General features: G+C 42.0%; 3 protein-coding genes and 2 long non-coding RNA genes across 9 annotated transcripts in view; 4 read left to right on the forward strand and 1 right to left on the reverse strand.

The window, feature by feature from the left end:
* The window catches only part of LOC143270508 (uncharacterized), a 5,034-nt gene extending 4,075 nt beyond the window's left edge, over positions 1-959 (forward strand). Inside the window, exon 2 of the long non-coding RNA XR_013047689.1 lies at positions 1-959. This exon is cut by the window's left edge and continues 3,685 nt beyond it. This is a non-coding gene — a long non-coding RNA (uncharacterized LOC143270508).
* Positions 960-26,208: 25,249 nt separating this feature from the next.
* On the forward strand, positions 26,209-39,208 carry LOC143270512 (uncharacterized). Its single transcript, XR_013047695.1, has 2 exons — positions 26,209-26,338; positions 38,960-39,208. It is a non-coding gene; the product is annotated as an uncharacterized LOC143270512 (long non-coding RNA).
* Positions 34,976-50,625, reverse strand: LOC121825460 (uncharacterized). 4 transcript variants are annotated; one of them, XM_076560682.1, is made up of 7 exons: positions 50,431-50,625; positions 49,504-49,663; positions 46,504-46,687; positions 43,278-43,397; positions 42,243-43,036; positions 41,480-42,074; positions 34,976-35,682 (listed from the first exon to the last, which is right to left on the reverse strand). In XM_076560682.1, the coding sequence occupies exons 1-3, from the start codon at positions 50,561-50,563 to the stop codon at positions 46,510-46,512; spliced, it is 471 nt and encodes a 156-aa protein (XP_076416797.1). In that variant the 5' UTR covers positions 50,564-50,625; the 3' UTR covers positions 34,976-35,682; positions 41,480-42,074; positions 42,243-43,036; positions 43,278-43,397; positions 46,504-46,509. The 4 variants fall into 4 exon arrangements, with proteins under 4 accessions (XP_076416797.1, XP_076416798.1, XP_076416799.1 ...); XM_076560683.1 differs by having other exon boundaries at positions 42,243-42,337; positions 50,431-50,622; XM_076560684.1 differs by lacking the exon at positions 42,243-43,036 and having other exon boundaries at positions 50,431-50,622.
* A 9,945-nt stretch (positions 50,626-60,570) lies between these two features.
* Positions 60,571-88,676, forward strand: LOC143270502 (lithocholate 6-beta-hydroxylase-like). Of its 2 annotated transcripts, XR_013047680.1 has the most exons (14): positions 60,571-62,328; positions 64,338-64,524; positions 65,257-65,350; positions 67,864-67,916; positions 69,125-69,224; positions 72,579-72,692; positions 72,943-73,031; positions 73,261-73,412; positions 79,509-79,636; positions 79,754-79,820; positions 81,378-81,538; positions 84,180-84,406; positions 86,007-86,169; positions 88,126-88,676. XR_013047680.1 is itself a non-coding variant. In XM_076560674.1 (12 exons), exons 2-12 carry the CDS (start codon positions 64,454-64,456, stop codon positions 84,372-84,374), a joined length of 1,224 nt encoding a protein of 407 aa, XP_076416789.1. In that variant the 5' UTR covers positions 60,894-62,328; positions 64,338-64,453; the 3' UTR covers positions 84,375-84,789. The 2 variants fall into 2 exon arrangements, 1 of the variants encoding a protein (XP_076416789.1); XM_076560674.1 differs by lacking the exons at positions 86,007-86,169; positions 88,126-88,676 and having other exon boundaries at positions 60,894-62,328; positions 84,180-84,789.
* A 16,055-nt stretch (positions 88,677-104,731) lies between these two features.
* On the forward strand, positions 104,732-117,578 carry LOC143270501 (putative sperm motility kinase W). The gene is made up of 13 exons (XM_076560667.1): positions 104,732-104,894; positions 106,879-108,462; positions 108,869-109,296; positions 109,615-109,682; positions 110,576-110,710; positions 110,905-111,003; positions 111,785-111,899; positions 112,029-112,160; positions 113,716-113,839; positions 114,261-114,333; positions 115,808-115,879; positions 116,210-116,507; positions 116,597-117,578. Exons 2-3 carry the CDS (start codon positions 106,937-106,939, stop codon positions 108,891-108,893), a joined length of 1,551 nt encoding a protein of 516 aa, XP_076416782.1. The 5' UTR covers positions 104,732-104,894; positions 106,879-106,936; the 3' UTR covers positions 108,894-109,296; positions 109,615-109,682; positions 110,576-110,710; positions 110,905-111,003; positions 111,785-111,899; positions 112,029-112,160; positions 113,716-113,839; positions 114,261-114,333; positions 115,808-115,879; positions 116,210-116,507; positions 116,597-117,578.
* The last annotated feature ends 26,601 nt before the right edge of the window (positions 117,579-144,179 follow it).

The following is a 144,179-nucleotide window of genomic DNA, read 5'->3' on the forward strand; positions in this document are numbered from 1 at the left end:
CTCTATTGAACAGACCCACCTATGAATAGGGTATCATGTCCTCCTCAGTATCACCTCCCCTAAAGGAAACCTTCAACTATACATTCATGGTGATGTGTCACATCATGCTAGGTACCCTAATCTCTACAGCCAATGTTACAGGTACACAAAGAGATGGAGTTAGGTCATTCCAACTGCCACCTTACTTATAATCAAAGACTCTATCTCTGTCTCTGTGTCTGTCTCTCTGTCTATCTGTCTCTCTCTGTCTCTCTGTCACACACACACACACACACACACACACACACACACACACACACAACTTTGTATCTGTTGCTTCTAGACATTTCCTCCCAACAGGAAAGTCCCACATACACACAAAGGGCTAGGTTTCTACTCCTGCTAGGTACATTCTCCCTAGGAAGATCTCAGAAGAACCTCTAAGACGACATGGTATCTAGCTGTGTAAAAGGAATATACATACAGTCAAAGCTAGACACAAAAAGCCAGGTGTCAGGTACTTTTGGTATCCCCTCCCCTCTCTGTTCCTCCATGTTTTATACTCACTTCAGAAGTTTGGGAGCCAGAAATAGCTAATGGAGATGACCTCTGGCATTTGTCTTTCTGGATCTGGGTTCTCTCCCTCAATATCATCTTTTCCACATCCATCCATTTACACAGAAAGATGGCTTAAAAACAAAGGATTATTGTGCTGAGTGTCTGAAAGTAGTCCTGTGATTTTGCAGTTGCATGCAGTTTACAGGACCCATTTATTAGTGCCTAAAATGGGAGATCCAAGCCCACTGTGGGTGTCTCTACCCCTGTATGTTGGTCCTGAATTGTGTATGAAAGTAAAGTGAAGTAGCCGTGAAGAGCAAGTCAGGAAAGAACTGTCCTCTGAATCTGCTAGAGTTCCTAGAAAACTTCCCTAATGATGGGCATTGAACAGGACATGGGAGCCAAATAAACTCTTTCAACCATATTGTGTTATGTCAGGATCTGTCTATCAACAATACAAAGTATACTAGGACAGGATCACAGGCCTGGCCTCAATTAATCCTCCAAACTTCGCCTACTGACTGCTGGCTTTAAGAATGTAATGTAAACCTATTTGAACAAAGAGAAGTTTTAAGATTGACTAGATCTCAGGGAGAAAACAAATCAAGGACCAGTACAATATAAATCCATGGGGTGTGATTATTATAATGAAGTTAATCATCGAACACATCTTAAGCAGACAGATTGGAGAAATACTGATGAATGAGGGTAGACAAAACAATTATTGTCTGATGGTATATACAGACAGGGGAGGAATCTTAGTTTATTTTTTAATATGCAAAGTACCAAACAGAGTATAAATAGAAGAGTGAAATCCTATGACTTTAGATAGTTAATCATGGGGCGTGTAATTAGTAACAGTGGTTGCTGAAACCTCTGTTTAAGAGGCTGGCAGAACTGTGAACATCATGGCTTGTTCACACTCTGGATCCAATGTTGGTGAATATACACACTGCACTCTTTGGAACATGGCTCATGAGGTCAGAGGATGTGGGACATTCTGAAGCTTGCCCCAGCACACATCTCAACTCAATTTCTGCATTCTGGTTGGTAAGGCCAGAAGGGATAGCACTCCTAGATCATCATCAGCCAGCTATCCCATCTACAAACCAGCACCGTGTGTCTCCACACCTGAGCTCAAGTAGAATACAGATGAGCCAAGCACAACCAAACTTGAGACACCAAGTATCAATGCAAATACTCTCCAACAGAAAGCAAACAGAAACACTTAAGTAACACACTAAATCCAGGTGAACAAGGCCTATGACAAAATCAGAAGTAACATGAAAATCCAGGACAACATAACTCCTCCCAAAATGACCAATCCTAAAGTAGTGGCCAACAATAAGAGAGACTTAACCAAATTCCAGGCTGGGAAATAAGGAAAGCTCAATGGCAGATGCATAGATCTCCCTGGGAAGGGGAAATAAAGGAATATCTCCTGGGGGCAGGTGAGGATGGGAGCATGAGGGTTTGGGTTGGGAAATGCATGAAGGGGCACTCTACTGAGAGATGATTGGAAGCAGAGAGCATTTGGGGGTCAGGTAGAACATGATGCAAGGGAAACTTCCCAAAATCTACAAGGATGATCCCAACTAAGACTTCTACTACTAGTGGATACACAGCTTGAACAGGCCATCTCTAGTGGTCAGTTTGATGGCTACCTCAATTGTCATCAGGGAAGCTTCATTCAGTAACTGAGGGAAATACATGCAGAGATTCACAGCCAAACATTAGATTTCTTTTGGGTTCAGGGAATCCTGCTGAAGAGAGGGCAGAAGGACTGTAGGAGTAATAAGGTCCAAGAATATCACAAAAAGCAGAAACAAGTAACCTGGGTCATTGGAACTCACAGAGTCTGAACCAAGAACCAGGGAGCCTGCATAGGAATGACCTACACCCTCTACATATATGTGACATATGTGAAGTTTGGTCTACTTGTGTGACTCCTAACAATGATAGTGGGACTGTCCCTTGGGCTTTGGCTGGCTCTTGGGAATTTATTTGTGAGTCCCTGCTGTGCACCACTCTGCTTCCTAACACATACTGCTCAGTATAATCCCAATTGGGCAAGTCCTGACTTCCAGAATGGTAGAGAACACTGCAATGGGAGGAGGTCTATAGATGGACAAGAAAACATGGCTATTACTCTGGGAATATATTGGTGTCTTTGAGCAGATACTTTTGTGGGGTATGAGATGTGAGCACTTTTGAAGATCTGGCAGATCCAGTGCTGGGTGGTGTTTAGGATAACCCACATGGCAGGGACCATGTCAAGGAAGGAATGATGTTCCATTAGTGGAAGCAAATTGCCCATGAGTAATGCCCTGGATGGGTAAGACTTGTTATTATGCATGTCTTTCCTGATCTCACCCAGCAGCTTACTCCCAAGCTTGCCCATTAGTGGGGCCACAGGGAAGTTAAACCACTCTGAGAGCAGTGGGCTATGGAAACCACCTGTTAAACTTAAGGAGGACAGCTCCACAGTGATGCAAACCCCAGTAAAGCAAAGTGGAATGCCATGACCATTGACCTTCAGCTGTGTCATGGCCATAGCATACCTCCCTTCCCACCTTGGTTTCAAATCATAATGTGTAGCCATTCAGTGTCATCCATTAATGACCAAGATCTCACATAGAAAATAATTCCCAAATGATGTTGATCCTCATGGATTGTAAGAATGAAGTTAAAGACCAAGGCCAAAGGGCATGTGGCAAGACACTCATGACTATGGGGTCTGCTCATTGCTGGTTCATTGTCCACCAGAAAGAGACAGGTGGAGTCCATACCATGAGAGCTCTATGGGAATGAAAGCTCAGCAGAGTGGAGAGATTGGATGAAGGTAAAAAGTTCCATAGCAGCCCATGCCAGGAGCAGCTGAGTGGGTAAGAGGCCTTGGGACTTCTTTTCCTACACTAACACACCTTATCCCTTCTACCAGGCAAGTGTTCCCCAATCACAAAGGAGTGACTGGGGATCTGACTTCACCCTCAGGTACCCTGTCCTTTCTGCAGCCATCACTGAGCCAGTCCTGGATGCGTCTCTCATAACCTGACTCACATGTAGACACAACTGAAGATTCTGACTCCACCTTGTATTGATGACTTCCCAGGGATCACATGGTTCTGTGGGGATGACAAAGGGAGAACACTACCCATTTTCAGTTCTCGTGAGACTGTTGGTCCCTCCTTTCATCTAACCACTCCCCTTAAAATTAAGATTAGGACTGAATTTCAGAATCTCAGAGCTCAATGAACACTGGCTTGAAAATCATCTGTAGCCCGGGTTATCCCTGGTTCACACCTATCCAGTTCTTAAATTCTCAGAAGACTTTTGGTGATGGGGTGAACATGACCTTTGCATTTAGATTTTACAGTTCTGGCAGGTAAACCAGGGGCCTAGGGTTACATATTCTCACTGCCCTGGTCGTCATCCCTTATGCCAAGATCTGAAAACAAAGTAACCCTGCCTTGGGCCTGACTTGCCTGATACAGGCCCTCCATCTGCTAGGAAAGTCATTAAACATTCTCATAAGTGTTTGCACCCTGAAGGCAATCCAAATTAAATTGTATCAGACAGAATTGGAAAAGCCCAGGTTTAATGTGCAAAATGATCCCAGATGATTCCCCCACCCCTCAGAGAGGAAACAGGGATGGCAGCCTGGAAGAAGCACATGTTTGTTTACAGGGATGCAGCTCTAGGGGAGGAGCTGTGTTTGGTGGGCTTTGAAGGGGCAGGTTTTGGGAAAGAGATGGGGGAGGAGAGTTAAGATGGATCTTCCACCAGACTCCTTCCCAACATTCCAGACTCTTTGGGTATAGGGATGCTAGGGTGCCAGCAGCTGAGGTGGAGCTCCCACCCAAATATTCCAGATTCTTTGGGTATAGGGGCACCAGCTCAAGTCTTACTACTACCTTTGGGAATGGGGTGACATGGGAAAGAGGAATTGGGAGTTGCTGGGCTCACATACAGCAATATGTGTGAGGGGAGGAGCCTCCAGTCAATTGTCATCCTGGAGATCTCAGGCATCTGTATCTTGAGGCAATAATGAAGGCAAGTTTCTATGAAAAAATAGATCATTAACATGCTCCGGTTGTACTGTAAAGATGAATGTACAGAGCAGAAGAGCTGACAGACCCTTTATTGAGACATCTTGGAAAACTAGAGGGTTGCTGGGCATGTCTTTCTGTATGTGGTGAATGTGTGTTGCTCTGATTTGGTTGATAAATAAAATGCTGATTGGCCAATAGCCAGGCAGGAAGTATAGTGTAGGTGGGATAAGCAGAGAGGAGAGTTCTGGGAACAGGAAGGTTGAGTCAGGAGTCCCCAGCCAGACACAGAGGAAGCAAGATGTGAAGGCAGAACTGAGAAAAGGTACCAAGCTACGTGACTAAACATAAATAAGAATTATTGGTTAATTTAAGTGTAAGAGCTAGTCAATAGTTAGCCGGAGATAATGGCTTTGCAGTTTTAATTAATATAAGCCTCTCTGTGTTTACTTGGGTCCAAGTGGCTGCAGGGCTGCAGGAGCCAGGCAGGACCAGGAAAATTTCAGCTCCATATGGCACCCAATGGCTCGAGTTTGTACCTGAATCTTGAGAATATTTAATAAGCAATTCTAAATGGAGCCCAAAACAGGTTCCTGCTTCATGTGTCATGTGGGTGGCGAGATGCTGTAACATGTGGGTTTAAGCTACTTTATGGCAAGTTCATGGCATTCGGGCTTGACCTGGAGCAATGAGGCATCTCCAAATTGCACATCATGCTGCATGGTAGATTTAGCCTTTGCTAATAAGAAGAAAGATAGCGAGAGCAAGAGGGAGAGGGAGAGGGAGAAGGAGAGAGGGAGGGAGGGAGGGAGGGAGGGAGGGAGGGAGGGAGGGAGGGAGGGAAGAAGGTAGGAGGGAGGGAGGGAGGGAAGAGGGGGGAGGGAGGAAGGGAGGGAAGAGGGGGGAGGGAGGAAGGGAGGAGGGAGGGAGGGAGGAAGGGAGGGAAGAGGGGGGAGGGAGGAAGGGAGGAGGGAGGGAGGGAGGAAGGGAGGGAGGGAGGGAGGGAGGGAAGGAGGGAGGGAGGGAGGCAGGAAGAAAAGGTTTTTGGGCTACACACATTTGGATGGAACCATAGTTCCGCCATGTTGGGAAGCTGAGTTGTGTGGAGTCAGCAGCCAAGGCTTCTGCTTCAGTACTAGCCACTGCAGTATAAAGTAATAGTTACACAATAAGGCAGATTGAGATGAAACAAGACTTTGATTGGTTTACAATATGTGTAAAAATGTACATAGGCTTTGAAGAGAGAAGAAAATTAACATAGACAGTTTTATAAAGAAATAGTTTTAAAACATAGAGTCTTTAAAGAGACCATAAAAGTAATATAAAAAATAAGCCACATAAAGATGGATATTACACAGAAAATCTGGATTGTGTTGTCTTTGATATTTTTAACTGCAGAAAGACATTCAATTGTAAAGCCTGCTCAGTTAAACAAATATTTTAAAGGTACCTTGACTTCAAAATTTGGATTTAAGGACATGTTGCATTGGAACGGAGACTCTCCTTTTGTTTCCACAGAAAGCAAGAAGCTATGGATTTGTTCCAGATGAAGGTACATCAGGTTTGACTAGCCAAGACCCACTGAAAGGTCTCCAGTGACACCATGTCCCAGATGATCCAACATCCAGAACAGTTTCAAAGCAACTGGCTCAGAGAATATAGCTTCATGGACTACTCCATTATCTTAAAATTTTCTTTGTGTTCTCATAAGGATACAGCACCCTCATCCAGCAGGAAGTAGTATGAGAATCTATGCCCAAATTCCCAAATATATCAAGCTGGCTTGGGAGATGGAATTGGCTCACTCCTTCTATAAACCCAAACATATTGCTAAAATAAAAGGTTGAGAGATTCTTCTGTCCCATATCAGAAGAGCCCTCTGGAGTGGGACAGAGGAAAACCAATATTTTTATTTAAAGCAGGGTGATTATAAATGCAATCTCTTTCTAAAGAAGAAAAGGAGATAGTATAGATATGATAGGATGAAAGGGTTAATGAACCTACTTTTAAAGAGCAACAACTTGTTTAAAATATTTTACATTGCTATGGATTTTAGTTTATTTATACAAGTTTAAACTTAATTTTGTTATACTGTATATATATATATATATATGTATATATATATATATATATTTCTACTCTCATTTTAGGTATTATGTTTATGTAACTCTTTTAGATTGTAATGGATAATTAAAAATATAGATTAATTAGTCTTCTATGATATTCAAGCTTATAGTCATGTTAAGTTTTCTAGGTATACATAGATATAATTCCATTAGGTAAGTAATCTTCAAACACTTCAAAGACCTACAGAATATGGCATTTAAAATGTTTTAAAAATTTAGGCTTTCTGGACAGTGAGACATGTCTGCTCCTGGCAGAACCAATTTACTTTAGAGAGGAGGATGGGCATCGAAGACACTCTTTATGGAGTTTATGTTCTTCTTGGCAAAAATAGCCATTTGGGCAAGAAACTGTTCTTACCTGAACTGCTTGACAAAATGATGTATCGACTGGACATGCAGGACCCATAGGAAGGTGACCACTGAACTTTGCTCGGCAAAATGGTCCTTCAAGTTCCTGCTTCACAGAGGAAACTGCCAAACATTCTACAGGACATAGAGAGAAGTGACTGAGAGACTCTAGACTTGTGGGCTGAAGACAGATGCCCCAACTTTATAGAGGAACCTTGGATGACTGTCCAGGCAGCCAGCTGTCTCTGTCATTCTAGATTTTTGAAAGTTGCCTATATGCACTTCCTGTTTATTTCGGTAATATTATATCCTTTTGGGGCCTTTGATGTAGTTAAGAGTAGTTATAATTTCATTAGTTATGATAAAAGATAAGGTAGAAATGAAACGTTAGACTCACAAATATTGGATAGATAGGATATCTTCTTTAATTTTGAAATACAAATAAACTAGATATTATAACTATAATTCTTGATTGATAATTGTTTTGTTATTTGTAATTTTACTATATTAAAGTTAAAACCTTTCTTTTTGAAAAGAAGAAAAAGGGGAAGTGCTGGGGTTGTATTTCTGTATGTGCTGAATGTGTGTTGCTTTGATTTGGGTGATAAAACATTGATTGGCCAATAGCCAGGCAGGAAGTATAGTATAGGCAGGATAAGCAGGGAGGAGAATTCTGGGAACAGGAAGGCTGAGTCAGGAGTCACAAGCCAGACATAGAGGAAGCAAGATGTGAAGGAAGAACTGAGAAAAAGTACCAAGCCACGTGGCTAAACATAAATAAGAATTATGGGTTAATTTAAGTGTAAGAGCTAAGCAATAGTTAGCCTGAGCTAATGGCCAAGCAGTTTTAATTAATATAAACCTCTCTGTGTTTACTAAGCAGCTGCAGGGCCACAGTAGCCAGGCAGGATCAGGAAAACTTCAGCTACAGAGGGTGGAGGGTCCCAGCTGCTGGTCAGATCTTGTATTCTGAATAGGTGCCCATTTGAGCCTGGAGAGATGGTACTAGCATGGATCTCCCAGGAGCTTGGCAGTTGAGGGGGTAGTGAGGATCACAGTATGAATGGAGAAGTGATCTCAAGAGAGAGAGGTAGGGGAGGTACCCAGATAGTGGGGGAGTTTTGGCTGGGAGGTGGCAATTGAGGAGGAAGGACCTTCCATAAAGGATCTCAAAAGGGCTCAAACATGTGGGAGAGCATGGGGTGCCCTGGAGGTATGTAAGGGCAATGGGGAGATGGGAGAGCCAAGATAACCTGTGTTCAACGGAAAGCTTGGTGAGCTGTTGTTTGATGAGTCCATTGCCCTTCTCAACCTTTCCTGAGGATAAAGCTGTCAGCCATAGTTAGGGGATAACTGAGTTCTTTATGTGTGGGCATGTGAGTGAAGTCCACCTGCCAATTCTAGTCTGGTTGGTGTCCTCGAAGCTAGTGCAGAGGCTGACATATGTGGAGGACCCCTGTGAATGGGCCTGTGAAATATTCAGGAGACTGTGGGGGCCAAGGTGTGTATGACCCCAAAAAGGCTGAGAATATTGCAACCAAGCAGAGGTGCAGGGCAACCAGGTATGACCAGAAGAAGAGTGTGAGAAGAATTGCCCTGCAAGAATGCAGGGAAGTGTCACGGTCTCAAGTGGGAAGGAAGGGATCCTGTCCACCCCTGTGACAGAAATTGGTGAGGGAACTGTAGGACCTGAGTGAGATGTTAAAACAGAATATGTAGTTCCCATGTCCAAAAGAAAGTCAATGGACTTACCCGTTACCTGCAGCGTCACCCTAGGTTTGGAGAGGGCAATGGGAGTCAGCAGGTCTAGACTGTGTCAGTTCTCCACCAGTCTTAGGAATTCTCATTTGCCAGGATGAGCCTGCTTGGGGACATTTCCAGTGCCCAGCCTGTTGGCAGACAGGGCATGGCCTCCTGGGTGGCTGGGGGTCAGGGCAATACCATGACTAGTGGCCCTGCTTGCCGCATTTGAAGCAAGTTTTTGGTGGTTGATTTGGGCTGAGCTCCAGCAGGATGGGGCCTCATGGCTGACTTCCCTTGTACCCCTTGTGGGGGCCCTGGTGTCCTCAGAGAAGCTGCTAAGGCTTGGGCTTGGAGCCTATTCTGTTACAGCTCTGTCCGTGGGGTTGACTCAGCTGTCGTTCTCAAGCTTTAAAAACTTTAAAAGCCATTTTCAACAATTCCTGTGGGGGAGTTTGGGGATCCTCCCCAGCCTTTTAACATTTCTTTCTAATATCTGGCACTGACTGAGAAATGAAATGGGTGGGAAGGCAGGAGTCTGGTGAGACCAAGGATAAGAAGAAACCTGGGAAGATTTGGGGGTGTTAGGCCAGTGTGTAGTTTGAGGCATTGGGAGATAGGGGGAGCAGTGAGGGGAGGGAGGACAGGAAGGAAGATAAGGAGGAGGAATTTGGTTTTAGATTTGTGGCCCCTGAGGAGGGGGTTGGGTAGGTAAAATTTAGGGGAAGGGGGCGGTTAGTGTCTCCTGCAGTGAATGGACTGCGCTGTGAGACATTGGCTCCTGTAGGGAGGGCAGGAATGCAAAACCCAAAAACCATGGATGTAGAGCAGTTCTGTTCAATTATATCATATAGCCCCAACTTGAATAGATTTTGTAAAAGCCCCCACAGGGTTGTTTGGGGGTCAGGCTTTGAATGGCAAGTGGCATTTCTCAAGTCTATGTCAGGGACCTGAAGCCTGGCAGAGTGCATCCACTATGGTAAGTCTTAGATCAAAAAATGGACGTGTGTGGGAAATTCACTTCAACAGAATATCTTCTGGAGAAGGGGGTCTCATGGAACAAAGGCAGCCCTTCACCCTGGAACAGGTTGTGCAGAGCAAAGGTAGTCCTGTCTCTGGAATGGGTTGGGGGCCTGGTACAGCTGCATCTTTGGCAGGACACCCCCAAAAATGAAGAGGCCCTGGGCCTCCTAGGCAATAACTTGAAAAGGAAACTTACCTAACTGGGAGCCAATCTCAGTTTGGTGGAGAGCAGGTGTTGGGATAGGGGTGTTTTCCCTCCACGAGGCCCTGAGCCAGTCACAACAAACTTAATCAGACCGAACTGGAAAAGCCCAGGTTTAATGGGTAAAACATTTCCAGGGTGATTCCCAGCCCCTCAGAAAGGAGACAGGGCCAAGAGGCCAGATGAACCAAGTGTCCGTTTTCAGGGATGCCGCTTATGTACCCTGTCAGAGTGGTCTTGAGCCTCTCTGGGGGAGGAGCTGTGTTTGGTGGGAATTGAAGGGGCAAGTTTGGGGAAACAGACCGAAGGAAAGTTGAGGTGGATCTTCCACCAGACTCCTCCTTCCAAACATCCTGGACTCTTTGGGTGTAGGGATGTCAGGATGCCAGGGGTGGAGGTGGAGCTCCCACCAAACACTTTCCTTGAATCAGGCCTCCATCTTCCCTGACTATTCCTGCCATCCTGCTTGAATCTTATTCTCCTCCATACACAGCAGAAACCAGGCCCTAGTCTTTGCCATGCCTTCTCTCTCTCCATCGTTTTCCACAAGTGACCAGTGCTGAGTTCATGCATCCCAAAAGTGCACTGGAAAATTCTTGCAATCTACAAGCACAGTGAAAAGGAGTCTAAACACAGACATTCCTGAACATGATCAGGGGTGGTCATGGAGCCCATGCTTTCAGAGTTAACTGATGGGAGTAAGAGACAGAAAAGTAGAAGGGGCCTGGCTAAGGGACAGGACACTTAGAAGGTGTAAAGACTCTTGCTGACTACAGAAACTTGCTAAAGTTTTCACTAATGCTACTTAGAGAAGACATGAACATGTCAGAGACAGAGGAACTGACAAACTCCCAGTGAGGACTTAATTCTCATGACCATCAGAGTCAGGAGATGTTGATGTGCTGTGAGATGTAGAGCATCACAATGTCAGTAACTCTGCTCTACTGTAAACTCACCACAGTAAATGTCAACATAAAAGCCTTGACCCTGTAAGTAGGTATGGTGAGCTCAGTCTGTAAAAGGCAAGATTCCTAAGGAAATTAAGTGCTGAAATGAAATTAAATAAAACCCCCTCATTCATTCAGCTGGAAGCAGTTAATACAGCTATGTCCACTACCTTGCAAAGCTCAAAGTTTCTCCAGTCTATCATCATAAGTAAGTCATTCTGTTATATTTATCCATATTGAAGAAGCAAGGGTCCATGAAAGGGATGTGATGTGCAATGTCACCACTGTCACATAGGTTTGTATACTTGTCCCCACCAGACTATGCTCTTGAGGACACAGTGCAATCCATGCAGACAGGACCTGCCAGAAAATCTTCGGTGATTGGAGGAACAGGGGATGAAAATGTCATGTAAGCAAGTACATCACACTCCTGATGTACATCCTACAAATTTCTACAATATGTTTCCTTATGCCCTTGTAAATCTGAGGTTAAAGAAGCTCCCCTCTCATAAGTAAATCATTTAAAGCTACTTGATCACAGCCGTGAGAAGAATTAGTGTAGTTGTTCAGGATGGAACAGGAGAGGAGGAAACAACAACAAATACAAAATACTGTTGGTTTTCTTGAGCTGTGATTGGCCCATTGCATGTGACATCACAAGGACTCGCTGTGAGGCAAGTTAGATACCAGTCCATATAAGATACTACATGGGACTGGGTTTTGTCCTTGTGCTATAGGTAAGGAGTTGGTTGGTGGATGAGCAGCTGGTCTCAGCCATTTCTCATAGACTTGGACTTACCAACCAGATGGATCTTGGGAAAGTGAGTTTTCTTTGTTTTCTGTTTAGGTTTTGTGCTCGGCTTTTATTGATTGATCTTTTTCCAGTATTTCTTTTTGTTTTAAAATTTGCCTGTATTTCTACTTCTTCACTGAGATTTTCCATTTTTTCAAAGTCATTTCTTTCTCATTGTGAGCTGTGTTCTGGCTTATTTTATACTTGGGTGGTGTGGATGTACACAATGAGGAATTTGATCAGGACTACATAGTCCTCCTGTAGTAAACTCTGGTAACACTCACCAGCTCTATGCCACCTCCCTGCTCATGTCATGTGATTATTACTTCCAAAAATACAAAAACTTGTCCCCTTGTCTGAATGTGTCCAGAGCTAGACAAAAATTAAGATTTTTTGTGTTTGTTAAAGTGAATTGTTTGTGGTGAAACTTTCTCTAGTTCCATGTTTGCCCTTGGCAGGGACGTTTCATTCCTGTTCATGAGTGACTATGTCCACTAAATGTTGTGACTATGCTATGATATTTGTTAATTTTTGTATGTTCATTGATTCTTGTGTTCATAGCAAAGGCATCTTGATCATGAATGGTCTTTTTAATGTGTCTTTAAGTATGGATTAAAGCATCTAGTACTCTCATGGAGGATAGTCTCATGCTCTTAGTCAAGGACCCTGCCAGATACTTGTCTCTTTCAATGTGTCTTTACTTGGTTATAGAGTAAGGGCTTTTATGAAAAGTGTTATTTTATGAAAAGATTTAAAAGAATGCCTTCCTTCAGTTTTAGGGACTACTGGGAGATTTGTGGATCATTACAACTATTTCTTTAGATTACTGGATTCATCAGTGAATTCTTCTGGTTACAATACTAGACAATATTTACCCATCGGTTCTTTCAGATTATGTTGCCTAGTTGTATTACTTGGACTTTCAAGTTTACCTCTGATTCCTGTATCTCTCCTTATTGTATCAGTTTGTTTCTTTAGTGAGGAGTAAGGTATAGATGGAGGCTTTAGAAGAACTGTGGTGCTAGGAGAGATCCTCCTTCCCGTCAAAAGGACTCTAGTAATGATGACCACTGAGCAGGAATCTGAAGCATTTGTTTTTTTTAGATTTTTTTCTTTTATTCATTTAATTGTTGCTCCCAGTGTCTGTGCTCCTGGTGTTTTATTTAGGAAGTGGTCTCCTGTGCCAGTGCATTCAAGACTACCTACTTTCTCTTCTATCAAGTTCAGTGTAACTGAATTTATGTTGAGCTTTTGATCCACTTGGACTTGAGTTTTGTGCATGGTGACAGATCTGGATCTATTTTCAATCTTCTACATGTTGACATCCAGTTATGATAGTACATTTGTTGAAGATGATTTCTTTTTTCCATGGAACAGTTTGGGCTTCTTTGTCAAAAATCATATGTTCATAGGTGTGTGTGTTAATGTCAGGGTCTTCAATTTGATTCCATTGGTCCCCATGTCGGTTTTTATGCCAGTACCAAGTTGTTTTTTATTACTTTGGTCTATCATAGAGCTTGAAGTCAGGGATCATGATGCCTGTAGAGGTTGTTTTATTAGACAGGATTCTTTTAGCTATCCTGTTTTTTTTTCTTTTTTAAAATATTTACTTATTTATTTATTATGCATACAGTGTTCTGCCTGCATATATCCTTGCAGGCCAGAAGAGGGCACCAGATTTCATTACAGATGGTTATAAATCATCATGTGGTTGCTGGGAATTGAACTCAGGACCCCTGGAAGAACAGCCAGTACTCTTAACTTCTGAGCCATCTTTCCAGCCCAGTTTTTTTTTTTTTGTTTTTCCATATGAAATTAAGTATTGTTATTTCCAAATCTGTGAAGAATTGTGTTGGGATTTTGATGGGGATTGCATTGAATCTATAGATTGCTTTTGGTAAGATTACCGATTTTACCGTTAATTCTACCTATTCATGAGCATAGGAGATCTTTCCATTTTCTAATATCTGCTTTGATTTTTTTCTTCAGAGACCTAAAATTCTTATCATACATGACTTTCACTTGCTTAGTTAGAATTACCCCAAGGAATTTTATATTATTTGTGGCTATTGTAAAGGGTGATGTTTCTCTGATTTCTTTCTCAGTCCATTTATCATTTGTATATAGGAGGGCTACTGATTTTTTTTTAGTTAATCTTGTATTCTGCCACATTAATAAAAGGAGTTTATCAGCTGTAGGAGTTCCCTGGTAAAATTTTTGGTGTCACTTATGTATACTATCATGTTGTCTGCAAATAGGGAAAGTTTGACTTCTTCCTTTCCAGTTTGTATCCCCTTGATCTCCTTTTGTTGTCTTCTTGCTCTAACTAGAACTTCAAGTACTATATTGAATAATATGGGGAGAGTGGACAGCCTTGTCTTTTTCCTGATTTTAGTAGAAGCGCTTTGAATTTACCTCAATTTAATTTGATGTTGACTGTCCGATTGCTGTAAATTGCCTTTATTATATTTAGGTATGTTTCATGTATTCCAGATCTCTCTAGAACCTTTATCATGAATGAGTGTTGGATTTTTGTCAAAGGCTTTTTCAGCATCTAATGAGATGATCATATACTTTTTTTTCCTTTCAGTTTATGTGGTGTATTACATTGACAGATTTTTGTTTGTTGAACCACCCTTGCATCACTGGGATGAAGCCTAGCTGGTCATGGTGGATATTTTTTATTGGGTTTTTGGATTCAGTTTTCCAGTATTTTATTTGTTGAGTGGTCTTCAACATTGGTAGACATAGGAACCCTTCACTGAGTCTTCTTCTAGCTATTTGCAAAGTTACCAAGTTAGAAGAAAACTTTGCTGCTCTGAGCATTTCAAGGAAGTATATGGTTATGAGTGTTCCTCCTTTCACTGAATTATTCCAGGATTCCTATGTCTGGATGGTGACATTATGTGCCATAGTCACTCATATTAAGTCCATTTATGTATGGGGTGAAATTTAAGGATGAGAACATCATCCTGGACGTTCAGGTCCTGGTATTTTGTCAAACATCGTCAGCTCTAGAGGCAGTTTCAGGTAAATGAAGGTTCTAGATTGGGTTCACACATCAGTGGGAAGTTGTGGCCACCTTTCCAGCAGGGGCCCCATCCATCCACTCTTTCCTATACACAGCAGCATTTTCCATGAATGTTCACAGAGATGGATGTGGAGAGAAGCCATGCCAAGAATCTGCTCAAGAAACACATTTCACGTGGAGGTGCACACCCACAGTGTCATTTACTCAGGAGGCCCAGGAAAGTGAAACCCTTGAACTTGCGGCTTTGAGATCATCCTGGGCATCATAGTAAAGACCAGCCTCAAAATATACACATGATAAACTTAGTGTTGAAATACATTTTTTCCTCCTATTGTATGTTTCTTCCCAAGCCTAGGGATGTAGGTCAATGGGTTACTTGTTTTCCTAGCATGCACATGGTCCTGGACCCCATCCTCAGCACTCACACAATAGGGCATGGTGCTGCCTGCCCTAATTGAAGGACATGGGAGGCGAAGGCTGAAGGATCAAAAGTTCTAGGTCATCCTTGCTACACAGTGAGTAAAAGGCCAGCCAGGAGTACACAAGACCCTGCCTCATTAAGACAAACACTGTACTGTCGCTCACACAGGTATCCTGGCTTTGAATATTTTCTTTTGTGTGTTTTTGGAGTACATGTGGAAGCCAGGTAATTAGAGACAGGCCACTGGGGATGGACTCTTGAGGGCAGGTGGATACAGGTAAAAAATCAAGGTAGAGAGGGAAAATGGTCGGAGTGGAAAGGTTCAAACATGGATGGGGAAGTGACGCATTCAGAAAAGACTTAACTAGAATGAAGGGCATGTGAAAAAGCTATAAGAAAACCTACATCTTGTGATTGGTATGGTATGGTTGTGAGACCAAAATGAGCCATCTTAGAAATAAGACCAAAATGCTTTCACCCAAAAACTAAGGCCTAAGATTTCTCCCTTTAGGAATAGGCCATTAGTTACTGAAACCAGTCAGTTAAGATTCCAGAAACCAGGAAGTGTAAAAGTACAGAGTCACAAGATAGTCACAAGGTAATGCCTGCCAGACTATGGAGTGTCCTCTCCCAGGTTTCCAGGGTAACTAACCACAGAAATGTCCCCACCTGAGGGCAGCCAATGAGAAATGGTGGCGGGCAACCACTCCCTCAGAAGTAATTTCTAGAAGTCCCTAGAAGTGAGCCAATCAGAATTGTACCCATACTAGCACCCCTAAATGATGTAACCTTGTGATTTTTCCCTTTAAAAGCTGAGCTTGCAGATAGGTGGGCACTTCCTCCAGCCTCCACTGCGTTGGATGTATTGGACGAAGTCCCTGCCTAGGCTTGTATATGCAGAATTAAACCTTGCTTCTGCATTCCAGCATGCATGTCTTTGGTGGTCTCTCTGGGGGTCACAATCTGGGCACAACATTGGTAACCTAAAAGAGGGGCTCTGAAGGATGAAGAGGAGTTTGTTCATGAGACTGGCCAGTAGAAGGAGGGTGTGGTAGTCTTCACTGCCTGCTTTTATAAATAAAGTTTTTATATCCAGGCAGAAATATTGCATGTATGTGGCCACTTTTGCTACAATACCAAAAATGAATGGTCACAAGAGAGACCTAGGGCCAACAAGGCTGTGATATTTACCTCTTGGTCACTTCCGACATTTGTGGCCTCTGTCTTTGCGTAAGTGTGAGTCAGCACCACAAGCCTAAAAGTCCATCAGCCAAGGGATGACATCAGCTCTGGGATCCTGTGCTGTGAAGTAGCAGGAGGGACAAGGCTGAAAGAAGCTCCCCATGACAGGGGGACAGCAACAGTTCCCACAAGCACCATGGGCATGCTCAAGACAGACAAGACACAAGCTTCAGTTTTCTGGTCTTTCCCCATATTACAAGGAGCCATCTTTTGGTAGAATATGGATCATTTGAGGCCGAGGTGCAGCTCAGTGGTGGGGAACTTGCCTGGCATGTCTGAGGTCCTGGATTCTATCCCCAGGCCCCCCAAATAAAATAATTGGTTCAATACATACAGGCACACCTGACTAGCAGCACACAATGTCACCCTAGCTACTGGGGAAACTAAGGCAGGAGGATGTGAATTAAAGGCCATTCTGGTCTACATCATGAGTTACAGGACAGTCAGGGCTATACAGTGAAACCCTGTCTTTTATTTTTCAGGATTTAACTGCCTTTATTTTATGCTCAAAATATACATATAAAAGAGGGGTCGGGAGAGATTAGGAGAAAAATAAATAGACTGTGCCTAAACAAACACTTGAAGTTCTAGCCAGAGCTAAGACCCACAGTAAAGGACCAACTGATGTTGGAAGGAGGTAACTTCAAGAAGTCTGATTCAAGCCTGTCTGAGTGGCATCTCATTAGTTTCAACTATATGGTATCTTCAAGAACACTGGCATTCACAGTTGTAAGGTCCACTGCCACACGTGGGTGGGGGAGTGTGAGAAATGGCTCTCCATGCCTGGGGTGATGTAGAGAGCTCCTATTGGAGTCGGCGGGGGGGGGGGGGGGGGGGGGGGGGGGGGAGGGGGGGTGGAACTGAGGAGACAAGGTCACAGTCATCACCAGCAGCTCACTTGACTTCACCTCCACCGCTGAGACCAGGCAGATTGGATTCGACTTGTGTGCCAGCTCTTTCCGTAGCCTGGCTAGCTCCTCCTCCTGTGCCTTTTCCTGCTGCCTGACTTCCTCCAACTGCTGCATTTTCAAGGCTTTCATTTCCGCCATTCTCTTTTGTGTCTCCTTGGCTCTCTTCTCTGTGGCCAGTCGAAAGGGTTCTTGAACTAGTGAACCAGAGAGATTATCTGCAACTTATTTTCTCTCTTTCCTGGGAACAAAGGGCTCCTGGAAGATGATGGTGTTTGGACCAGCATTGAAGCAAGCTGCTTCCTTCTGCTGCTTTGGTTCTTCCTCTAGCTGTTGCTTCCACATCTCAGCCTTATAGGCACCTCTCTTGTCTGTCTCCAGGGAGAAAGGCTCAGCTTGAGTCACATTCTTTACCTTTTTCTCTGGCAAGTTAATGGTGTCAAAATGGGGCACAGGAAGGGCCTTGAACTTGGGAACCTCCCCTTTCTGCATTTCTTTTATTTTCTCCTTCTGGAGCAAGTGGCACTCTTTGTCCCGGGTATCAAAGGAGAAAGGGCACACCTCCATGTTTCTTCCCTCTGGGAGGTGGGGCTTATAAGGCACCCCATAATGTGGCACAGTTTGAGCTCTTTTCTATCCTATACCTCTAAGTGAATCTTTTAACCATGTATGATTTTTCTATTGCTATATTTTGTTCTTTTATAAAGTATTTGTAAACAAGTCTCATCACACAATATTAGAGAAATTGTTTGTATTAATGTTACCACCTTCCTCAGAAATGTAGTTAAGTACCAGGAAACTGCTAGAATTCCAGTGAGAGATGGTTTTCCAAAATTGTTAATAATTTATATTTAATATTTTATTTATTTTCTCATTTATTTTTGAGTCATGGTTTTATTATGTAGTCCTGGCTAGCCAGGAACATGTTATATAAGTCACACTATACTCAAACTCACAGAGATCTTCCTGTTTCTGTTTCCTGAGTGCTAGGATTAAAGTAAAGGCATGTACCCCCAACCCTGAATGGAATTCATTTACCAAAATATCAATTTTTAATAAAAATTTTAATTTAACAACTATCTATCCAGTTGTTGATTGTTTTCCTTAAATACCAACTTCTTCTCAGCACACAATCATCAGGAACCAGATCTAAGAGTTGGGAGCAGAGGCATGGGCTAATATGTCAGATTTTCTTTTAAATCCACCTACCTATGTGAAAATTTGATTCAGTGTGTTGTGCCCTGAGTAAGAGCACCACAGAGCCAATATCTGATGAAAGCACATGGGTTTGTTAATAACAAAACAAACCTGGGCTTTTTCCAAGGTGAACACGACACAGCTAGTGGAGGAGGATGGCCCTGAGCACTCACTCCAAGGAGTTTTCTATAAGAAAGATTTATGTGCAGAGAGTCACATATCTCTGGATTGGATGAAGGGGCTAGGGATGAGGTAGTTCTTTGACGTTACTGGCTGAACGATAAGGTAACTATGAGGTTACTGATGGCTAACAGGATGCAGGGTATCTACAGAGACATAAATTTTACTCCCTATGTCCTGTTTTTGCTGAGCCCAGGATATATACATTCAGATTTATTGCTTCAGTCCTATTTTCCCATAAGTTCAATCTCTGGTCGGCTCTAAAACTGCTGTTCAGCAATTTCCTTTAAAGGAGGAGGGGAGAGAGCATCTCTCAAGAGGGCTGCTGGTTTTTCCCTTTCAGTAGTAGTGTGTATTGCTATTCCAACAGCGAAAAAATACAAGGCCATAGCAAATAGATTGGGTAGTAAATTCTGTTGAGGAGCAATTCTTTTAGTGTCCGATAACTTAACTTTGATAATATATAGATTTACAGCATTCAATTGATAATAGTACCTCACTCAATATTACATTAAATTATAGATAGAAATAAGAAAACAACACTAATCTCTTTAATGTATGCATCTCATTTTTTTTAGATTTATTTATTTATTATGTATACAGCATGTATGACTGCAGGTCAGAAAAGGGCACCGATCTCATTACAGATGGTTGTGAGCCACCATGTGGTTGCTGGGAATTGAACTCAGGACCTCTGGAAGAGCAGTCAGTGCTCTTAACCTCTGAGCCATCTCTCCAGCCCTGTATGCATCTCATTTTATTAACAAATTAAAAAAATACCATTTATATTGATGTTAATAATTTTATATTTTTTAAAGCTGAAGGGCACTCATACCAAGACCAGTCTCAAATTCATGATCCTCCTGCCTCAGATTCCCAAGGTGGTAGCTTTGGAAATATGCACCACCATACCAAATAAAATGTATTTCTCAAACTGGATGGTCAGATCTATGTACTTACATTTATAAGGTATATGTAATTGGAGTTCATATAGCTGCTGCCAGGTTGACCACTCTAGAAGCAACTGCAGAGCTTAAAGTGAAACATAGGTCTATTTTCCAGTTTCCTGTCTCAAACCTTGCACTTGTGTCTTTCATAGGGTCCTACTGATATTGAGTGGAAGTTTGCACAAACAAAGCTCTAGATAGATACTTTGATGAAGGTAGAACTTGCTGCCTCCTTTCAAAATTATCCCAGCCCCAAATCATTTCTCTATCTTGGCAACTGATTCAACAACACCTTTGTTGGGATTTTGCTGGGCTCCAGCTGCTTGACCGCACATGAACAGTTCAGGAGCTACACAAGGGGCCCGGGGGCCTTGTGTCTTAAGTCATCACTGTGTGCTGGTGATTATGTATGCCTCACAAAATCTAGCATGCATGGTGTAGCTCTGTAAGTTCATCTGCACCTTAGAGAACCAGACACAGAGCTCACCTCCTCTCGGTCTGTTCTGTTCTCTCTCTCCACCCCCCACCATCTTTCTCTCTCTCTCTCCTTCCCCAGGCCTGGATATCTTGTTCCCCCATAACCCTCTTCCTCCTAATAAAGCTCTGATACTGATACTGGGGTTTGTCATGGCCATGACTTTTCCTCACAGTAACCAACGCTGGTAACCAGCGCAGATTATCAGTATTACAACCTTCAGGACCAAAAGTGACCCTGATGGAAGACAGAGGAGGCACAACTTGAGAAGCCTCACAGTAAGACTAAAATAAAATCTGTTTTCCTGGACACAAACTGTTTTTCCTCCTTTCTCTTCTGCATCACAGTTCTTCTCTTAAAAAATGATAAAATCACTCAAATATATGCGTTTGACATTTCTCAGCCATGAACCACTAAGTCATGTTACATGCTGAATGTTTACCAAACCACATGGGCAGGTGAATGATAAGGGTGCAGTCTCGCTGATGCAAGCTCCTTATCCATGCTGAGTCACAGGAACGCCAAACTGATGACCTGATACAAAATCAACATTTTTAGGTACCGCTTCCTCACTGGGATAAACACAGCCAGTTCTTCGGAATAGAAGTCAACTCTAATCTAACTGTCTGTGGAATTGACTTGACTAGTGTCCCTGTCCCAAACAAGCACCTGTGTGATTTTGAGAAAGAGACTGGTTGTCATTTTAATTTTCTCCTTGTTGCAATAAAGCAGCAATATCTGGTGGCCTCCCCGGGGGTCAAATGGGTTTTCTGCTAAGGTAAGAGGATGTGAGGCTAGGTCAGGTAAGATGAGGCAAGGTGAGACAGAACAAGAACTATGGGATGGTAGGTGTGCAGCTCTGACCACAAGGCATCCCTCTGTAACTTATGAGGCCTGAGCGTCCCACTTGTCCTGTGCTGAGCTGGAAGTCTGAGATGTGCAGACCCCAGTTTTGAGATGCTCCACAATATCTGTCCCTTTGAGACACTGCAGACCTTTCCCACCAAAGCCACATCCCACCAGAAAATGCCAGCCTCCAAATACAGCCACATGCAACACATCCAATCATAAATGGCATGTGAGGATTAAGCCCGCCCCTGAAGCACTCTGGCCCAATGAGCATTCAGGCAGAGACTCTACACCTCCCCCATTCCACCTAGGTTTTCCTGCCTGGGGCATTGAGCATGCTCAGACTTGAGGACGTTAAGGAAAGGCTGAGGAGGTGCTGAGCCCTTGTGGAGGGGTTGTGTGGAGTTCATCTGGTGAGGGCAGTCCCAGGTCAGGGTGGCCAGGCTCAGGGTCTCCTTAGAGTCTGGACTTCCTCGCAGGCCCTGTTCTAGGGAGGCTGAGGTGAAGACAAACCTGCCTTCTTGACAGCAGTCTCCTCTTAGACCAGGTCTAGTGAGGCCATCTTCTCAGAGCCTGGAGACTCCTCACAGCCCAGTTCTCATGAGGCTGAGATGCACTCATTGAAGATCCAGGATGGCAGGGTGCAGTTCTGAAAAAAATTATAGGCTTTCATCCAGATTATTATGGGCTTAAAGTTTTCCGTATTTCTTTACTTTGTCTTAGAACTGTGGGATCAGCAATATCCCCTTTCTCATTCCTTATGTGAGTAACTTTAATAATCTTTCATTTTTCTTTGCTAGTGTGCCTAGAGATTTATCAGTGTTGCATAGATATAAGTCTTCTTCTTACCTCTTGTCATGTTTATTTTCAATTGAATGAATTTTAAAAATTGACTAGAGGCTTCTTAATCACTTTGTTTTTAGTGTTTATATAAAATTTATGTCATAGATTAGAGATCTAATAATTCAGGTGTTAAGTATTTCATGTCTATAATCCAAGCCCTTGGGAATCAGGATTCCATGAGTTTGAAAACAGTGTGGGTTACACATGTAGCACTGGATACACTGCTACAGAGTGACATCTTATTGTATAACATATGAACAAAATCCAAATGTATTCACTTTCATATAAAGTCATTTAATGTTTTAGTTTTTTCTAATCATGGTTTATCTTATTCCATAAATTTGGTTATATTTTATTTCCACTTCAATACTTTTACTTTCACTATGACTTTCTCTTTTAATTTATTATTTTAAGAATGAAATATTTAATTTTTATTTATTGGGGATTATCAAGATACTATTCTGTTATTAACTTGCATTTTAACTTCCCTGTAGTCAGATTGCACACATCACTTTATATCAGGTCTTCTATGTTTATTTAAACCTGTTTAGTAGCTTGTAACGTGGAGTATGTTGAAAAGTGACTTGTGTGGTCTGGAAATGCTGTCTTTTTTTTTTTTTTTTTGGTTTTTCAAGACAGGGTTTCTTTCCTGGAACTCGCTTTGGAGACCAGGCTGGCCTCGAACTCACAGAGATCCGCCTGCCTCTGCCTCCCGAGTGCTGGGATTAAAGGTGTGCGCCACCACCGCCCGGCCTGGAAATGCTGTCTTAAGCTGTCATTTAAGGAGGTGTTCTATAAATGTCTGTCAGGGGAAATTGATTGACAGCAGTGTTCATGTTCTCCTTGTCCTTAATGACTTTCTCTGCTTTTCATTCTTTCTTTTTTCGTTTTACAGTAATAGAACTTAATTTGGTTATAATTTAATTTTTTTCTGATTACCAAATTATTGCCTTATGGATATATCAGGAGTTAAATGGAATTTTCTATTCCAAATACAACATCTTGAAGCCTTGTTATATAGGAACTTCTGTCCTTATTTCAAAATTGCACTCAATTATTCAATTTGTTCATGATTTTTAAAAGTTTAAAACCTCATTCATTTGACAACTTCTTATTGTTTAGTTCATATTAACAAATGGTAGAAAGTGAAAGTCAATTTTTTACATATGCATTGTATTTTTTATTGATTCTTTGGGAATTTAACACCATATACTCTAATCCCACTCCTCTCCCAGACCCTCCATATCTGCCCCTACCTCTTGTAGAGTCCTGCCACAAAGGAAAACATAAAAGGAATAAAAATAAGATAAATAATAAGATAAAAATTAAACAGTAATAATAAAAAAGAAGAAAACAGTAAAGCACTTTTCTCCCCCAGCCCCAATCTTTCCCACCTCTCCATCATGTCTCCATCACCTCTCCATCACCTCTCCATCATCTGTCCATCATCTTAGTGGCATTGGCAGCTGCTGTGTATCATGCAGGTCTAGTATTGACAGTATACTGAAGCCAGGGGCCTTTAACCTGACCAACATCCCATTACACAGCAAACATTTGCAAGTGAAGCTGTTGGACTTTCCCTCCTTTTGTTCTGTCGAATCCCATCTCCAAATTCAATTGTGGATTTGTCAGTTTCCATCCACTTTGTCATCCAGGTTGGAGGATTCATAGTTAAATAATTTTCAAGTAGAGTGTTCTGTCTGCCTGGAAAATTGATCCCTTAACACCACACACATGTATAATATTTGTGTTATTCAAATAGATTCTTTCCCTAGTAAAACTTACTGTTCAGCAGTTTACTTTGGTAGCAGCATGGGTACTAGGGTGTTGTAAAGCATTCTTCCTTTTCCTGCCTCATTACTCTAATACTCTGCCCATACATTTGTTTTCTATTCATCATAGAGCGAAATCCTGTGTGGTTGTTTGTCTTCTCTGGTGATTTCTCCCATCTAGACCTTTATGTTTAATGCAGTTACATGGTTAGTTTGAGTCTTCTATCTTGATTGTTTTAAGTTCACTGTTTCTGTCCAAAATGTCTTTTGTGTCTGGTTTTGGGATCAGTTTATCATTCTATTTATCCCCTTACCTAGCTTGTTATTTAGACATCTTTTTAAAAAATTAATAGCCGCTTTTCAGGCACTGAAGGCCTCAGAGCTACTAAACTCAGAGCTCCTTCCTTGCTAAAAGTGCCAGAAAGCTACCAGACCTCTGGAGCTCATCCATTGTGTGTTATATCAGCTGAGCCAAATAATAGTTTATATTTTACAGATTATTTGTGCCAAAATTTCTGTCTTTTGTTATGGTGGAATTCAACTTTTGTAAACCTCTCTTAATTAAATACACATGATGAATGACAATATGGTGATGGAACACTGTACCTTCTATTGACTAAATCTAATGAAATGCTAAGAAATCCCTTATAAAGTTTAAAATTTATGCAGATTTATTTGCATCAACTCTGTACAACTCAGGTTTCTTGCATGATCCCATTATTTTATATTTCCCTGGCACTATCTTTTTATGGTTCTGGGTTCCAGAATGACCTTATAGTCCTTACATTCTGTTTGGTGACAATCCTTTATTCTTACAACTGAGAGTAGGAGAATGAACTGACATCATGGACTTCATGGGTGCAAGTCTCTCTGCCTCCCTGGGTCCATGAAATAAACCGAGACATTATGAAACAATGATTTGAAAATTGCACATATGTGATTAGACTTGTAGGTATGTACACATGAGTGAAGTTCCCACAGAGATGGAAGAGGATCCAGATTTCCTAGAACTAGAGATATTGGTGTTTGATTATAGGTCACTGTGATGGGTGATGGGAACTGAACTCAAGTCCTTCAAAAGAGTACAGTGTGCGATTTTCTGTTAGGCCAACTCTAGCCCCATCATTCAAAAACCTTAAGAGAAGTTTGGAAGATAGTAAAAATGTAGTCATTATGTTTAGTTGTGTAAAAATATGTCAGGGACAAGGACAGAATCTCTAGTTAGTGGAAAAATACAGACCCCCCCCCCATAAGACAGGGAACTAGATCATCTTACAGTCAGGTTGCCTAGCAACAGGACATTGAGTCAGAGCCCTTGACCCTTTCACCCTTTAAACATCCTACATGAACATCCTGTTAGTTTGCACCACCTTTTGCAGATAAAAGCTTCTTGCTCCCCCTACCCTGTAGGAACTATATAAACCCTCCTGGAGAAAAATAAAGTGGCACCTTGATCAGAATCTTGACTTGGTGTATTTCCTTTGTGTCTCCTGTCCCTATCATTCTGTCCTTAGGGTGGTCGAGAACCTGTTGAAGCCCTGCTGTCTGGGACAAAAATATATGAGCCCTTGTGCAAATAAGTAATTCTTTTTCTGTTTTGTTACTTCTAAAGTTAATCTTATTATTGTGTACATTTTAATTATATAAAATAAGTCATTTGTTTCTGTACACTACCTTGTTTCCCAGTTATACTCCCTCCATTTAAAATATTTCCCCTCACACTTCAAAAATTTTTAACCCTTTTCTTATTTTTCTAGATTCCATTTATGAGAGAAGATATGTGTTAATTGTTTTTGGAGAGTTGTCTGTTTCTAAACTTGATGATACATAGTTGGAACAATTTTCTTGAAAATTATGCAACTTTTTTCTATAATTTTATTTTGAATTATCTTGCATTATTTATGCATATTGTGTGGTCTTTAGTCATTCATATAATGGTGGTTCTCTGAGCTCATTCCCTGAATCATCTATTGCAGGTAGTGCAGTGATAAAAAATTACACACAAACTCACCTTACATATGTACTGATTCAGCGTCATTCATTTCGATCAGTGTGAACACCCTGGAGTGGTACAGCAGGGATGACTATGTTAAATTTTCATTCATAACCATCGTTACATCATTCATTGTACCTGGAATGTTTTAGTTTACAATGAACAAAATGTATATGTTCTTTTTCCACCTCATTTGCAGCATTTAAAAAATTAGATTTGGTGAAAAATGTAATCATTTTAAAGACACTTAAAGCTGGAATTATGGAACAATCTGAATATTATTTTACTAATGTGACAAATGGGTCTGGGATCCAAGAAAATGACCACAGAGTCTATAGTATTTGAGCCAGGCTGTAAGTCCTGCTCACAATTTATTCTATTGAAATGGTTGCCATGCATTGTTAAGAGTGGTCAGACCTGGACCTCATATTACTGCATGGCTGGTGAACTCAAAGTGGTCCATTTGGTAAGGAGAATGTACTTGTGAGTACCTAGTTTAACTTTGCACCCATATTTGTAGTTCATATATTTGTTGGCATTTGAGATACTGTCTCAGATATGCTGATTGTGAAAAATTGTTTTCAGCATGCAGAAACTGAAACTCTGCTCTCTGTCTTCTACCATACACAAGCTCTGCACCAAATGTGTCATAGAACTGATACCCTGAAAATGCCAAAGGACACAGTAGAGAAAATACTCCCACTTCTAAGCACAGGTAAGGATTTTCTGAATAGGACTCTTGTCCAATAGTAAATGAGACCAAAAATCAACAAATAGGATCTCATGAAATTAAGACTTTTTATTTCAGCATAAGAAAATATAATTTAAGTGGTAGCATACAGAATATGAGAAAATCACTGGTGTAATATTGGCATCAGAATTACTGTGTAATTAACTTCCTTCTGATCTGGTGAGGCCTGCACTATAGGAAGGAATTAGTAAGGGTACTGTCTACCTGGTCAAAAGACACCGGCTTGACAGGTCATAGCCCTTTAGATGATGCTACCATTGTTACTTCGTGTAGTAGCAACTGCTTTGTAAATATTTTTGTTTTACACATAGATCTCTTCAGCTCTCAGTCTTGGCCAGAGGTTCTCTTTCTGTGGTATGCAGCAGCAAATGCACAGCCTCATAACTTCAAAATGTTGAAATGATCATGCATGCTCATTCCAAAATGGGACCTGTAGATCAACCACTTCCCCTTGGATAGGAAACATCCTGGAAGTGGGTCCTGAATGTCCTGACTGAGCATGAGGGAACTGCTGTGACATGCTGTCCTTTGGACATAACATAGCCATTGCTCACTCACAAGAGCTGTGATCCCCTGCAGCTCCAGGTGACAGTGTTCAGGACTGACTGTGAACACACCTATCTGTCCTGAACCAGACAGCTGGAAGAGGCAGCCTGCTGGTGGAAGACAAAGCCTACTGAGCCTCTGTCTCAGTACAGAAAATAAGAAGGAAGCTAGAAGTTGGCCATTTGTTTTTTTCTTTTCTCTTTCTTTCTTTCTTTCTTTCTTTCTTTCTTTCTTTCTTTCTTTCTTTCTTTCTTTCTTTCTTTCTTTCTTTCTTTCTTTCTTCCTTCCTTCCTTCCTCTCTCTCTCTCTCTCTCTCTCTCTCTCTCTCTCTCCCTCCCTCCCTCCCTCCCTCCCTCCCTCCCTCCCTCCCTTCTTTCCTTTCTTTCTTTCTTCCTTTTATTTTATTTTACAATACCATTCACTTCTACATATCAGCCACGGATTCCCTTGTTCTCCCCACTCCTGCCCCCCTGCCTTTCCCCCCAGCCCACCCCCCATTCCCACCGCCTCCAGTCAAAAGCCTCCTCCCCGAGGACTGAGATTGACCGGGTAGACTCAGTCCAGGCAGGTCCACTCCCCTCCTCCGAGACTGAGGCAAGAGTCCCTGCATAAGCTCCAGGTTTCAAACAGCCAACTCATGCAATGAGCACAGGACCCGGTCCCACTGCCTAGATGCCTCCCAAACAGATCAAGCCAATCAACTGTCTCAACTATTCAGAGGGCCTGATACAGTTGGGGCCCCCTCAGCCTTTGGTTCATAGTTCATGTGTTTCCATTCGTTTGGCTATTTGTCCCTGTGCTTGATCCAACCTTGGTTTAAACAATTCTTGCTCATATAAACCCTCCTCTTTCTCACTATTTAGACTCCCGGAGCTCCAACTGGAGCCTAGCATTGAATCCATAGATTGCTTTTGGTAAAATTGCCATTCTTACTATGTTGGTCCTTCCTATCCATGAGCATGGGAGATCTTTCCATTTTCTGACATCTTCTACATTATCTTTTTTTTTTTTCAGGGACTCAAAGTTCTTGTCATATAGGTCCTTCACTTGCATGGTTAGTGTTACTCCAAGGTATTTTTTGTCATTTGTGGCTATTGTAAAGGGTGATGTATCTTTTATTTCTTTCTCAGCTTCTTTGTCCATTGTATATAGGAGAGCTACTAATTTTTTTTGAGTTGATCTTGTATCCTGCTATGTTGCTGAAGGTGTTTATAAGCTTTATCAGTTCCTTGGTGGAATCTTTGGATTCACTCAAGTCACTATCATGTCATCTGCAAATAGGGAAAGCATGACTTCTTCCTTTGCAATTTGTATCCCCTTAATCTCCTTATGTTGTCTTATTGCTCTGTCTATAACTTCAAGTACTATATTGAATAAATATGGGGAGAGTGGACAGCCTTGCCTCATTCCTGATTTTAGTGGAATTGCTTTGAGTTTCTCTCCATTTAATTTGATGTTGGCTGTTGGCTTGCTGTAATTTGCCTTTATTATGTTTTGGTATGTTCCCTGTATTCCTGATTGCTCCAAGACTTTTTTCATGAAGGGGTGTTGGATTTTGTCAAATGCCTTTTCTGCATCTCGTGAGATGATCATGTGTTTTTTTCTTTGAGTTTGTTTATATGGTGTATTACATTGATGGACTTTCATATATTGAACCACCCTTGCATCCCTGGGATGAAGCCTACTTGATCATGGTGGATAATTGTTTTTATGTGTTCTTGGAGTATGTTAACCAGTATTATATTGAGTATTTTTACATCAATGTTCATGAGGGAGATCGGTCTGTCATTCTCTTTCTTTGTTGTATCCTTGTTTGGTTTAGGAATCAGGGTAATTGTAGCCTCATAGAAGGAGTTTGGTAATGTTCCTTCTGTTTCTATTGTGTGGAACAATTTAGAGAGTATTGTTATTAACTCTTCTTTGAAGATCTGGTAGAATTCTGTGCTGAAACCATCTGGTCCTGGGCTTTTTTTTCGTTGGGAGACTTTTAATGACTGTTTCTATTTCCTTAGGAGTTATTGGAATATTTAAATAATTTATCTGGTCATGATTTAACTTAGGTATGTGGTATCCATCCAGAAAATTGTCCATTTCTTTTAGGTTTTCCAGTTTTGTGGAGTACATGTTTTTGAAATATGACCTGATAATTCTCTGGATTTCTTGAATGTCTGTTGTTATGTCCCTTTTTTCATTTCTGATTTTGTTGATCTGAATTCTCTATTTCTCTGTCTTTTGGTTTGGATAGGGACTTGTCTATCTTGTTGATTTTCTCAAAGAACCAACTCTTTGTTTCATTAATTTTTTGTATTGTTCTCTTAGTTTCTATTTTATTGATTTCACCTCTAACTTTGATAATTTCCTGGTGTCTATTCTTCCTGGGAGACTTTGCTTCTTCTTGTTCTAGAACTTTCAGGTGTGCTGTTAAGTCACTAGTATGAGATTTCTCCACTTCTTTATGTGGGCATTGAGTGCTATGAACTTCCCTCTTAGCATTGCTTTCATAGTGTCCCATAAGTTTGGGTATATGGTGTCTTCATTTTCGTTGATCTCTTGGAAGTCTTTAATTACTTTCTTATTTCTTCCTTAACCCATTGGTGATTCAGTTGAGTATTATTCAGTTTCCATGAGATTGTAGGGTTTCTGTAGTTTTTGTTGTTGTTGAAATCTAACTTTAAACCATGGTGGTCTGATGGAACACAGGAGGTTATTCCAATTGTTTTGTATCTGTTGAGATTTGCTTTGTGTCCAAGTATGTGGTCCATTTTAGGGAAAGTTCCATGGGGTGCTGAGAAGAAGGTATATTCTTTCTTGTTAGAATGGAATGTTCTGTAGATATCTGTTAGGTCCATTTGGGTCATGACATCAGTTAAGTCCTTTATTTCTCTGTTAAGTTTCGATTTGGGAGATCTGTCCAGTCATGAAAGTGGGGTGTTGAGATCTCCCACTATTAATGTGTGGGGTTTTATATGTGGTTTAAGCTATAGTAATGTTTCTTTTACATATGTGGGTGCCCTTGTGTTTGGGGCATAAATGTTCAGAATTGAAACTTCATCTTAGTGGATCTTTCCTGTGATGAGTATGTAATGCCCTTCTTGATCTCTTTTGATTGATTTTAGTTTGAAGACTATTTTGCTGGATATCAGGATGGCTACACCTGCTTGTTTCTTAAGACTGTTTGATTGGAAAGTCTTTTCCCAGCCTTTTATTCTTAGGTAGTGTCTGTTTTTGAATTTGAGATTTTTTTTATTGTATGCAGCAGAAAGATGGGTCCTGCTTTTGTATCCATTCTGTAAGTCTATGTCTTTTTATAGGTGAATTAAGTCCATTGATATTAAGGGATATTAATGACCAGTGATTGTTAATTCCTGTTATTTTTTGGTGGTAGTGTGTATGTACTTCTCTTCTTTGGGGTTTACTGCAGCTGTGGCTTTATCTATTGCCTGTATTTTCAAGGGTGTATCTGACTTCCTTAGGTTGGAATTTTCCTTTTAGCGCTTTCTGTAGGGCTGGGTTTGTGGATAAGTATTGTTTAAATCTGGCTTTGTCTTGGAATGTCTTGTTCATTCCGTCTATGATGACTGAAAGTTTTGCTGGGTATATTAGTCTGGGCTGACATGCATGGTCTCTTAGTGTCTGCATTACATCTCACCAGGTCCTTCTGGCTTTCAAAATCTAAATTGAGAAATCGGGTGTTATTCTGATAAGTTTACCTTTATAGGTCTCTTGGCCTTTTTCCTTTGCTGCTCTTAATATACTTTCTTTATTATGTATGTTTAGTTGTTTAATTATTATGTGGCAGGGGGCTTTTTTTGGGTTTTAGTCAGTTTGGTGTTCTATAGGCTTCTTCTATCTTCATAGGCATTTCCTTCTTTAAATTGGGAAAGTTTTCTTCTATGATTTTGTTGAATATATTTTCTGTGCCTTTGAGTTGGTATTCATCTCCTTCTATCCCTATTATTCATAGGTTTGGTCTTTTCATGGTGTCCCTAATTTCTTGGACATTTTGGTTCATGACTTTGTTGGCTTTAGTGTTTTCTTTGACTGATGAATCTATTTCTTCTACTGTATCTTCAATGCCAGAGATCCCCTCTTCCATTTCTTGCATTCTGTTGGTTATACTTGCATTTGAAGTTCCCGATGGTTTACTCAGATTTTCTATTTCCAGCATTCCCTCAGTTTGTGTCTTCTTCATTTTTTCCATTTCCCTTTTCAGGTCTTGGAATGTTTCCTTTATTTGTTTAATTGATTTTTCATGATTTTCTTTCAGTACTTGATTGTTTTCTTCCACGACTTTATTGTTTTCTTCTAATTTGTTTGCCCTTTCCTCTAGTTGTTTATAGCGTTCTTCCGATTTTTTTTTTGTTTTTTCCTCTATACAAGCCTCTACCTTCTTCATGATGTTATTCATAAGGCTGTTTTCTTCTGTTTTTTCCAATTTTTGATGTTCAGGTCTAGATGTTGGAGGCATGCTAGGTTCTGGTGATGCTGTATTTCTCTTCATTTTGTTGTATGTACTTCTGCCTTGACATCTGCCCATCTCCTTGTGGTTCATTCTTGGTCTTATCAGCGCACTTGGTTCAGACAGAGCTGACAGATTCAGGAAGTCTCTCTTTCTTGTCCAGATGGGAGCACTCTTGTCCAAATGGGAACTCTGGGGCAGGATGGAAGCTCTCATCAAAGTTGGCCATTTGTATTACTTATCAGTTCCCCTTTCTTTATCTGTCTGCCTCCCAGGCAAGACTATGATTCCTTTTCCCTCAAATTAATGAGTTTATTGAGGTTAATACAGGAGTATAGGTATGGGATTATTTATAGGAATATGAATTACTCTAATGTGTGGCATCACAAAGGCTCACATTAGAATGGGTGACTCATGAGGACTAGAACTCTGAATGTGGCTGCATGACTTGTTTGCAGCTGAATGGGACAGAGGGTCTCCTTTCTTCAGTTCTCCTTAGTTATCACCCATTTAACCTTGGAAGTGGAAGGGCCTTGTAATTCTTGTAAGTTTCAACTTTCCCAGCCATGATTTAATTGCTGGATATTATGAACCTCTTCTCTTTTTTCATAGAACTTTCTGAGACTTAATGAAATAGTCCTGCCCAGGGAAGAGTACACCAGTTGGATACTCAATATCAAAGGGTCATTTCTGATAACATATATGCTAGCCATACAGAATGATTGGTTTACATTTAGGAAATATAACTATATGGATATATATATATATTTCATACACATATATGTATAAGCATGTAGCAACAATTAATGAAAATAGAGGTCATTAATTAGAAATAGAGCAAGGAAAAGTATTGGGAGGGTTTGAAGGATGAAAGAGAGGAGATAGTAATCTCAAAAATAATAGAAAACTATTTCATGTCATAAAAAGGAAAACTGTTACACAACACTTTACCCTTTCCTTAAAATGTTAGTTGTTTCTACAAGTTCACATTCTCCCATGGAGCTCTGCAAAGGCACTAATGGCAAACACCAGTCCTGAAGTCCCTGGTGAATCAACCATTTTATGTTTGACCTCTTCTGTAAGCACAGCCCAGTGCTCCATCATGGTCAGTGAATTGGCCATAAAGCACTGCTTCTCTCATATGTATTTTATCAGGAAAACCCTATCCTTCCTTCATCATCTTCCAGTCTGTGTGAGACCTCTGCCTGTGATAACCAAGCATCCCCAATGCTTCCTGTGAGCCAGTCCATCAGGAATAATCTCTCTCAGATTTCACTAGATTACATAGCCTACTCTACAGCACTCAGATTGATCTCATCTGTTCTCATAGCCTACAATCCCATGCGCCAAGCTTTGGCAGGAGGTTTCATTGATCTTTTGAAAGTCTTTTGTAATTCAAGCAGTTGAGAGACAGATTACTCCCTAACTAAGACAGTCTCTTTTTGTAGGCCATTTTAAGGCTCTCAAATGCAAGTTCTAGCATGGATTTTCCTTTTCTCTGTATAAAAGGTTGAACTATGTGACATCTTCTATCGCCTTTATTCCAAACAGAGAATTACATCCTAATTGTATACAAGTGCACTGAATTTTGGCCTAAGGAATTTTAATGAATACAGCAGTTTCATAAATGATCTTGATTTTTTTTATCTTCCATAAAACATTTGACTTATGATTAACTCTATTTCCTGGCTTTGTGTACATCTTTCCATTTCCATTTAGAAAACTCTATGGATTTTACCTCTAGACAAAAATTTATTTAGTGAGAAAACATTTTTGTGAACTTCATGGCTAATGAAGAACTAATAAACACTGAATATATCAACTCATTGAATTCATTATATCTAAATTACATTTGTCATAAAAACAAACTAAGGTGATGTGTTTGCAAGTTGTTAAAGTATCAAGTTTTTAGATGTAGGTTTTTAGCTGGTTTGAAGCACAGTTGCATTCTTTAACAAACACACCTTTACACAAGATTTTTAGTGTCGCAGTGTCAGAGATCTAAGGAATGTCACATTTCAGCAAGTGCTGGGGAAGATATGGATTACAAAGATTTCGGGTGGGAAAATATGGAGAATAAAACCCATAGAAAAAAGTTTTTGTTTGTTATAATGTAACTAGCATTTTATAAGGCCCTGTAAAAACTTAGTGAGCCAAAAATGATTATAATATCCTGGATGAATAAGGGAAGAGCAAGAAGAAGGAGAAATAGAAGAGGAAGAGTAGTAGTAGGAGAAGATGGATGCATGGATACATGGATGGATAGATGGATTGAAGAATGGAGATAGCTGATGGAAAGATAGATAGATAGATAGATAGATAGATAGATAGATAGATAGATAGATAGACAGATAGAAAGAAAGAAAGAAAGAAAGAGAAACAAAGAGACAAAGAAAGAAAGAAAGAAAAAGAAAGAAAGAAAGAAAGAAAAATAGATTGAGTATATACAGTTTTTCAGGCTATACAATATAATGGTTATTGTGTCCACTGAAGGCAGAATGGACTCAGAACGTTTGTTCTTTTTTCCCATATTGGTCAGAGAACTTGTTATGGGTGAAGAACTCTGGATTTTTTCTTTCAGCATCTGTAGCCCTTTGAATCTGGACAATTCTAGGACTTCTGGTTCTCAGAAATAGCCCTCAAATTTAGTTCCATTTTAATTGTTTCTCAGTGGTCCCACTTTTACTTTAGGCTGATATGTGAGGTGAGGTGGAACAAATACTGGTCATCCAGGGAGCCCTGGCATTCTGGATCCCCAAGAATCTTTCTAAATGAATGCTCCAGGTTTTGTGTAGAACTCTAGAAAAGGAACAAGGAACCCTGGATACAGCATATGATACAGAAAGGTTGTGACAAAACAGGCTGAGTTATTGCATGGTGATATGGGTTATTGTAATGGAGAGGCAAGAGTCTCTGGGTCAGGAATATGCAACAGGCTAGACACTCTGAAGATAAAATTTAGACCACTTTTTTTTTTCAGAGCTGAGGATCAAGCCTAAGGCCTTGTGCTTGCTAGACAAGCACTCTACCACTGAACTAAATCCCCATCGCCTGACTTTTTTTTGTTTGTTTGTTTTGTTTTGTTTTTGTTTTTGTTTTTTGAGATAGGGTTTCTCTGCGTAGCTTTGTGCCTTTCCTGGAGCTCACTTGGTAGCCCAGGCTGGCCTCGAACTCACAGAGATCCGACTGGCTCTGCCTCCCGAGTGCGGGGATTAAAGGCGTGCACCACCACCGGCCGGCTTTCGCCTGACTTTTAAGAGAGAAGTCAGAGGGAAATGGAGGACTTAAGACTACCAATGTCTGATGCCATCTCATAGACTTCCCTAGAATGTGTTGGACAGATCGTGTTTGTCTTTGGAGGATGTTATTTTTATAAAAACAACAGACTTAGTGGGGGGGTTGCTAGCATTGAGCTCACCAGCACAAGGACACCCCACTCAATGATTAGTCTGGAATTCTTTAAGGAAGGAGGAGATGCAGCAAGTTGATGAAATGAAATGTGGAAGTGCCTGCAGTTGAGAAGTGAGGATGAAGTGGGTCCCTCCAGAATGTTAACCAAGAAAAGTCAGAATAAAAAAAATTAAATATGGGAGGAAATCTGACAATATGTGAGAAAAGTCTGTATTTGTTATTGCTTTGGTGATTGGCATTACACATCATCCTGGGACTTTAAAAACTAATACAATTGGATCCTTCTTTGAGAAATCATTTCCACAATTGACATAATATTTTATATTAAGTTCATCTCTCTGAAATCTTGTAAGAAAAGAACATTATGGACCATGTTTCTGTTAAAAGAAGTTGAAAAGAATCATTGAAGCAGATTTTGGCTTAGTCTGAGCTTCTTGGTAGGAAGGGTTATTCCTATGTTACTTTTGAGATTTGTTTGTTCCTAAAAATATCAGCTGAAGTCAAGATTTGGAGTTTTATCAGAAAAATACATCATGCCATATAACATCATTTGTATTATGCTATGTCCATATTCATTCGTTACTCAGATGAGAGCTTGGATCATTATGGTGAGTGGTACATCCTGGCTTGCATGTACTGAGGATGATAAGTGTAAATGGAATGTATGTGATCCACACAGTTGGTACTCAGGATGTCAACTTATATCTGTACATGAAGTCTGTGAGTCTAAGATCTTCAATAAACATTCTTCTGTGTGTCTCTTTTGCAGCCTTGATTGGCTGTAAAATATCGAGTGAAATTCAAGTCTGGGATCAGTGTGCCTCAAGGTTCCCTCTAACTACTAAATATGTTAATGACGTCCATTTGCTTTCATCTGTAAGGGAGCCATCAGCTCAATTGACAACAATTGAGGTGTTTCTGGTTCCCTTTTGGTTTGGGTGTTGGATGAAGAAGAGAATATTCTGCCCACACATCCTCAAAGTTCAGGGATTCTGAGTTTAATTCTTGCTCAGTAGGCTGCAGGTCTCCACTGATAGCAGTTTATGGTCAGGATGTTTCTTCTCTTGGATTGCCTGGACACCTTTCACACAGGGCTTGGTCCTTGGCTACTTGATATCAGTGTTTGGCCTAGGTAGAGTTCTCCATGGTGGTTGGAGCAGGTTCCATTTAAATTGTTTCTTCAAAGTGTGCTTCCTAGGGTCAACATTAAGTCTGACCACGCATCTCTCATTGGGTTGGCAGGAGATCCCTTGATTTTAGAGTTTGTGGTTTATCTTCATGAAGGTCTATTGTTGGCCTGTAACATTTCCACTTTTGATTTTGCCTGGCTTGTTCTATGAGTTTTGTATGAGCTCCTAATTCTTCCCAGTCAATATTTGCCCCAGACCTGCTTCCTCATTTGGTCCTTGGAGAATGTCCCAGGTCGTCCTCTCTCCCTGTTTTGGTTCATGCTTTTGTTAGGGTAAGTGTTAGCACTTTTGCATTCTCCTTTTCCTGCTTTGTCCCCCGGCCTCTTTCATTTGAGGGATTGGTCTGGGCCCACGTCATTCCTTAGTTTGGCCCAGTCTTCTTCAGGGTCAGAGGTGTGCTGAGGCCAACTTCTCATCTTGGTGAAGGCCCTGGCTTCAGTCCAGGTAAAGTTGGGGCATGGATACTCTCCTTTTCTTTCTTTGAGCCAGGTCTTTTTCTTCCGAGGGATAGCATAGGAATCATCTCCCTCTTGGTTGGGGCCAGAATTCTTCAGGGTCAAGGTTAGGCATGAGTGTTCTTATCTTTTCTTTTTGTTTCATTTCATTTTGTTACTTTTTCTTCTTCTCCTTTGCCCTTGGCTCTTCCATTTAATGGACTGGCCTAGGGATACCTCTGGTTTTCCTCTGAGCCAGAGCTTATGCAGCTTCAGGTTTTGGTGAAGGCCTCTTTTAGGTCAGGTTTGGCCTTTTCATTCCAAGGGTTGGTCCCTGGCCTTTCTGGGTGAGGGAAGCCATTGCTAATGTAGACATTATTTCTGGTCTTCATCAGGTTCATCCTTAGGCCTTGGAATACTTCTGTCTTGACCTCATGGTTTAATGGTTAATCCTGGTCTTCTTTCACTGTAGGTGCTTACCATGAGCCTTTTCAGGGGCCATGTTGGCCTGGGGTACTTTAAGGGTGTGGCTGTGTCCAGGCAGTTTTTGTGTTAGAGTTAAGCCTGGTTATATTGATACTCTGGGACTGTTGGTACCTGTTATTCTTTAGGGTTGAAGCAGTGGATACTTTTGAGTGGAGGTTTGACAGGAGCTACTTTGTATTTGTAATCTGCCTTGGATTATGCTCAGCCATTCTGAATAAAAATAACATGTGGATATTGATAGAGGACTGTATTTATTGTTCTTCTCTTACATCTCAAGTATATTCTGAGGAACATTGACTCTTTCCAAGGGAAATGGGCACAGACACCAACACACAGCGCAGACTCCAGATGAAATAAACTACATATTACACAAATAGAAAGGTGAAGTAGGGAGGAGACAGTGGTGCTTGGGGAGTCCTTGCTGCTGCATTAGTGACTGTGGCCACAATGTGCAAATTGTTGCTTCTCAGTAAAGATAACAAAATAGAGTCCCAACAAGGTCTCTGCTGCCTTTCCTTCCTTCTGTGGTCTGCTCCCATGAAGGGATATCACAGGCAGTTAATTTAACAGCAGAGACTGGTCCTCCATTGATCCAAATGCTGCCTTGATAGGCAGGCACATGAGGGTTGTACAGATCTTCATGAGGCCTCTTATGCAGTGTGGGTATGGTGTCCCCCCCCCCTTATATCATTCATGGAATGCATTAGAGGGTGTTCCTCTTGTCCTTGCTATGGAAACACTTCTCAAAATGTCATTTGTCTTCTACCTTGAAAATCCCTGGAACAATGAAGCATGACTTCATGATCTCTTTCAAGAAAGCTCCTTGTTATGTCCACTCACTGATGTAAGATCACGTCTTCCCACAAAGAATGTTTGCACTGAATTACCAGAAATTGATTTCTGCTCATGTTAGTATTGCTGTGAATCACAGCCAACTTTAATAGAGTGAGCTGTCAACTTGTCAAGGGCACACATGTAACCATGACAATGATTGCTTGTGTAGTGTCACAGAGGCAAGGCCACTCTCTGCTCAGCGAAGCACAAAGGTGGTCAAGCTATGCAGATGTCTTTGGACTGGTAATTAGGGGAGGTGCCCGAAGGCTACAGCATCTTCCTGTCAGCATCATTGGAACCTGGGAACCCACAATTTCCTGCTCTTCACCAAGTTCTGGATAGCTAGGAAGCATTGTTAAACTTACTTGATGGGGGTGATTTACTGTAATCTCAAATAGCAGTGGAGGAGGAAGGAGAAACGGAAAACTTATCTGTGCTTGGTGTCAAATGGTATCTGAGGGACTTAACATGTGACATAGATTGTAGATCTCCATCTAAGAAAGATGCTGAACCATCTACACATTTTTAGTAACATGGTAGACAACATCAGTGCTCTAGAAGCATGCAAGTTCCTTGCACAGAGTGAAGCATGATCAAGCATGCCCCACCCCACTGTAACAGTGCTACTACCCCATTGTAAAGGATGAGGGCACCATCAGTGTTGTGCAACAATACACACATGCTTGTTTCTATACAATACACACAAATATGTGCCCACATTCATACATTTAAAAACATGTATGTGTCTACACCTTTGCATGCACACACACAAACACACACACACACACACACACACACACACTCAAAATTATACTTTGAAATTAAATTAGATGTATAATAAATTGGCATAGCAAGAAACTAAATATAAACAAACAACCTTTGTGGCATTGGTATGCATGTGTGTGGTATGCATGTTGTATGCAGAAATATGAGTATAGTTATGTGCATATTTTTATAAGTATCTATATGATATACCTAATATGTACAACCATATCTAACTGTATATACATACGTATATAAATATAAAGGTAAACTGAAATCCTAACTTCCAGACACCAGCCAAGGAGGCAGAACTTTTCGAATGGCTGGCTTGATGTGTTTTCTCTTTCCTGCCTTCACCTCTGAGTGCCTGTCATGTTTATTAACAGTATCATTCATTTGAAACAAAATTCTGCACAAATTTTTCACAATGCCCTTTAATATTAAAATATTCTCTAACTTTCAGAACCACAAGAAAACACTCTAAGGCAGAAAGACACGAGTTGATCATGAAAAGTACCAGGGAAGGGCCAATGAGATGGCTAGTTTGGTGGAAGGAAAACGCTTACCCTTCCTAATTTGTTCATTGACCACCATATGAACAGAATGATAAAATGGCATGGCATGTATTGTATGTTCATTCTCTCCCTATCGTATGTATGTATTTATTTCCTCGTCTCTAAATAAGTAAATAGATAGATGTTATCATTTTAAACAGCAATCAGAGAATATGTATACACTCGTCATATGAAATACTTAATTTTTAGAAATAATGAAAAAAATCTTATGCAGCTCGAAACTGTTTGTAACTCCAGGCCCAGAGGTTTTGACACCCTCACACAGGCATACATGAAAGCAAACACCAATGCACATAAAATAATGAACCAACAATTAAATATTTGTAGCAGCTAGTGGGGTCAGGAGCCCCACAAGCATCCCACAGAACTAACTAACCTAGGCTCATAGTGACTCAGAGACTGAACCACCAACCAGGGAGTATGCATGGGACTGAAGTATGTCCTCTGCATATATTTTACAGTTGTATAACTTGGTCTTTTTGTGAGACTTCTAACAGTGGGAGCAGGGCTTGCCTCTAATGCCTGCTTTTGGGACCCATTCTTCCTACTGAATTGCTATGTCCTGCCTTAATGTAAGAAGTCATGCCTAGTCTCACCACAACTTGATATAACATGGAAGGCAGATATGCACAGGAGGTCTGCCCATTTCTGAAGAGAAAAAAGAGAAGGAAGAATGGATGGGGAACAGGAAGAGTGGAGGTTGGGGGAGGGACTGAGAGGAGAGAATGGAGGGGAAATTTTGGTTAGGATGTAAAAACAAAAATAAACAAATAAATAAAACCAAATATATTCCCAAAGAGGGAGAATATTGATGGTTATCATTTTTAAATTTGAGATACTAAATAATGTCCCTCCAGGGACATTGCCACTTATTCTAATTTTATAATGTGTTTGCAGTTGCTGGGGATGACTTTCTTTATGCTGTGAATGTGTTGCTCTGAGTGATTGATTAAAAAAATAAACGCTGATTGGACAGTAGCCAGGCAGGAAGTATAGTATTGTCAGGATAAGCAGAGAGGAGAATGCTGGGAGTGGAAGGCTGAGTCAGGAGAAGCCACAGCCACCATGAGAAGTAAGATGTAAAGTACCGGTAAGCCACAAGCCACATGGCAACTTACAGATTAATAGAAATGGGTTAATTTAAGACATAAGAACTAGATAGCAAGAAGCCTGCCACAGCCAAACAGTTTATAAGTAATATAAGTCTCTGTGTGTTTTCTTGGGTCTGAGCTGCTGAAGGAGCTGGGTGGACACAGGAAAACTCCAACTACAAGGGATAATTAAATCATGTTAGACACAATTTTGAGCTGTTCTAATACATAATGTGTTCGTGTTGTACTTGGAATAATTATATCATGTTTAGGCAATATTAAGACCTGGTTATTGTTTTACATTTGGAAATTAATCATGACATCAAAAGATATAATTGTGTGTCAAGTTGACAAGGGTTCAATTGTGAGAGATATTTTTGTTTGTCAAATTTATTACATCTGAAATTCATTAAAACCCAAAAATGGAGGGGCATGCCTGTGAGGTATTTTTGCTTTATTTGAAGAGAGAAGATCCACATGTAATCCTGATCATTACATTAGAAAGGCATTCTGTTAATCTGGATATTGATGAGGAAAGAAACACCTATTTACTCAGATGTTTTGAGCCCCAAAACCCCACTTGTAATCTCAGCCAGGCCTTGTGCTGGAAGCCCATATAACGAAATGGAAGAAGGGAGTTTTGCTCTTTAGCTGCTTGCTCTCAACTTGCTAGCAAGTCCATTCCTTCACTGGCATTGGAGCCAACTGCTTTGGGATTCCAGACTATACTGCTGATGGGCTGAGACATCAAGCATAGTGGACTGAGCAAGTACTGGATTCGAGGACTTTGCCATTATAGCCAGCCAATGTTCAATTAGCTGGACCACAGCCTCTAAGTCATTCTAAAACATAGCCTTTTGTATATATAGAAATTCATTCTGTTACACCATAAAACCCTGACCAATGAACCATACAGGTATAGAATTTTTAGTGTAGTTTGGGCCTGACAATAGCTCTGAGACCCATGGCTGGGAAATCCTTGTGCAGCTCAAGATTCCTGGAACTTACTGAGATACATCAAAGCCTGAGAGTTCAGGGTTTACAGGAGTGTGAAACCTCACCTGCCTAAAGAAGAGTCTCAGAGTGAAGTTTCAAATTGCATTTTATTCATAAAACACATTCATTATACTCAATGGGGGCTTTCAAAACAGCAGTCCTTATATATAATGTATAGCCTTAGCAAACTATTAAAACAATGACAAGAATATAAGAAATAACAAAAATTAACAAAACCTTAAACCAGAATGAAGAACACCAAAATCCAAAGCATAAATATCCCAACATATAAACAAAAAATTAAGCAAATTTCAGGATCACTTGGAATTTCACTATGGGAGAGCAAGTGAGGTGAGGATCTAGCTTATTCTCTGCAGTGAATAATCTTCAGCAAAACTTGCACATGACATGGCTTCAAGTCAGCTTGCACAAGTCAGCTTCAGCACTGCACTGGAGAGAATCTTATGCTTTTGGGTGTGGTCTGTCTCGATGGCAGTGTGATGTTAACACAGTCTTTCTTGTCAGATTTCCCATCACATATGGAGTCAGCTTGTCAAAGCCCTTGATAGGAAGCTGACAGAAGAACTCTTGCTCACCCACATGTCCTCTTCATTTTGTTTTGCCCCTCACTGTGGCCACGTGCTGATGGATGTCAGGGTTCTTAGTAATTTGTGTTGTGTCCTCTGAATCTCAGACTATTTGTGATACAATCTTTTGTCTGGGAATAGTGAGCCATAGATGTGGATCAGATTGTGGCTGGATCGCCTGGTAGTAGGGTTGATATTTGCCTCACTAGTGAGTTCACAGCTGAAAAGGGATAGCATTTTCTGAGGAGGCCGTGAACCTGGAGTGTAGAATATCATGCCTTCAAGGTGTCTCTGGCTTCTTCCAGCCTTCTCAGTTTTCTGAAGAGGTGCTGTCATGGAAAATCAGCATAGAAAATATGATTCAGAAACAGTTTTGCTGTGCCACTGTCAAGAACAATCAGGGCCTATTCATCCCTAGTAAATGAAAGTTAAGGAAGAAAACACACCCCATGAATACCCTGGCTGCTGGGGATGGGGCTCAATGGTGGCTTACTTGCCTGGAACTTAGTGTTTCTGCCCCAGCAGCTCCATCTGCAGGAGGCCCTCTTCCTGGGCTGTGGTCTGCTCCAGTTCCTGCTGGAGGTTTTCAAACCTAGGGGAGGAAGGCAGCTGGGGCACAAGCCTGGTGGGGACCTGCCATGTCAGCTTTTGATCCCCCACCAACTCTACTCAGCTAGACAATCGAGCATTACCTTTCACCTGAGTTTATTCCTTGCTTCCCTAAGGGAAGAGGGTCAGAGAGCACCTGGGCAGGATTTTTTCTCAGCTTTTAAAAACTGCTAGAAGTTGAACTGGTAAGTACATACTGTGCTATATTAGAAAAAAACCAGCATATTTCTCCAACAGTCCAAAGACTTCATTTTGGAGAAATATCAGTATGTTAAAGTCTTAGGCACAGTTCAGGAAAGATATCCCTGGCCTTGATTAGATACCACCAGGTGAATGTGATCCTCCTGGAAAACTCTATGCCTGCCTTCCAGTGGAGCCTAAACAGCAATGCAAAGAAGGCTCTGTTTATTCCTACAGCTTAGATCCCTGCATGGGATTAAATTGTCAGCTCCTACTCTGTTTATGACCAAGAGTAAATCTTCTCATGAGAAACTGATAAACACTGCAGAGATCCTGCAATCAGCAGGAGTGTGCTTTATGTAGATTTGCAAAAGGTGGACACTTCCCTTTAAACGTGATGTTCCTGATGGAAAAGATGCAGGGGACACACTTTCCTTCATGATCAATGATCCTCCTTTCCACATTTCTGGCTGTCATGGGAATATTTGTGGGGAGATCTAATCTAAGAGATGAGATACAAGAGGATACAAGAATTCTCAGAAAGGAAGAAGGGGACACAGTCCCCATAAGACCAAGGAGAGAGCATATTGCTTCCCGTTGACTGAGCCAGCAATGGCACTCTGAGGGTTTCTTTCCCTGGGGTGGCTGGCAGCTTTGCCAATTGACAAAACTCAAAGAGGATGGAGATCCAGGTATAGCTGACCCACTTGGATCCACCTGCTTCTGGAAGCCAGAGCTCCTACCTCATCTGGGACACAGTGAAGTGATGCTGCAGCTTTACTGCCAAGTCCCTTTGTCTGGTGAACAGCCAGCTCCTTCTGCTTCATCAGGGACTGAAGATTTTCCTCAAGTCTTTGATGTTCCTGTTCATATAAAGATTTTGTTTTTAGGGTAGGTTGTCCTAACCATGTTCATAAACATGCATTCTCTCTCTCTCTCTCTCTCTCTCTCTCTCTCTCTCTCTCTCTCTCTCTCTCTCTTTCTCTCTAGCACACACATGCATGTGGATGCACACATACAAGCACACTACATTCCATCCACACTTAGTTTTCCTGATAACTCTTATGTAAGAAGAGATCACCTGTGATACTATGGCGAACAAAGTTACCTTTCATTAACCTACACCCTCTCTACCCATATTCCTGCCCAGAGGCAGGAAACACAGCATACTCTGAGCACAGGGATGTGGAGAATATTGTGTGCTTTTTCTCGGTTTTGATAATTTTTCAGTTTATTTTTAGTTTATATGTGCAGATGTACAGCCTGCTTGTGTGTCTGTATAACATGTTCATGCCTGGTGACCTGGGAGAACTCAGTGGGTAGATAAGTCAATGCAGTGCTTGCCTTGAAAACCTGTACACACACAGGTGAACACCAGGGTTCTTTGATCTGTAATCTAAGCTCTCCTAGCAATTTCCCCAGTCTGTGCATTGAAGGCTTAGTTCCCCAGCACAGGACCACTGAATGGCAGTGGACCAGCCCCTTGCTCTCACTCAGTGCTTCCCAGTGCCTCCAAGGAGGGCAGCTTCCTCCTGAAGAAGATCTCTGTACCACAGGTTGCCTCCATTTAGGCCCAAAGGAACGAGCTCAGAAAACTAGAAAATCTCAACAATCCGGAGTCTATATTAACCTTTCCTCCAAGTAAGTTGATTGTGTCAGGGATTTCTTTGAGTAACAGGAGGTTGACTAACTCACGGCCAAATGACTACATATATTATTACATACTTAACAATATCCCATGGACCACATTGTATGTTTGCACTCACCAGTAATGGGTATCTGAAGAGTTTCTAGTTGGGCTGTTCTGATGAGTCCTGCTGTATCCCTGTTGTCCCCTATTCTCTGTGGACACCACTTTCCATTCTGGAATCAATGCTCCACCTGAAGACTGCAGTTCCACTTTCTGAATAATTGCACATAGCTTCTCACAGGGCTGCACCATTTTACACTACTAGCAATGAGAGTTCTCATTTCTCCCAACTCTCCATCAGGCTGAATTTAACTCAGGATGAAGAAGTTTGGAATAAAAGCAGTTTCTGAGTGCTACAGACACAACATGGAGTGGGTACTTGAGAGTATGATGAGCCTAAGAGGTGCCCTAAGACAACCTCATCTCATACCTCAGCATAGCTGTGGGACTTCTGCTGGGCTGGGATGCAGCCATATGCCCCTCTGCAGTTCAGAATTTCTCTGAGAATAAAGGCCAGGCCAGCTCCAAGGACAAGGTTAACTGAACCAAACTTAAACTAACCAGGTAGTCCTACCTGCTGTTAACAAGCCTCATCTGCCCTGGCCTGAACTTATTTCCCTTCCCAGGAAGTTCTTATCACCAGACTCACTGATCGTACAGAGAAGTAACAACCTCTGCACAACTGAGTTGGACCACACAAAACCACATGCTGGGGGAAGAGGGTGGGACATGAAGCCTCCGGATAGATTTAAGTTGAACCATCATAGTCTCCTCACTAAACTTACCCAGACTCCTCCACAGAAGACATCGACAGCACCAGAGACTAGAAGTCACCCATTGTCATTACCCAACAACTTTTGACCAGATTACAGTGCACATTATATGAAAATAGTCTCAGGCCAGTCAGTGGAAGGTTATTTAGGTCATCCACAGCACTAAAATCCAGCACTCTATACAATTATGAGTTGGACTCTGTCCTAAGAGTGAGCTTCAAAATATCAGGTTCCATGTTGTGAAGCCAGTAGACAAAACAAACCTTTCCTGGGAAGTTACCTCTACGCTGTGAAAGAAAACAAGTTTTTTTTTTTTAATTTTTAATTTAGCTCCATTGTTTGATTTTTGTTATTTAGCATAAGATGCATTAATTCCAAAGTAATAAAAATGTTTAAAAATGAAAGGAAACCAACAAGTCAGTTCTCTTTCTGAACAAATGAACCATTTAGCAATGAAATGAGACAAAAAAGACAGGATGCTCTACTGTGAGGAGACAGGAGATCCAAAGATCTGTGGCTATCCAGCTTAGCCAGAACAGAAATTGTCAGATTCAGTGAGAGACTCGGGTTGAAGAGCATAAGGGAGAAAGCAACAGAGGACACTCTATGTCATCATCAGACCTTCCAAAACACTCACAGATGTATATACACCCTCAGACAGGCATACTCAGACAAACACCCCTCAAATCATAAGTGATCAGAACGCAATGAGGAGGACATCACACTGGATGGGGATGACATTGCCAGTTGGTTGTAGACTCCTCACACTAGCTGTTATAAGTGAGTCCCACAGTTCTGCATCTTTTTGGACTAAAAATGCCTGGGGAAGCATGCTGTGTCTCTGTAGGCTATGTTGATGCAGTTGGCTCAAATCTGTCACCCTGACCCCCACCTGTCATAAGCCCTTGCCACATCCCTGTGAGCTTCTGAATGTAAGATCCAGGATGGGAGAACTGGCCAATACCACTCACAGCAAACAGTACTGACAAGCTGTTAATTTAGTTTCTGTCACTGTGAACCAAGAGCTTGGCCAGGTAAAGAGAACACCATGGCAGTCTGGGAACAAGAGGGTAAAAGGCCATATGGCACCCAAAAAGATGTCTATGAGCCCCGGTCATTTGGCTTTTTCAGGGGGCGTTCCTCCTTGCATGCTGTGTCTGCCTCGGATCTCACATGACCCCTGCAAAGCAAATGAGACCCAGACTTTTGACCTGACTCACTCAGATCTCTGTGGCTACCATCATAGCACGGCTCCTCCAATACTGACATACAGGTGAGTGGTATGTGATTGACCTGTCTCCCTCAATGGATTGTGGTTTCCAGCAGAGCAGTAGGGTTTGCTTGCCTAAGAGGCTAACTCCCAGAAAGAATTGCGAATGATTACAGAAGTGAACTATTGGATGGGATGGGTCAGTTGGGTAATTGAATAGATGGTTACATGTGTGTATGTGTATGTGTGTGTATGGTCAGACAGGTGGCCAGGTGGGCCCTGGTGCTTCAAACTGCCTGCAGCTACCTTGTCCAGAGGTCATAGATCTTCTCATGGGACTCTTCACAGAGCCTCTTTGCCTCCGCATGCGACTCTTGTAGTAAAATCTGCTCCCCCTGTAGGTTTTTCTTGTCCTCTAGCAAGATTCTCACTTTTTCCTTCAGCTGAATCTGTTCACTCAGGTGCTGACTGTAGAGGGTGCTGAAATATCACAAGAAATGATATGCTCCGATTCCATCTGTCACTCCTGCCTCCCAATACCATGATTCCTGCAAGGTCCCATGTTCCCATCCCCAACAGCCCTGGGCTGGAGCCCTCATTAGCCATGGCAGTATCATTCAGGTGCAGACCAAAGCCAGAGAATAGCCAAATTCCAGAAAGATTTACACTACTTCTGAAGACCCTGACAGCAAAAGAGATCAATGTACCTCTGAAGACTGGATCTGCTACCTCCCGCACATACACCCATGTACTTAACTGTTCACAGTATTAGGAAAACATGAACAGGTAGAGGAAAACCATTCTCTGAGGGAGACAGAAGACCCAACAGGAATACTTTCCATCCATGTGTCCCATAGAAACCAGCTATGTAAGCTCCTGCCAAAGCCACAGAAACCATTCATGGTGCAAACTATATTTTCTGTCTAGAAGTTCCAGAAGCTGACAGGCAAAAGTTGGGAGGGGCTCTCAGACTCTTAACACTTAGGAGAACTCAGTCTAGGAGGCACATGTCCAAGAGCGATAAGGCAGGCTGCTTGCTAAGAAGTAAACAGACTAGAACCACAGCCCTTACTTTGGTTTAAAAGTGGAGAAGGAAAGAAGATGTTGTGGGATGTTTTTCTGTAGGCCGTGAATATGTATTCCTCCCATTGGTTAATAAATAAGCTGCATTGGTCTATGGCAAGGCAGGAAGGAGCTAGGCATGAAAGTCCATGAGAGTCAGAGAAGGCAGAGGTGGAGGAGATGCCAGCTGCCACCCAAGGAGCAACATGCCAGCAGCCTGGCATTCAGCAGCCATGTGGGAAAACACAGATGAATAGAATTTGGTTAATTTAAGATGATAAAGATAGCTAGCCTGAAATTTAAGCCATTGGTAATATATTTTGTAAGTAATGTGAGCTTCTGTGTGTTTATTTGGGACCATTTTGCTGCAGGAGGCAAGTGGGACAGATTCCTCCTGGCAACGGGGTCAGGCAGGACTTGAGAAACTTCAGACAACAAGAAGCAGTCCTTACCAAGTTCTGGAGTCCACCCAAGTCAGGCACTCACTGGTAGATTTTGGTCTTCTCACTCAGCTCTATGCACTTGTACAAGGCCTCACTAATTGCCTTGGGTAATTTCTTCACATCTGACATATCCTTCTTATGCTCTGTGTTCTGCATCTCATGCTCCAAATTCAGCCTGTGGTAGGGCATATACCCAGTAGCAAAGAACCCTGTGAACTTAGGCCTCAGGGACCCCATGAATTAAGGTTGTATTTTGCACTACCCTAGCCTACTGGATGTCCCACCCTGAATCCTATGTACTGGGAACTCCTGATGTGCGTTAGACTTGCTACCCTGCCCCAGTGCCAGGAAAGGCTGGGTGTCAACAAGGAGGGAGACAGGGCTATATGAGCTTCCTCAATAGGCCTGCAGTGGTAGACTGGCACTCTAAGAAGGTCCACCAGTATGGGCCTACCTGAAATCTGTGATGACATTTCCACTGGTGTGAGAACAGAAATGCTTTGTCCTTACAAGGATAACCAGAACTCATTATCAGTATTGCCATGCATGAGGCACTCCATGGGGATGGCTTTATAAACTCCCAAAAGGATTCCATTGAGGCACCAGGGTGAGCACAAAGACTGAGAACAGTGAAGCTCAAAGTGGAGCTCCCTGGTCTCAGCACTTATATCACCTGAAATCTTTGAATCAGGCAAATCCTCAGGCCTACTATCAGTCTTTAACTCAGAAGATCTGAAGGGACACACACACACACACAACACACACACACACACACACACACACACACACACACACACACACACACACACACACTTTAAGGGAGCCTCCCAGAGACAGTACCGAACACACTGTGACCAAATCCTGAGCATAAAGAGATGCATTTCCCCAGCAGAGCAAGCATGGCATTGGGAGCCTGCCTCTGGGTCAGGCAAAGGCAGACAACACGCAGCAGGCTTTTTTCAGCAGTGGGATTTTAAATAGAAAGGTTAAGTCTGTGCTAGGGTGAGTTGCTGAGATCTGATTGGACAGGTTGGCAAGTGTAGCCAAGTAATGAATTTTGATTGTTGGACTTTGGTGTTTAGTTTTTTTTTTTCTTTTTCTTTTTTTTTTTTTTTTTTTTTAGTTTCAAGAATGAGTCAGTGTCCACAAAAGGGAATGAACTTTGGGGACTAAATTTAGGAATCTAATCTAATGGCTTATCAAGGGAGAGGGAGGTGAAAAGGGCAAAACCTGCCACTACCATATTTGTGATATTTGGGCCCCTAATAGGGCAATTCACACACAAATAAACCCATACACAATTAGGATGTCAGAGAAATGCAGGTGGGTGGCATTGTCTCACAGTACAAGGAACAAGACCAGAGAGGGGCTGGGATGGACTCCAGGCCTTCCATTCACACACAGATGTAGCAAGAAGGATCACCAGGCCTTCCAATCTGCTCCCAGAGCAACGAGCAAAAATAAATATCATGTCAAATATAGAAACTCAGAGCACCCAGCATCTCCTACAAGCCAACACCTGTCAAGGCCTCTTGAAATGCATGTTGTGATCTTACACCCTACTGCCCCTCTCTGTGGATTGTGATTCAGGCCACAGGCTCTGGTTTTCATAAGGAGGAATCAGAACAGCCTGTGTCCCATCTCACTCCTACAGTTCTGCCTCTCAGATGCATTTAGGAAAATTTACTTGTGCAGGTCACCCTGCAGGTGCAGCTTCCAGTGACCTAAGGACTGCTGGAATTGACACAGTAGGGTCAAGACATTCACCAGAGACCAGGGCATGATGAATACCTGTTGTTCAACTCATTGTTGTAATGGGACAGGAATTCACGCAGTTCATTCCTGTCATTCATCATCATCTGTAGCTGAAGTTCCAGTTTTTCCACCTGGTTCAGCTGCTGCTCCTGCTCAGTGAGGAAGAAGGGTGTGGATGATGCCTTCCTAGCAGTCCCTGTAGGTACATAAACACAAGTCAATTTGTAGAGATGCATGGCATAAGCCAAGAAGATCATGTGGTGTCCCAAGAGGAGGCCTGAGGAAGAGGAAAAGCATGGAACCCAGTGAAGCCCTCAAAGATTAGAGCAGCTCTCCTTAAGCTGGGCCTCATATGCCATGTGTCTGTCTCTAATCACTATGGCTAGATATATGCCTGAGCCCCTACTGCAGCCCCACTGGCCCTGAAAGACATAAGCAAGGCCAGCCATGTTGGTTTGGAATTGTTATCTCATACCTGATGAGATGCAAAGAAGTCCAGGAGTCCCTAGTGCTCTTCGCCTAACAGCCCTCACAACCTGTGTCCATGACTAAAAGGAACTGAATGTCTCAGACCTGGGTACATGGATGGAAACTTTCCCTCCTTGGTATTTACATCAGACATAAAGTGCAACAACATCCCATTCTGATACCGCATTAGTGGTTCTTTGCCTCCTGTTGCATTCTTTGCCTCCTGTTGCATTCTTTGCCTCCTGTTGCAGTCTTTGCCACTCAGAATTAACTGAAGGCGGTCGAAGCACAGCAGCTGCAGCCTTGACCATCCCTGGCTCTCTGCCAAACTAACCATGGGGAATTCTCAACTCTGGGTCTGCTCTTGAAGAACTCAGCGGACCAGGATAGGCCCATTGCTTCTCAGAAACTCTCCCCTCCTGAGCCCCACTCCTGAAAGGATCAGCTGAAGCCTTCCTCCTTCAGGAAGCTCCTCATCGCTTTCCCAGGACTCACTGTGCTTTCCCCAGAACCATTTGTTTCTTGATGTGTGACATGTAGACTGAAGGCCATCTTCGTTCTGCCTCCCTCTGATCTCCCTGTGCTCGCCATCCTGTCTCCCAAGAATCCTATTCAGTCTAGTCAGCATGTCTGTAGGTGAAACATGAGACACTACCCCAATGCCCCAATGACAGTTGGTGTTGCCACAACACTGGTGACATCACATGGAATGCCAGGGCTCTCCAGGAGACAGTAGAATGTCCATGCGCTGATGTCACATGGTCTAGCTGTTACATCCCTGCTACCCTTTGCTTTACATTTAATATCCATCTAAGAGTAAGCACACACCATATTTGTCTTTCTGGGTCTGTGTTACATCCCTGAGTATCTAGTTCCATCCATTTGCCTACAAATTTCATGATGTCACTTTTTTTTTTTTTACCACTAAGGAATATTCCATTGTGTAAAGGTACCACATTTATATTATTATATCCTTCAGTTGAGGGCCATGTAGGTTGTTTTCTGGATCTGGCTATTATGAATAATGCTGCTATAAACATGGTTGAGCAAGTGACCTATGGCATGATTGAGCATCTTTTGGGTACATGCCCAAGAGTGGTATCGTTGTGTCTTAATGTAGGTAGATTCCTAACTTTCTGAGGTGCTGCTCTACTGATTTCCGCAGTGACTGTACAAGTTTGCACTCCATCAACAATGGAGGAGTGTTCCCCTTGTTTCACATCCTCTCCAACATAAGGTGTCATTAATGGATTTGATCTTAGTCATTCTGACATGTGTAAGATGGTATCAGTGTCATTTTGATTTGCATTTCCCTCATGGCTAAGGATTTTGACCAATTCCTTAAATTTCTTTTTGCCATTTAATATTCTTCTGTTTTGAATTCTCTGTTTAGATCTGTACCCCATTTTTAAAATTGGATTATTTGGTAATTTGATGTCTACTTTTTTGAGTTCCTTATATATTTTGGAGATCATCCCTCTGTCAGATATGGGCTTGTGAAGATCTTTTCCCATTCTGTAGGCTGTCATTTTGACTTGTTGACCCTGTGTAGCACAAATCTTAACAGTTCTTATTAAAAAAAAAACCTGGAGCCAGGTATTGGGGTGAATGCTGAATGATCAGAGAAACAGAACAAGCCACAGCTAACCTCAGCTTACCAATTTCTCAGTCAATCCTGTTTCCTCAGACTGGAAGCCTCCAAGTTCTCATCTGAATGGATCCAGATGAACTGCTGCTAAAAGCTAAAAGCTTAAAAAAGGCTCTTGTTCCTTGTCCTCATGCCTTTCATCGCAGGAAGTGATGGCAGGAATCAGAAAGGTATATAATGTGTGAGGACCAGGCACTATAGCATTTTTTAAGCTTTTAGCCTTTATAGATATAATCAGGAATAGGAAACATCCCTTATATATAATGTACATTGGATCCCATATTGGTCTGCCAGGCCCTCTAGCACAAGGTAATGACTAGATCAATAAACTATTGATAGGAAATGTGCTGGAGGCCAGAGAATTTCATAAAAATATTATGTCAATAGTAAAGATTTAAAAAAGGATTTATCCATAACCTGGCAACAAGCCAAGGAAATTATACGGAAATGTCAGACCAACTCAGCTACCACCCACACATGCATCCAGAGCTTCGAGTTGGCACACTCCAACCTTTACTCCATCTGTGACCTGCAGGAACATTTAAAAGGACTGGTCCTTCAGAACCATAGCCACAGAGATCTCTGTAACTCAGGGCAACGGCAGGATATCCAAGAGGATTTTCAGTGAGGGTCTAGTACTGATGGTGTACCAGAAGCCAGAGGCCTTGTACCAGACCAACATCACATTACAAAATGAACATTTGCAAGTAAAGCTGTGTGGACAAAGGGTATCCTGCTTGACACACGGCAGCTCCCAGTGCCACCAAGACAAATGCAGAGGCGATGGCGAGGCAGGAAAGGCAGGTGAGTAAATTGCGTTTTGTTTTTTGTTTTCGTTTGTATGTTTGTTTTTGTTTTTTAATTAATATTCTTATTTGTTATTTTATTTTCATCTTAATTGCATCATTTATTTTTTTAGTTTTCCTTTTGCAGGGACACTGCAAGGGTAAAGGGCAGATAAAGAGGGAATGAGAGGCGAATGGAATTGGGGTACATGATGTGAAATTCCCAAGGAATCAATAAAAAATGTAAAAAAAACAAACAAGAAAGAAAGAGAGAAAGAGAGAAAGAAAGAAAGAGAGAGAGAGAGAAAGAAAGAAAGAAAGAAAGAAAGAAAGAAAGAAAGAAAGAAAGAAAGAAAGAAAGAAAGAAAAAGAAAGAACGAACAAACAGAAGGGGCACCCACCTCGACATCAATATGTATATACCCTATGCACCAAGGCCCAGAAATCATGCAAAACTATCTCTGTTACAGAGAGGCCAATTCTAAATTAATCTTTTGAAATTGCATTTTAAGTTTGTCTGGCAAAAAAGAAAATTTAGAAAATTTCTTAGCACTTAAGAAGACCATATTTTAAGAATTGCATCACCATTTAAATGTAAGATAGTCCTCATCTCTCCAGTCTACCCCATAACAAGATACTTTCACAGCCTCAGTTTCCATAACTGACAGTTGAGGGCACCAAACCCAAACCTGTGCAGCTGGAGGGAAGCTTGAAATTCCTCTGTTAAGCAGTCACCATTTTAGTGGGGCTTGCCAGAGGAGAGTCTCATATAACCAGTTTTCCTGCCGTCTTGAATTCTAAGGAAATGATTTCAATTCTTCTGTCTTAGATGAACATCCTTTCAAAGGAAAAAAAAGGGGGGAAAACTAGGCAAAAGCGACAGTTCTTATGTATTAAATATGCACTCTAAAGTCATTTCCACACACGCCAGTCCATCAGGCACACACCTTTCAGCCCAGCACTCTGGAGGCAAAACCTCACCACCAACCCCTCCATCCAATCCGCCTGAGTCTATACCATGAGAAAAATTACATCAGATTCTCAGCTGAAATACATAGGGAAGACCAAAGCTGGGGACAATTTAAAACAGCCTTAAAACCTGTAGCTGTAAGTCTAAGCATGACAATTGTACAAACCAAGTATTCCTCCATTTGCTTTAGTAAACACTTTTAAAATGTGAAAACCCCAAATTTAAACTTTTCTCTTCTTTCTCTTCTTGTAAAATATTGTATTGGAAGCAACTTGGATTTAAATTTTAGACTAAATCAAATTTGCTGAAATACTCTAAAATTAATCTAAACTGAATTTTAGCCACTTTCCATTCTTATAAAGGTTACAGAATTTGATGGGCAAAAGCTTTCTCACTAGCTGTAAAATCAAACTAAAATTCACTTGTTAATGAAACTACAGGACAACCAACAATTGATAAGCTGATGAACATATGTGATTCAGGCCCTATAAACAGCTGGTGGTCAATAAATATTTTACTAAATCAATGGCTGGGAGATTGCTTTCATTGTGCAATCTTGCCACAGGTTAGATAATATGTATTAAAATTAATAGTTTTCATGTGTTTGTAAAGCATCTTTGTAGTTAATGGAACTTATCTATTTTCTTCTAGAGTTGGGGATGGTTCACTCATTTCTTCTCACTGTGTTTGTTCAAGGTCCCTTGGTGTCTAGTGGGCAAGGGCTTCTTCAACCACAAAAATCAATTGTCCTAAAGGTTGTGTTGAGAGGTGGCATCATAACTGGTGTGTGAATTTCCCTAATGAGTCCACCTGTATTCATCAAGGGTTTTATGTCCCAGAACACATAGACTCAAATTTACCTTTGAATGAAGTCCAAATGAAGATGGGCTTAATCCACTGTCTGTAACCTTAATGGTTAAGAAGTTAGTACATCTCTGAACAGGGGCAATGTCTGTGCATAGTATTATCAACTGTCTAGTGTAAAGGAAATCATTAAGTACATGACTGAAATGTGGAGGTTCATCTCTGACACTTGACTCCATCCATTGCAGTTGGGCTCTGATTAGAGTACATGATAGCCTGTGATTTTATTTATGGTTTTAATAACAATGAGAAGAATTATGATTACTCTAGTAGTTAAATTCATGTCAAATGTTCTCCATTCAATATTTTATAATGAACATTATTATGTGGAGAATACAAATATTTCTATCATTTTGTTTTGTGTTTTTGAGACAGGATTTCTCTGTGTACCCATGGCTGTCCTGGAACTCACTCTGCAGATCAGGCTGGCCTCGAACTGACAGAGATCTGACTAGCTCTTCCTCTCAAGTGCTGATTTAAGGTATGTGCCACCACCACCTAGCTGGAAAAAAGTATTTCTTTTCAAGCCTATCCACCATCTTTATTCAATACCACATCTAAGTTGAATGTATTACTGAAGAGACTAGGGCACCAGACTGGTAGCCAACCCTGCCCATTCTCTGAATTTCACAAATAATTCAAAAGAGTTAAGAGCATTGTAGAGTGACATCACTAGAATGCACAGTGTAGAATGCACAGTGTACATTCAAGTGTCAAAAAGAGGAGCAAGTTCACACTTAGGCTAAAGCCCTGATTAAGCTGTGTGTGGTGGAGCACATATTGAATTCCATCGCTCAGGAACCAGAGGCAGGCAGATCTCTGAGAGTCTGAGGCCAGCATGGTCTGCGTAGTGAGGTCCAGGACAGCAAACTGGGACTCTTGTCTCAGAAAATACCAACCACATGGTTACAATTTCATGAGTTTGTTGAGAATGAACTACCGACCTTTATCACCTGCACATAACCACCTCTTCTTATCACATGTCCCCCGATGAGTGTAACAAATGAGTAAGGAATTAATTTCCTGGGTGTTAATCAGAACTGGCATCATCTGTGGCTCTGTGGACCTATGTTTCCAGTAAGACCACCTAGCCCCATATCTACTCCTCTTAGGAGCTTGAACCCCCTAGCAGTTATAAAATTTCCTACTCTCTTCTCTCTCTGGCATCTAGGATCAAAAGAATATCTAAATATTTCCTAAACTTTATGGAATAAAGTTCTATTGGTAGGTTAGTAATGAATGCCTAAAAGGCTCAGGAAGGGATCGACTTCAAAATGCAGTTAATGAAAGGTTCCTGAGCACAGTAAGGTCAGACACTTGCTGTTGGCCATCAGGGTTCTGACCCATTCCCTAGTCTCATCTCTTCTCTCAGCCTTACTTCACTCTCCAGTCAAACAGGTCTCCAAACAGAGTCGAACCCTCTCCTTTCTCTGGGTCTTTGCAATGCATATCTGGAATTTTCTCCTGGCTGGTCATGGGACGTATGCCTAATTCTCAATGACTTATTAAAATAGTAACTTCTGTCCTGGCAAGAACGCTCAGTGGGGGAAGGCACTTGGTGAAAGCCTAGGGTTTCCTCAACCTATATCACAAAGCTTTTTGACTTTTCTACCACAAACTTTAACTAAAGGCCTAAAAGACACATGCTCAGAATTTCACAGTAAACACTCTAATTCTTGGCATAGTTTTATGCTAATTTTCCCAGCACTCTGTTAGAGTATGTGATAGAAGCAGCTTAGTGGATGAGAAGTTGGTTGTGACTTACATCTTAAGGGGTATAGTCCAACATACAGATAATGCTCAGGACTTGTGGCATCATCACATGGTACTGACAAGGAAGAAGACACAGAATCAGAATCAGAGGAAATGTAGGATCTCAAAGCCTAGACCTAGTGACCTTTGTTTATCAGCTTGTCATTTTTGTCTCACAGGTTCCACAACCTCCCAAATTAGCTTCACCAGAGAGGAACCATGTGTTCATTCACACAAGCCCCTGGGGGACAGTAAACATTCAAACTGTCACACCCCCAATGGTTTGTAGTTGGGATGGGATCTCTATGCAAAAGAGTTTTTGTTGACAATGTTATTTAGGTGCAGGTTGTGAAACACCAATCTGTGTTTCATTTCTGATTGGTCTGGAAAATAAAGAACCAATGTAAGCCACATAAGATCTCCATGTATGTATGATATACATAGCAGAAGCTCTCAATACCAACATATTTTACTATCATGAACTATACCTATAAATCTGACTAGTTTATTAACCTAGGAACCTTTTTAGTGATTCATTAAAACTGGGGGTAGTGTAGGAATCCACTGACAGAAAGTTGGAGAACATTCAAAACCCAGAAAATACCTAATGCAAAATAGCAGAAAGGAATGCAATTAAGATTTAGATAAAGAGCTTTCAAAAGACTCCGTCCAAGGACACACATCCTTGTGGAAGATGGATGACCCAGAAGGTAAATCTGCTGAGCCTCACCTAAAGTTTTCCTCTCAAACAGCCAAGAATAATGAACAGGCATCCAGACAGCCAAGCAGACTTGATCTCTTTTCCTTCAGTGTACATGTTACAGGTCTATCCTCAGTGGCTGACAAGAGGAATACATGAAACATGTTCAAATACAATAATCACTTGTAAACTTCATTTAAACTTTTTGTAGGTTGTATAAAACAGTTGCATTCTTTTGTTCCTCCTCCATCCATTATACCATTGACATCACAAATTACATCTTTATATATCCTATACCAATTACGGTTGACATTTTACCCATTTCCTTTTGTATCTTATGAAATGATGAAGAGGGGAACTACCAACCCAAATTATGGGAATCTGTTTTGAGATTTATTTATATATTTAATTTTACCAAAGAATTTTATGTTTTCTCATAAGTTGATGTTATTCTCTAGTGAAAATGTACACATTGCACTCATTGTAACCCATTAGAATAGGAGCAGAGTGTTAGACGGCCCATTCCCCTTTCCTGGAAAGTATCTCCAATCTTCTGGTGTCACTACAGTCATGTCATCATCAAGACTGACTTTTCTCCCAGATAACTTAATGGCTAGGAAGACATTTGAATTCAACAGGCTTCTTCTGGCCTTTCCTTTGGCTAGCATAATTTTTGGATATGTTGTTGACCACTTTTCAGGACAATTAGAGTGGTCACTAAGGAATCCCAATTTTATTTAATGTATCTGCCTAATCTTCATTGATTAATATCTGAATTTACTAAGGATTAATTGTTCATTGAGGGATTTTCTTGGTATGATTACATCAGTGAGACACTGCTACAGAAAAACGTGAGGTACATGTCATTATTAGTGGTTTTCGCACATCTGCCCTTTGGGTGCATTTAAACATACCTTGCCTGGGGGAATCAGTAAAAGACATGACTTCCTGAGGACAGCAGTACAGTTGTTATTAAGTGTGTGCACCTGGGCTGAGCCAAGTCCCTTTTGTCAGAGTTCCCAACACAGAGTGAGGACAAACTGAAATTCATGAAGTTCATGTGGTTAATTGAGGTCTCTGTTTAATATTTAACAGGAATTATTCCAGTGTGATAATGCTGCAAGTCAACAGCCAATAACTGTCACTGTCAGTAACTTCACTCAAATTGCAACATACTCTACATGGCAGACAGCTTCAGTCACCTTCCTCCCACTGCTCTCCTTCCTAAAGTCCACATGCTTGCTATTTTTGAACTTAGCTCATAGTATGCTAGAACTTGGGAACTAAGAACAGGTAGTTCCTTGGGCAGGACAGGGGAAGGAGAATAGTAATGTCTTCCCAAGGTGAAGTGAGTGAGTGACAGGTGTGGAGTGCTTCTCAGGTGTCAGAACTCCACTGGTGACTTCCTTTGGACAGTGCGGTTAGGTCACCCTACCTTTTGTCCTTAGTCTGACTTCCTGTCTTAAATCTCTCTTGGTGTTGCTTCTCTCCAAGCCCAGAGTGGAATCTTCACACTGGACTATGGACACATCCATGATAACACACTTCTGCCCCAATCATTGTGCATGATTATATAAGGCCACCTTTATGCACCTATATATGCACCTATATAATGTACTTTGATCATAGCCCACATAGTGTGCTACCCTTCCCTTTCCCCTCCATTTTCCCATTTCTACCCTCAGTCCTCCCAGACAGCTTCACTTTGCTTTCATATCATATGTACATAAATACTTTTTTTGTGTCCACCAACGCTAGGACCCACAAATAACAGAAACATCCAATATTTGTCTTTCTGAGGATGACTTAATATGCTTAATTTGCTTATTTCTGGTTGTATCCATTTTCTTACAAATAATATAACTTTATTCCCCTTTTTATGACTGAAAAGATTCTATACTATATTTTCTTTAAAAACTATGTTGGTCTTATAACTTAGCAATCATAAATAGTGAGTACTTCAAGAAACATTGATATGCAGGTGTTGCTGATATTGAGACTTTGGTGTATAAAAAATAATTTTATTTATCCCATTGTTTTGGAAGATATGATTCCAAATAGTTTATCACTGACTGTGGGCAGGATCCCTGAATCTGTGAAATCATGGCAGGGTGTGTTGTGGTGGGAGCATCATTAAGAGGTAGAGATCCACAGTTCATTGGCTTCCACTAGTTTGGCTGGTCATCTCTGAATGTCCTCCCATCATGATCTCTACGTCCCTTGCCTGTAGAATTCCTCCTTTCTCTCATCAATTGGATTCCTGGAGCTCAGCCTGGTGCCTTGCCATGGATCTCTGCATCTGCCTCCATCAGTCACTGGACAAAGGCTCTATGATGACAGATAGGTTATTCCCTAGACCGGTCACCAGAGTAGAGCAGTCCAGGTACCCTCTGGACCACTGCCAGCAGACCAAGGTAGGGTCATCCTTGTGGATTCCTGAGAGCCTCCCCAGCACCCTGCCTCTTCCTGTTCCCATGATGTCCTCATCTATCATGGTATCTTCCTCCCTGCCCTCCCACTCTGTTCCTGTTCCAGCCTGACCCTCTCATTTCCCTGTTCTCTTCCCCCACTCCTCACCCTCTGCCACACCCCCACACCCAATCCACTCCCCCATGGGACTGGACTAGGCCCTCTGGATAGGATATGGAAGATGGTTGTTTGGCTCAAACTGTTTTGGGGGCACCAGGCAGGGGCATCAGGATCCATCCCTGGTACATGGGCAGGCTTCTGGGAATCCAGTGCCTGTGGTGTGATGCCTTGCATAGCCTTGGTGCAGTGGGAAGGGGCTTGGACCTGCCTAGGCTCAGTGTGCTGGTGCTGTGGGATGTTCTGTATGTCCTGTGGGAGCCCGTTCTCGGGTTCCTTGTGGCCTTACCCAGCAGGTCTGCATAGAGGATGATTAGGACCACGGGCCTGAGTGCAGGTGTCTGAGATGATCGGCACTTGGCTGTGCTGGGGGATGGTCTGTATGTCAAATTGCTCTGATTGGTCAATAAATAAAACCTGATTGGCCAGTGGCTAGGCAGGAAGTATAGGCGGGACTAACAGAGAGGAGAAATAAAAGAACAGGAAGGCAGTAGACACAGCCTGGAGCCGCCCCCAGGACAAGGAAGATGTAAAGTACCGGTAAGCCACGAGCCATGTGGCAAGGTATTGATTTATAGAAATGGATTAATTTAAGATATAAGAACATTTAGCAAGAAGCCTGCCACGGCCATACAGTTTGTAAGCAATATAAGTCTCTGTGTTTACTTGGTTGGGTCTGAGCGGCCGTGGGACTGGCAGGTGACAAAAATTTGTCCTGACTGTGGGCAAGGCAGGAAAACTCTAGCTACATGCCGGGCTCTGCTGACTCCCCATGGGAGACCTTGAATTGGGAGATGTGGGGGTGCGGTGTGGCTTGAAAGAGAGGGCTGGGGGGGGTGGGAGAAGGGAGGAGGTGGGATCTGTGGGTGGTATGTAGTGTGAGTAGAAAATTTCTTAATAAAGAAAAATGAAAAAAAGAGGTATAGGTCATATGGCAGGGCAGGAATCTAGAGCACAGGATGGGAGCCAATATCCACTTCCCATTATGCTTCTTCCCTGAAGTTTCTACCACCTCTGAACACCACCATACTGGAGTTCAGTTCTGACTCATGAACTGGAGTTCAAACTATATCCAAACTGTAGTACTGTGATTTTTAGTTAGGAGTGATGGTAAATGTGTTAATGAAATGTGTTGTTTTCTGTTTTGATACAGGTTCTTCCAAAGCTAGCAATTTCTATTGATGTCATATTAAATATCAGTCATGAGTGACCACATCTCACACTCTCAGAATCCAGTGGCTTCTGTGTAAGATGGTGCAGGAGGAGATTTGCCTGGAGGAGGAAAGAATCTCGGGGTGATCAAGACTAGATCAGTTGCAGGACAGGAGAAGGTCGGCAGGTCAAAAGGCAATCTCCTTTATCGTAAGAGATGGCTTGGTTGCAGTTGAAATGGATGGAGGTAAGAGACAAGAACACAGATCTTGGCTGCTGGAGGCACTGCCACGCAGGGCATCTATGCAGATGGCCATGGAGACAGAGTGCTTACTGTGGCGTCTGATGGCCAGTGTTTGTGTCTTTCTCCAGCATGGACCAGCAGTGTGACACAGTGGTGGAGGGGCAGTTCCTTCAGTCTTCCCAGTCTCAGTATTCCTCTCCAGAAAGTGAGGTTGCTGACCAACCACACCTACCTCATAGTGCATGTTGAAGGGTCAGCGTGTTAAGCACATTGCCATTTAAATTGGCCTTCTGCAGTGATGGCAGGCCAGGGAATGTTTTCCTCTGCTGACTTACTCCCTGGTATGAATTAGGGGGAAGGGGTACCACAAGCGACAGCAGGGTCAACTGTGGACCCCATGTTTTTAGTATGCATGCTCAAAAAAAAAAGCTAGCTTACTTCAGGCCATAAAAGCAAACTCTGCCCTCTCAACAAACTCTCAATCTTTTAATCCATGCAAACTTGAACTCTTATCTCTTGCAGACACAGTAAATACATCATGCAAGGTAATGTTACTGTATAACTTTTGCCCTCTGATACCCTACTTGAACTCTTCATCTGCAGTGAAAATTTGTGGGGAGAATGGCAAGTCTTGGGACTGGACTAGTGTCCCGATCTCACTAGATAAAGGCAGCCATGAACCCAGTTTGCCGTTTTAGGTCCTAAGTCCAATCTAGGTCCAGTATTGATTTGGTCTGTTGTGAGGTCATTGTGGAGGGAAAGACACTGTCATCAGCATCTGTTTTGGAGATTAGATTTTAGAAGGTAAAGTTCAAATCTGTATAGATTCTATGCTATAGAAGAACCTGACAAACACCATGCTAGGTGAAACATGCCAGGTGTAAAAATCGCATGTAGTGTATGATCTTCATGATTTGAAGGACCCAGAGTGAGTCATCCAACAATGACAGACACACAATGGGGGGTCAGTAATGGGATAGAGAACAGGAAGGAATCCACACAGTTTCAGATTAGCAGGAGTGTGTGCATAAAAGTGAGTGTGCTGAATAAATTGCACACTTAAAACTAGTTATTTTCTACCAGACCTGGTGGCACACACCTACCCTAGCACTCAGGAGGTAGAGGCAGATGGATCTCTGTGAATTCAAGGACAGCCTAGTCATACATAATGAGTTCTAGGACAGCCAGAGTTATATAGGGAGACCCTGTGTCAAAAAACTAAAAGTTACCTTTCTGTTGCACTAATTTCATCATAATACTTTACATTTTGGGTAATAATAGCATGTTACTCATAATAGAAGTTCATACCACATGTGCTGCAGTTTGGTCACACTCACCAATCATGAACCTCTCTTCTCTGTTCCACTCCACACAGCAGTTTCCCAGCTGGTTTCCCCCAACACACATTTCTATGTCTGTCTTTTCTGACCCACTGAGATTCATTCAGCTTCCTTACAGGAAATTGGATGAGGGCTTGTGAAACACCTGCTGAGGACCAGGAGACATAACATCACTCTGGTGCCTACAATAGACAGAGATGCTTCCAGGGGCCGTGCCAACCTGATGCCTCTTGCCAGCTGGTCCAGGATTAAGTCTTAATGCCAGAAGCATGTAATCCATAGCCTGTTATATATTCTATTATCTTTCTTATATGCAGAAAATTTAAAAACCAAACACCACTATTGTAATTTGGTAAGTGCAATTTCTCTGATTTAAATGCATACCCTCAAGTTTATGTCTAAATGTAACCCAACAAAGAGACTGAACCCTCAAGATGGATAAGGCTGTGGAGGGTCTGTTTTCATGAGTAGATTAAGGCTGTTTTTACAGACATGAGCCAGTTGCTGCAGGGTTGGGGTCTTGAGGAAATGATGGATTTCACCTCTTCCTTCTCTTTCATGCTCCATTGTCCTCCACACCTTTGTTATTTGGGGTTTCCTGCACATTTTCCTATCAATCTGTGAGATAGTCAAGGAATTATTTAGGTATTATTCACTGCTATATCTGTAGGCCCTTGCTGAATATTTTGTATCTGGTAGACATCCTGACAGGTTATTTGAATGGGACCTATGGACTTAGTCTGACCATGTTAAACTTCCTAACTTGCTAATGCAAGACGAATTGCCTCTGTCAAAGCCACTCTCACTATAAGCTCAGGATGATCAACCAGGATTCTGTTGACATGTGGTCCCTACAGGAAAGACCACAAATGGATGGATGGCATGGAAGCTGAGGGATCACTAGGCAGTATTTAGCAGCCTTTCAAATGACCCTGTCGTAGACTGCAAACTAGACAGATCATTGGCCAAGACATGTACCCATCCATCCGAAAAACTATCTATCTAAGGACAATGGGTACAAAAGAATCAAGCAACAGCATTCATGTCCAGAAGGAGGCCAGGCATATCAGCCGCCAATGGTAAGGCAGTTGTCACTAAAGACAGATGCACAGCACCCCAGAACAGTAGTAAAATTTAGAGAGGAAATTGATCCATTTTGTACAGAGGAAAAAAGTAATCCATAGTAGGGTGTCCTAGTCAGGGTTACTATTGCTGAGATGAAACACCATGACCAAAGCAACTTGGAAAGGAAAGGGTTTATTCAGCTTACACTTCCATACCACTGTTCATCATCAAAGGAAGTCAGAACAGGAACTCAAACAGGACAGGAACCTGGAAGAAGGAGCTAATGCAGAAGCTGTGGAGGGGTACCACTTACTGGCTTGTTCCCCATGGCTTGCTCAGCCTGCTTTCTTATAGAAGCCAGGACCACGTGACCAGGGGTGGTCCTATCCACAATGGGCTGGACCCTCCTCCATCAAGCACTAATTAAGAAAATGCCTAATAAGCTTGCTTGCAGCCTGGTTTTATGGAGGCATTTTCTCAATTGAGGCTCCATCCTCTACATTGATTCTAGCTTATGTCAAGTTAACATAAATAACTAGCCAGCACACAGGGTGATTCTCCTTGTTGGGTGTGATTGGTGAGAAATGACTCCACCAGGTTCATATTTTTTTCTGAGCTGTGTTTTGATGGATAATTTCAAGTCCTAATGGGTATAGAGGAACCTTATAGGAAATGGAATTTGGGGCTATGCAAATGACTCTGAAAAGTTGCTGTGAAGGAACCCAAGTTAAAATTTCTAGTACCCATGTATTATTCACTGGGCTGCTGGCAAATGTCTATAACTTCAGAAAGGGAGGAAGTATATGGTAGAAAAGGTGGTCCCCAGGGCCTTGCTTCCCGGGCAGTCTAGCTGAAATGGCAAGCTCTAGGTTCAGTAATAGATCCTGTCTTGAAAAATAAGGTGGAAAGTGACAGAGGACGACACCCATTGTACACACACACACACACACACACACACACACACACACACACACACACACACACACAAGAAAAGGAAGCCTAGCACTGGTGAAGATCAGTACGTACAGTTTCTCTGCATGTTTTCAACGTGTTTTGAAATGAGAACATGGATGAAAGAGACCTGCAAATTAGAAAAAATTTAGTGCCAATGGATTTAATTAAGTTTCTGGAAGAACAAATATTTACCTAGAATATGTAATCAAAGGAGGTCAGAGTAGGATTGTGCATGAACTTTTCATAACTATCATTGAAAAGGCCATCTCGGTTCTTTGAGTTCAGGCAGTGCAAGGGAGGACTTTCTACTGGCCGAATCCCTGACAGCTCCTCCTTTCTCAGCACATAAATACTGCAGACTGGTCTCATTGGATCTCAGCTGGGCACATCAGGGGTGCCCTTCAAGACTCTCAGCTGGGAGGGAAACTTGGAGCCAGAACTGCTAAAGAAAAGCTGAGATGGAGCTGATCCCCAGCCTTTCCATGGAAACCTGGGTGCTGCTGGCTACCAGCCTGGTGCTCATCTACATGTGAGTAGCTGTCCAAGATTCTCCCTATCTGTAACTGGAGTTGGAGTGATACACAGGCCCTCTTCCCTTTCCTGTTGGAACATCCGAAGAGAAGATGGAGGAGAAGTTGAAATCGAGGCTTTGGTAGTGCAGTTCCTACGGACATTATTGCCAATGACATTATACACTTCTGACTCCCTCCAACTCTTACCTTATGGCTCAGAGGGTTTTGACAAGACTTGCTCCTGGGAAGATGGAGTTGGCTCTCAGTCTGTACCCAGACTAACCAACATCAATCCAGAGAACTCATAAACAATTCGCCACTACAGACCTTCTGAGTTTGGGGAGTCCCAAGATCATGGAGGTGCTTAAACTACTCACTGTTCTTGCCTCCTTGCGTTCGTTCCTTAGCATGCACCGATGACATGTGTAAGGCTTCTCCCCTGGGCATACACATGTCTATTGCTCTCTCTCTCTCTCATCCCCTAACATGCTTTCTACAAATTCCCATCATGCATCCTAGACATTGTAGGAGGGTCGGTATCTACTCTTCCCTCTTTTCTGTAACCCTCACCTGACACATCCTTCCCCTGGATAACTCAAGTTGTTTTATGTCTTTTGGTATCCAGAACCATTTCCCACTCAGTGCTGTGTATTTAGAGCAGAGGACAGATAGCACTGATCCTGAGGGAGGGTCTCCATTGCTGGTTGGATCATGATAAAATGTTCTTGGCTTTTTCTTTTACTTTATAGATATGGGACCTATTCTAATGGGATTTTTAAGAAGCTCGGCATTCCTGGACCCAAACCTCTGCCTTTTTTGGGAACCATTTTGGGCTACCGAAATGTGAGTACTGTTTGAGCTCTTTCTTTTCTTCTTGTGGATGCAACTTCTTGTGTATCTGTTTATGGATCAGTTCCATAGATGCAAACACCAGTCCTAGGGAGAAAGTTCTGGGGTGTCAGACCACTGGAAACTGTGTGTGTCCATCCAGGAGAGTTCTCGGGCTTCCCTTTAGGATTTGCTGACATATTTGCAGCTGTGGTTAGAAAGCTGTAACCACAGACATATCAGAGCCTGGTGTTCAGCACTTCATGCTCAGACTGTGAACAGGAGCAGGAGAAGTCTGGGATTTTCCTTAGTGGAGCCTCCAGGAAGGCACAGGTGTCCTTAACTCTCGGGAAAGCGTGCCTGGTCACAGTGGCACTGCAGCAGCCTGTGTGCACTAGACCAGACTTCACACTGGGCTCAGGAGCAGCACTTGTTCTCTTCCTGCTGGCCAGCTCTGCAGCATCCCCGCATCAGGATGCCTGTGTGTTGACTACAGGGAATTCCCCTTTACCAGAAACCTCTCAGGGACTCCTGTGTCCCCTGCAGCTACTTCAATGGCTCCATACTGTCTTAATACCCAGGACATCTTTGAGGGTTTGAGAAAATAATGGTGTTCTGCATTGGTTCTTTTCTCCAAGACAGCACCCTCAGGGCCAGTCTGAGTAGGATGTGGCTGCAAATGAAACAAGTTAGTGCTTGTCTCTCACCCTCAGATACCATAGGACAAAAGAATTTTTGCTTTTCTAAGTGAAGGCAGATTCCTTTATAGAATCATCCCAGGAAGGATGATTTTATCAAATCTTTAGAGACACTGAAAGTGTACCATAAATGCAACAAGGACCATGAATGTTGGCTGATTCTTTGTGGCTTCAGTTGATCGGCCAAGGCTGGCATCTGGCTAGATTATAATGAGCTCAGATGCTGAAGGCCATCAGCAGAGCCTGCGAGCCGGCTGCTCTCTGCTAGGATTTCCTTCCCCACATACTCCAGTTGCCTGTCAGAGTCCAAGTTTTACAGTTAGATGTTTACTGCAGGCCTGAGATCTAAATGAGATGTCTCTTGACCCACAGCTGCCTGAGAAAGCCTTAAGGCCATCCCCCTTGAAAGGGGAACACTTCATAATCACCCAGCATATTTCCCTTCCTGAATCTTCTTTTGCATTAAGTCACAGATATGATGTCATGACAGAACATTTCCTCTTTTCAACTTTGGAATTGAAAACTCAGAGCTAGTGTTTCCTTCGCTCTGTCCTGCTGTAGAAAGGGGCCTCTCACTGATTCCTGGATCCCATCATGATTTCCCCATCATCTCCACTCACCCTCAATCTTCTCTCGCTTTTCTTTTTATCAGTTCTTAATTTTTTGATGATCCTTTTTATGTTTTCTCAATTTGCATTAGTTCTCTGAGAATTTCAGGCAATGCGTTTTGATTGTATTCACTGCCCACCCCAAGCTCCCCCCACATCCCCAGTCCTTCCCTACCTACCCACTTTGTGTATTTTTCTGTAACCCATGGAGTCTGATTTGTGCTGTCTACACACTCTCAGTTGTGTATATAACCACACACTGGATCATGGTTGATCTGTCATGAGCCACACCCTTAAGGAAAACCAACTGTTCCTCTCCCAGCCCTGGCCAATTGCCAAAAGCTGCTCAGATGGGGGGGAGGGGTACTTCATGTCCTCCTCTCCTCTCCGTGCTAGGGTTTGTCTGGTTTGTTCTTGCTCAGGTCCTGTGTACACTTTCACAGTCACTGTGAGTTCATATGTGCAAATGCCCTGTTGTGTCCTTGAAAACAGTTTTTGTTGTAGTGTTTTCTGTCTCTGGCTCATGCAGTCTTTCTACCCCTGTGCCAAGGGAAGGAGATCGTTATACAGAGGCGAAGTCCCATTTAGTGCAGTTTCTCAAGTGTCCTATTCTCTGCACCTTGGCCAGTTATTGCTCTTTTGTTTCCCCTCGTTTAGATGTTGAGATGACATCCACCCTGGCCTCAACTTTTCCATCTTCTTGCTTCTTCCTGAGTGCTAGGATTATAGTTGTGTGCCACCAAGTCTGGCTTTACTCTGTCACTTTTGTACTAATAAAACAATGGGATAATACACCAACCAGGATATAGAAGAGCGTACACCCGGGAGGTTTGTACATATTCCCTTAGTTTGGATTCTTGAGGAACATTTCAGAGTGTTCTAGGATTTCAAAGACAACACACACACACACACACACACACACACACACACACACACACACACACACCTCAGACAAGAAACTGCTTGGTATTCATAAGTAAGGACAGTTCTTTCAATGGATACAACACTGAGAAAATTCAAGACCAGCCTTAAACTCTCCATTCCAGACAATTCTTCTAGTCTCCCCTGCCCCTTCAGGTGCCTCTAATAAGAACTTGCCTCTAATCCCTGGTGAAGGATAGGAAGCCCGATTTCACAGAATTTGAGTCATTTGCACCCCAGTTAGAGAAGGGATCCACTGTATGCAGGCCAATAATGGATTGAACTTTATTTCTTTTTCCAGGGTTTGTGGAAATTTGATATAGACTGCTATAAAAAGTATGGGAAAATATGGGGGTGAGTATTCTGGAAACTTCCACTGCGTAGGCTTGTTGAATGAAGCACTCCACTGCATGAGGACAAGGCCTTTGGAGGTTGTCCTGCCAGGGTCTAATACATCACAGTTGTGAATTTGAACAGCAAGAATTCCATGGGGGTATTCTCTACTGGGACATCCTCTAGACTGATTAATCAAGGGCTCCAAGACTCAATGTCTTTGCACCTAATGCTCAGAACCTTCTAATATGTGCTCAGAAATGCATGATCATCTCAACACCAATTCAGTTTTAGTCATACGCAGAACTCCTTTATATCAACTTAAAAGTAATGTTCACTTTTGAAAGATACACTGGGAGAACTCATCTATATCCTAAAAACATGTGTAGCAATTAAAATATTAAATTTACTAGGAAAACATATGTATATTCCCCGTATATCTAATTCCGATGACTTTGAAGAAGAGATGTGAGGTATTTGTAAAGCACTGTGTTCTCTTTTGAGCCTATGTCTTCAATGGTGCCACAGAGTAGCTGACGGTTTGGAGAGAGGTTGGAGGAGGTGTCACTGTTGTGCTGTGAGACACAAGCAAGTGGAGGAGCCTCTGTCTCTGCATTTCCTCTCATTAATCCTCAGAAACCACAGGCCTGGTCACAGGGTCTGCAGAGGTCACATAGAGACCATGTGACCAATGCCAAGCATGGGTTGTGCTGCCCTCTGGTGGTCCCAAAGCAACTGCCACTGCAACAGTATTAGGAACACTGAGTTCGTTGTCTCTAAGTTTTGAATTTGGAATCATTGACCATTTTCTCTGGATTTTTTATGTCTCTGGAGGTCAAACCCAGTGCCACACACCTGGTAGACAAGGGCTCTACCACTGAGCCACACCTCCAACCCAGGTACTGAACTATTTACACAAAAGAATAGTATTGGCAATAACCATGTGAGTTTGCCTCGCCTTAGCCAATGTTTCAGTGTTCATTCTTACTAGAGACGTCTTTGAAGAGCTGTTTGTCCTAAGTGTCTCTTCCCTGCTTCAGTCATTCTATCCTTCATTCAATTCCAGTGTCTTCTATGGTCAGAACTTGAAGTAGGGGTTCATGTTGCTGTGCTATAGAGCTGGCAGTGTGGCCTGTACAGCCTCAGGGGTAGAGTCTGGAGTCCTGGGTGTAACTCCAACTGTAGAATCCATCTTCTGAGGTTCAGTCCACCCTGTGTTCCCACCTCAGGTTTTATGACGGTCGACAGCCTATGCTGGCTATCACAGATCCAGAGATCATCAAAACTGTGCTGGTGAAAGAATGCTACTCAGTATTCACAAACCGTCGGGTAGGTGTCCTTTTTAGGAAATATAATGATTTATTTTCATTAAATTTTAATTTGGAAAGAATTATATGATCACAATAAAGAGCCACCACCATGCTCAGAATACTTCTTGATTTTTGTAAATGGTAATGTCTTGCATGAGTATAAATATAATATATTTTGGCCAGTATACTAAGATGAAATTAGGAAATTAGCTTTGATGTCATTGGGAGTTTATTTACATTTCCTCTGAGTGACATTCCCTGATATGTCTCTCTTTTCCTCTCCCCCTCTCCCCCTCTCCCTTTCTCCCCCTCTCCCCCTCTCCTCCCCCTCTCCCCCTCTCCTCCCCCTCTTCCCCTCTCCCCCTCTCCCCCTCTCCCACTCTCCCCCTCTCCCCCTCTCCCCCTCTCTTCTCTGTGTGTGTGTGTGTGTTGTGTTGTGTTTTGGACATTGTTACAATCCTGTTTAGTGTTGAAGCTACACAGTGAAGACACAGGACTGTCCCTTCACCATGGGACTTCCTTCTAAACATGTGGTGTGATCATGAGAAGCCTGTCTTTTCTTCTTGGCAGTGTCTGATGCATTTTATGGATGTTTTCAGGGTCAAATTTGATAACATTTTGCTTAACTTTCCTATTTTTTAATGATAATATGTAGTTTTATATTTTAGATTTATGTCTATAATCTATCTGTAATTTTTTTTTGGTATGAGAAACAAAGGTCAGGTCAAGATTTCTGTTGTATCATACATGTTCAGTTGTTCCAATGCCATTTGGGAGAAGTTTTTCCCTCCAAAAATTACCAGTCCTGAGAAAGTGGGACACTTTCTCATCTTTCTCTTCAATCAATCGATCACAGTGTTTTCCCTCTATGGGGACCATTCCCTCTTGATGAGTGACCTCATGTGGATTAATTACTCCTACATTTTTTTTAAAAATTGTTTGGTTGGTTCTTGGACCTTTGCTTTTCTATCCAAATTATGAATGGTCTTGTCTGAATTTAAAAGCTCAGTGTGATTTTGAGAAAAATTGAAACAAATATAGGGGAAATATTGTTACTGTGTTGTGTCTTCTAATTCATGGCTAGCATGTACCTCTCTGATTTTTAGTCTGCCTTTGCTTGCCAAATAGACAATTTCAGGTGAAAGACCCAACACGTATTTTGTTATATTCGTGCTTTAAGTATTTAATTTCTAGTTATTGCTATGACATCATTTTCTCAATATTTCTCCACATATCATTTCAATTATGTACAAATTCAAATGAATTATGTGACGTCACTGTGTCCTATGACTTTTCCAAACTCACTTCTTTATTCCCTGTATTCTGCATGCTGTTTGGTGTGCTCTGCATGGACAATGGAGGTGCCTGAAAATCAGAACACCTGTACTCATTGCTTTGCAATCTGTATGTTTCAATTGAATTTTCTTACCTTATTGCTCTAGCCGGCATTTCTAGGATAGTACTGAATAACAGTGGTGAGAGGAACCTTCAGAACTGCTCCTGTTTGGAGAGTCAAACATTCAGACTCTCACTATCAAGTGTGAAGTTGGCTAAGGCTTTTGTATAAATTTTCTCTCCATCATCAATTCAGTTTTGCTTATTTGTTTCTTTACTTGCTTTGAGACAGGGTCTTTCTCCATAGACCTGGTTGGCTCAGAAATCACTACATAGGCCAGGCTGTCCTTGAACTCACAACAATCCATTAGCCTCTGCCTCCCCAGCACTGGGACTAAAGATGTGTGCTACCATGTTTGACATCATTCCCAATTCTTAATCTTTTCTACTTGCCATAATTTAAAAAACAACAGCTCTCCAATTGATTATGCTGTTGGTAAACATATTGCAGAACTACCCTAAGATAACAGTAACCCAAGACTATGTAATTTTTAAAAAATTTTATGTGTATGGATGTTTTGTCTGCTTATACATATGTACACCACATGCATGTGTGAAGGTCCGAAGTGGGTGTCAGATATCATGGAACTACAGATGGCTGTGAACTGCCATGAAGGTACTGGGACCCAGGCATGGATCCTCTGCAAGAGCAACAAATGCTCTTAGCCTCTGAGCCATCTCTCTATCTCTTGGTTCTAAGGCCAATTGAGTCCATTTCTACTATAAAAAGCTGTAGGGCTTTTCTTTTCTGCTCCTTTCAAAGAACTGTTAAGTCCAACTTCAGTGGGGTTCAGGTCCCGAAGAGGAAGGGGTCTGAATGCACATCTGACCGTTCAGCAGCTCGCTCTCTCTCTCTCTCTCTCTCTCTCTCTCTCTCTCTCTCTCTCTCTCTCTATCTCTATCTCTATCTCTCTCTCTCTCCCCCATCCAGAGACATTTTTTATTTATATAGCATATTGACTACATTAGGCATTTGACTAGCATCAGAGCCCTGGATTTCTTTTCATCTCCTCATTAAATGTCCAACATGAAAAAGAAAAATATAAAACAGACGGTCTTACCTGAAACATCTTTGGACAGCATCTGTCAAATCAGGAAGTTACAAATTCAGGGTTTGCAAAACAGGAGCTTTTATTTTTACAGTCTGTGTCTAGGTTGGCTGTTCACATTAGTAATATGTTAGACAGTCTGAAATTATTTTTACCTTAACCAAGTTATGTATAGAAGTATAAGATGTTTTCTAAAATGCAAACTTTAGAAAACATCCCATAATAATCATTTAACTGTCTGAATTACAACATTTTTTGTTGTCTTCAGTTTTATAGTAGGGGCCTGTTGCTTTCATATGTTCCCAGAAAGGAAGATTCTGGTATCTCAGTTTTTTTCCATCAACCCACATTATTCCTGTTCCTTCTGTGTAAGCTCTAGTGTAGGGCAATTTATAAACTTGTGACATCTTGTATTCAGATCTGAACAAGAAATTTCACAGAATCTATCCTATTGGTACCATGGTCCTTCGGCCACAAAGAAGACTCTTTCTTCTGTGACTCTCAAGGCAAGACCGCTGCCTTCAAAATTTTCTGCCCAGAACATGCATATATTTCCCTAGGGGCTGCATATGCAGAAAACTCCCCCTTGTGTAAACAACTGCTTCTAAAAGCTACCACAGCACCCTCTGCCTGAGGACTTGAGCCACCCCTTGTGCTACAGCCTGCTCCAAATGACACTTTTTCCCTTACAAGAGGGGTTTCCATTTAAGAAGAGATTTTGAAAGAAAGATTTGAAGCCATGCTCTGATGATAGGTGACACTCATGATTATATAGGCTGTGAAGTGATTTCAATGAATCATAAGTGGGCATGCCACTTAGGATCAGTAACTATCTGTTAAATGAATGATGTGTGTTTGATATATTTTCTGTAGCTGTGGACATATGCATAACTTCTGCAAGATAAATTGGCTTTCAATTTGAACTCTAGGCTTCTGGTCCATTGGGATTTATGAAAAAGTCCATCAACTTATCTGAGGATGAAGAATGGAAGAGACTTCGAACACTGCTGTCTCCAACTTTCACCAGTGGAAAACTCAAGGAGGTGATGAGGGAGAGGGCATTTACTTATGGAATGAATCTGGGGACAGGTAGAAAACAAGTCCACATTCCCTTTCCAAGGGTTGGTCCTCTGAGTTACAATTCCTATAAAATGACCTCCTGTCTTCATGCCCAGAGGACTCTTTATAAAATCCACTGTAACATCCCACTCATTGCTTCATGACTGGGGATGATTTGTCTTTCTGGGACCCAAGTTTCCTCATTTAGCTACAGATGTTGTGCTTTGTGCTTAGATGTTCCCCATCATTGGACAGTATGGAGATACATTGGTGAAAAACTTGAGAAGAGAAGAAGAAAGAGGGAAGCCTGTCAACATAAAAGAGTAAGTGGTGGTGTAGGTGATGGGACTGTAAATACCTTAATGTCCCTTCAACTCTAGCAAAGGGGCATCTGCAAACCAACACCAGGTAAAGGCGCCATGTGTGATTGTGATAGAAGCCTAGCCCCCACTGATGATCCAGCATGCGATTCTGTGTGGCTTCCTGCCTGGGTCGCTTGGAACTATGAGCTGCCTCAGATGCAGACACTGATTCCCATGTCTCTCTCCTCAGTATCCTTGGAGCTTATAGCATGGATGTGATCACTGGCACATCATTTGGAGTGAATATTGATTCCCTCAACAACCCAGAGGATCCCTTTGTGCAGAAAGTCAAGAAGATATTACCAAGTGTGAATTTTCTTGACCCATTTCTTCTCTCTGTATGTAAGTATCTACTTCCTCTCTTTTTTCTTACTCTCTCACATGCTACAATCAAAATAATATCATTCATCATTACTGAAATACAATTCATATATAAAAATAATGTGTCTGCTTACAATGTGTAATTCAGGTTTTGCTCATACAAGGTAATGTATATCCATCACCATTGCCAAGCCAGGGAACATTTTATCCAAGAAAACCTGTACCATTTCTTTCTCATCTTCCATTCCTCCTTGTCATAAGAAACACCAGTTCACTGTTCTGTAGATCTGCCTCTTCCCACATTTGCCATTAAAATACAGCATAAAGATGTCATAGAATACATACAATTTAGTGACTAGCCTCTTTCAGTTAACACAATATATTCAACAGAAACATTTGTTACCACACACATGTTCTGTAGACAAATCAAATTCCATGCCATCTGATGGTCCTTCAAATTGTTTTCAGATTCGGGATGCTGCCAATAAGCTGTCATGGACAATGACACCCGAGATTATGATTGAACACTTGTTTTCATGTTTTCTGGGTAGGCACTTGGGGGGATTAGTAAATTACATAGGACTTCTGTGTTTGACTTACTGAGCAACTGAGTTTTTTCTTTGATAGAGGCAGCATTTTATTTTCTGGTTAGGAATTCATGAGGACTGCCATTCCAAACTTGGGGTTGTTGTTATTTCATGATGTTCATCCCAGATGCCCTAGTGGACACTCAATAGTATAGCACCATGAGTGTTGGGTTGTGTTTTTTCCAAGTGGTAATTATATTCCCCCACTTGGAAGACATTATTGTCTTTCTTAGATAAACATCTGTTCAATCGTTGCTCCTATATAGCTGAATTGTTTACGTGATCGCCATTGAGTTATAAGATTGGCATGTGTATCATGAATAACAGTCACTTTCCAGACATATAATTGGCATATTTTCTCTACTTTGAGATGTTGTTTAATGTTTTTGATGGGATCTTTTGAAGTACACATTTTTAAAATTGTATGATGTACAATTTTATAATGTGCTATGTTTTAATCTCTAAGTCAAATGGTCAGAGTTGAGGTTATGAACATTTAACCTCCCTCCAGTTTCATCTTAATTGGGCAGTACATTCCTTAAGCATTTTTTTGATACAGGGTCATGCAGCCCTGTGTGGAGGCCCACAAATGTTTCCTAGTGAGATCTGAGCTTGCTTTATCCAGCAGGACTGCATTAGAGGATTGTTTGACTATACATATGGTTACTAGGTGATTGGAAGAGTCCACAGTTGGTGAGCTAGGGGACGATCTTTGCTCCACCCCTTGGCATTCCTATAATTCCAAGAGACAGAAGAGGCCAGTTGATAAAGTTCAAGGCTATTCTTTGTTTCTATCTGTTTCTCTCCCCTCTATCCTTCTATCTAAATATTTCTCACTTCACCTTCCTCAAAAGCACCCTGGAGGAAACGTGTGGGAGATGGTCTCCCTCAGATGGTGCATAGAAAAGGGACCAGGGACTTGATGAAAGGAAGGGAGAGGATCCTGCAGGAAGTTTGGGCATGTCCAGTTATGTTGAAAAATTAAGGTGGGGGTATTCTATTTTCAGGAGTGAAAGTAAGGTGGCTAAAAGAAATGCCAAAGTGAGGCTGCAGTGAGTATCTCTCTATATCTAGGTTTCTTTTTTTTCTCTCTCTTAATTTCTATCTAAAAAATTAAGGAAAAATGTAAGGTAGAATGTAGGAATACAGTGTAGAAAAATTAGGGAAAACTGGGCAGCAGTGGTACACACCTTTAATCACAGCACCTTGGAAGGCAGAGCCAGGTGGATCTCTGTGAGTTCGAGGCCAGCCTGGTCTACAGAGCAAGATTCAGGACAGACACCAAAACTCCACAGACAAACCCTGTTTCAAAAAACAAACTTAGGACAAGAAGGAAAAAAATATAAGGTAGACTGTAGTAATGTACTGTAAGAAAAACCTTAGGATAAAATAAGCACAAGACAGAGGAACTATGTCCTTGATTTTTCCAACTGGGACTATGAATGCAAACTCCTGGGAGGAATCAGAGTTATAAAAAAAAATAGGATGAGAAAAATGGACAGAGAAAGATTCCTGTGGATGCTTTTGACCTGTATGTAGCTTAAATCTGAGTCCTGAGTGTCAGAGCAATGAATGTTCCCTGAGACAGATGCGGGTGAAGTAAAACTCAACTCTGCTCACAGTGTTACTGCATGAAAAAATCAAACTATCAGAATTAGTTTCCTCTTGGCCATGAAGCCAAAGTTTAGGAAACAGAAGTCTTGGAAAAAACTTAGTTATCTTTCTCTCAAAAACTGAAAGCTTTCTTGGGAAAAACTTAGTAATCTCTCTCTAAAAAACTGGAAGAATTTTGGGTCTTTCCTTCTCAGAATTTTTTCTCTTTCTGTAAGGGCAAAAATTTAACTCATTTGGAAACATCTATCAGTATGGGAAAATCACCTGTAATTGCTCTAGAAAAAAAAAAAGAAAGAAAACCTCTTGGAACAGGGCAAATCCTCCCTGCTAGTCCTATCTCCCCTTCAAGCCAGTATCAGAAAAACAGCAGATACTTTAGACACTAGCCAGAATTCCCTGTAGCTAGAGCGTAGTGAAAGACACCAAGGAAAGCACAGGGGGAGAGCTGATCAGGGAACAACATCCCCCCATAGTGGAACAGCTGCTGAGGACAAGATTCTGGCATGAATGTAGCAGGTGAGGCTTTGAAAGCCTCCCTGCAATAAGGGAGGAAAGGTCTAAGTTCTAGCACCAATGACAGCATGAGAAAACTGAGAGTAAATTTGGCCATACAAACAAGTCCATCAGGAACAGGGAGAATTGCCTGATTGACTGTGAGCTCCGAGTCGGTAGGCGGGGCTACACAGCACCCACAGCTGCCAAGAAAGCTCTTTCTTTTCTTTTTTTTAATCAGGGAACAAATTCTTTAAAAAAAAAAAAAAGTATTTTTTCAAGTGTTCTTATTCATTTTCACTGACCTACTGAGACAGAGGTTTTTGCTTCCGGCAACAAATGCCTGCCAGAGAGCACAGGGACAGGCTTAACCCACTCTGGGATCAGTATGAGGTGAAAAAATCTGATTAAAGAGGTACACCTGTCAAATGATAATGCAGGGGTCCTAATGTAAGCTTGGGGAGGAAAAACATCTCCTGTGATAAGAGCAAAAATTTGACGTTGTTTTCAGCATGAATACAGACTGTGTAAATTGATGTTTTCTCATAGCCCAGAAAGGCAGCATGGGGTATGTAGTTCATTCATAACAGCCTGACAATGTAGAGAAGGACAGCTTGGGAAATGTAGTCCATAAGGCAGTTTGTAACAATGTGATGATGTACAGAAAAGCAGTTTGGGAAATGAAGTCTGTAACAGAGATACCAGTACTACATGGCCCAAAAACTGTTTTTTTCAGTGTTTTTTTTCCAGCTCAAAATGCAGTGTTTTTCCAAATGATGTTAGAAAGCTTCCCCTTCACTACTGAGAACTAGAAACAGGTGAACAGCTTGCTTGTCAGGAGACAATTAAAATGTTAATACAGTTTGTCAACAAACCACTTTAAAACACTCATGATAATATTAAAAAACAACTTCTGAAAATTAAGAAGAGGGAGCTGACCTCAGTAAAGCTTAGAACCACTGATAAATTAGGTTCTGACTTCAAACTCTCAAGCAAACTTTCAGAATAATATCAAAGCTAACTACAAAATATGAACTTTAGAAATGATTTGTATACTTGCTGTCTTGTTAATAGGTCAGTTAAGAAATCTCTTCTAGATGTTTGCTAATAAAGTTAGCTTTTGAATATAAGTATGGGTAAATAGTTCTTTTAAGAAATCTCTTCTAGATATGTGCTAAAGTTTGTAAAATAGTCCTATAGAATTTCCCTTTTGAATATGTTTGTAAAAAGTGTAAATGTTGGATGTAAGTCTGTAAAAGTGTAAATGTTGAATATAAGTTTGTAAAAACTAAATATGTATAGTCATGTTCATACTAGAATTGTCTTTATTATTCCATCAATATCTGTCTGGACAAATTAGGTAACATTAATTTTTAAAGGAATATGTTTTATCTTCAGATAGATTTGAACATTTTTATGATAGCTCAAAATATAATTTTATGGTCTTAGTGGCCCCTGGAAAACTTAAGTGTCATAATTAAGAGAGCTTTTCTATCTTCTTCCTAAAAGTTTCCACTCTTCCTCTGTTTCTGTTTAGAAAGAGGTAGGCCACCCACAAAAAGTTAGGATTTCCATGATTGTGTTAGTTTGTACAGAAATTCTCCTGCTAATTAAACAGATAAAAGTGTCTTTATAATTAGCATGGGTTTTTGTTTACTTGAGTGGATACTTTGAAGTGATTCGAAATGATTGCTTTTTCCTGGGAATCAAAATAGTCTCTTGAAAATATTATTGAACATCTGTTAGGAAAGACATTTGATTTGGAAAAGGGCTTGGTGTAGCTAATACTGTTGTAGTCACCTTAGACCCATTCCAAAAAGGATATTCCATCTTTACTATCCTCTACTCCTTTACTGGGAGGTGGATGTTTGCTAGCTCAGCAGGGACCTGAGTCAGAGCTGAGTTAGGCTCTATACCCACTCCTATCAAAGGCTGGTAGTCAAAGACAGGCAACTTTCTTCTTGATAGCTTCCAGCATAAGGCAGAATATGCTTGATGGAAAGTATATCTCCATGATAGGTAAGGAAACTAATCAAGAAGGATGACCTAAGACAGGCACAGTCTATCTGAGGGGCCTGGGAAGCCCTTTATTATATCTAGAAGAGGGATGTGGAGGCCCACAAAGATTTCCTAGTGAGATTTGAGCTTGCTTTATCCAGCAGGGCTGCATTAGAGGATTGCTTGACCATGTGCATGGTTACTGTACTTGGCTGAGCTTAGGGACAGTCTTTGCTCCACCCCTTGGCGTTCCTATAAATAACCCTTTAGTAGAGACACAAGGGACCAGTGGATAAGGAAACAGGCCCTCCTGAGGGTATTGTTTGTTTCTATCTGTTTCTCTCCCCTCTATTCTTCTATCTAAATATTTCTCACTTCACTCTCCTCTAGAGTACCCTGGGGGGGGAATGTGGGAGTTGATCCCCCATAGTCCTGGTTGTTCTGGAACTTTCTATATAGAGCAGCTGGCCTTAAGCTCACAGAGACCCACATGCCCCTCTCTTCAGAATCCTTAGATTAAAGGCTTGTGCTCACCACACCCATCTTAGACCTGGATCTTTGACCCACTTTTAGTTAAATTGTGTGTGCTGTTATCAAATTTATTCCTATTGAAGAGTAGGTACAAAGAATGTAAACACTGGAATGTGAGGAGGAACATCATCTTCTGGACATGCATGGCTATCACACTCTCAAACTCAGAGCAGTTACACTAGATCAAGCCAACCAATATTCCCTCCCTAGATATGGGAGATGCTCTCAAGGTCCAACCCCTTTCTGAAGAATGTTTGGCAGTTGATAGCTTCTAAGGAAGAGAGAATCATCCTTCTTTGATGGTGTGGCCACTTGTCAGTTTCCCATGCTTCAGTGGATGGCTCCACTTCAGTCTTATTAAACAACAACATAAAGCTGTGAAAGGGATGTCTTGAGGGGGATGTGGGAGAAGTTGGAGAAGGAATATAGGGAGTGGAATGAATATGTTATTTCATTGCCTAAATAATAACAAGTATTTCTTCCTATATATATTTTTAAATTTTGTTTATTTTTAATTACACACACACACACACACATAAACACACACACACGAGTGCCATGCCTCTAGAGTCCAGTAGAGAGAGTTGATTCCTTAGAGCTGGAGTTGTAGTTTTGAACCATTCAATGCCAAGTACTGGGCATCGAACTTGAATCTCCTGTAAGCAGCAAATGTTCTTAACCACTTAGCCATTTCTCTAGCCCATATCTTGAGTGTTTTACATATTGATGTATTATAAATAGATAACTATTTGTTAACATCAGTTTGGTACTTCCTTTGAGTGGAATTGAAATACAAGTGGATCCTGGAACTTAGCTGAAAGTGTGTTTGATTTCTAATGAGTGAATAAGAATTTAGTGCAGATTTTCATTACATGTTCTCTTCTTTTCTCTGTAGTTATGTTTCCATTCCTTACTCCACTATATGAGATGCTAAGTATCTCTATTTTCCCAAATGGGTTAGTGGACTTTTTCTATGAATTTGTAAAGAAGATGAAGCAAAATCGCCTTGAAACAACTCAGAAGGTAAAATATGGTGTTTTGTAAGAATGCTCATTGTTTGATCATGTATCAGGCTGTGAACATGTCAGTTGTACCCTTTCTCTAATTGTCCATTGTGGACATTTCTCTTTCTGCTTCCAGACTCAAGTGGATTTTCTTCAGCTGATGATGAACACTCAGAATTCCAATAGCAAAGAGTCCCTGAAAGGTAACTCAGGATGCTTCACCATGTTTGGAACAAGAAGCCCAGAGAGAAGAGGGTGTCGGGACATGGGCATGGGAGAGTGGTCCAAGATGGAAATTTCTGGCAAATTTCAGAAAGCCATGCAATGGATGATGTCTATGATGTCCATAGGAGCTTTCTAGAAGCACACTGGGGTAAAAGGACCAGAGCTTGTAGGGAAGCCACAGAGAAGCATTTCATGCCCAGAAGTCCTCAGTTGTGCTGGGTCATCTGTCAGAGCAGAGACTGATTCTCAGTCCCTTTCAATCCCAATGATTCTGGATCTCTGCCTAGATTTTGCATTCAGGCCCCAATTAGGAAGAACACTGTCCAGCATTCAGGATGGTCTCTGGGAGTGAATGGTGGAACAGTGTTCAATAACTTCGTCTGTAATTTATTCTGCTCTGTGTAAATAGCATCTGGGAAACTATATACCCTGCTCTTCTTCATTCTTCAGGCCCCTGGTTTTATAACATCCTCCATGCTAGCTTTGTGTCATAGACTATTATTACTGATGTAGCCACAGATTGACCTTAAACTTCTCATATTTATTCCATATTTCTAGTCATTATCCATCATAGGAAGGATTTTCAATCCTTAATATTTGCTTTATAAAATATCATTCAAAAATATATTCATTTGTCTCTAGCAGTGTGATCTTTTGCTTCCCCTGTTACTTTCTTCTTATGATTATTTAGTTTGCATTTCAAGTTGTCAGGCATGTCCACTGGAAGCCCTTTTATGTGGACTCATCATCTGGGCTTTCATTTCAATTGCTACAAGAGACTTTAATTTTAGGGTGTTTTCTGGTCGAAGCAGAGCTTAGGGGAAGTACAGAGACTCCCTATACATTTTTGTGTACATTCCTCCAACAGAGTGAAGCGTTTGCAGGACAGACACTCAACCATTTCCCACCTGTTTTGTCTCGAATTTACTAATATTAAGGTATTTGTCTTAGTCCCTCATGCTGTTATAGTGACCAAATAACTGAGGAAACACCTTAAGGAGAGGTTTATTCTGACCCACAGTTTAGTGATTCAGTCCATCATGGCGGGGAAGTCCTGGTACAGCAGGCTACTGGTCACATGGCATTAGTAGTCAGGAAGCAGAGACTATCTCACAATCTTCTTTTTGCTCAGTAAGGGACCCAAGGCCATGGAATGTCCCACCCACATTTAAGATGGGTCTTCCCACATCAAGCAACTTAAGACATCTCTCAAAGGAATGCCGGTCTTGTCTCCTAGGTGAACCTAGATCCTCTCAAGTTGTTGGTCAATGTTAACACCTGTATTTCTTTTATGTTTATAAGTATGTATGAGAACAATGTGTGGTGGGTGGAACTACACATTTGTGGTGGTGAGTCTGGTCTAACAGGACAGATAGGCCACAGATTTCACCAGAGTGGAATTCAGTCCCAGGGATTGTGGACTGCCTTTCTCTATTTGTTTCCAGATGGCTGGGAGCACCATTTGAATTTCTTTTCATTTCAACTATGATGTTCTGCTTTGATCTTCCTTATCTGAGATGTTCGTTTCCTTTTAGCTCTTTCTGATATGGAGATCACAGCCCAATCATTTGTTTTCATTTTTGCTGGCTATGAAGCCACAAGCACTTCCATTTCCTTTGTGATGTATCAAATGGCTACTCACCCTGCTGTGCAGAAGAAACTTCAGGATGAGATTGACAGAGCTCTGCCCAATAAGGTGAATGGGTGGTACCCAGAGAGGGAGGGCAGAAGTAAAGGATTCACAAGAACATGTCTCATCACTTGCAATGAGAAATTTTACAGAGAGCCATGCAATGGTTTTTCCACCAGCAAGAGTCTAAAAGAGAAAGAAAGGGAGGGACATAGGAGATGAATGCAATCTGTAGAAATACATGATCTTTTTTTAAAAGATTTTTATTTATTTATTATGTATATATAGTGTTCTGCCTGCGTGCATGTCTGCAGGACAGAAAAGACAACAGATCTCGTTGTAGATGGTTTTGAGCCGCCATGTGATTGCTGGGGATTAAAATCAGGACCTCTAGAAGAGCAACCAGTGCTCTTAAACTCTGAACCATCTCTCCAACCCAGAAATACACAATCTTTAATACAGTGCCGGCTCTGGTGTATCTGTATCTGTTATAACAGTTATACAAGTAAGAGACACCAGAAAACCTGTGTGACACATAAGGGTAAGCACCACTCCCTCAGATGTCTGGACAGTTATCTCTGCTGATGTCCTCGGGTTCTGTCTATGCTATCTACGGTGCTAGGCTGGCCTTCACTGGTCTTGGCAGACTGACTTGACACTACTGTCAATGGCTCTACTGTCCAGTCCGATAGCATGATGTGTGTGTTTGTGTGTGTGTGTGTGTGTGTGTGTGTGTGAATTAGTGGAGTCTTTTCTTTCTTGTGCAGATAGCATCACTTTTGTAATTTCTTTGAGTGTCAGTGCCCTCTGTTGACCAGAGCTGGCATTGCAGGCAATGTGCTGGACAGGTTTTCTCAGGAAGTCTCCAAGTCCAACCCCCTAAGGTGGCTAATAGAGATCTGGTCAGGACAATGGTAGGGATACCTATCTGTGAGCACTTTACTTCCTCAGCCTCCAGCCACATGTACGTTTAAGCATCTAATCCTGCCTCTTTCCATAAATGTCACTCAGGTAATCTCTCGCCCTAGGGTTGTGGAGCATTAAGTTCACCCTTCCTGTCCTGTGATCAGTCCCTATTCTCTGCCTCCCTGAGCAGTTCAGTTTCCAATGCAAGGTTCTGTATAAAGAGGTTAACTGGCTTCTTCATTCTGAATCATCCAGAATTAGAGCCGGATTCCTCTTCACGGTTGCAGGAATTCAGTTTCCAATGCAAGGTTCTGCATAAAGATGTCAGCTGGCTTCTCCATTCTGAATCATCCAGAGTAACAGTGGGATTCCTCTTCACAGTTGCAGGAATCAGCCCCCGTCTCACCACACTCCTCTTTGGTTTGAAGTCTGTGGAGGCTGTGGGGGTGTCCTGGAGGGAGGACTTCCTGCTCCCTTTCACCAGAGCCTCTTGGGTTTTTTTGGGAGGGGCTTTGTGTTCCCCTTCCCCTGGAAATGGGGAACCGGACATCCAGAGGCATCTTCAGTTTGGTTTCTTTTCTATGAATCATCCATTTTCACACCATGCGTTTTCATTTCTTTTTTTTTATTTTTTTTTTATTTATTTTTTTATTTTTTGGTTTTTCGAGACAGGGTTTCTCTGTGTAGCTTTGCGCCTTTCCTGGAGCTCACTCGGTAGCCCAGGCTGGCCTCGAACTCACAGAGATCCGCCTGGCTCTGCTTCCCGAGTGCTGGGATTAAAGGCGTGCGCCACCAACGCCCGGCGCGTTTTCATTTCTTATTACTTCCTCATTGTTTCTGAAGCTCTTCCTCTCTCCTTGACATAGACTGTGTTTTGTTTCTTGTTTTCCTGTTGCTTTGACTCTTCTTCACACACAGAGGCAGTTTCTAGTGTGGGTAGTTCCAGAAGTCTCCATTGTAACTTTCTTTCCAACTTATTACACCTGCCACCCTCCAGGGACTTAGCAAGCAGGAGTTGCCTAGTCTGAGAAGCTGGGGACACAGCTCAGTCATACAATGCTTGGTTTGTGAGGACCTGAGTTTGAATCCCAGAACCCATGTGGAGGGAAAAGGTGTAATTGGAGGACTGAGGAGACAGAGACAGTGTGAGCCTCTCTTCCCCGGGAGCTCACTGGCCAGCCAACCCAGCCTGCTTGGTGAAGGTCAGGCTACTGAAAACCTGTTTCAAAAACACATATAAAGTGGACTCCCAGAGGAAGGTTGGACTCTGGCTTCCACATACAGGCCAGTGCACAGCAGTTGTCCACATCCCATTAACATGCACACACACACACACACACACACACACACACACACACACACACACTTATGCAAAACCGGAACAATCCAAAAACCTTGATATGGACCAAGAGTGGGTGTTGTTCCTTGCAATGGTGTTATTTCCTTGGTGTAGACTGGTCTATGCAGATGAGACCATGACACCATTGCATTTTGCTGAGTGTATCTGTCATACTGGTCATATGTGCTCACATGGGAAACAAATCAGAGCACCACAGTGATGATGATGAGGGGATCTGGACAGGGGAGTGTCCCAAATGGCTCCTGGGCTGAACTTATACTTCATACCCTAATGGGCCATCATCAGGACAAAGGTCATCATCATAGGTGCAGAATGATTTATTAAGGCTAAGATCTACTAATCGAGGTCAGCCCTTGCAGCTTCTGACATGCAATAACACTAGAAACTGAGTCACAGATAAAGTCCAAACCTCATCTGGAAGCATCTATTTCTTCTTTCTAGGCACCTGTAACCTATGATGCCCTGATGAACATGGAGTACCTGGACATGGTAGTGAATGAAACTCTCAGATTGTACCCAGCTGCTAACAGGCTAGAAAGGATCTCAAAGAAAGATGTGGAAATCAATGGAGTGTTCATTCCCAAAGGGACTGTAGTTATGGTACCAACCTATCCTCTCAATCGGGATCCTGAGTAATGGCCAGAGCCTGAGGAATTCTGCCCTGAAAGGTACAGAGACCTCGGAGAATGGTCCCCACTAGGAATCAGGCAAATTAGACATATTATGCTGCCTACTGGAAATTGCATGTATGTGATTTTGTATCCCTTTTCATCTGTATGAATTTTGGGAATTAAACCTTTTAAAATTACAAAGTGATAATTCTTGATGCTGCAAAAACAGACCAGAAGAAAAGTATTCATGGCCATTCAGAGTCCCAAAATGTTCACCTTAGCTCCATTAATAATGAAATATATCCTCAAGGATTTATTTGTATGTATGTAAAGGTTTTGCAAAAGCTAGTATATTGTAATTGTATTATGAATCACTAATTACTTAAACACTAACCTGTTGTGGAATATTACTTTAACTATATAAACGTGTTGCATTTGTTTATGTTGGATTTGTTTAATAATTTGTTTAATTTGTTTAAAGAAGTGCTACATTTGTTCATGCTGCATTTGTTTAACAATGTAAAGATGTATTGTTTTGCCTGCCTAAAGCACCTGATTGGTCTAATAAAAAGCTGAACAGCCAATAGCTAGGCAAAAGAGTGATAGGTGTGGCTGGTTGGCAGAGATAATAAGATAATAAGGAAGAGGAATCTCAGCTGGGGGAGAGGGGAGAAAGAAGAGAGAAAGAGAGGAGAGACAGATGCTCGGATACAGCCAGACAAGCAGCCACCAGCCAGTAGGTCACGAAAGAAGTCATGGAAAAGTAGGACACACAGAATGAAAGCAAGGTAAAAAGCTCCAAAGCAAAACGTAGATGAGGAGAAACAGGTTAAATTAATTATAAGAGCTAGCGGGACAGGCATAAGGCTGAGTGTTCATAACTAATAAGTCTCTGAAACATGATTTGGGAGCTGACTGGCAGCCCAAAGAAAGCCGCTACACTAACCTATATACCACACCTTGTCATATACATGTATGTCTTATTTGGTGACTAGGTAGTAGTTGATACAAGTGATATCTAAAGTCACATATGTAGGATTTTTGTTCTTTTTTCATGTATTCTGTTCTGGTTCCAAATTTACCATTAGCTTTAAGAACTTTTCCCATTGTCTGTTTGGTTAGAAACCACCTTCTTGAAGGTTGAGGCAGTAGCATACTTTTCACTCTAATTCTGACATGTCTTTCAGAATGTGAGCATATACCCACCCCAGACAGAATTTTGGTATTTAAAGATGTATTTCCTCTCTATAAGCATTCAGATCAGATCAGCTCAACACCAGAGGCTCCTCTATTTTAAGGGACATAGAAAGACCCCATTAGCTTACAATGCCTTTATTTTTATTCTTTTTTATGTGTATGGGTGTTTCCTTTATGTATCTGCATCACATATACCTGGTGCCTCAAAATGTCACCAAAGAGTGTCAGGTACCTGTGCTGGTCATCAAATCTAGGCCCTCTGGAGAAGAAGCCAGTACTTTTATCTGCTGAGCCATCTCTCCAGCTCCTGACTTAAAATTCTTAAAGTGAGACATCCATAGCAAGAGTTCAGTTGCAAGTCCACAAATGTAAGCTGGTTGAGGGGTGTCAGAACTCCAAACATGGAGCTCTTGGGTCTTTATGTTCCATAGCCTCGTTTGCATCCCTAATTTGTCTCCAGGTTCAGCAAGGAGAACAAGGGCAGCATCAATCCTTATGTATACCTGCCCTTCGGGAACGGACCCAGGAACTGCCTTGGCATGAGGTTTGCCCTCATCAGTATGAAATTCGCTGTTGTCAGAGTCCTACAGAACTTCATCCTCCAGCCTTGTGAGGAAACACAGGTGAGGCAGGAAACTCTCTCTATAAATCATATTTAATTGGGAGTTTTTTGTTTTTTTAATTTAGTTTCACCTATAGAAAGGGGAAATTGGTCATTCATCATATTATGCTGCCTTGTATGAAATATAGGATTTGACCTGTAAGCTTAAGGACCTTCCATTCTGAGCTGCAAGTCTGTGTCTGGATAAAGCACAAACAGAGAAATTATTTAGAGTTCATGCAGATCAGCACAACATGATTAAGTATAGTGTCTTTGAGATCAAGTCCAGGTTTAAATTGTGTGACTGACTGGAGATGGGGAAACTGTTGCACAGGCTCATAGCTCGTAATGATCACCTTGGTGGGGGCACTACCTCTGCTTTTAACTTTGTAACTTTAAAATTTCACTATGCCTAATCACCTCAGATACCTGGAAATGATTTACCCAGAGCATGGCTTTAAGAGATCCATATTGGCTGCAGTGAACACTGATTTCAGACACTACTATAGCACATAAAGAACTTCAACCCTTCAGGATCATCCTGACCATTTGATCTCACATTTTCATCACTGTGCTACATGAAGACGTCTTTTATGTTCTCTGAAGTCTGTCTTCTACTGTCTCGCCTCTTCATTCTGTCCTTATTCTTCAAGTTGAAGTAGGTGACTAAGCCATGACTAAGCTCATTCAAATGAGCTGTCTGGCCATGGCCCACCTACTCCTGTGCTCTAGTGATGTCTGAAGCCTCTTTCCATCACAAAGGCAGTGCACCCAATTTTGTTCTCTGCACTGAAAATTATGTCTTTGAATTTCACCTTATTTTTGTTTACTTTTTCTACCAAGACTGCTTTGCTGCGAAGTCTGTGAATGTCTTAGGTATATTTTAAGGAGTATTTTACAACTGTTCTGGAGTTCATAAATATACATTTAACCTATTTTTATATTTTAAATTTGCTCCTGTAAGCATACAAGGGCATATGTGCCTATCTTTCTGTGAGTGTATCTCTGGAGAGAATAGATGCATGTTGTTAAAACACAAACAATACACTTAGAGAAGTTGACATGTTGCCCCCTCCCCAAACTTAAAGGTCAATTGTCTTTACTTCCAAATAAAGCAATGAATGACAAGGCTAATTTCTAGTCATGTATGTAGCTACACAGCTCCTCTCATCAGCTGTCCTTCTTCGTGGTCTTAGAGAGGTCGTTATCCCCTCATTTTTCACCCAGGGTAACTGTGTAGCTGTCCTGTCTACACAGTGCTTCAGAAAGATGGACAGACAAAGACTTTAATCTTGAAAGCTTTCCATAAGCTGACATTCTTCAGTTTCCTTGATAACCTGTTTCCCCACCATCTACAGAGACCAGATGTTGGCAGCTTCTCTTCTCCCATAAGGTGGAAGAGACTGAGGTAAAATGGTTGGTGGAAACACTGGATGATTCAGAAGTTCCCCATTCACACTACCCTCCAGGGCTAAGAGGAGATCTTAGGAAAAATGACAAGTTCTTGCCTGCCATTAAACTGGACAGGCACAACTGGCCTGAGAAGTTGAGTTGTGCCCACAGAGCTGCACTGTCTGACATGTGTTCAGGATTACCTTCTACGTGTCAACAAATGTGAATTTACCTTTATACTGCCTATCAAAAACAGTCTTCCACATACTTAAAATGTGATCCAGAATTTCAAAACTCAGCCTTTTCTCTTAAATTCAAATCAATAAAGAACATGGGTCTGCATAGTCTCCCCCCTCAGGTTCTATATACAACAATTACTCCAAAATGACTTTATTGCATGAACAGTAGACCTGGGTGTTTGCACTACCCAGTACTAATGAAGATGTATGTATAAAGAATTCAGGACATATGAAGCCTAAAGTGTTTTATGTATATAAAATACCACTGTCCTGAATGGATTTGTTCTTCTTTGCTGTGGTTGCTGGCTCATTCATTCCTTCTCAATGTGCTTCTTCAACTGCCACAGATTCCCTTGAAGTTAAGCAAGCAAACTATTTTTCAACCAGAAGAACCCATCATCCTGAAAGTTGTGTCAAGGTGAAATCACAAATGGAGCTTGAGTTTCCAGCAAGATTTCTGCTGTTCTTCAAAGAAGCTGTGCCACCCATCATCAGAGAATCTAATTTGCCTTTGAATTAATCAGCTTAATTGCCCTTGGTGATTAGGTGTTCAGGAATTCATTGAGCATGCTCAGTGTCTGTGCTGAGTATCATGTATTGTGTGATTTACAGGAAATCATTAAGTCAATATAGAACTGAGATTTTTCTGATTCTAGGGGCCATCCCCATTTAGCTCCAGCTTGCTTTCTGCATTCTGATTGTACTAAGCATTTCTCTGCTATCTTATCAATCATATTTTAATGAAATGGGAGGTACTGTGGTGATTCTGGTGAGAAATCTGTCTCAAATGTTGTTTTAATATTGTATTATATTACAAATAGAAATCATCTTTCCAAAAATATGTGATGTCTTCTTTTGCATCAATAAAACTGAGACACAGCATTTCTGATCATAGTCACTCATTTACACAATCAAAGAGTAGGATGCAGAAAACCAAAGTTAGGTAAGGAAAGCATCGATGATTAAGAAGGATGCATGGAAGTTGGCTCTATAAAAAAGAACTTCGCATGAGTTCACTTTGTAGACCAGCTGGCCTTAACTCAGAGATTCACCTACCTCTGTCTCCAAAGAGCTGGGATCCAAGGCATGAGCCACCACCTCCCAGGCAGCTAATTTAAAGGAAAGAATTTAACTGAGGGCTTAAGTTTCAAAGACATAGTTCATTATCATCTCAATGGGGAGCATCACAACATGCAGGCAGACATGGTTCTAGAGAAGAAGCTGAGGGCTATATCCTGATCCACAGGCAGCAGGCAAAGAGACAGAGATGACTTGGTGTGAGCTTTTGAAACTTTAAATTCCACCTCTGTTGGCACACATTCTCCACACCAAGGCCACATCTACTCCAACAAAACCACACCTCATCCTTTCCAACAGTCCAGCAACTGGGAACCAATATTCAAATATATCATTTTATGGGGGCCACTCTCATCAAAACTACAACAATATTGACAGGAGAATGACAAAAATAGTAGTCACAAACAATACTTGATGATACTATAAAAATTCAAAGAAAATACTAAAAAAGATGTAAATCAATATTAGAGCAGCCAGGAAGCTACAAATCTCAAAATACAAGTCTTGAGGATAGCTGCAGTCTAGTATAGAGCCCCATCTCTCCAGACATGCTGCAGATCACATGTTCAAACAATGCATCCAACCATGAGCTTCTTCCTGTATTAGACCCACAGAAGACACAATCATTACTAGAGGGAAATCATCCATAGTTTTACAGCCTTTGGCTATGCCAGCTTTGTTGCTTGGGAAATGAATGGAAGTATTTCAGAAAACCCTTGTGTGTTCTCCACTGCAGTCAGTATTAGTTGATCAACCTCATTCAGCCACACTGACCTCCAGGGAATCTCCCAGACAGTACCCACCCCTCTGTGTTTCAAGTGCCTTCTTGAAACCCCTTCTAGTGCTGTTAAGGCCATCCCATCTTACAGAAGACTTAAGTGCAGTTGGGTGTCATGGGGCATGGGAAGCTGATACAGGTGGACTGTGAGGACAAAGTCAGCCTAAGTTACCTAGGGAGACCTTGTTTCAAAAAAACGACAGCAAAAACTAAGTCAGGCAAAATACCAGTTTTCTTTCTTTCTTTTTACCACTAATTTTAAATTTATTCTCATGATTTTCCCAACTGATCAGGTTAGAGGAGGTAAAACTTCCAACATTCCACATAAGAAACAGATGCTGGATTTAATCTCTACCCTTAGAAAGGACACACTGAGTGTCCGTGTGAGCTCTCTGGGACTTTGTGCAAGGTATCTAAACTGGATCCCTGAATCTGTGGTGTCAGCACTCTTTCCTCCACGTGGGGTGGCTGGTTCTAGTCTCTCCAAGAATATGTGAGTCTCCCTAATTTTCACACTAGACACCAAATGTCTTCCTGGAGAAAAACTGAAGGTCTTCTTCTTTCTAGTTCCTGTTATCACACTAACTGATGAGTGTGAGTGACAGAATGATGGTATTTTGGTTTGGTTTTTATTTGTTTGTTTTCTGAGACAAGGTTTCTCTGTGTAGTCCTGGCTGACCTGGAACTAGCACTGTAAACCAGGCAGGCCTTGAACTCAGAGATCCACCAGCCTCTGCCTCCCAAGTACTAGGACTGAAAGGTGTGCACTACCACTATCTGGCTAGTTTTCGTGTTTTCATGTGTGCTGGTGCTCATTTATGTGGAGGCCAGAGGGCAACTGAAGTGTCCTCAACTGCTCTCTGCTTTATTTTTGAGACAGGACCTCTCACTGAATCAGTTTGGTCAGATTGGATGACCAGTGAGCCCTGTATGGTGATATTTTATTTGTGCTGAAATGTGATTTTATTTGTATATTAATAAATAAAGTTGCCTGGAGATCAGAGTTCATAGCCATTAAGCAGAAGTCTGGCAGTGGTAGCACACGCCCTTAATCTGATCACGTGGCAGGCAGAGTCTCTGTGTGTTCAAGGACACAGCCAAGCACAGTGACACACATCTTTAATCCCAGTACCAGCCATAGAGATCTGGAGATCTATATAGATAGGCATCGATGAGGAAATCATGTGGTTGGGTTTAGAGCCAATGAGAAGGTAGAATAAAAAGGCAATAAAAAGACAGACACACAGGAGAAGGTTGCTCTGAGGGGAAGGATAGCAGTGCGTGGTAAGCTAAAGGCTGTGATCACTTGGGCTATTAACTCCTCATTTGGCTCTGTGTTTCTTATTTAATAAGACCATTTAGAATTTCATCTACATTTGGTGCCCAATGTGGCACAAATTCATTAAAAACTATTGCTGGCTTCACAGGCCAGGGGTTTCAAACCCCAGAGCAGCCAGAGTTTACAGGCCCCAGGCGCAGTCAGAGCTGCACTCAACTGCAGCTGCAGCAGCTACACGCAAGCTGCAGCTGGAGTTGCTTGCAGCTGAACCACCAATTCACATGGTCGGAGCTTAAGGATGCCAGAGCTCAGGCCCAAATTGGCTCAAGTGGGAGCATGTCCATGGAGTTTGGCTTTTAGCCAAAATAATACGTGGCTACTCTTTCTTTTTTCTCTCTTTCTTTCTTTCTTTCTTTCTTTCTTTCTTTCTTTCTTTCTTTCTTTCTTTCTTTCTTTCTTTCTTTCTTTCTTTCTTCCTTCCTTCCTTCCTTCCTTCCTCTCTCTCTCTCTCTCTCTCTCTCTCTCTCTCTCTCTCTCTCTCCACAACCACACTCAGTAGCTGTTTTGAAATTCCCTCAGATTTCTACTGTTCTACACAGACTTGGTAAGTCAATTAAGATATCAGATATTTTAAAGGGTAAATCTAATTAAAAGAGAAAAATTTCTCCACATTAAAAAATGAGTAATATCTGTACAATAGAAGGAAATAGATCTTTGTTTGAAAAACATTAGGCAATCTGAAAATGGAACAATTACAAGAGAGGATTAATGTTGATGAGCTATATGTAACATTATTTATGCATATTATTAGTTTACTTATCCTTATTTTACAATTTAAAAAGATAGTCAATTTAAGTGCCAGGATAAAAGCTTTAGAAAAACCTGTTAAAATGAATTATAGAGAAATTCAGACTCAGAAGAATTTATGAGTAAAATTATTTCAGGATTGGATTATAAGGTTACAGAAAGAAAGCCTGTTTTCAAACAATCAAACTTAATTTATCCGGTAACTGTACAGCAGCTATCTGATCAAGTGAATGTAGAAACTAATTGGACTCCAGTTGAAATGTTAGATTTAAGAAGGTTTAAGGAAGCAATAGTATCTTATGGCATGCATTCCCCATTTGTAAAGCAAATGTAAAACTCCTGGTCAACTTGTAATAGGATTATCCCTCAAGACTAGAAAGAGCTGGTAAATGCTGTCCTTGAACCCAGAGCACAGCTGCAGTGGTGGGCATGTATTACTGTGATGAGGCTAAGATGATAGAAAGTCAATGGAGGGCTAGAGGTGTGGAAATCCCAGGATCAGCTTCTTGGAGAATGCCAATATGCTGAAATACAAAGAAAATGTTTATATGATAATCAAACCCTAATTCTATGTCGAATGGCAGCCATGAATGCATGGGGCAGAATTGAGGAAGCAGGAAAGAAAACTGAGTCATTCATAAAAGTTGTAAAAGGCCCAAAATAATCCTTCATGAATTTCTTACAAAGAATGTCTTCAGCAGTAAATAGAATGGCCCTGAATTCAGAAGCTAGCCAGATAATAATCGAATCTTTGGCTTTTGAGAATGCGAATGCAGCATGCAAGAGAGTAATCAGGCTGGTAAAGGCAAGATCTGCACCCTTGGAGGACTGGATTAGAGACATGACTAATGTTGAGTCTCATGGCCATGATGATATGGAGATAGGAGACACAATTTCAAGAGGTTTGAGGAATACCAGATGTTTTGGATGTGTAAAGCAAGGTCATTTGGAAAGGGACTGTAAAAAGGGCATTCCTAGAAACAATACTTCTTCAAGGAGCTGAGAAAGATTTGGCCTTGGTAGAAAAGAAAGTACATTAAGGGCACATGGATCGTATTGATCCAAAGCTGGATTGCATTTTGGTTATTTTACCCTCTAGGCATTCTCCTACAGAAATTTTAATGCAGAGGGAAGATGTTATATTGGAATGGATATTTTTTACCAAATAAACAGAGTAAAAAAATTAAAAACTTATGTGGAAAAAATCTGTGACTTGATTTTGAAAGGAAAATTGAAACTTCATCAATTAGCAGGAATAAACCCAGCAGAAATCATCATAGGTTTAACTAAGGAGGACATTGAAAAATTATGGGCAGTAAGTGAACTTGCCAAAGAGCTTGCAGTAATTTTTGGGGAGAGTTTAACAGCTAATATCCCCAAAGCGATAGATTTGGTCTTATAAAGAGAGCTGATTGGATTTTGCATAGAATTATATGGGAAACACCCATATCTGGAGCTTGTACATTTTATACAGATGCAAACAAACAAGGAAAGGCAGGTTGCAAATCAGAAAATTTAAGTAAATGGTTCAAAGTCCTTATAATTCAGTTCAAATATTGGAACTGTATACTATTCTGTTGGTATTAATGGATTTTTTAGAAACTTTCAATATAGTAACTGACTCTCAGTATGCTGAAAGAGTGGTATTAAATATTGAGATGGCAGAATTTATCCCTCATGAATCAGAATTAACTTCACTATTTATTCAGTTACAAGATATAATCAGGAATAGGAATCATCCTTTATATATAACTCAAATCCAATCCCATATGGGTCTGCCAGGCCCTCTAGCACAAGGTAATGATGAGATTGATAAGTTATTGATAGGAAATATGTCGGAGGCCTCAAAATTTCATAAAAACATCATGTCAATAGTAAAGGTTTAAAAAAGGATTTTTCCATAACCGGGCAACAAGCCAAGGAAATTGTAAGGAAATGTCCTACTTGTTCCTTTTACAATGAGACTCCATTACTAGCAGGATGTAACCAAAAGGGTGCTCAGAGGAATGAAATCTAGCAGATGGACGTGTTTTACTTTGCAGAATTTGAAAAATTGAATTATGTACACCATACCATTGATACTTATTCAGGACTTCAGTGGGCAACTACTTTGAGTTCTGAAAAAGCTGATTCTGTAATCATGTATTTGCTAGAAGTTATAACCATCATGGGTATACCTGCACAAATCAAAACTGACAATGCTCCAGCATATGTCTCTGTTAAAATGAAACAGTTTTTTGCTTATTACAATATAAAGCATATTACAGGTACACCACATAGTCCTACAGGCCAAATAGTTATAGAAAGCTCAAAAGGAACTCTAAAGGATATGCTAAATAAACAGAAAGGGGCAGCAACCCCCCCCCCCCGAGATAGACTGCCTAATGCTCTATTAACTTTGAATTTTCTCAATACTAATGAGAAAGGAACAACAGCTGCAGAGAGACATTGGATAATAGAAAAAGCTACTGAATTAAATCAGCCTATATACTTAAGGACATGCTGACCTCAGAATGGAAACCAGGATATGTGTTACGTTGGGGACAAGGTTTTTGCTTTTGTTTCTACAGGAGAAGATAAGCTGTGGATATCATCAAAATTGATAAAGGTTCAATTTGAACAAGACAGACCTCTTAGTTAGAAGAGGTGATAGTTCATCAACCAGCATGACCATCCAATTTAAACTACCTTAAACTATTAACACATGCATTTTCATTTAATCAGATATAACTTGTCAAAAGGGAGCATCCCCAAAGTTAGTCTTAGGGAAAGGTTTTTGATAACTTGTCAAAAGGGAGCATCCCCAAAGTTAGTCTTAGGGAAAGGTTTTTGTTTTAGTCTTTTAGGGGAATGAAAGCTAAGGAATCTGAAGAACAATGGACAAATGAGACATTTGAAGAAAAAGGACAAATCATCTAGAAAAAATGTCCCAAGAAAAAGAGTAAAATGTCCTATTGGTATATCATTTATAAAATTTCATAAGTCTTCCTAAATGTTTGTTTCTGCTCTTCTCTAAAAACATTTAACACAAATGGTCTTCTTGTAGTCCCAGTTCAATTAAAAATTAAAGCTGGCTTTGGAGTTGGAGAATGGTTCTCTCCTTCTTTAAACCCAAGAATGTTGTTAAAAGGAAAATACAAACTCCCTGTATCATGTCAGAAGAAAGAACCATCTTCTGATATGGGACAGAAGAAAACAAAAAAATAAATAAAAATAAAAATAAGGGACTGTTCTATTACTACTAATCTCAATTCTTTGATTCTATTCTGATTCTTTAAACTTTTCTTAAAGTATGAATTTTATATCAAAATTTACAAGATATATATATATACATATATATATATATATTAAATTTTGTTAAGATATTAATGGTCATATAGAGTACTAATTCTAGAAAAAAGGCTTCAATTAGCTGCTTATACATGTCTTTGTGTTAGTCTCTATCAGTTTTCTGTAGGAAATCACCACCAGACATTAACTGAAGTTTCCAGGAAGAAGATGGGGCCCCACAACAACAATGATTCCATGCGGACAATAATAATACCACTAAGCTGACAAACATCATCTAGAGATCAGCTTTGGACTACAAACTGCTCAGAGCAATTTTGAGATGACTAGCTGAGATGATCCAGTTTTACAAACTACTTGAATAAGGACCTGAGATAAGCCCTGAACTTTGGCATAATGCAGAGACTGGACAACAAATGATATAGCTACCTTTCCTAGAATTTGACAATTAACCCAAATTTTTTCTTTTCAGAATAAAAATGCCTTTGCCCATATCCAGCAGGAAGCAATTTTAAGAACACGATATCCACATTCCCAAAGAGATGGTATGGGGCAGGTAGATTTTTGGTCTTTCAATGGTTTTGGGGTCTGGGATAATTTTCATTGTTTAGGAGGGTTGGTTACAAGTTGTTGTTAAGGGTTAGAAAATGTGCTAAGCAATGGAGATTAGGTTTAAGGTTCTCATTTTAAAAAAAGATATATAGAAATGATGGACTAGAGGGTAGATTATTGAATCTACTCTGAAAGTAAAGAGAAGATATAGATACAATATAGATAAAAAGATAGATTATTGAATCACTTTTAAAAGTCAATTACTAGTTTTAAATACTTTACATTGGATTGGATTTTTGTATATTGTATACAAATTATATATATTGAGATTGATATTGTTAGAAAATGCTATATGTATATTTCTAATCTTGTTCAAGATATTGTACTTACACAGTTCATTTAACTATGTAATGCAATTTGCTAATTCTTAATGTTATTATTACCAACTATTAGAATATAAAGAAATGAAAGTTAGTAGTTAGAAATTACAGTTAAACTGGTAGTCATATTAGGTATGATTTCAATGTCAAGCAGGTATATTTTAGATTGACAGGTCATCTTCAAACCTTTCAGAGATCTATAGAATAGAGCATTTAAAATGTTTTAATAACTTAGAATTTTTTTCTTTTTTTTATGACATTGAGACATGTCAGCTCCTTGCAGCACCAATACTCCAGAGAAGACATGGGCATTCAAGAAACTGCATATGGAGTTAACTTTCATTATGGTAAAAGTGAGCCACTGGACAACAAAGTGTCCTCTAATTGACTGCTGACAAACAGGAAAAAATGGACAGAACATGAAAAAAAGGACTACTGATTCTTGCCAAGACAAGTGTGGTTGTGGCTTTAACAATAGTCATCTTCTGAGGCTAGGACAATATGGCACCATTCCTGAAGTGGCCTTTGCAATCTGGAAAAGGTACAGTGTCCCTTTCTTCAAAGACAGCTAAACTCTAAACTAGCAGTGGACCAATGGCTTCTGATGTGCAGTGGAACAGCAGCTGAAACAGTTATTCTTGAAAGAGTAACTAAGCTGTCAGAGTCTAACCTCTTAATGGTAGACTGACATTTAATAAAAGAAATGAAGCCACTCACAAGCCAAGAAGAATGGACAGCTGAATTAAAAAAAAATCAACAATTTCCAAAATTTAAAATCCTGAATCATGACATGACACTAGTGGAATTCAGGTGTTTCTGGTACATGGACTATTCTCATGAAATGTGAGGTCAAACTGTAGGCCTTGTGTACATCCTAATTCACAAATGAGTCTGTTGGATATGCTAAGCCTATAAGCTGAAGATGATGCCCCAATGTTGTGGAGAAACCTTGGGTGACTGTCTAGGCAGCTGGCTGTTTCTGTCAACTCACATTTTTTTTTTTTTTGGAAGCCGATTGCTTGTACTTCCTGGTTTTTTAAGGTAATATTATTTCTTTCTTGGGTCTCTGAGGGAGTTGAAGATTAGATACTTATAGTTACAGTTATAGTTAAGGATTAGATACTTATAGTTTTCTTTGTTAAAAATTTGAGAGAAGGAACTCACTAAAGAGGTGTAAGTGTATAAATTTGAAAGACATTATAAGATAGTTCTGTCAGTTATATAAGTTAGGATAGAAAGTGAATCAGGTACATTTTGGGCTTTCCAAAATAACATAGATAAGGGAATATTTTCTCTGAGTCTATCAAATGCAAATGGACTAGACATTGTTTAGGTATTTATTGCTTGTATATATTGTATATAGTTATTGTACTTATTGTATATAGTTTTTCTTATATTAGTTATAACTTTTTTCCTTTTTCTTTTTATTTGAATAGAAAAGGGGAAATATGGTGATATTTGTGCTGAAATATGATTTTATTTGTATGTTAATAAATAAAGTTGCCTGGAGATCAGAGGTCAAAGCAAGCCATAAACAGAGTCAGGCGGTGGTTGTACACACCCTTAATCTGATCACATGGCAGGCAGAGTCTCAGTGTGGTCAAGAACACAGCCAAACATGGTAACAGGAGCCTTTAATCTCAGTACCAACCATAGAGACCTGGAGGTCTGTATAGACAGGCAATGATGAGGAAGTCATGTGGCTGGGCTTAGAGCCAATAAGAAGGCAGAACAGGAAAGCAATAAAAGTGCAGGCTAGGCAGGAAGAAGCTTGCTTTCTCTGGGGAAGCTACTGCTGGTGGTAAGTTAAGGCTAGTTGAGGCTTTGCTCTGATTTCTTTGGCTATTTCCTCTATATCTGCCTCTGTGTTTCTTATTTACTAAGACTGTTTAGAATTTTGTCTGCACTTATAGCATAACCAAACTGACAAAAATCTCAGAACCTGCTAGGAATATAACCCTATATTAAAAAGACCCACATATGACTAGAGCATCATGTCCTCCTCAGTATCACCTCCCCTCAAGCAAAGTTTCAATTACACATTCATAGCTAGGTATCACTTAATGCTAGGTACCTTAAAGTCAACCACCAATGTTACAGGTACACAAAGAGATGGTGTTAGGGCATTCTAACTGCCCCCTGCCTTACAATCAAAGCATTCTCTCTCTCTCTCTCTCTCTCTCTCTCTCTCTCTCTCTCTCTGTGTGTGTGTATGTGTGTGTCTTTCTCTGTCTCTATCTCTCCCATTCTCTCTGTCTCTTATACACACACAAATACATACAAACAACTATGTATCTGTCTGTTACTTCTAGACATTTCCTCCCCACAGCAAAAGTCCCACATACACACACAGGGCTAGGTTTCTACTCCTGCTAGATACAATCTCCCTAGGAAGATCTCAGAAGAACTGCTAAGAGGACATGTTATCTAGCTGTGGAAGAGGAGTATAAAAGCTAGATGTCAGGTACTTTTGGTATCCCCTCCCCTCTCTGTACCTCCGTGTTTTATATTCATTTCAGAAATTTGGGAGCCAGAAACAGTTGATGGAGATGACCTCTGACATTTGTCTTTCTGGATCTGGGTTCTCTCACTCAATATCATCTTTTTCACATCCATCCATTTACACAGAAAGATGACTTAAAAACAAAGAGGATTATTGTGCTGAGTGTCTGAAACTAGGCCTGTGATTTTGCAATTGCATGCAGTTTACATGACTCATTTCTTTATTAATGTGGGGCTAATGTGGGAGCTCCAGGCCCAATGTGGGTGCCTCCACCCCTGTGTATTGGTCCCTAATTGTGTAAGAAAGTAAACTGAAGTAGCTGTGAAGAGCAAGCCAGTAAAGAGCTGTCGTCTGAATCTGCTAGAGATCCTAGAAAACTTCCCTAATGATGGACATTGAACAGGACATGGGGGCCAAATAAACTCTTTCAATCACATTGAGTTATGTCAGGATGTGTCTATTAATAATACAATGTATACTAGAACAGTATCGCATGACTGGCCTTAATTTGTAATCCTCCAAACTTCACCTACTGACTGCTGGCTTTAAGAATGTAACATAAACCAGTATGAACAAATGGAAGTTTAAAGTTGACTAGATCTCAGGGAGAAAACAAGTCAAGGACCAGTACAATACAATTCCATGAGGTCAGATTATTTCAATGAAGTTAATCATCAAACACATCTCAAGCATACAGATTGGAGAAATACTGCTGAATGAGGGTGACACAAGAAATAGTGCCTAATGATATATACAGAGACAGGGAAGGAATCTGAGTGTATTTTTAGTATGATAAGTACCAATCAGAGGGTATAAACAGAGGAGTGAAATCATATGACTTGAGATAGTGAATCATGGGACATATAAGCAGCAACAGTGGTTGCAGGAAGGTCAGTTTAGGAGGCTGGCAAAAGTGTGAAAACATCATGGCTTGTTCACTCTCTGGAACCAATGTTGGTGAATATACCCACTGCACTCTGTGGAACATGGCTAATGAGGTCAGAATATATGTTAGCACATTGTGACCAGCATATACAACCATTGTAATACACATAACCTGGCTCATGAGATCAGAGCATGTGGGATATTCTGAATCCTGCCCCAGCAGACATCTCATCTCAATTCCTGTATTCTGGTTGGTGAGGTCAGAAGGGATACATTTCTAGATCATCCAGCATCAGGAAGTTATCCCACCTACAAACCGGCACTGTGTGTCTCCACACTTGAGCTCAAGCAGAACACAGATGAGCCTAGCACAACCAAACTCTGAACACCAAGCATCAATCTAAACATTCCCCAACACAAAGGAAACAGAAGCACTCAAGTAACAAACTAAATCCAGATGAGCCCATGACAAATGCAGAAGTAACATGAAAAACCCAGGACAACATTATTGTGGCTGCATCTTGAGACCCCTGAGCAAGACCACCATAGAGCCGATATCCGATGCAAAACACACAGGGGTTTATTGATAGCAAGCAAGCCCGGGCTTGGTCCATGTCCAACACTTGATACAGTGGGTGGAGGAGGACAGCCCTGAACTCTCAGGGTGAGGGGTTTTTAATGGAAAAACCACAAGCAGGGTGGCACAAGCCTTGGCATCATATGATTAGGTGAGGGTGTGTAACCTTTGGATTTACTGGTTGGGGGTTACAGTTATCATCTTGGGGGGGCAGGCTTTGTCCCAGGCTTTGTCCTTGAGCTGCCATGGGGGTTGGCTGGCCTAGCATGTACTGACTGTGAGGACTGACTCAGTGGGCCAGACTCTGTCCTTGAGATGCTATGGAGGGTGTCTGGCCTCACATGTTCAGATAGACCCATGTACGTATCTCTTAGCTGGTGAGGGGTCCCAGACAGTAAACAACTGGCTGGACCTTGAGTGGTCAGAGTACTTACAGAAAGGGAGCTACTGCAAGGACTATGTCATAGCCCTCCCAGAAACTGCTTGCTCAAGTCTCAGGAAACTGAAATTGAGGCCTGATCTCTGCGAGAAGACTGACAGCCTCTTACGGCATCTGCTTGGTCCTTTCAACATAACTCCTCCCAAAATGATCAATCCCAAAGTAGTGGCCAACAATAAGAGAGACTTCAACCAAATTCAAGGTCGGGTAACAAGGAAAGCCCAATGGCAGATGCATGGATCTCCCTGGGAAAGGGAAAAAAAGAGATCTCCTGGGTGAACTGGGGGCAGGTGAGGATGGGAGCATGAGGGTTTGGGTTGGGAGGTGCATGAAGGGGCACTCTACTGAAAGAGATGACTGGAACAGGGGAGCATAATGGGGTCAGGTAGAACATGATGCAAGGGGAACTCCCTGAAATCTATGAGGATGATGCCAACTAAGATGTCTAGTGATATCAGATACACAGCCTGAACTGGCCATCTCCTGTGATCAGACTCTTGACTACCTCATTTGTCATCAGAGAGTCTTCATCCAGTAACTGATGGAAATAGATGCAGAGACCCACAACAAAACATTAATCCTCTTTGGGTTCAGGGAATTCTGCTGAAGAGAGGGAGGAAGGATTGTGGGTTCAGTGGGGTCAAGAACATTCTAAGATAACAGAAAACAACTAACCTGGCTCATATGAACTCTGTCTGAACCAATAACCAGAGAGCCTACATGAGACTGACTAGGCCCTCTACATATATCTGACAGCTGTGTAGCTTGGTCTACTTGTGGAACTCCCAACAATGGTAACAGGGGCTATCCCTTGGGCTTTGGCTGGATCTTGGAAACCTATTTGTGAGTCCCTGCTGTGCAGTACTCTGTTTCTCAACATGTACTGCTCAGTATAATCCCAATTGGACAAGTCCTGACTCACAGAAGGATAGAGAACACTGAGATGAGGTCCTTAGATGGACAAGAAAACATGGCTATTACTCTGGGAATATATTGGTGTCATTGGGCAGATACTGTTGTGGGCTGTGTGATGTGAGTACTTTTGAAGATCTGGCAGACCCAGTGCTGGGTGGTGATTAGGATAACCCACATGGCAGGGACCATGTCAAGGAAGGACTGATGCTCCATTAGTGGAAGCAAGCTGCCCATGAGTAACGTCCCTGATGGGTAAGGTTTGTTATTATGCATGTCTTTTCTGATTTCACCCAGCAGTTTACTCCCCAGCTTGTCCATTGCTGGGACCCCAGGAAAGTTAAAGCACTCCTAGAGCAGTGGGCTATGGAGACCACCTGGTGAGACTTAAAGAGGACAGCTCCACAGCGATGCCAACCCCAGTAAAGCAATGTGGAATGCCATGACATTGACCCTCAGCTGTGTCTTGGCCACAGCATACCTCCCTTCCCACCTTGGGTTTGAATTATACTGCATAGACATTCAGTGTCAAATGTTAATGACCAAGATTTCATATAGAAAACAACAACCAAATGATGTTGATCCTCCATGGACTGTAAGAATGAAGTTAAAGACCAAGGCCAAAGGGCAAGTGGCATGGCACTCATGACTATGGGATCTGTTCATTGATGGTTCATAGCCCACCAGAAAGAAACAGATGGAATCCATACCATGAGAACTCTTTGGGAATGAAAGGTCAGCAGAGTGGGGAGATTGATTGGAAGACAGTGTCTTCTGTAACATAGAAACTATAGGTATTTCATTCTGGAAGCAACTACATATTTTGAGATTGGAGTCAATTTTGGAATACGCTCGTTGAAGGAGGACACGACACTTTTAAACATGGTCAGTTCAAGCTCATGTATCCCATGCTTTTTAGTGTAAATGAGAGAAGGCTGGGGGAGAGAAAGAACCACAGATTGACTGTATCAGTCATGGCACCTAAAATGTAATTTGACATTGCCTGACTAGAGACACATGTTTTTTGTTTTTTGTTTTTTGTTTTTTTTTTGGTTTTTTGAGACAGGGTTTCTCTTGTGTAGCTTTGTGCCTTTCCTGGAACTCATTTGGTAGCCCAGGTTGGCCTCGAACTCACAGAGATCCGCCTGCCTCTGCCTCCCGAGTGCTGGGATTAAAGGCGTGCACCACCACCGCCCGGCTGAGACACATGCTTAAGATCACACTAACTACTTGGAGAAGACAAGGATATGTCCGAAGAATATTGAGATTACAAATGCCATATAACCAACTGGACAACTCTGCTGATGTCCACGCCATTATTTCCTCCCATTGGGTTGACTTGTGTTTCTATAGATCTGAAGTTAAATAAACCCTGCCTCCTGTAAGTAGATCTTTGCCAACTATTAGACCACACAAAAGAAAAAATAGTAGTTGAGTGGCTGGAAACAAGAATGTGAGAGAAAAAAAAAATCACTATAGCTTTTTGCCAAGCCTTGATTGGACCATTGCATGTGACATCACATGGAGTCCAAGTGATGTAAGCTAGATATCAGCCAATAAAAGGGTGCCACCTAGGGCTGGGTTTTGTCTTTGTACTTCAAAGAAGCAGTCGGTTGATGGGAGAGCAGTTGGATTCAGTTGTTTCTCCTGGATTTGGACTTTTCAAAGCCTGTCAGATCTCGACTTAGTGAGTATATTCCCCAGGTTTTCAGTTTAGGCTTTTGTCATTTGTTATCTATTCATTGCTTTATTTACATCTTTGGTTTGGGTTTTGATTTTTGCCTGTAAATGCCTTTTCCTCATTTCACCTCATTTTCCTTTTATCAATTTCTTTCTTTGTCATTTTTGCCTTTGTTCTTGTGTAATTCACACATATGGTAGTATATATTATCTCTATAGCATGAGGAATTTGATCCTGACTTCCCATATCTGACTATTTTGCATTTTGATCATATTTACATGCTCTATTTCACTTACCCACACATTGAATGTGACAAGTACATTGAAATGATCTAAGGTTCTTTCCTCTGTTTGTTCGGGATCCCTAGGAAACAAAATGTGACAGTTGTGTTTGTGGAACTGGAATATTTGAAGTAACACTTTCTCTAGTTCCAAAAGTTTTCCTGAAAAAGGCATTTCATTCCTTTGATGTCCTATTATAGGACTTACCTCAATGTTGTGTGTATGTTCTGCTTTGTGTCAATCTGTATGTGTGGACGAATCCTAATGTTCCTAGGTTAAGGAATTCTGAAAATGAAGTATGTTGTTGTTGTTGTTGTTGTTGTTGTTGTTGTTGTTGTTGTTGTTGTTCTTCTTCTTCTTCTTCTTCTTCTTCTTCTTCTTCTTCTTCTTCTTCTTCTTCTTCTTCTTCTTCTTCTTCTTCTTCTTCTTCTTCTCCTTCTTCTTCTTTTCATTTTTTTCAAGACTGGGTTTCTCTGTGTCATTTTGGTGCATGTCCTGATCTTGCTCTGTAGACCAGGCTTGAACTTACGTAGATCCGCCTGTCTCTTCCTCCTGAATGCTGGGATTAAAGGCATGTTACAACACTGCCTGGCAAAGTATGGTCTTCTTAATGTGCTGTTGAATTTGGTGTGAGCTATCTCTCATTAAGGACTTTCTAATTTATGTTAGTCAAAGATATTGCCTGATATTGGCTTGTTTTTACCTTTTACTTACTTGGTTTGAGAATAAGGGTAATGCATCTTTTATGAGAAAAATTTGAAAATGTTCTTTCCCTCAGACTTATAGGGTACTGAAATATCTGGAGAACATTGCTGTTAGATGTTGAGATGATTGAATTCATCAGTGAATTGTCCTGGTCACTGTATGAGTCTTTCTTGATACTCAATTCTTTCAGAGTGTTTTATCTAGTTTTATTTCCCAGACTTTAATTTTCCCTTTGACTTATTATTTCCCTCCTTCTTGGATGTATTTTCTATTTTTTATCAGGGGAGGGAGGGAATGGTCAGAGCTTACAGAAGGACAGTGATGCATGGACAGATCTTCCTTTCAGACAAAAGGTCATTAGTAAAGATGGTCTGGACACTCTGTGGGTGTCTGAAGGAGTTTTATTCCCACCAGACAAAGTGTGTCTCCATTAACTTCATGGTGTCTGAGGGGAAAGGAGTTGCTTCAACATCAAGAAGCAGGCTTGGTTAATATGAGACCTATGCTACATGACACAGGATGGGATCTGGAATTTAGGCTACTTGAAGAGTTCATTGATTATATTCACAGGGTGGATGGGAGAGATATGTTCAATGTGTGACTGTGTGACAACAATGAATCTGTCTTGGCTTCTAGGAAAGTAACAGGAGTGGGGTTGGGAAGGATAGCAGCCCTCTCTGCTAAGGGAATTTCCTTGGGAACAAGAACGTGAATGGAAAAAAATTAATAATTTAACAGAAAATAATTTTAAAAAATCACTGTGGTTTTTTTCGAGCCTTGATTGGTCCATTGCATGTGACATCACACGGAATCCTTGTGAGGTATGCTAGATACTAGCCAATGAAAAGGCACTGCCTGTGGCTGAGTTTTGTTTGTACTTCGGAGAATCGGTTGGTTGGTGGGAGAGCAGTTGGACTCAGTTATTTCCCCCATATACTTGACCTTTTCCCTGACCTGTTGGATCTGGACATAGTGAGTTTGATTCCCAAGTTCTCAGTTTGGCCTTTTGGCAATTGACTATTACTTCTTTCTTTCTTTCTTCCTTCTTTCTTTCTTTCTTTCTTTCTTTCTTTCTTTCTTTCTTTCTTTCTTTCTTTCTTTCTTTCTTTCTTTCTTTCTTTCTTTCTTTCTTCCTTCCTTCCTTCCTTCCTTCCTTCCTTCCTTCCTTCCTTCCTTCCTTCCTTTCTTTCTTTCTTTCTTTCTTTCTTTCTTTCTTTCTGTTTTTCAAGACAAAGGTGTAGCTTTGTGCCTCTCCTGCGTCTCGCTCTGTAGACCAGGCTGACCTCGAACTCACAAAGATCCGCCTGCTTCTGCCTCCTGAGTGCTGGGATTAAAGGCGTGCGCTACCACTGCCCAGCATTTCTTTATTTACATTATTGGTTTTGGTAGTAATTTTTCCCTGTAATTCCTTTTTATTCATTTCAACTGATTTTCCTTCTATTAACTCCTTTTTTGTCATTTTTGGCTGTGTTCTTGTGTATTTTCCAAATTTAATGTTATGTAGTAAATGCGTAGGATGAGGAATTTGATCATGACTGATATCTGGCTGTACTCTACTTTGATCATATTTATCTGCTATACTTCACTTCCTGGCCCATTAAATTGGACAATTACTTCCTATTATACAAAGGCTATGCCTCTGCCTGCTCATGACCTGGAGTGAACAAAATGTGACACTTGTGTTTGTGGAACTGGCATGTTTGTAGTAACACTTTCACTAATTCCAAGTTTTTCCTGAATTAGGCATTCTATTCCACTGATGTCTGATTTAGGACTTACCTCAGTGTTGTGTGTATGCTGTGCTCTTTGGCTGTTGATGAATCTTGAATGTTCCCGGTTAAAGACGTCTTGAGCATACAGTCTGGTCTTATTAACGTGGTGTTGAATTTGATGTGACCTATCAATTACCCTCATTCAGGTTTTTCTAATCTGTCAGTCAAGGATATTGCTTGATACTACGATAATTTTGAAACATCTTATATAGTTTGGAAATTAGGGGAATAACTCTTTTATGAAATGTGCTTGAAACTGTGCCTTCCCTCAGTTTATGAACTACTAAAATACTTGTTGGTCATTGTTGCTAGTTGTAGAGATTGGAAAGTTGATTTTCAGTTGATTTCCTGGGATTTAGATTTCCTGTGTCATATTTATATTTATGTTTTTTCAGTTTTTCTTTATATTTCATCTTTTTCATACAGTACATCCTGACTGCATCTTCCCCTCCTTCCGCTCCTCCCAGTTGCCCCTTAGCTCCTCTCTCCACCAGATCCACTGCTCCTCTGTTTCCCTTGAGAAAAGAGCAGGCTCCAAGGGATAGCAACTGAACATGGAATAACAAGATGCAATAAGATTATATTAAATTTTTTTGTTTTAGTGATAATTTGTACTTATTTTATCAATTTCCTCAATAAATGTTACCCAATTTTCATTTTTGAAAATTCAGCCTTTTATTTCCCTTTGGTTTCTTTTCTCTTTTATAGAAAACATTTTTAAATTTACTGGACTAAATAAATATATAAAGCACATAATGTGTATTATAGGTAACATATATGTATAATATAATATTTATAACTGTGTTATAATATTATATTATAACTATATTATAATAGATGCTGAGTATATTATGTATAATTCTACTAGTTTAGAGTTTGAATTCATTGAACTATTTTACATGATCTTGATCAACTTTGTTAAGGGTTTGCATTGTGGCACATCCTTGAAAAGAAGCAGCTCATTCTTTCAGGGATCTCAGGATTTTCTTTTGCATGCCAACTTTACTTATACCAACACTGATCTTTCTTATGATTCCTCATCCACTGCCTTGGGTTTAGGTTCTTCTAGTATTTTTGTATCCTTGAAGAGCATCATTAGATTGTTTGGGATATCTCAATTTCATAACAGAGAATCCAAATCTATATCCTCCCCTTCTAAAACTGCATTAATCTTTTTCTTTTAGCATTGTGTGGGTCTGAGATTACCCACAAGATAAAGTGGTTGGAATTGAGCAGAACACCATGGCCAACCACATGGAAGAGGACTATCTTGAAAAGGATTTCAGGATGTTAACATCTCTAGGTTGTGGTTCATTCGGGGAGGTGAAGCTGGCCTGCCACCTTCCCACACATACACGAGTGGCTGTCAAGGTCCTTGAGAAAAACGCCAACAGTGTGGCTGACATCAGTACTGAAGTGAACATCCTTCAGTCTTTAGAACACAGGAACATCGTTCGATTTTTTGACATGATCGATACACTGTCAACCACTTATCTGATTATGGAGTATGTGGCAGGAGAAGACCTGGAGAGCTGCCTCGGGGCTCTGGGCTGTTTTAAGGAGGAGGAGGCTAGAGTGATTTTCCGGCAGGTGGTGTCAGCAGTTCACTTCCTCCACCAGAGACACATCGCACACCGTGATATCAAATTAGAAAACATCCTAGTCGATGCAGCAGGAAATGCAAAGCTTTGTGACTTTGGTATGGCAATTGAAATCACAGAGGGGCAGATGTTGGAGGAGATCTGTGGCTCCTTGCTCTATTGGGCCCCAGAGATCTTGGCAAGAAAGCCCTATGATGGACGGGCAGGTGATATGTGGAGCTTGGGTATTGTTCTATATGTCTTAGTCACAGGGCACTTTCCATACATGGAAGAAACCCTTGAAGGTATGCACAGGGTCATCACCACCACAATGTGTCCCATTCCTTACCATCTGTCAAAACCCTGTCACATCATCATTGCCCGACTACTCATGGTCCCTATCTGGTACCGATTCACAATCTGTCAGCTTGTGGAACGACCATGGCTAGGCCCCATTCAAGAACATGTACTGCCTGCCACCAAAGAAATCCTGCCTAGGGTCGTGGAGACCATGTGCACCATCGGCTATACGTGTGAGGAGATTGTTTCATCCCTAACTCACAGGCGAGAAGATAATCATGTAACAGCTACTTGCAACATTCTCAAATATCAGCTGAGTGGTGGGGACAGCCATCAGCAAGATCAGATGCCCTGGCTAACTAGCAGCCCTCCAGGTCCTGTTTGCCTCCCTCTCCCCTTGACCAGGAGAGCCAGTGAACCAGCATTTACAACCGGTACACAAGCTGGGAAGAGCCACGTTAAGGTGGAGGGTGTGGAAGAAAGAGGTAAAGGATGTAGAAGCTACACCATGCCTCACAGACTCTCCTTCCTGGAGGCGATGCTCAGTTCAGACAACACAGTCCCAGAAAGAGATGCTCTTGTGGTTGATGTCATCAACACTGCTACAGAGGATACTGAAGTCAAGAGGAATTCTGTTGACCCCCTGCCTGGCAATCTCTCCTCTCCTGAATCAGTCTTGGAGGATACACCCACGGGATTTCTGAACCTGGGCTTCTGTGAAGAAGATTCATCCCAGGGGTCAGACATTCCCAGTGACCAGCCCCAGGTGGCACCCATGACATCTAGATCCAGGCCACTCAGGATCTGGAAACTGGTGAGGAAGCAAATTTCCCATGCACTGAGAGCACTCTGCAGCTGCTGCTGCTGCTGCTGCCTGCCCACCCCAAGGTGAGCCATGAACCCTTGCATCAGGGGTTCAAGGAAAAGAGGGGACAGTGGAGACCTACATGGAGTCCAGTTGGTTGGGCCACACAGATGAATTCCTACATTGTATTTTCAATATACTATTTCAATATCCATTTTAAATGAAAAGTTGTACCCACTCAGAGGGCCCAGAATTTCAGATATGTGGTACATTAGATGTCAAATTCACAGCTTCCTGTTCATGTACAGCCCTAGAAGGCTGAGGCAAAAGCAGGTAGCATAGCATGGGGACCACAGCATGGGAAGGGAGGAGAGTTTGGCTAAATGGAGCAAAGGTTCAGAATGGAGAAATCAGGGGAGGAATATGGCACAGAACTTTTATCTGCCAGTCACTAATAGAGGTGCTTTCATGTTTCTTTCTGCTTTGAAGTGTGGAAACTGAAATGGCCCAATAGAATTCCAGACCTGGTGAGGAGCCACGGAAGGGACCCAAGACAGATCGCCAGAGTGCCAGCTCCCTCCAACACAGAGCAACAGGCTCCTGCCTGCATTCATCCTCCAGCTATTGGGTCTGAGCTACCAATCTGCATCTCTTTCAGCTCAATTCAGCTTCGGAACTGTTGTGGGACAATTTGGGGTCATATAGCATATGTACCCCATGACCCTCTACCTTCCTAGCTTTGGTTGTGCTTGTAGGACCACTCACACTGCATGGAAAACAGCAGCCTCTACCACCAGGAATGACTTCATACCAATCACGGCTGCTCATCATCTTGGTCACTTTAACCCTCCAACTTACTCTGTGACTGCCTTTTGGACAAAACAGCAAGACCTGTGCAAATCCTCTGGAGAATGGAGGTGGGTGAAGGAGATAAAGGGGACTAATTGGCAAACAGTTTCGAGACAGGAATAGGGGACATGAGAGTTGGTGTAGAATAAGGAGTAGAGTCTGTCCTGAGGAACTTCCTGTCAACAAAGGAGATGTGTGTGCTGACCTGTGACAGGGGCCGTGCACAGTCTAGAGCAGGAACAAACCTCCCCTGAAGTGCAGACTGGGAGGGAGCTAGAAATAGCCAGCAATGAGGAGGAGAGGGCCTGCTCTGATGGTTCCTACCATGTGTCAAGGCACACAAGTAGGATGTTGTCTTGGAAATAACATCCTGTTCTTTCCTACAGAGCTGGGGTGAAGCAGGAGAAAGATGCAGCACTATTGGTCAGTGGAGTCCCATCCTCCTCAGTGCTGAGTAAGTCCTGTCTGTTAAAGTCACTAAGAGAGGCACTTTTCTTATTCTTTCAGGTTTTATTTGGGAAAAGTGAACTGGTGTATTTGAACTACAGTCTTGGTGTGGTGTAGTGCAACAGGAAGGATCCAGGCTGGAAATCTGTGTGATGATATGTTAGGACTACAGGTTCCAGTATCCATCCTCCAGGTTAGGGTCTCAGCTGCCATCTTCCCCATCCTTCACCTCACTGCTGCCCCTGCACTGTTGCTGAACATCCCTGAGAGTCACATGTAGCATCAACCCAATGAATGTCTACATCCCTCATGGTTCCTGAGGGACCAGGGTTCCACGACATCTAAAAGGGCTGCCTCTGTCAACAGGACAGACTTGCACATAGATCTCAGGCTTCCCTCTTCTTTGATTCATTCATCACCTCCAAACTGCTTTCTGACTGTCTTTCAGAAGAACTGCAGGAACTGTAAATCCAGTGGGAGATGGGAGAATGGAGATAAGGGGAGGAACAGGAAAAAGGAGGATGGAGAGGATGAAGAGGAAATGAGAGGACCTGTAGAGAGGGTAGAGTGTGTCCAGAGGAGCTCACCTGAAATGAGTGGAGAAAAGGAGGTTTTGCTGGGGCAGGTGTTGAAGAAGTGAGACCAGGAACAAATGTCTCAAACAGAGCAAAATGTGACCTCAGCTTTATAGCCAGCAATGAGGAGGAAGGCCTTGATTGTGACTGGCATATGTCAAGGTAGAGAACTATGAGGCTGCTTTGGAAGGGATTCTGATTCTGGGCTATTGAAGAAGGGTGTTGCAAGAGAAGGGTGGCTGCATCATGCAGTGGGGTCCTCTGCTGGTCTTGTCTGTCATGGCCTTTGGAAGATCTAATGACATCTGTGTATTTTTCTCCATAGCCTCCTTCATCCAGGCTTCCCATGGTGCCTCCCACCTCCTGATCCAAGAATTCTGCATCATTTTTCCATCTCATAGAGGCATTTATAACTGATACTTGACCTTGCATTAACATTGTTCTGCTCCAGTGTGGGAAGGTAAGTAGGCATTGCCAGGCCTGATGCTGAGTATTGCCTCTACAAGAACAGCAGCCATGGGAATTCTTTATGACCAATGCCCACCATTGGGGTCAGACTCAGAAGGAAATCTTGATCATCATGGATCTCTTGATGACAGCCCCTGGTGCAGTGTGAAGCACTGGTTGAGGTGTAGTGTCTCAACTGTTTTCCAGGACACCTTCCAGTTAGGGAGCAGCTCACTGATTTGGCAAGGGGAAATGAACTCGACAGGGAATCCAGGGTCCTAATCTGTGTGAATCATGCACCTGAAGGTAAGATTGAGTACAGTAAGTATCTGTGTGTGGCAGAAGATAAGTCTCTGAAGTCTGGTCTTGATGTGATGAAAAGGATCCCTTGAAGTAGCATGTGCCAGCATGCCTGACACACAGGGAAAGTTATCACTGACTTGTTCAACTGAAGAACAATGGGAGACTTAGAGACTGCAGAGGTGTGACAAGGGAAGAACCAGCTTCTCTGCTGTAGTTGGCCTCCAGCTCCACTCTGACCATCTGATCCTGGGCTGTTAGCAAACACTGATGCATGTTAAAGTCTTTGGCTGGATCTTCCCAGTGGATGATAGCCAGCTTGTGCTGTCACTGACTTCTAGAACCCTGACCATCTGGAGAGTCCCAAGTGCAGATAACAAGATCAGTCAGTTTGTTCAGGAAGAGAGAGAGAGAAATTTTCAGTTTGTGGGTATCACCTGGTGTCAGACTGTGTTTCTGCTGCATATCAGTGAAGGCAGGGCTGAGAAATGGTTGAGGAGTCTGTTAATGAGATAGGGATATTTCGTGACTCCTCATTTTATATATTTTACTCTTTTTGAGACTGGATCTCACCTTATGGCCCTGGCTATCCTGAGACTCTCTGTGTAGAACATACAGCTCTGAAAGTCATAGAGACTGACCCCCTTTCTCTGCCTCCTGAATGCTGTGATTACATATGTGATCTCCCATGCCTGGCTTCACGTACTGTTTGTATAGCATCAATGGTAAATTTCTCCAAACATTTGAGGGAAAGGAGACAAGTCCTGTCCTTCTTTCATTTCAACAGTGTCAGGGATTGAACTTAAGGTTCTTTCATCCAGGATGGACTACAAACAGCAGCAAAGTCCAAATCTAACCTTCAGAATAGAAGTCTATGTCCACCCGTGAACAGATACCTGGAGGTGAGAACTGCTGTCATGAATTCTTCTGGGGACACTGGTCAGTGGGCTGGAGGAGGTATGTCCTAGCTGAAACACCCTTAGAAACAAGGCACAGAGCATGCGAAGGCTACTCTTTAATCGTTTTCTCAGGATTCCCACTGCAGTCCAGGCACAAATCCCATGACCTCAACCTGACCAATCAGGATCGTCCAGATTGACTACCTGGTCTGATTGATTGAGTTCTTTCCATTTGAGCCTTGAGATCACAGCTGAGGATTCAAGGTGGGTCACTGAGACAGCTGGTGCCTGTCTTGGGATGTTGGAGGCAGGGCTTTCACTTTAAGGACACCAGTGGCAGAGGCAGTACATGAAGCCACATATTCTAGACAGAAGCTTCCACTTCTACTCACCTGACACCCAGATTCTGTCTGCTTGTCTGCTGACTTCCATGGCTACTCTTGCTCATGGGTCCCACAATGCTTTTGTTATTTGTCAAAACCATTTTGGGTTGCTTTTAGGCCACTGAATCTTGTTCATACTCCCTAGCTAATGGAGAGCCAGGGCTGTAGGTTTCTGGATTCTGAACCAACTAGGACTCTGTACACCCCACTCAAGACAGTGCATGATGGTAGAGGTGATCAGCCTCCCACAAACATTGTGGACAGTTTCAGGAAGACCACTGTCCTGTTTCATGTCCTGAGTGTTCTGTTGTTCATGTTCTGATGCCTATAACCTGCAGATTTTGCATATGAAAAAGAAAGTGACCTTTGTCTTTCGGACAAGCTTGTTACACGTAATACAGTCATCCTCAGTTGTATCTGTTTTCTGAAAAAATGTGTAAATTTCACTCTTTGGGGTGAGTATGTGCTCTTTCCCCTTGCCCGTATGCTATTCATTTATTTATTCCATTTACTTATTTATTTATCCATTTGTTTTTTTGTTTTTTGTTTCTTGTTTTTTCAAGACGGGGTTTCTCTGTGTAGCTTTGTGCCTTTCTTGGAACTCACTCGGTAGCCCAGGCTGGCCTCGAACTCACAGAGATCCGCCTGGCTCTGCCTCCCGAGTGCTGGGATTAAAGGCCTGCGCCACCACCGCCCAGCTTCTTATTTGTCCATTTGTTTATTTATTTATCTATTTATTTATTTCTCTCTATATACATATATATATATTCATTCTAAGTGTCTTTTACATCAGGTATTTTGATTACATTCATGTCCCCATCATTTCACATCTGCCCTCCACCCCTACAACTCCCCCAATACAACAAAATTTAAGAGAAAAAAAGGAAACATAAGATAAAATTAAAAAGGGAGGAAAGGGGAAAACCTAAAGGTTTCCTCATGGAAGCTGCAGTGACCGAGTGTGACAGAGTGAGTCACACCGTAAACCCCTCTGTCCACATGTCTTCACTTGTTAGTGCTCATTGCGGGGTCACTGGTCTTGTTCCAGGCCTTCACTGTCTCTGACACTAATTAATGTTGTGTTTGATACTGTCAGCTGTCCTTTGTATTTGGCACATTAACTTTTTCACTGTCTGGGTATGCAAATTTAAAACTCTGACTTCAAAATCACCAGTGCCACAGTACAAACCCACTTCTAAATAAAGTGTCATGGTTGAGCTGGAGATGGAGAGCAGAGGATGTTAACCAGGGATTGGAGAGGCAGCAGGAAAGAACTGACTAAGGGAGGAATTTAGAGAGAATGGAAGAGACAGATGGGAGGAGCCATGGGGAGAGGGATGCACAGAAGGTCTAGCTTAAGTGCTGCATATTTCAAATTCCCCTAGAGTCCCTTTCCCAAGTCCGTCCTCTTTAAAGTGATGAGCTCTCTACATCAGGAGACACAGGGTGGCGACTTGCAGGTGTGGCCTGAGACAGCAGAAGTAGGAACTCTGCAGGAAGTCCAGATGGCAGTGTGCCCACTTCCCCAGCATGAAGGGTCTGTGTCCAGCACAGGAGGAGGTAAGCCAACTACCACAGGTTTCCCTCCAGAAAATCCTCATTATCAAGGTAAGATGATCAAGGGCTGGTGTTTCACAGCATCCTCCTCAATGGGGGCCTGAGCCAATATCATGTGCAAGCTGCCCTTGAACGTGCAGACCCTGTGGACTAGTCTGCAGGGGAATAACTAGCAGTACTCATTAACCTGTCCACCCTTTAGGTTTCTGGTCCTAGTGAAATGTTTCCGCACATGAGGGGAAGGGAGCTCCTTCCTCTCCTTCCTCTTCCTCCTTCCCTGCTGTTGTATTTGCAGCCTTCATTCATCCCTGTGTCCTGACCATCAGAAAAGACACAGTCCCACAGCATGCTGGTCTAGTTTATGTGTTTGTGAAGGGGCCTCACTGTAGGGAGTTTTATCAGAACCATATTTGTCTCCTAACAGGAAAGTGACAGCAAGCTGGAGGAAAATGGGTACCACTTTGGATGGAATGCTGGGACATTGCTCCACTTTGGAAGTGAGTGGGCCTTACCTAGCCTAGGGCAGAGTGGTCAGAGGTGGGGTCAGCACTCCTAAATCTACTTTGTACCCAGTTCCACTGGGTACAGCGGTCAGGCCTAGACATCCTTGTTGACCATAGAGCTATGGCTTTCTTCTAGGCTGTCTGCTTGCTTGTCCTGCTGGGATAATTGTTTAAACTGTTGTCCCATGCACCTGACAGGCAGACAGCGTCACCATGCAGTGAAGGATGGCCACTCTGAATGGAATGATTGTCAAGCCTCATTTCTGGGCAGCACATGGCTGAAAGCATCACTGAGACCACTATCTAACGGCCTGTAGTAGATGATTAGTTTTTGGTTTCTGGTCTAAATTTGACGCTGGCTTAGAGGTTAGGAAGAATGAGGCTTCTCAGGCAGGTCTGCCTCAATCCCAAGGGTAGGTGATCATTAAGCTTGTGTTACAGAGGAAGAGAAGAAGAGGGAGAAGAAGGAGAGGGAGGAAGGGAGGGACGGAGGGAGGGAGGGAGGGAGGGAGGGAGGGAGGGAGGGAGAGAGAGAGAGAGAGAGAGAGAGAGAGAGAGAGAGAGAGAGAGAAACAGCTGAGGCATGGCTACAGAGGGATATTGAGATAACTTGGTGTAGGTGGCATATGTCTCCCCTCTGATCCTAATACCATTGAGAAGGAACACTTTGAATCAAAGATGGTGAACATCTTCTCAACACCTGTATGTTGTGACATCCATTCTGTCACTGGACAGTGACTTAGTCTGTGTTGTTTCCAGAGACTGGGACATGGGGATTCACACAACCTAGCAAGGGAAAGCAGCCAAGAGACAATGACCTGCTTGCTCCTCAGCCAATGCCTGGTCTCTTGGTCAATGAGTAACCACTCCGGCAGGCTTCACCCTGATGCACTTAACCGAAACCAGGGCTTGTAGAAGGGAGTCTTGGGTACTATGGCCAGGAATGAAAACTCTCAGGAGACAGCACATGTGTACCAGGGCCCTAAAACCTGGTAATGGTCTTTGAGAATGTGGATGTCAGGAAACAGAGTTGATGCCTAAGAGGCCAGGTGAGTATAATGTGAACTCTTTATACCGCTGGCCACTGCAAGGAGCATGTGGTCGCCTTTAGATAGTTACATGAGAGAAGTCAGCTTATGATCAGACTCACACATTCAACACCCTCCTTCCCCCACTGCCTGCCTCCTGGAAGCAGTAGGAACAGATGTAGACAATGCATGCTCTTGGTACCAAGAACTTTCCACACACTACCCCAAAGTTACTCAGTAATATTCACTTCCTTGTGGAGAAAAGTGAGTCCACTTGATGCCAGGTAGCTTGCTCTTTTGCACAGTCTGACTGGTTGGGAATGTTTAAATTAATCTTAGGTCATTGAAACAGATTGGATGACTGTTGTGGTAGCAGTCTGAGTCTCTTGTATCTGAGAGGTCAACGCCAGACCTCTCATTGACATCCTTTCTTTCCTCAGATCTGCAGGTTCTGCTGGATATGTTCTGAGACAAAGCTCATCTTCACCATATGTGCATCCTGTCTCATCTAGGCAAGTGTTCAGTGAGCTGGGTGCAGGAAGCACAGCGTCTAGACACAGACATGTTGGTGAAACTGCTTTTCCTTCTTGATCCTAGAGCCTGTTTATGGGACAGTAGCAGAGCAGCTAGGACAAACCAATGCCTGCAATCAGGGCTTCGCAGGGAGAACCCACTGAATTCTCCCACAGGAAGTCACATGGGAAGAAAAGGGTCATTATTCCTGCCTCATTAGGTCCTGAACTCCACCAGAAATAAACCCGCTGTTATCTGAAAGGCCACAGGTGGTGAATGAATCTTTCTGCCAGCCTCATCAATGGTCTAACATAAGCTTTTTCTTCTAGGTGCCTGGCCATATCCTGAATCATGGACCCCGAGAATTCCTGACTTGCATGTGTGCACACTGAGCATTGATGACATGGAGGAAAAAGAGCACCTCTCTCTCCCCTCCCCTTCCTGGCAGACTAGCATGCCATTGTCTGAGCTCCAGAGGAACTCAGAGGCTAAACACAGCAACAGGAGGACATGCTGTGAAGGACGATGACATGGTTTCTCTTCTATCATCCAACTACAGACAACCACCCCAAATTACCAACAAGACCTGGGGAATCTACAGAAGTGTCCCCCTGTGAAAGCCTCCCAGTGGGTACTTACTGTTGAATCCTGCCCAACTTAGACCCCTTTGCATTTTGACAGTTCAGAAAGTCACCTATGCCTCTCTGTCTTCACAGATAACAAGGAAAACCTGCCTGAGCAGGTAAGAAATATCTCAGAAGAGCCTTCGGAATTAAATCTGCTTATCTTTCTGAACTTTAGAGTGGATCTCCTGAGAAGGGTAGTATCCGTGGACAACCTGTCCCAGGCCTCCACTAACATGAAGAGGTAGAACTTGAGGTCATACATTTGGCCCATATATCACTGGAATTATGCAGAGACAATTTACAAAGAAATACTGAAATATTTAATTAGAATTCCAACATAATTTCTATAAATTGGCATTTAGAATGTTTTGACCCCTGGAGGAGAGAAATCCAAAGCTATATGAGCTCTCAGCATCTACCAGTTGTTATTCTAAAGGTGACAGATGTTTGCATTTCATCTATAGACTCAGCAAAACCCAGTCTAATGCCCAAATACAAGATGTAACAACCAATGGGACCTAAACCTAGAAGACATGGCCGACGACAGGAGAGATCCCTCCAGACCCAGATCTTCTTCTTCCAGGACTTCCCACCAAGCCTCAGAGATCCACAAAGACCTACATGAAAGTAATGGAGACTGGATATGTGGAACAGAACAGAAAGCTCAGAAACAAACCCAGCGAAATCCTGCCAGCTGATTTTCTCATAGTCACCCATGGAAATCCAGGCAGAGAGAATGCCTTGTCCACCAATGATTGTAGAAGAAGATTTAAAAACAAATTAGAAACCCATTGAAAAACTGAACACAGTCAGCATTTCTATTGACCTCAAATACAAACACTATAATACTCACATAAAGTTATAGAAGAGGACTACATGATTTCCTGCCTTATAGAAAGGAAGATAAGAAATAACACAGAGTAGATGAACTGTGGACTCGGGAGCCCTGCTGCCACCAGACATGAAAATTCAGAAGCTGGAGCATGGCTGGAGCAGACACTCCCCCAGGACATCCAGAGAGAGCCTGGCCCCTGACACACCCAGGCAGACAACAAATCCCTGACAGTGAAAATTGTGTGGCTATGAGGAGGTGTAGGTGTAGTGTGTGCTGTGTGGTGTGAGGATGGCTGAAACCTATCACATCATGTGGGATGGAAATGAGCTGTCCAGCTGATCTGATAACAGCACTGTATTGATGGTCCAGTCAGCTGGGGAAAGCAGCAGATCTGATACCTAGATACTCACATGTGCTACGCATGCCTCTGCCACTATTAACAACTTATATACAGTGCCAGTGTAAGGACATGAAGGACTCCCCTCACTCACACTCTCCACAGAGTTCTCTGGGTATTAGGCCTAGGTATTCAACTCCCTTCTGATGTCCCACATACAATGCTAGTTTCTAGACCAGGCTAGACATGCCTCCAACCACAATGTCCTAAGACATGGGGAAATGTACAAGGCCCTGTTGCACACTTTATCTTCTGACAAGGACACACATTTACTGCTTGGTTCAAACACTCCTGGAAACTTCCTGCACTGACATACAACACTAGGTATAATGCAACGTGGGACACTACAGCCATGCCACCTCACTTGTACTACCAGCTGTCAGACCATGATAAACAATCTCTACATCACACACACACACACACACACACACACACACACACACACACACACACACACAGCCTCTAAAACACTTCTAAGTCTTGGGCCATGAATGACTTCTCACCCAACCACACATTGACTGCTAGGTATCTGGCATTGCTAAACCCTCACACATACCTCACATGTATTCCTAGGTCTGGATCTGGTATGTCACCCACATAATCCTTTATTAACAGCTACTTATCTGTTCATACAGGACACTCTCTTGCTACTGTACCCAAATACTCTGCTAGTATTGGACCCCACTTGACATCTCATCGTCCACTGCCAACCAACTTCAAAATGTGATCAGACCTTGACAGACACCAGCTCAGCCATCAGCTGACACACACTCAGTGGGGATTGTGCAGAGCTTGACATCCGTCCTTCCACTGCTCCCCTCTGACATACAGTTATCATCACACACACTGGGCACACCACCACCCCTGTGACCACACATCCACTCTAGGTACCCGGTCCAGTTTGACCTCATACCCTACATTAATTGACAGCCATTAGATAATTCTGGGAACATTCCCCCTGTCAGCTCTTGCACAATACCTAGCAATTAGCATTGACAGACCCCCTCCTTCTGCTGAAGACACATTCACACTGCTAGGCATCAGCTTCTACTGGACTCCTTCCTATGCTATACCATGTGCTGGGTCTCAGGCTCTACTTCTAGTTACTGGGCCATGCTGGACATTAACCCCTGTCCAAACCACAGTGCATATAAAGTGCTGTGTGTCAAGTTCACTTGAACACCAGGCTCCATCACACATGACTTGCTAGGTACCAGACAATGTTGACACACACCCTTACCCCCTATATACACTAGTGGCCCAGTGAACATTGCAATTTTAAGGCTCTTCTAGACACCTCCATCACTGACATATCAAGTTTCTTGCTATCAGACACTACCACTCTGTGCAGATTTCAGTCATGTATATTGAAGTATATTGTATGCATATACAATAATTGGCTTCAAGTCTTACCCAAAATAGCACCATTCTGTTGACAACATACACTACCAGACAGGGGCATGGGTCTAAGCACAGCTGAAAATTAGCAGGGCTATTGTGGCAGCAGGATGGGTGAAGGAAGAGAAACTTATTAGATGAGGCCTGTTATCCTGCACAATATCCGGGTTAGGACTGGGGAGTCCTGAGGGTGTGATACAGAGTACGGCATCCAGGCCTCAGGCAGGTGTGCAGCAAAGCCTGAAACCAAGCAGTGTGTTTCAGGCTATAGTGGCAGGGGTAGGAGTGTCCAGCCGGGCAGTGGTCCATGGGTGGGTTCGGCAGCAGGACTAGGGGGCAGTAGCCAACAAGGTGCTTCTGCTGCTAGGTTTCCATTACCTACAGCCCATCTCTCTCTCTCTCTCCTCTCTCCTCTCTTTCTCCTCTCTCTCTCTCCCTTCCTCTCCCTGATTCTCACATACACACACATGTATATATGTACATCTAAGCCACTATACTTATAGATAGGTATATACTTGCCTAGAGACAAAGACTTCCAATACATGCGATTTAACTGGTCCTTCAGGGTATTGCCTCCATTACAGGCAAAGCCACTCCCTCATCAACACACAATACACACACACACACACACACACACACACACACACACACACGCACACACACACACACACACACACACACACACACACACACACACACACACACACTAGTGTAGTTACATGGCAGGTTCTGTTAGATATACACTTGCCTTAGAGCCGAAGCCTTCCAAACAGGGCCAGGTGTCAGCTTCTGTTAGGTCCACTCTTCCCTACAGCCAATATTCTTCTTACACCGCTAGGTATCACTAGACATCCACTGCCATACAGTAAAGTCCCATGCACAAGGCTAGGCATCATATCCTGCTAGGAACCCCAGACAGGGGCAAACACCCAGGCACAGCTCTCATATTCATATAAGGCAAGTGTCAGGCTCAGTTATTTGTCTCTAGCCTTACAACCAAAGTTCCACATACACAAACATGGTTAGATTTTAGGATCTGCTAGGTACCTTCTTCCCCACAGCAAAACGCCAGGTTAACAAACATACAAATGCAATCATGCACACATGCACATATGCAAACAATCATGCATGCAGGCCTGTGGGAACCCTCCCCAGGGTGTGAGTCCCAGAAGTTTTTCCTCTAGCCACATGAATGGAGCTTTGGATTTACGGGAAGGCTAGGACTTTGCACCTACCTGCGAGTCTGTGGCATTGTTGTAGAAGTGGGTGATTCCTTGCAGGAATACAAGTAGCCACATATGTGTTTATGGCTTTGGCTGTATGGGTGGGACAACAATGCTACCATTGACACCTAGCCCTGTGTGGAGAGCTTGGGCATAAAATAGAAGTCCATTAGGACTTGACTCGTGTGTGTGTGTGTGTGTGTGTGTGTGTGTGTGTGTGTGTGTGTGTGTGTGTGTATGGGTTCATGCTTTAGCAAGGTGAAGTAATACCTAGGTCTTGACATACCTACCGTACAGCCAAAGGCCTTCATACACATATATGGCTAACTATCAGTTCCTGATGGATAAAACCTTCCTTACAGCCTAGCCAAACTGACACAAATCTCAGAACCTGCTAGGAATATCACCCAATATTGAAAAGACCCAACTATGACTAGGGTATCATGTCCTCCTCAGTATCACCTCCCCTAAAGGAACCTTCAACTATATATTCATGGTGAGGTGTCACATCATGCAAGGTACCCTAATCTCTACAGCCAATGTTACAGGTACACAGAGATGGTGTTAAGTCATTCTGACTGCCCCTGCAATATAATCAAATCTCTCTCTCTCTCTCTCTCTCTCTCTCTCTCTCTCTCTCTCTCTCTCTCTCTCTCATATACACACAACTGTGTTTCTTTTACTTCTAGACATTACCTCCCCATAATAAAAGTCCCACATACACACACAGGGCTAGGTTTTGACTCCTACTAGATACCATCTCCCTAGTAGGATCTCAGGAGGATCTCTAAGAGGACATGGTATCTAGCTGTGGAAGAGGAATATATTTACAGCCAAAGCTAGACACACAAAGCTAGTGTCAGGTACTTTTTGTATCCCCTCCCCTCTCTGTAACTCCATGGTTTATACTCACTTCAGATGTTTGAGAGCCATAAACAGCTGATGGAGATGACCTCTGGCATTTGTCTTTCTGGATCTGGGTTCTCTCAATATCATCTTTTCCACATCCATCCATTTACACAGAAAGATGACTTAAAAACAAAGAGGATTATTGTGCTGAGTGTCTGAAAGTAGTCCTGTGATTTTGCTGTTGCATGCAGTTTACAGGATCCATTTCTTTATTAATGCCTAAAGTGGGAGATCAGGCCCAATGTGGGTGCCTCCACCCCTGTATGTTGGTCCTGAATTGTGTAAGAAAGTAAAGTGAAGTAGCCCTGAAGAGCAAGTCAGGAAAGAACTGTCCTCTGAATCTATTGGAGTTCCTAGAAAACTTCCCTAATGATGGGCATTGAACAGGATATGGGAGCCAAATAAACTATTTCTACCGTATTGGGTTATGTCAGGATGTGTTTATAAACAATACAAAGTATACTAGGACAGTTTCCCATGACTGGCCTCAATTTGTAATCCTCTAAATTTCACCTACTGACTGCTGGCTTTAAAAATGTAATATAAACATATATAAATAGAAGTTTAAGGTTGACTAGATCTCAGGGAGAAAACAAATCAAGGACCAATACAATACATTTCCATGAAGTCAGGTTATTTTAATGAAATTAAACATAGAAAGCATCTCAAACAGACAGAATGGAGAAATACTGCTGAATGAGGATAGAGACAAGAAATAGTGCTGATGATATGTACAGAGACAGGGGAGGAATCTGAGTGTATTTTTTAATATGATAAGCACCAGTCAGAGGGTATAAACAGAGGAGTGAAATCATATGACTTGAGATAGTTAATCATGGGGAGTGTAATCAGTAACATTGGTTGCTGAAACATCAGGAGGCAGGCAGAACTGTGAAAACATCATGGCTTGTTAATGCTCTGGATTATACACATTGGTGAATATACCCACTCCACTCTGTGGAACATGGCTCATGGGGTCAGAATATATGTTAGTACATCGTGACCAGCACACACAACCATTGTAATACACATAACCTGGCTCATGAGATCAGAGCATGTGGGATATTCTGAATCCTGCCCCAGCAGACATCTCATCTCAATTCCTGCATTCTGGTTGATGAGATCAGAAGGGATACCATTTCTAGATCATCCAGCATCAGATGCTATCTGACCTTCAAACCAGCACTGTGTGTCTCCACACTTGAGCTCAAGGAGAACACAGATGAGCCTAGCACAGCCACACTAGGAACACCAAGGATCAATCCAAATACTCTCCAATAGAACACAAACAGAAACACTCAAGTAACAAACTAAATCCAGATGAGCAAGGCCCATGACAAAAACAGAAGTAACTTGGAAAACCCAGGACAACATAACTCCTCCAAAAATGACCAATTCCAAAGTAGTGGCCAACAATAAGAGAGGCTTAATCAAATTCAAGGCTGGGTAACAAGGAAAACCCAATGGCAGATGCATGGATCTCCCTGAAAGTGGGAAATAAAAGAATATCTCCTGGGGTCAGGTGAGGATGGGAGCATGAGGGTTTGGGTTGGGAGGTGCATGAAGGGGCACTCTACTGAGAGATGACTGGAACAGGGGAGCATTTTGAGGTCAGGTAGAACATGATTCAAGGGAAACTTCCACAAATCTACAAGGATGATCCCAGCTAAGACTTCTAGTAATAGTGGAGACACAGCTTGAACTGGCCATCTCTAGTGGTCAGTTTGATGGCCACCTCAATTGTCATCAGGGAGCCCTCATTCAGTAACTGATGGAAACAGATGCTTAGACCCGCAGCCAAACATTAGGCCTCTTTGGGTTCAGGGAATCCTGCTGAAGAGAGGGAAGGATTATAGGTGTCAGAGGGGTCAAGAACATCCAAAGATAACAGAAACAACTAACCTGGCCCATAGAAATTCAGAGTCTGAACCAACACCCAGGGAGCCTACATGGGAATGACCTAGGCCCTCTACATATATCTGACAGTTACGTAGCTTGGTCTACTTGTGGAACTCCTAACAATGGTAACAGGGGCTGTCCCTTGGGCTTTGGCTGGCTCTTGGGAACCTATTTGTGAGTTTCTGCTGTGCAGTGCTCTGCTTCCCAACATGTACTTCTCACTATAATCCCAATTGGACAAGTCCTGACTCACAGAAGGATAGAGAACACTGAGATGAGGTCCTTAGATGGACAAGAAAACATGGCTATTACTCTGGGAATATATTGGTGTCATTGGGCAGATACTGTTGTGGGCTGTGTGATGTGAGCACTTTTGAAGATCTGGCAGACCCAGTGCTGGGTGGTGATTAGGATAACCCACATGGCAGGGACCCACAAGGAAGGACTGGTGCTCCACTGGTGGAAACAAACTGCCCATGAGTAACGTCCCCGATGGGTAAGGTTTGTTATTATGCATGTCTTTCCTGACCTCACCCAGCAGCTTACTCCCCAGCTTGTCCATTGCTGGGACCCCAGGAAAGTTAAAGCACTCTGAGAGCAGTGGGCTATGGAGACCACCTGGTGAGACTTAAGGAGGACAGCTCCACAGTGATGCCAACCCCAGTAAAGCAATGTGGAATGCCATGACCATTGACCTTCAGCCGTGTCTTGGCCACAGCATACCTCCCTTCCCACCTTGGTTTTGAATTATACTGCATAGACATTCAGTGTCAAATGTTAATGACCAAGATCTCATATAGAAAACAACACCCAAATGATGCTGATCCTCCATGGATTGGAAGAATGAAGTTAAAGACCAAGGCCAAAGGGCAAGTGGCATGGCACTAATGACTATGGGGTCTGCTCATTGCTGGTTCATTGCACACCAGAAAGAATGAGATAGAATCCATACCATGACAGCTCTTTGGGAATGAAAGCTCAGCAGAGTTGGGAGATTGGATAAAGATAAAATGTTCCATAGCAGCCCATGCCAGGAGCAGCTGAGTGGGTAAGAGGCCTTATTTCCTACACTAACACACCTTATACCTTATACCAGGCAAGTGTTCCCCAATCACTAAGGAGTGACTGGAGATCAGTCTTTACCCTCAGGTACTCTGTCTTTTCTGTAGCCATCACTGAGCCAGTCCTGGACACCTCTCTGGTACCCTGACTCACATGTAGACACAACTGAAGATTCTGACTCCACCTTGTATTGATGACTTCTCAGGGATCACATGGTTCTGTGGGGAAGACAAAGGGAGAACACTACCCATTTTCAGTTCTTGTGAGACTGTTAGTCTCTCCTTTCATCTAAACACTCCCCTTCAAATCAAGATTGGGACTGAACTTCAGAATCTCAGAGCTCAATGAACACTGTCTTGGAAATCATCTGCAGCCCTGGTTTTCCCTGGTTCACACTTATCCAGTTCTTAAATTTTCAGAAGACTTTAGGTGATGGGGTGAACATTACCTTTGCATTTAGATTTTACAGTCTTGGCAGGTAAGCCAGGGGCCTAGGGTTACATATCCGCACTGCCCTGGTGGTCATCCCTTATGCCAAGATCTGAAAACAAAGTAACCCTGACTTTCCTGATACAGGCCCTCCATCTGCTAGGAAAGTCATTGAACTTTCTGATAAGTTTTTGCACCCTGAAGGCAATCCAAATTAAACTGAATCAGACAGAATTATAAAAGCCCAGATTTAATAGTTAAAGCATTCCCAGATGAATCCCCTGCACCTCAGAGAGGAGACAGGGACGGTAGACTGGAAGAACCACATGTCTGTTTTTTGAGATGCAGCTCTGGGGGAGGAGCTGTGTTTGGCAGGCTTTGAAGGGGTGGATTTGGGAGAAGAAATGGGGGAGGGGGGGAGAGTTAAGATGGATCTCCTACCAGACTCCTTCCAAACATTCCAGACTCTTTGGGTATAGGGGATCCAGGGTGCCAGGGGCTGAGGTGGAGCTCCCACCCAAATATTCCAGTCTCTTTGGGTATAGGGGAGCCAGGGTGCCAGGGGCTGAGGTGGAGCTCCCACCCAAATATTCCAGACTCTTTGGGTATTGGGGCACTGGTTCAAGTGTGACAACTTCCTTCAAGCATGGGACGACATGAGGAAGAGGAGTTGGGAGTTGCTGGGCTCACATACAGCAGGAGGTGTGAGGGGAGGAGCCTCTAGTCTATTGTCATCCTGGAGACCTCAGACATCTGTTTCTTGAGGCAGCAAGGAAGGCAAGTTTCTATGAAAAATAGATTATTAACATCTGCTCTAGTTGTACTGTAAAGATGAATGTACAGAGCAGAAGAGCTGACAGACCCTTTATTGGGACATCTTGGAAAACAGAGGGTTGCTGGGGATGACTTTCTGTATGCTGTGAATGTGTATTGCTCTGATTTTGTTGATAAATAAAATACTGATTGACCAGTAGCCAGGCAGGAAGTATAGTGTAGGTGGGAAAAGCAGGGAGGAGAATTCTAGGAACAGAAAGGTTGAGTCAGAAGTCAACAGCCAGACACAGAGGAAGCAAGATGACAAGGCAGAACTGAGAAAAAGTACCAAGCCACGGGACTAAACATAAATAAGAATTATGGGTTAACTTAAGTGTAAGAGCTAGTCAATAGTTAGTCTGAGCTAATGGCCAAGCAGTTTTAATTAATATAAGCCGCTCTGTGTTTACTAAGCAGCCGCAGGGCCACAGTAGCCAGGCAGGATCAGGAAAACTTCAGCTACAGTAGGGTGGAGGGTCCCAGCTGCTGGACAGACCTTGTATTCTGAATAGGTGCCCATTTGAGCCTGGAGAAAGGGTACCAGCATGGATGCCTCAGGAGCTTGGCATTGAGGGGGTGGTGAGGATCAGGTATGAATGGAGAAGGGATCTCAGGAGAGAGAGGGAGGGGAGGTACCCGGATAGTGGGGGAGTTTTGGCTGGGAGGTAGTGATTGAGGAGGAAGGGCCTTTCATAAAGGATCTCAAAAGTGCTCAAACGTGAGAAAGCATGGGGTTGCCTGGAGGTGGGTAAGGGCAATGGGGAGATGGAGGGCCAAGATAACCTGAGTACAATGGAGAGCTTTGTGAGCTGTTGTTTGATGAGTCCATTGCCCTTCTCAACATTTCCGGAGGATAAAGGTGTCAGCCATAGTTAGGGGATAACTGAGTTCTTTATGTGTGGGCATGTGAGTGAAGCCCACCTGCCAACCCTCTCCTAGTTGGTGTCCTCAAAGATGGTTCAGAGGCTGACATATGTGGAGGGAGGACCCCTGTGAATGGGCCAATGAAATATTCAGGAGACTGTGGGGGCCAAGGTGAGTATGGCCCCCAAAAGGCTGAGAATATTGCGACCAAGCAGAGGTGCAGGGCAAGCAGGTATGACCAGAAAAAGAGTGTGAGAAGAATCGCCCTGCAAGAATACAGGGAAGTGTCAGGGTCTCAAGTGGGAAGGAAGGGATCCTGTCCACCCCTGTGACAGAAATTGGCGAGGGAACTGTAGGACCTGAGTGAGATGTCAAAACAGAATAGGTAGCTCCTGTGTCCAAAAGAAAGTCAATGGACTTACCCGTTACCTGCAGCGTCACCCTAGGCTTGGAGAGCGCAATGGGAGTCAGCAGGTCTAGACTGTGTCAGTTCTCCGCCAGGCTTAGGAATTCTCAGTTGCCAGGATGAGCCTGCATGGGGGCATTTCCAGTGCCAAGCCTGTTGGCAGATAGGGTGTGGCCTCCTGGGTGGCTGGGGGTCAGGGCAATACCATGACCAATGGCCCTGCTTGCTGCATTTGAAGCAACTTTTTGGCGGGTTGATTTGGGCTGAGCTCCAGCGGGATGGGGCCTCATGGCTGACTTCCCTTGTACCTTTTGTGGGGGCCCTGGTGTCCTCAGATAAGATGCTAGGGCTTGAGCTTGGAGCCTATTCTGTTACAGCTCTGCCCGTGGGGTTGACTCAGCTGTCATTCTCAAGCATTAAAAACTTTAAAAGCCATTTTCACCAATTTCTATGGGGGAGTTTGGGGATCCTCCCCAGCCTTTTAACATTTCTTTCTAATATCTCGCACTGACTGAGAAATGAAATGGGTGGGAAGGCTGGAGTCTGGTGAGACCAAGGATAAGAAGAAACATGGGAAGATTTGGGGGTGTTAGGCCAGTGTGTAGTTTGAGGCATTGGGAGATGGGGGAGCAGTGGGGGGAGGGAGGACAGGAAGGAAGATGAGGAGGAATTTGGTCTTAGATTTGTGGCCCCAGAGGAGGGCATTGGGTAGGTAGAGTTTAGGGGAAGGGGGCGGTTAGTGTCTCCAGCAGTGAATGGATCGTGCGATGAGACACTGGTCCCTGTAGGGAGGGCAGGAATGCAAAACCCAAAAACTGTGGATGTAGAGCAGTTCTGTTCAATTATATCAAATAGTCCGAACTTGAATAGATTTTGTAAAAGACCCTACAGGGTTGTTTGGGGATCAGGCTTTGAATGGCAAGTGGCATTTCTCAAGTCTGTGTTGGGGATCTGAAGCCTAGCAGAGAGCATCCACTCTTGTAAGTCTTAGGTCAAAAAATGGGTGTGTGTGGGAAATTCACTTCAACAGAATATCTTCTGGAGAAGGGGGTTTCATGGAACAGAGGCAGCCCTTTCTCTGGAATGGGTTGGGGGCCTGGTACAGCTGCATCTTTGGCAGGACACCCCCCAAAATGAGGAGGCCCTGGGCCTCCTACGCAATAACTCGAAAAGGAAACTTACCTAACTGGGAGCCAATCTCCGTTTGGTGGAGAGCAGGTGTTGGGAGAGGGGTGTTTTCCCACCACGAGGCCCTGAGCCAGTCACAACAAACCGAATCAGGCCGAATTGGAAAAGCCCAGGTTTAATGGGTAAAACATTTCCAGGGTGATTCCCAGCACCTCAGAAAGGAGACAAGGCCAAGAGGCCAGAAGAATCAAGTTTCTGTTTTCAGGGATGCTGTTTATATACCCTGTCAGAGTGGTCTTGAGCCTCTCTGGGGGAGGAGCTGTGTTTGGTGGACATTGAAGGGGCGAGTTTGGGGAAAGAGACCGGAGGAAAGTTGAGGTGGATCTTCCACCAGACCCCTCCTTCCAAACATCCCGGACTCTTTGGGTGTAGGGATGCCAGGGTGCCAGGGGTGGAGGTGCCGCTCCCACCCAAACAATTCCCTTGAATCAGGCCTCCGTCTTCCCTGACTATTCCTGCCATCCTGCTTGAATCTGATTCTCCTCCATACCCAGCAGAAACCAGGCTCTGGTCCCTGCCATGCCTTCTCTCTCTCCACCCTTTTCCACAAGTGACCAGTGCTGAGTTCATGCATCCCAAAGTGCGTTGGAAAATTCTTGCAATCAACAAGCACAGTGAAAAGGAGTCTAAACATAGACATTCCTGAACATGATCAGGGGTGGTCATGGAGCCCATGCTTTCAGAGTTAACTGATGGGAGTAAGAGACAGAAAAGTAGAAGGAGCCTGGCTAAGGGACAGGACACTTAGAAGGTGTAAAGACTCTTGCTGACTACAGAAACTTGCTAAAGTTTTCACTAATGCTACTTAGAGAAGACACGAACATGTCAGAGACAGAGGAACTGACAAACTCCCAGTGAGGATTTACTGCTCATGACCATCAGAGTCAGGAGATGTTGATGTGCTGTGAGATGTAGAGATTCACAATGTCAGTTACTCTGCTCTACTGTAAACTCACCACTGTAAATGTCAACATAAAATCCTTGACCCTGTAAGCAGGTATGGTGAGCTCAGTCTGTTAAAGGCAACATTCCTAAGGAAATTGAGGGCTGAAATGAAATTAAATAAAACCCCCTCATTCATTCAACTGGAAGCAGTTAATATAGCTGTGTCCACTACCTTGCAGAGCTCAAAATTTCTCCAGTCTATCATCATAAGTAAGTTATTCTGTTATATTTATTCATATTGAAGAAGCAAGGGTCCATGAAAGGGATGTGATATGCAATGTCACCACTGTCACATAGGTTTGTATACTTGTCCCCACCAGACAATGCTCTTGAGGACACAGTGCAATCCATGCAGACAAGACCTACCAGAAAATCTTCGGTGATTGGAGGAACAGGGGATGAAAATGTCATGTAAACAAGTACATCATACTCCTGATGTACATCCTACGAATTTCCACATTATGTTTCCTTATGCCCTTGTAAATCTGAGGTTGAAGAAGCTCCCCTCTCATAAGTAAATCATTTAAAGCTACTTGATTACAGCCATGAGAAGAATTAGTGTAGTTGTTCAGGACGGAAAGGGAGAGGAAGAAACAACAACAAATACAAAATACTGTTGGTTTTCTTGAGCTGTGATTGGCCCATTGCATGTGACATCACAAGGACTCGCTGTGAGGCAAGTTAGATACCAGTCCGTATAAGGCAGTATCTGAGGCTGGGTTTTGACCTTGTGCTATAGGGAAGGAGTTGATTTGTGGATAAGCAGCTGGACTCAGTCATTTCTCATAGACTTGAACTTTCCCAACCAGATGGAACTTGGCAAAGTGAGTTTTCTTGGTTTTCAGTTTAGGTTTTGTACTCGGCTTTTATTGATTGATCTTTTTACAGTATTACTTTTGTTTTAAAATTTGCCTGTATTTCTACTTCTTCACTGAGATTTTCCATTTTTTCAAAGTAATTTCTTTGTCATTGTGAGCTGTGTTCTGGCTTATTTTATACTTTGGTGGTGTGGATGTACACAATGAGGAATTTGATCAGGACTACATAGTCCTCCTGTAATAAACTCTGGTAACACTCACCAGCTCTATGCCACCTCCCTGCTCATGTCATGTGATTATTACTTCCCAAAATACAAAAACTTGTCCCTTTGTCTGAATGTGTCTAGAGCTAGACAAAAATTAATATTTTTGTGTTTGTGAAAGTGGATTGTTTGTGGTGAAACTTTCTCTAGTTCCATGTTTGTCCCTGGCAGGGACATTTCATTCCTGTTCATGGGTGACTATGTCCACTTAATGTTGTGACTATGCTATGATCTTTGTTAATTTTTGTATGTTCATTGATTCTTGTGTTCATAGCAAAGGCATCTTGATCGTGAATGGTCTTTTTTTTTTTTTTCTTTTTTTTTGGTTTTTCGAGACAGGGTTTCTCTGTGTAGCTTTGCGCCTTTCCTGGGACTCACTTGGTAGTCCAGGCTGGCCTCGAACTCACAGAGATCCGCCTGGCTCTGCCGTGAATGGTCTTTTTAATGTGTCATTGAGTATGAATTAAAGCATCTGGTACTCTCATGGAGGATAGTCTCATGCTCTTTGTCAAGGACCCTGCCAGATACTTGTCTCTTTCAATGTGTCTTTACTTGGTTATAGAGTAAGGGCTTTATGAAAAGTGTTTATTTTATGAAAAGATTTGAAAGAATACCTTCCCTCAGTTTTAGGGACTACTGGAATATTTGTGGATCATTACAGCCATTTCTTTAGATTACTGGATTCATCAGTGAATTCTCCTGGTTTCAATACTAGACAATATTTACTCATTGGTTCTTTCAGATCATGTTGCCTAGTTGTATCACTTGGACTTTTAAGTTTACCTCTGATTCCTGTATCTCTCCTTGTTGTATCAGTTTGTTTCTTTAGTGAGGAGTAAGGTATAGATGGAGGTTATAGAAGAACTGTGGTGCTAGGAGAGATCCTCCTTCCCGTTAAAAGGACTCTAGTAATGATGACCACTGAGCAGGAATCTGAAGCATTTCCTTTTTTTTTTTTAGTTTTTTTTTTTAAATTCATTTTACATACCAAAAGCAGATTCTCACTCTCATCCCTCCTTCTGCTCTCCACCACTGCCATCCCCACTTATTTCCTCCCCCAACAGGGTAAGTTCTCCTGTGGGGGGACAGCTAAGCCTGGTACATTCAGTTCAGACAGGACCAAGCCCCTCTCTGCTTTATCAGGGGGGAGCAAAGTGTCTGACCATAGGTCCAGAAAAACAACTCATGCACTAGGGATAGATCCTGACCACACTGCATGGGGCCCCTCACACAGACCCAGCTAAAAACTGTCTCCTGTATGCAGAGGGTCTAGTCCAGTCCCATGCAGGTTCCACAGCTGTTGGTCCCAAGTTCCTGAGTTCCTTTGGGCTTGGTTCAGTTGTCTTTGTAGATTTCCTCATCATGATCTTGATCCCATTTGCTCATTAGTTCCTCTTCCCTCTCTTCCACTGGACTCCCAGAGCTCGGCCTGGTGCATGGCTATGGATCTTGGCATCTGCTTCTATCAGTTACTGGATGAAGGATCTATGATGACAGTTAGGGTATTCACCAATCTGATTACCATGGTAGGCTAGTCAAGGCACCCTCACCACTGTTGATAGTCTAATCTGTGGTTGTCCTCATGGATTCCTGGAAATTTCCCTAACACCAGGTTTCTCCCTTACCCCATAATGTCTCCCTCTCTCAAGACATCTCTTTCATTGCTCTCCCACTCCATCCCTTCCCCAACTCAACCACTCTATTCCTTGATGTTCTCATCCCCCATCCCCTATCCTCTATTGCCCCCCTCATCCTAAGTTTTCTCATTGGGATCTCCTCTGCTCCTCCTTCCCAATGTGATCCATACATGTCTCTAGGGTTCTCCTTGATTCCTAGCTTCTTTGGAGCTGTGAGTTGTAGTCTGGTTATCATTTACTTTATATCTAATATCTGCTTATGAATGAGTACATACTATGTTTGTCTTTCTGAGTCTGGGTTACCTCACTCAGGATAATATTTTCTAGTTCCATTCTTTTGCCTGTACATTCTATGTTATTTATTTATTTATTTATTTATTTATTTATTTATTTATTTATTTATTTACAACTGAATAGTATTCCACTGTGTATCTCCCACATTTTCGTTATCCATTCTTCATTTGAGAGCCATCTAGTTTGATTCCAGGTTCTTTCTAATAAGAACAATTTTGCTATGAACATAGTTGAGCATGTGTCCTTGTGGTAAGATTGAGCATTCCTTGGGTATATGCCCAAGAGTGGCACTTCCATATGAGGTTAAGTGTTGTTATTTCCAAGTCTGTGAAGAATTGTGTTGGGATTTTGATGGGGATTGCACCGAATCCATAGATTGCTTTTGGTAAGATTACCAATTTTGCTGTTAATTCTACCTATACACGAGCATGGGAGATCTTTCCATTTTCTAATATCTGCTTTGATTTCTTTCTTCAGAGACCTAAAGTTCTTATCATAGAGGTCTTTCACTTGCTTAGTTAGAATTACCCCAAGGAATTTTATATTATTTGTGGCTATTGTAAAGGGTGATATTTCTCTGATTTCTTTCTCAGCCCATTTATCATTTGTTTATAGGAGGGCTACTGATTTTTTTGAGTTAACCTTGTATTCTGCCACATTACTAAAAGGAGTTTATCAGCTGTAGGAGTTTCCTGGTAAAATTTTTGGGGTCCCTTATGTATACTATCATATTGTCTGCAAATAGGGAAAGTCTGACTTCTTCCTTTCCAGTTTGTATCCCCTTGATCTCCTTTTGTTGTCTTATTGCTCTAACTAGAACTTCAAGTACTATATTGAATAAATATGGGGAGAGTGGACAGCCTTGTCTTTTTCCTGATTTCAGTGGAACCACTTTACATTTACCTCAATTTAATTTGATGTTGACTGTCAGCTTGCTGTAAATTGCCTTTATTATATGTAGGTATGTTTCTTGTATTTCAGATTTCTCTAGAACATTTATCATGAAGGGGTGTTGGATTTTGTCAAAGGCTTTTTCAGCATCTAATGAGATGATCATATTTTTTTCTTTCAGTTTGTTTATGTGTTGTATTACATTGACAGATTTTTTTTTTGTTGAACCACCCTTGCATCCCTAGGATGAAGCCTAGTTGGTCATGGTAGATATTTTTTATTGGGTATTTGGTTTCAGTTTTCCAGTATTTTATTTGTTGAGTGGTCTTCAACATTGGTATAGATAGCAACACTTCAGCTGAGTGTTCTTCTAGCTATTTGCAAACTTCCCAAGGTAGAAGAAAACTTTGGTGCTCTGAGCATTTCAAAGGAAGTATTTGGTTATGAGTGTTCCTCCTTTCACTGAAATATTCCAGGATTCCTATGTCTGGGTGGTGACATTATGTGCCATAGTCACTCATATTAAGTCCATTTATGTATAGGGTGAAATTTAAGGATGAGAACATCATCCTGAACATTCAGGTCCTGGTATTTTGTCAAACATTGTCAGGTCTAGAGGCAGTTTCAGTTAAATAAAGGTTCTAGATTGGGTTCATACATCAGTGGGAAGTTGTGGCCACCTTTCCAGCAGGGGCCCCATCCATCCACTCTTTCCTATATACAGAAGCATTTTCCATGAATGCTCACGGAGATGGATGTGCAGAGGAGCCATGCCAAGAATCTGCTCAAGAAACACATTTCACATGGAGGTGCACACCCACAGTGTCATTTACTCAGGAGGCCCAGGCAGGTGTAACCCTTGAACTCGGGATTTGAGATCATGCTGAGCATCATAGTAAAGACCAGCCTCAAAAAATACACATGATAAACTTAGTGTTCAAATACATTTTTTCTTCCTATTGTATGTTTCTTCCCTAGTCTAGGGATGTAGTTCAATGGGTCGGTTGTTTACCTAGCATGCACATGGTCCTGGGCACCATCCTCAGCACTCACACAATAGGGCATGGTGCTGCCTGCCTGTAATTGAAGGACATGGGAGGTGAAGTCTGATGGATCAAAAGTTCTAGGTCATCCTTGCTACACAGTGAGTAAAAGGCCAGCCAGGAGTATACGAGACCCTGCCTCATTAAGACAAACACTGTACTGTCTCTCACACAGGTATTCTGGCTTTGAATATTTTCTTTTGTGTGTTTTGGAGTACATGTGGAAGCCAGGTAATTAGAGACAGGCCATTGGGGATGGACTCGTGAGGCAGGTGGATACAGGTAAAAAATCAACGTAGAGAGGGGAAATGCTCAGAGTGGAAAGGTTCAAACATGGATGGGGAAGTGACGCATTCAGAAAAGACAACTAGAATGAAGGGCATATAAAAAACTATAAGAAAACCTACATCTTGTGATAGGTATGGTATGGTAACCTAAAAGATGGGCTCTGAAGGATGAAGAGGAGTTTGTTCATGAGACTGGCCAGTAGAAGGAGGGTGTGGTAGTCCTCACTGCCTGCTGATTTCTTCTCTTTCCTGGGAACAAAGCACTCCTGGAAGATGATGGTGTTTGGACCAGCCTTGAAGCAAGCTGCTTCCTTCTGCTGCTTCGGTTCTTCCTCTAGCTTTGCTTCCACATATCAGCCTTATAGGCATCCCTCTTGTCTGTCTCCAGGGAGAAAGGCTCAGCTTGAGTCACATTCTTTACCTTATTCTCTGACAAGTTAATGGTGTCAAAATGGGGCACAGGAAGGGCCTTGAACTTGGGCACCTCCCCTTTCTGCATTTTGTTTATTTTCTTCTCCTTCTGCAACTGGCGCTCTTTGTCCTCAGTATCAAAGGAAAAGGGCCACCTCCATGTTTCTTGCCTCTGGGAGGTGGGGCTTATAAGGCACCCCATAATGTGGCACAGTTTGAGCTCTTTTCTATCCTATACCTCTAAGTGGATCTTTTAACCATGTGTGATTTTTCTATTGCTATATTTTCTTCTTTTATAAAGTATTTGTAAACAAGTCTCATCACACAATATTAGAGAAATTCTTTGTATTAATATTACCACTTTCCTCAGAAATGTAGTTAAGTACCAGAAACTGCTAAAATTCTGGGGACAGATGGTTTTCCAAAATTGTTAATAATTTATATTTAATATTTTACGTATTTTCTCATTTATTTTTGATTCATGGTTTTATTATGTAGTCCTGACTAGCCAGGAACACATTATATAAATCTGTACTCAAATTGTACTCAAACTCACAGAGATCCTCCTGTCTCTGTTTCCTGAGTGCTATGATTAAAGTAAAGGCATGTACCGCCAACCCTGGATGGATTTCATTTACCAAAATATCAATTTTTAAAAAAATTTTAAATTAACAACTGTCTAGCCATTTGTTGATTGTTTTCCTTAAATACAGAAGCAGAAGGGCGAAAAGCCCTGTGATGGCTGACAGAGTTCCTTATCCTGAAGGAACTTGGAAATGAAAATAGGGACAGTTATTCTTTTATCTCAGGTTCTCTATGACAAGAATTTTTTTCTATCTAATGTTCCAGAAGGGAATAAGGGAGATGTTTTCGTTTCTGTAATTACTTCCTGCTGATGTTGGGACGTTGTTTTCAGGGTCCTAGAAAGCCAGAATGTTAGTCAAAAGCAAGGAGGGGATTTAGAAGCATCTGATTCATTGACCAGCTGAAGAAACAGCATTTATATTGGCTGGATTGGTCCATATCAGCTTTCACCAAGTCCATGTGTCACAGGTTGAAGTCAGTAGCTGATGCCTGGATCTGTCTGCCAGCCAAATGGAAGCCCACTGAAACAGATGTAGACTAGAGACAAAAGTTAACTTATTTGGAATTTTTAGGCCCACAGCCTTAGTAAATATATTGGTGTTATCAATCAGTAGTGAAATACATATTGTAGAAAAAGCAGGTAACAGGTATCTGTCTGTAAGTCTACATTGAGAAGATAACCATAAGAAATCAAAAATCTCGAGCTCATAATCCAAACAGTAAGCAGTCATTGCTCTATTATCTTATCAGAATTATATTAATGTTAAATTCTGAACTTTTTTAAGTTTTAATGCAATGACAGTATGGTAAAGGAAAGAAATTTTGTAGTATCTTTTATAAGAACAGCCACTTCAAATTATGTTTAAAACCTGTTTGTCCCTTAATATGAAGCTTGTAAGGCAAACCTGTTTGTCACTTTATTTCAGGAGACCTAGTAGCTTTAATTATTTATTCATTGTTCAACGAATTAATAAGGTGGCTGCAACCCCGTGGAAGACTCTGGTTGCCTGATGTTGCTAGGCTGACAAAGTTGTAGCTACCTAATCGTCAATGCCATCAGAGATCTGAGAAGGATAAATTTTACCTGAGTACAGACTTCCAAATCTATTAAAGAATGGCAGAGACTATCCATTGCCCAGACTGCCATCATCCCAGGCTCCTGTAGTCTTCATAGTCTTGGCAGAACAGGTGTCAGGACAGCATCAGTCTTGGCTGCTGGGCCTATACCGTTAAAGTTCTCTGTTTAGGGGCAACTTTGGGAAAGACTGAGCTTATCTTGTCAGTGTCTCATATGTCCATTCTAGGCCAGATCCCTGGCAGCAGGTGTTGAGTCTGGGTGTCATCTTGTCCTTGTTCCATGTCTTCTTGGAATCCTTGGGAGTTAAAGCTAGGAGCTGGGAGTCTCTGTTTGTTCTAGTGAGCTAGTAAGCTTTTTAATAAATAATTGAAATAATATATTCATCAGATATTTGACAGGTTTGAGGACCATTGTCTATTAAATATATCTGAGCTAAACAAATCTAAGCCTAATCTTGAAAACATCTCCAAGTTTGGTAACAATAACCAGGTCAATTTGTTATCCTGTAGATGTATTAGTCAAATGGGCCTCTCAGGTTCTGTTTTATTTCTTTTTAAATAGCTTATAATTAAATAAGAGTTAACAGTTTATGCTTTAAACTAGTACCTGGATAGCATTAGCATGTATTCCTTAACATAGAGGACATGCAAACTCAGACATTCAAAATTAAACATACATGTGGACACATTTTTATCCATACCTGCAGAGTAGACAGTCATTTTTAAAACTATAAACCTTTGGAGTCTCAGTGTAACAGCAGAATAGCAAGAGAAAGAAATCCAGAACATGTTTTATTTTTTACACATCTCAAAACATTTTTTATCATTACTTAAGTCTTTTAATAGTCAGACTTTTGTAGATTTCTTTTACATATTCTAATAACTTGCATTTCATATATTTTCCTTCTTCCCAAAACATTCTTTTTATATTCCCATACCTAAAACATTTATATCTTAGACCCCATATAAACTTTATTTATATTCAAATCTTATAACTTATGTAAAATTTCATATTTTTATATCTTTTTTTGTTTGTTTTTTCGAGACAGGGTTTCTCTGTGTAGCTTTGTGCCTTTCCTGGAACTCACTTGGTAGTCCAGGCTGGCCTCGAACTCACAGAGATCCGCCTGGCTCTGCCTCCCAAGTGCTGGGATTAAAGGCGTGCGCCACCACCGCCCGGCTTATATTTTTATATCTTAAACTACTTCCTCAGACCCAATACATTATGTATTCAATCTCTTAAGCCTTTAAATTTTTATAAAAATATTACATCTTAAAATATCTTTTTTTCTGTCTAACTCACTGAGTTATCCTCTACTTGGAATTTGATATGATTTTTTCTTATCTTAACCAATAATAATTTGTAACCAATTCTTTTAAATGATGGCAAGTATTTGTAACTCATTTAACTGAAATGACCAAAATCCATGTATTTTGTGTGTATATGTGGAAACAAAATCATAATTTTTTAAAACATAATGTATCTTTAACATTTTTTCTAATCATTACCAGGACAGAGAAGGTTTAACATGGGAAGCTAATGATGAACTTGGCTTAGGAAGGAAGGGAGGGGGATTTAGATTCAGAGTGTGCAGGCAGCAAACTCACAACCTTACCTATCTCCCCCACCTCTGCCTGCCTGTAGAGAGTGCATTTCTGCCTTTTGTGAGAGCCACAGGAGCCTCTCCTGCAGGCTAATCCGAGCCCTGCCCATCCTGGCCCTGAGTCTGTTCCAAGCTCCTGTGAGGGAGGCATCTGCCTACACACTCAGGGCGTTCTCCTGCCAGGTCTGCCCACTCTGAGAACTCACTTCCCAGATTTCTCAGGGAGGACCCAGTCTCAGACCTTCCCTGGGGCCAGCAAGTCATAAGCACTCAGCATGTGGCCCTGCTGATGAGTTTCCCTCACCTGCCAGTGCTGTGGGCCTGATAGCAATAAGGGAAGCTAGTAGACAGAAACAAGAAACATTTACATAGACATAAGTGCTGCTAAAGGCCAGTGGTGAAAAGGTTGATTCCCACCTTGATCAAGGGGAACAGTAGCTCTTATGGGAAGGGCAATCTAACCAGGATCAGGAGTTTCTCCTCTCTGCCTCTGTGTACCTTCACAGCTGCCCCCCCCCAGGGCAGGGTTTGTGGGAACCATGGGGAGCTCTTCCTTGGCAGGCATCAAAGGTTCCCTCAGGAGGCCAAGTAAACATTGTAAGAGGCCCATCCTGCACCACAAAAGGTGACAAACTTCCCTTGGTAAATCCATCATTCTATTGTGAGCAGTGGATCACACATCCTTCCAGTATGATAGGTGAAAGTCCAGGGAGGAAGAGGGAGACTGTCCCATGGCATGCATCTTAGTCAAGTCAACAATGAGAACAATGAACACATTACACACAAGACCAAGGGCACACAAAAAACTTTGAGCCAAGAGACAACCAACAAATTTCCAAGAACAAAGACAGCCTGATGTGCTCTGGAGGGAGCGACCCCCCAGGCTCAGTCACACCAAAAACTTTCAGAGGCTCTCTATCCTCAGTTAAACAGACCTTGGGACTACCATAGCCCCATTAACAGGGTGCAGGATTTCTTCTGAAATACTGTGATCCTGGTTCCAGTGTGTCCACTGGCTGCCACTGGTATTGACCATCACTGGACCATTTCACAGATCTACTGTGCCTTAGAAAATGAACATACAGAGTCACACAAAGACAAGGACAAGCAAAGACACAGAAACTTACCAGCCATTTAGGAAACCCTCAGATCAGGGTCTAGGTGTAGCAGAGGTTCAAGGATGAGGCCCTAAATGTTGTGCCCGCATCGCTAGACCCCTGAGCAAGACCACCAAAGAGCCCATATCCTATGCAAGCACATAGGGGGTTTATTAACAGCAAAGCAAGCCCGGACTTGGTCTGTGTCCAACACTCAACACTGAAGGTAGAGGAGTGCTGTGGGATGGTCTGTATGTCAAATTGCTCTGATTGGTCAATAAATAAAACACTGATTGGCCAGCAGACAGGCAGGAAGTATAGGTGGGACTAACAGAGAGGAAAATTGAGACAACAGGAATACAACACTGCTAGCCGCAGCCAGGACAAGCAGCATGTGAAGACACCGGTAAGCCATGAGGCAAGGTATAGATTTATGGAAATGGATTAATTTAAGCTATAAGAACAGTTAGCAAGAAGCCTGCCACAGCCATACAGTTTGTAAGCAATATAAGTCTCTGTATTTACTTGCTTGGGTCTGAGCGGCTGTGGAACTGGCCGGTGAGAAAGATTTGTCCTGACTGTGGGCAAGGCAGGAAAACTCTAGCTACAGAGGAGGGCAGCCCTGAACATTCACTTTAAGGTGTTTATATAGGAAAAGTTTATGTGCAGAGGGTTACATCTCGGGATTGGATGAGGGGGCTAGGGGTAAGGTAGTTCTTTGAAGTTACTGGCTGAACTATAAGGTAACAATGAGGTTACTGATGGCTAACAGGATGCAGGGTATCTACAGAGACATAAATTTTACTCCGTATGTCCTGTTTTTGCTGAGCCCAGGATATATACATTCAGATCTATTGTTTCAGTCCTATTTTCCTATAAGATCAATCTCCGGTTGGCTCTAAAACTGCTGGTCAACAAATACCTTTAGAGGAGGGGTTGAGAGAGCATCTCTCAAGAGGGCTGCTGGTTTTTCCCTTTCAGTAGTAGTGTCTATTGTAATTCCAACAGTGAAAAAATACAAGGCCATAGTAAATAGGCAATCCAGAAGAGAAAACACAAGACCTGGTGTTCCAATGAGCAACATCCTGAATTTGGAATGTAGTATTATGAAGTCAGAAATCGATTGGGTAGTAAATTCTGTTGAGGAACAATTCTTTCAGTGTCTGATAACTTAACTTTGATAATATATAGATTTATAGCATTCAATTGATAATAATACCCCATTCAATATTACATTAAATTACAAATAGAAATAAGAAAACAACACTTATCTCTTTAATGTATGCATTCTCATTTTATTAACAAATTGAAAAAATACCATTTATGTTGAATTTTATAATTTTATATTTTTTAAAGCTGAAGGGCACTCACACTAAGACCAGGCTCAAATTCATGATCCTCCTGCCTCAGCTTCCCAAGTTGGTAGCTTTGGAAATATGTGTGAGACCAAAATGAGCCATCTTAGAAATAAGACCAAAATGTTTCACCCTAAAATTAAGGCCTAATACTTCTCCTTTTGGGAAGAGGCCATTAGTTACTGAAACTAGTCAGTTCAGATTCCAGAAACCAGGAAGTGTAAACGTACAGACTCACAAGATAGTCACAAGGTAATGCCTGCCAGACTATGGAATGTCCTCTCCCTGGTTTCCAGGGTAACTGACCACAGAAATGCCCCAACCTGAGGGCAGCCAATGAGAAATGGTGGTGGGCAACCACTCCCTTAGAAGTATTTTCTAGAAGTCCCTAGAAGCGAGCCAATCAGAATTGTACCCGTACTAGCACCCCTAAATGATGTAACCTTGTGATTTTTCCCTTTAAAAGCTGAGCTTGCAGATAGATGGGCAATTCCTCCAGCCTCCACTGCGTTGGATGTATTGGACGAAGTCCCTGCCTAGGCTTGTATATCCAGAATTAAACCTTGCTTTTGCATTCCGGCATGCTTGTCTTTGGTGGTCTCTCTGGGGGGTCACGATCTGGGCACAACATATGAACCGCCATACCAAATAAAATATATTTCTCAAACTGGATGGTCAGATCTATGTACTTGCATTTATAAGGTATATGTAATTGGAGTTTATGTAGCTACTGCCAGGTTGCCCTATCTAGAAGCAACTCCAGAGCTTAAAAATGTAACATAGGTCTAGTTTCTAGTTTCCTCTCTCAACCCTTGCACTTGTGTCTCTCATAGGGTCCTACTGATATTGAGTGGAAGTTTGCAGGAACAAACTCTAGATAGATACTTTGGTGAAGGTGGAACTTGCTGCCTCCTTTTAGAATTATCCCAGCCCCAAATCATTTCCTATCTTGGCAACTGATTCAACAACACCTTTGTTGGGATTTTGCCAGGCTCCAACTGCATGGCCGCACATGTGCGGTTCAGGAGCTATGCAAGGGGTCTGGGGTCTTATCTCATGTCATCAGTGTGTGCTCGTGATTACATATGTGCAGAGTGGTCAAGCAATCTAGCATGCATGGTGTAGCTCTGTAAGCTCGCCTGCACCTTAAAGAGCCGGACACAGACCCCACCTCCTCCCAGTCTGTTCTGTTCTCTCGCGCCCCCCATCTTTCTCTCTATTTCTCTGTCTTTCCCCAGGCCTGGTTCTCTTGTTCTCCCCTAACCCTCTTCCTCCTAATAAAGCTCTGATACTGATACTGGGGTTTGTTGTGGCCATGACCTTTCCTCACAGTCACCAGCGCTGGTAACCAGTACAGATTATCATTATTACAACCTTCAGGATCAACAGTGACCCTGATGGAAGACAGAGGAGGCACAACTTGAGAAGCCTCACAGTAAGACTAAAGTAAAATCTGTTTTCCTGGACACAAACTGTTTTCCTCTTTTCTCTTCTGCATGATAGTTCTTATCTTAAAAACGATAAACTCACTCGAACATATGCTTTTACATTTCTCAGCCATGAGTCACTAAGCCATTTTACATGCCAAATGTTTACCAAACCACGTGGGCAGGTGAAGGATAAGGGTGCAGTCCCGCTGATGCAAGCTCGTTGTCCATGCTGAGTCACAGGAACACCAAGCTGATGACCTGACACAAAATCAACATTATTAGGTACTTCTTCCTCACTGGGACTAAACACAGCCAGTTCTGCGGAATAGAAGTCAACTCTAATCTAGCTTTTTGTGGAACTGACTTGACTAGGGTCCCTGTCTGATACCAGCAGCTGTGTGATTTTGAGAAAGAGACTTTCTGGTTGTCATTTTTTTTTTCGAGACAGGGTTTCTCTGTGTAGCTTTGTGCCTTTCCTGGAACTCACTCTGTAGACCAGGCTGGCCTCGAGCACACAAAGATCCGCCTGCCTCTGCCTCCCAAGTGCTGGGATTAAAGGTGTGCGCCACCACTGCTTGGATTTGGTTTTATTTTTCTCCTCTTTGCAATAAAGCAGCGCTATCTGGTGGCCTCCCAGAGGACCAAATAGGTTTTCTGCTAAGGTAAGAGGATGTGAGGCTAGGTCAGTAAGATGAGGCAAGGTGAGACAGAACAAGATGGTAGGTGTGCAGCTCTGGCCATAAGACCTCCCTATGTAACTTATGAGCGTCCCACTTGTCCTGTGCTGAGCTGGAAGTCTGAGATGTACAGACCCCAGTTGAGGGGCTCTACAATATCTGTCCCTTTGAAACACTGCTGACCTTTGCCACCAAAGCCACATCCCACCAGACAATGCCAGCCTCCAAATAGAGCCACATACAACACATCCAATCATAAATGGCATGTGAGGCTTAAGCCCGCCCCTGAAGCCCTCTGGCCCAATGAGCATCCGGGCAGAGACTCTAAACCTCCCCCATTCCACCTTGGTCTTCCTGCCCGGGACATTGAGCATGCTCAGACTTGAGGACGTTAAGGAAATGCTGAGGAGCTGCTGAGCCATTGTGGAGGGGGTCTGTAGAGTTCATCTGGTGAGGGCAGTCCCAGGCCAGGGTGGCCAGGCTCAGGGTCTCCTCAGAGTCTGGACTTCCTCACAGCCCTGGTTCTGGGGAGGCTGAGGTGAAGACGAACCTGCCTTCTTGACAGCAGTCTCCTCTTAGACCAGGTCTAGTGAGGCCGTCTTCTCAGAGCCTGGAGACTCCTCACAGCCCAGTTCTCATGAGGCTGAGATGCCCTCAGTGAAGATCCAGGATGGCAGGATGCAGTTCTGAAAAAAATTATAGGCTTTCATCCAGATTATTATGGGCTTAACGTTTTCTGTATTTCTTTACTTCATCTTAGTACCCGTGGAATCTGCAATATCCGCCTTCTCATTCATTATGTGAGTAAGTTTAATAATCTTTCATTTTTCTTTGCTAGTGTGCGTAGAGATTTATCAGTGTTGTATAGATATACATCTTTTTCTTGCCTCTTGTCATGTTTATTTTCAATTGATTGAATTTTAAATATTGACTAGAGGCTTCGTAATCACTTTGTTTTTAGTATTTATATAAAATTTATGTCATTGATTACAAATCTACTTAAGTCAGGTGTTAAGTATTTCATGTCTATAATCCAAGCCCTTGGAAATCAGGATTCCATGAGTTTGAGAACAGTGTGGGTTACACACGTAGCACTGGATACACTGCTACAAAGTCACATCTTATTGTAGAAAATACGAACTAAATCCAAATGTATTCACTTTCATATGAAGTCATTTAATGTTTTAGTTTTTTTCTAATCATGGTTTAACTTATTCCATAAATTTGGTTATATTTTATTTCCACTTCAATACTTTTACTTTCACTATGACTTTCTCTTTTAATTTATTGATTATTTTAAGAATGAAATATTTAAGTTTTTATTATTGGGGATTATCATGATACTATTCTGTTTACTTGCATTTCAATTTCCGTGTAGTCAGATTGCACACATCACTTTATATCAGGTCTTCTATGTTTATTTAAACCTGTTTAGTAGCTTGTAACGTGGAGTATGTTGAAAAGTGACTTGTGTGTTCTGGAAATGCTGTCTTAAGCTGTCATTTGACGAGGTGTTCTGTAAATGTCTGTCAGGTAAAATTGATTGACAGCAGTGTTCATGTTCTGCTTGTCCTTAATGACTTTCTCTGCTTTTCATTCTTTCTTTTCCCTTTTTACAGTAATAGAACTTAATTTGGTTGTAATTTAATTTTTTCTTATTACCAAATTATTGCCATATGGATATATCAGGAGTTAAATGGAATTCTCTATTCCAAATACAACATCTTGAAGCCTTGTTATATAGGAACTTCTGTCCCTATGTCAAAATTGCATTGAATTATTCAATTTGTTCATGTTTTTTAAAAGTCTAAAACCTCATTCATTTGACAACTTCTT

This window comes from Peromyscus maniculatus, chromosome 23 (genome assembly GCF_049852395.1).
Source record: "Peromyscus maniculatus bairdii isolate BWxNUB_F1_BW_parent chromosome 23, HU_Pman_BW_mat_3.1, whole genome shotgun sequence".
NCBI lineage: Eukaryota > Metazoa > Chordata > Mammalia > Rodentia > Cricetidae > Peromyscus > Peromyscus maniculatus.

Coding starts and splice junctions, on each gene's coding strand:
- LOC121825460 (XM_076560681.1), bottom strand. CDS start 50,563: ATGCTGACTAGACTGAATAGGATTCTTGGGAGACAGGATGGCGAGCAC. Junction 49,664..50,430: donor ATGGTTCTGGGGAAAGCACA/GTGAGTCCTGGG, acceptor ATGTACCTACAG/GGACTGCTAGGAAGGCATCA. Junction 46,688..49,503: donor AACAATGAGTTGAACAACAG/GTATTCATCATG, acceptor GTGATATTTCAG/CACCCTCTACAGTCAGCACC.
- LOC143270502 (XM_076560674.1), top strand. CDS start 64,454: ATGGAGCTGATCCCCAGCCTTTCCATGGAAACCTGGGTGCTGCTGGCT. Junction 69,225..72,578: donor CAGTATTCACAAACCGTCGG/GTAGGTGTCCTT, acceptor TTTGAACTCTAG/GCTTCTGGTCCATTGGGATT. Junction 81,539..84,179: donor ACAGAGCTCTGCCCAATAAG/GTGAATGGGTGG, acceptor TCTTCTTTCTAG/GCACCTGTAACCTATGATGC.
- LOC143270501 (XM_076560667.1), top strand. CDS start 106,937: ATGGCCAACCACATGGAAGAGGACTATCTTGAAAAGGATTTCAGGATG. Junction 108,463..108,868: donor TGCTGCCTGCCCACCCCAAG/GTGAGCCATGAA, acceptor TCTGCTTTGAAG/TGTGGAAACTGAAATGGCCC.